The sequence below is a fragment of the Mytilus californianus genome, unplaced genomic scaffold, assembly GCF_021869535.1.
Source record: "Mytilus californianus isolate M0D057914Y unplaced genomic scaffold, xbMytCali1.0.p SCAF_4, whole genome shotgun sequence".
Classification (NCBI taxonomy): domain Eukaryota; kingdom Metazoa; phylum Mollusca; class Bivalvia; order Mytilida; family Mytilidae; genus Mytilus; species Mytilus californianus.
The window spans coordinates 49226176-49349152 of record NW_026262690.1 but is presented as its reverse complement, the minus strand read 5'-3'; the positions used below and the strand labels follow the sequence as shown (position 1 = coordinate 49349152).

At 32.7% G+C, this 122977-nt stretch overlaps 2 protein-coding genes across 4 annotated transcripts; one reads left to right on the top strand and one right to left on the bottom strand.

The window, feature by feature from the left end:
- Positions 1-37167: 37167 nt before the first annotated feature.
- On the top strand, positions 37168-60509 carry LOC127738196 (uncharacterized). 3 transcript variants are annotated; one of them, XM_052249350.1, is made up of 2 exons: positions 37168-37302; positions 59202-60509. In XM_052249350.1, the coding sequence occupies exon 2, from the start codon at positions 59272-59274 to the stop codon at positions 60154-60156; it is 885 nt and encodes a 294-aa protein (XP_052105310.1). In that variant the 5' UTR covers positions 37168-37302; positions 59202-59271; the 3' UTR covers positions 60157-60509. The 3 variants fall into 3 exon arrangements, with proteins under 3 accessions (XP_052105310.1, XP_052105311.1, XP_052105312.1); XM_052249351.1 differs by lacking the exon at positions 37168-37302 and adding an exon at positions 42176-42295; XM_052249352.1 differs by lacking the exon at positions 37168-37302 and adding an exon at positions 53203-53324.
- Positions 60510-81531: 21022 nt separating this feature from the next.
- On the bottom strand, positions 81532-122706 carry LOC127738194 (leucine-rich repeat-containing protein 74A-like). Its single transcript, XM_052249348.1, has 13 exons — positions 122477-122706; positions 105166-105356; positions 103107-103214; positions 102428-102521; positions 99946-99995; positions 99460-99541; positions 98576-98661; positions 97680-97874; positions 97024-97116; positions 94112-94235; positions 85794-85930; positions 83158-83237; positions 81532-82374 (listed from the first exon to the last, which is right to left on the bottom strand). The coding sequence occupies exons 1-13, from the start codon at positions 122520-122522 to the stop codon at positions 81987-81989; spliced, it is 1674 nt and encodes a 557-aa protein (XP_052105308.1). The 5' UTR covers positions 122523-122706; the 3' UTR covers positions 81532-81986.
- Positions 122707-122977: the final 271 nt, after the last annotated feature.

The following is a 122977-nucleotide window of genomic DNA, read 5'->3' as shown; positions in this document are numbered from 1 at the left end:
TACATCCCGCCATTGTGTTATTATGCTTGGTAATTTTTGTATTCTTGTCTTTCATTTTTGCTTAACTATAAAGATGCCCGCGAAATCGCGGTACAATTGGAAAAGTGTTGAAACAAAGAGTGTGGACACAGTAATAAGGTGGACACAGTAAGGATTTGGACACGGTTAAATGCATTTAATTTTATTTATTTAAAGAGATAAAGAGATAAAAACATGATGCAAAAGACCCCCATTTATCTCGGTTGGAAAATAATAAAAATATTAAATACCCTAAGAAAAGTGTGGCAAAGTGTGATTTTTAGTAGTTTTTTACACTTTTAACTCAATAACCGTATGAGCTACGTAAAATCCGTTGACATTACCGAAAGGGATCAAAATGAATAACACAGGAGGGGTCCGGACATCGGGTGCCTGTGTTTACACATTAAAAGAGGGAGGATCATTCCGACACGTTCAACGCCCATTTCATTTTTGGACAGTTCTGCACCTGAGTAAAAAGGGTGGATGTCGTTTAATTTAGCAAAATGATGCACTTACAATACAATACAGGATCCTTATAGGCCTAACTGTCTTATTTTCTATCCATTCTTCTTAATTTCACTTGGATTTCGCGGGCAGTACGTCTACTGAGCATGCGCGAAAGCGTATAAAACACGGATCGATAACGGTCTCCGAATATGGATATTTTCTCAAAAATTGGCGTTTTCTATGGAAAAAAGATTGTTTCAAAGACAAATTTAGGAAGTACAAAATACTACATTTATACTTCATATCACAAATATTTCCGACTTTGTATAGTTTCAGAGGAGTTGCGGCAGGTTTAATCCACCATTTTCTACACAAGGAAATGCCTGTACCAAGTCGGGAATATGACAGTTGTTTTCCATTCGTTTAATGTGTTTGAGCTCTTGCTTTTGCCATTTGATAAGAGACTTACCGTTTTGAGCTTTCCTTGGAGTTCGTTTTTATTTATGAATTGTGCACTTTAAAAAAAAATATGTGTTTGATATTGGGGGTTCCGTACCGTTTCAAAAAAAATATGTGTTTGATATTGGGGGTTCCGTACCGTTTCAAACATGGACATTGCCATTTCAATTTACAGACGGTATGCAAAATTCATATCTCATTAATATTCACTCACAGTGGTGATATTTTTGTTTATATTAATGACAGCTTCGATTCATCATTTATTAAAAATCTAATTCAAAAAGAGCTTGTCCTATGCATTTATAAAACAGGGAGATGTGGTATCATTGACGATGAGACATCTATCTACAAGGACCAGGACGTAGGTCATCTTTTGGCCTTCAACAGTGAGCAAAACCAATTCCGTTTATTAAGCTATAAAAAGGCCCGGCATGACAAAATGTAAACAAGTCTAAAAAAAAACTAACGGTATGATATATGTGATAAACAATTAAAAAATCCACCATAATCAGACAGACAGCAACCAAAAATGACCCCTGAATTGCATGCTCCTGACCTTGGACAGGCACTTAAAAAAATGTGACTGTGTTACATCTGTTTGGGGGTGTTCAAACCTCACCTTACCGAGGATAGTGGTGTAACAGCACAACATGATAAAAAGCTTCGATGATGAGTAGAAATGGATTTACTCGTCAGATTAGAACGAATCATACAAAACAGCATAAAAAAAACTCAAAAGTACCTATCTTAGAGAACTCGTTTTTTTAAAGCTAGTTGAAAGTCAATTTTAACTATAAACAAACCATGTTTTCCCAGACTTTAATATCAATTGGAACACATAAAACGGGTTGAATGAAAGACGTAATAAATAATCTATGAAAAGCATGACCTTGTGCATTGGCAATATATAAGTAGCGGCAGGATGAAGAACTATATTTCTCCATTATTTTATAGCCTTACATTATTTATTTCATAACATTAGTACCGATTAAAACTATATTCTAATGTTTGGAACTATATGAAGTAATGTACTTGCTGACCGCTGTTGAAATATGAATCAGTATTTAATACAAACATTTAATGCATTCTACAGCCTAATTTTATTCAATAGCTTGGGCATTACTGCTATTTATGGGCTATAATTAGTTAAATATACTCTGAATTAGGCTTACATTAAAGTGCATGATAACTAGTTCACACTGTAAATGTGACATTGTAATATGTAATTAAAAGTTGAACATGAAATAGTGGTTTATCCTATGCATGAAATGTGCTTATAGAGAAGTTTTTGCCTTCTTGTAATGCAAATACCGGCACGTCAAAACACTTTTATCGTTGCAGTCTGAATTCATGTTGTTATCACTCTAGTGAACAGTGCCAATTGCTAGAGTAATGTTGTTAAAATATTCTTACCATCAAATTTCAACGATTTTACTTTCTCTTTCACGGGACACTGGAAGAAGCCAGCTGCTTCAGTATAAACTTATCAAAGATACAAGTCTAATACGCCAGACACGCATTTCAAGTGATGGCATTTAATAATTAATTTGTTTTAAATGTTAATTGTGCGAAGAAACACAAAATGGAAGTATTGGTTCGTAAAATAGACATCATAGGTACATAGAGTTTCTAGACATTTACCTCGAATTTGACAACAGTTGTCATCTCAAAACCAGAATCTATGACAAACGAAACGATTTCAGTTTTGAAATTATTAACTTTCTCCACCTGAGCAGCAATATTTCAACATCACCCGCGTATTGAGTATATATTTCTCAACTCATACGGTATCCAAGAGGTTTCAGCTGCTTCTCAGACTTTGTAAAACGTCATCGGTGTCTGAGTAAAAAATGGGGTTTTGTCAAAGAACTCTCGTCCTTTTTCCCAAAAAGTTAATCGTTAAGTACCAAGACTTAATAAATAATTATTCAGTGTTTACTTCAAAATAGTACAAGATGGTCTTGACTTATATATTCTGTGTATCTTTTTATTTTACTACAGTTTCCCCTGTTATTTGTCTTCGTGCTATTATGTTTCCTTTGGTCGTTTGACTAATGACGGGACTCGGTATTTACGAAACCCGCAATCGGAGTTTTGGCTTTTTAACTTTGGGTATTCCTGGTACATATCGGACCTGAGGTGCGATCCGGACACAAAGGCTTTTTACAGTGTTGTTTCGATTCTGTTTATCCTTGTATTTATATTTACTTAAATTTTACTTTATCAGCAGTGTGTACACTATATATGGTATATACTATCAACGATAGAAATCTTTTTGTTTATTTCATTGTCAAAGTTACGTCACTGGTGAGTGCTTTGTAGACAAAACGTGCGTCTAGCGTACACATTTTTATCCTGGCTTCTATGAGGGTATGAATGGGGTCCTTCATTTTTTGTATTCTTTAATTTTTATACCATTTTTCTCTATTCTTTATATTTTTGGCCCATTATTCTCTAATCTTTATATTTTAGTACCCCATTTTCTCTATTTTATATGTTTTTGGTCCATTTTTCTCTATTTATATTTTTAGCCTATTATACATTATTCTGTAAACCCCCATCCAAACCTTCATCTATGATGAATTTATTACTATCTTCTACACCTTTTTTGTTGGCGTCTTTGTTTGATTAATTTCTATTTTTGTTTGAATTTTTTGTATGATGTTTTGTAGTCTGTGATATATGGTTACTCAGTTTTGGCTTCTTGAATTTTGTCAATACAACGGAACTACAAATAACTGTCATGCAAGCGGGAAATTTGACTAGCTTTAAAATCAGGTTTACCCCATAATTTTCTTCGGAACATGCCTGTACCAATTCAGGAATATGGCAGTTGTTTTTCATTTGTTCTGATGATTAATGGCGTTAGATTTTGTCAGTTTTTAGGGGCTTCCCGATTTTGAATTTGCTTTGGAGATCGGTTTTTTTGTTCTACTTTTTTTCCAAACTGAATGCATTAAAAACATGTTTTATTCGGAGTCATTTTCTCATTATTTCAATGTTAGTTTATATTCAATTTAAATCATGATTACACACACACACATAATAATACCAACTATAATGTAATCTTTTAATGGGTAATGAATGGTAAGAAATGCTTATCCTGTCGTCGCACATGGTCTCACTTCCTTTAAAGTTCTAGCGATTCTGATTATTTTCTCTTCATATGTTTGTTACTGAATTTCGATATGCAAAATAGTGGCGATTCTGAAGTTATGTTTTTGTTTTGTTGAAGAAACTTTACCTTATCAGGAAATATTTCTTGATACATATATTTATTGATACGTTCGGTTATTGGTTAAGCTACAACTAGACTAGCAGTTTTTAAGTTTTTACAAAAATACCATCAATTTCAGTTGCCTTAAACAAAGGATATAGGGTATGCATCAATGACACAAAATCAGTACATGCACAGCAAAAAACACACAAAAAGCAAAGGAACAACGCTTTTATTGCTGTTCTTTGTCAAAAAGTCACAGTGAGGCCTTCAACACGGAGAAAAAAAACTCACCTCACTGCAAGTTAAAGACGACCCCATAACACCGGTTTCAGTCGAATTCTTTGCAAAATAATTCGGATAGACTTTGTAAGATGTAACACCACCAAATCCGGCCCGGTCAAAAAGAACATACTGGAAAGTAGTACATATTTAACGCAAAATTGTTCCTACACATAGGTGTAAATATAAAAAATTGTAGAATATATTTTGGTAATTTAGGTATCAAATGAAAGGTGAAGGACTGGTGATCCTTGTAAAACACATTTTGATGGATAATTTTGAATAATACAAAAATGTATGAATAAATTCTAAAATTGAGGGCATATAGAGCCTGTTTTTCAGATACGAAGTACCTGGTTTGGTGTATCTAGAGTTCCGGTAACCAGTACGGCCAGTTGTGTAAATAACGATATATTGTTCACATTTATTTTCTTAATTTGTTTTTTTCTACAAAATCATTATACATTTGTTTGAAATAAATTCATCCCCAGTTTTGGTAGGGTTTGTGGTGCTCAGTCTTTAGTTTTCTATGCTGTGTTATGGGCACTGTTGGTCTTTTTCTTTTTTTAGCCATGGCGTTATCAGTTTATTTTCGAATTATGAGTTTGAATGTCCCTTTGGTATCTTTCGCCTCTTTTTTACCCTCATAATTACAATTTGCATATATTTCTTGAATACTAGGGTGTTTTATATCAATTGCACTGATTTACTACTAATGTCTTTTCGTACACGAACAAAACATCATTGAACATTTTTGCTGCATCAGATAGTTCAATTATTGTATCATTATTATTACAAGATATATAATTATCCCCAACAAAAAGTGTCTTTTATTAGTGAGCTTAATAGTGGGCTAGAACACTTATGTATTGGCGGGCCGAACATCTTCCTATCAAATAATTTCTGATTGATTGTTGCATCATTTTATAACATAGTTTCTTGGTACTTTTTAGAATTTTATTTTAATGTACTAGTATTTGTTGTACATCATTTTTGGTAAATACTTGTATCAACTAATGGCTCATAACCAGTGCTAGTTTTTGTATGCATTTCTATTAATGGAATGTGCTTTTCAGTAAAATGTGACAACTCTGTTTGAAACTTATCATATGCAGTATTTATGTAAATTGCTTGATCTTGTTTGTAAAATTTGCTTGCTCAATGTCATTTATAGAAAGCTCTTGGTTTAAAGGTTGTAATTTTATGACATCGACTGTGAAATGTGAAAACTTGGCATACATTTCACAATTGTGAACCTAACTCATGTCTATTATAATGTTTTTATTGTTTACGTCTGGGTTAGTCTATGGAAAGGTATATACTATGAAATTTAGAGCGAGGGGCTTGCCCCGAGCTCTTAATTTCATAGTATATACCTTTTCATAGACTTTCCAATTTAGCACATATTTACAACTCGAGTAATCTTTTAATTGGTCTATTGATAGTTTATTTTGACTGACTACTTGTATCACAGGTGTTTGTAAAATGGAGCTCATTAACGAAGTTTTGTAAATCTACTCACTAGTATCATTGTAAAATATGTTATTTCAAAAGGCCCTTGACTCCAGAATGAAAAGATGGTAGCTGCTGGTGTAAGTATGTATATTGATATAAAGCGGTGTTTTACTATACATGTTCTTCTTTACATGGTAAGATGACCAAATAAATTGACCAAAAGCAGGCAATAATTAAATTGCAGTGGAAGCTATACATGTTTTGAAAACATTTTTTAATTTCACAGTAAGCTAAAGCTATAATAAATTTGAAACATATAGATAGTTTGTCCCCATAGATATAGTCTAGCAGATAGGCATTAAAAAGCAACTACCAATAGATCAGAGATTTTAGGTTTTGTGTTTTTTTTTCTTTTTTTTTCTTATTTCAAAGTAAAAATTAAAAGATTTATCAGAATATGTTTATATATATATATATATAGGTGGCACATTATCTTCAGACATAATCACAGTTTTTCAATTCATGACATCGTCCTGAACATGCATGAAATATTTGCCACTGGAAATTAAGCAACCAATAATCAATAAATCAATCAATTCATGACGAAATAGATCACCTTCCTTAAGAAAGTTTAAAAAATTATCACCAAGTTGCTTTAATTTCCCTTCACAAGGTTTCATAGTACACACTTTTTTGTGTACAAAGTAATTGCATGGATGATATATTATCATAATTTTAAGATATCGTTGTACTCTAATCAAGGTATAAAGAACCATATGTATTACCCTTTATTTAAATGAAAGAAATTTGCAATTGTCAAAAACATTTTTTAGATCCAAAGATTTTAATAGCAGGATATTTAAAAATCAATGTGAAAACTAATTACAAACTATTTAATTTAATTTGGAACACAGCATTTTATTTCAAAATAGCCAGTGGCAATTTTTGTTTTAAATATCTTGATTACGATACAATGAAATCTTACCCTTGTGGTCATTCATGCGTAGTTACTTAGTACACGGGAAAAGTATGTACTATGAAAATTAGAAGGCAAATATAAGCAATTTGATTGGACGAGAAGTTGTAAGTATGTGCTAAAATACTGATAAGTGTGATTCCAGGTATGACAGCGTTATTCTGTCTAGGTTAGTCTATGGAAAGGTATATACTATGAAATTTAGAGCGAGGGGCTTGCCCCAAGCTCTTAATTTCATAGTATATACCTTTCCATAGACTATCCAATTTAGCACATATTTACAACTCGAGTAATCTTTTAATTGGTCTATTGATAGTTTATTTTGGCTGACTACTTGTATCACAGGTGTTTGTAAAACGGAGCTCATTAACGAATTTTGTAAATCTACTCACCAGTATCATTGTAAAATATGTGATTTCAAAAGGCCCTTCACTCCAGAATGAAAAGATGGTAGCTGCTGGTGTAAGTATGTATACTGATATAAAGCGGTGTTTTACTATACATGTTCTTCTTAGGTAAGATGACAAAATGAATTGACCAAAAGCAGGTAATAATGAAATTGCAGTGGAAGCTTTACATGTTTTGAAAACATTTTTTAATTTCACAGTAAAACTAAAGCTATAATAAATTTGAAACATATAGATAGTTTGTCCCCAAAGATATAGTCTAGCAGATAGGCATTAAAAAGCAACTACAAATAGATCAGAGATTATAGGTTTTGTGTGTTTTTTTTATTAGTTCAAAGTAAAAACTAAAAGATTTATCAGAATATGTTTATATATATATATATATATAGGTGGCACATTATCTTCAGACATAATCACAGTTTTTCAATTCATGACATCGTCCTGAACATGCAGGAAATATTTGCCACTGGACATTAAGCAACCAATAATCAATAAATCAATCAATCAATCAATTCATGACGAAATAGATCACTTTCCTTAAGAAAGTTTAAAAAATTATTACCAAGTTGCTTTAATTTTCCTTCACAAGTTTTCATAGTACACACTTTTCTGTGTACAAAGTAATTGCATGGATGATACATTATCATAATTTTAAGATATCGTTGTACTCTAATCAAGGTATAAAGAACCATATGTATTACCCTTTATTTTAATGATAAAATTTACACAATTGTCAAAAACATTTTTTAGATCCAAAGATTTTAATAGCAGGATATTTTAAAAAAATCAATGTGAAAACTAATTACAAACTATTTAATTTAATGTCTTTAATTTGGAACACAGCATTTTATTTCAAAATAGCCAGTGGCAATTTTTGTTTTAAATATCTTGATTACGATACAATGAAATCTTACCCTTGTGGTCATTCATGCGTTGTTACTTAGTACACGGGAAAAGTATGTACTATGAAAATTAGAAGGCAAATATAAGCAATTTGATTGGACGAGAAGTTGTAAGTATGTGCTAAGTAATAGTTATCCCATGAGGACGCGGTGTGTCAGTGTAAGATCACCCCGATGGCCGGGGGCCAGAGGGTGATCTTACACTGACACACCAAGTCCGAGTGGGATAACTATTTTACATCCCAGCTCTTCTAGACTATATGAAAAAAATATTTACACTTCAAAACATTTAGTTTAGAATGTCATACAATAATTATAATATACCTTATATGTTACTAATTAGTATATACCCTTTATGAGCCCCGAATATAATGTTTAAATATGTTAAATTAACAGTGAGTTTGTATCCAGTCGTCCTGGTGTAGGGGTATGAATCGTGGCATCATATGCTTAAGGTCTTGAGTTCGATTCCCCGCATAGACACTGGAACTTTAGTGGATTTTTTCTACATAAATTTTGAAAGTTTGTCTTTATTCAGAATAAATATTTCTAAGTTTTATTGTGTGTTCAACATTCCCGCCAAAATGTTACAGAACAAAGAAACTCAAGGTAGGGTGATCTGGTATGGGTGATCCGACTCAGATCACCCCTGTTAGAACAAAGGAGTTGGGATGTAACTTTTGACATATGATTGATTTAAGATAAACATAATAATGAATAGTATTAAAAGAAGAGTACTACAAGTTAAACAGGACTTGCGTTCTCGTTTTTTAATGGTTCGTGTTGTGTAATTATAAATAAATCAAAATCCATCGTCTACTTTTCTTTTAGCCATAATGCTGTCGGTCCTTCATGGATTATTTTAAATGCTTTATTTTAACAAAAGTTGTTATTGTTTTAGGAAAAAACATCACAAACTTGGCTAACATCTTTTAATATTCCAGCAATGTCTCAGTTTATCTCTCTGGCATAGATCCCATAAATCCACTTTAATCCACTAAACATTAGTACCATTTCCCTTGCTTCGACACTGGATATGACTTCGTAAATGCATGCAGCTGGTGAATCTTATGTGTTATTAACAAATGCTCGTCAATTCAAAGCGCCTAGTCGAACTCCGTTTTGACTGTATACGACTCTAACTGTTCCTTACTTGTTTATTTATGCCAAAAAATAAAAAGATAAACAAGGTGTGGTGTTAAATACCCGCCTTTTGTTGGATAATGTACATTCTGTAGCCTTCTCATTAAAATATATATGACAAAACAGTTGAAGTCGCATGATCTGCAATGCGACTTGGTGCCTTATCAGGTAGGACTTCTCCTTATATGCATGCATCTATCCGTCATGTAATTCTAGTAACGTCAAATTAAAGTAATAAGTGTAAAAGCCGAAATAGTAATAATGTTAGATAAGTCATAGAGGCCATTTGGGGTCGCAAGGAAACAACAGAGTCTGTGAGGAACAACCTATACGTCCTGGCGACCGAAAATCTCGTAATTTCATAAAAATGATTAAAGAGAGCTGGTATGATTGCCAACGAGACAACAATCCACCAGAATTCAAATGACGAAAGATAAAAGAATTATAGGTCACCTTACGGCTTTTATTATCATGATCTTGAAAGATAGGATTTGAGTTATATCTAACAACTTGCAAGTTCCCATTGTTATTTGTGGCTACATTATGCTTCTAACGAAAAAAGAAAACGAAAGAAGTTAAGAAAGTAGATGATGCTTGAACGAAACAAGAGTTTTTGGAAACCTAAAGATTTGGATCGTCCGTTAGACTTAATTTTTTGAAAAATCTTTGGTGTTTTGAATTAACATGAAAGAAAATCAAAAAACCCTCAATACATTTGGTGCGTCTGAAATGCTTTTCTGATTTGAAAATCATATCAAGATTAAATTTACGGTCAATAAACCAATTTTCATATTTTTCATCTCGGAAAAGATAACAGCTTTGCCAAATCGGTTCTAAACACACTCGGGAAATGAATTTTATAGAACAAATAACTTATCTGATTTGAACATGACTAATGGGGGTTTCGCTTTTCGGGTTCTTATATAAGTAACACGGGTCACCTGTAAAGCATCTAATTTCATCTATTATATTTCCGCCTCTCTTTGGTTTTCGATGCTGTGGAATTTTCTTTTGTCTCCATGTATTTTTTAATATTTATTTTTTTGGTCTTGGAAGGCGGTTTCCTTCAATGGACTTATTTGATTGCACCAATGGTATCAAGTCAGGAATATGAAAGTTGTTGTCCATTCGTTTGATGTGTTTTGTCATTTGATTTTGCCATGTGATTAGGGACTTTCCGATTGAATTTTCCTCGGAGTTCAGTATTTTTGTGATTTTACTTTTTCCTAACTCTTTTAAATCTGGTTGAATAAGAAGATATTATCAAATTATTTTAAAACCTTCCCAAGCACGTTGTTTATTATAAAAAACAGTTATGAATAAAAAATGACTGGGTTAATATACAGCAAACAAACAATTTCAAAAGAGAGGCGAAAGATATCAAAGAGTTATTGAAAAGTAACTGAAAGTCGAAATAAACTGACAATGCCATGGCAATAAAACGCAAAAACCTCCAAACGACAAACAACAGCACATAATACAAAGCATAGAAGACTGAGCAACACGAACCCAACCAAAAATCGGGGGTGAACTCAGATGCTCCGGAAGGGTAGCCAGATCCTGTTCCACTTGTGACATCCGTCGTGTTGCTCATGCAAGTACAAATCCGTTGATAGGTCTAATTCGGTAGGTCACATTCGAGTCAAAGAGGGCGGGATTGTGGTTACATTAATTGGAACATATCTGTCGTCGTCTGTCAAACAGATATTCAATAATGGTCCAGCAGCTCGTGATGGCGTCCGTAAAATTTCGAAGGGATGATTTCAACATCACTACTTCTAATTATTGGTTAATAGCTTTCTTTTGAGCAGCAACCTTGATGCAGCATGATAGGAAATGCAAGCTCTAGAATATCGTATTAAATTGGAGATAAATACTCCGTATGCAGGCGCTACCAGGATGTTGCTACATAGAAATGGAAAGTTCACAATTGGGAAGCTGAAATTATCTCTTTAGTTGTAAAGTTTAATTTGTTCTCAACAGACCATCATTGTCAGTTTCTAGATGTAAGTCAAGATATTAGGCAGACTTAAGTGTATCTGTTGTATCATTATTACAAGTTCGAAGGGATAGATGCGTTCAACATAGACACAAAACTTTGAACTATTTAGTGAGAGGACATCATTTATATAGCGGAACGTAAAGTTAAATAATAATGCTAACTTCTTTTCATTCTTCCTAAAAAGCTCCTGTATGAAGTCCGCCTCATATGAATAAAGGAACACGTGGTCAAGAAGAGAAACACTGTTGGTACCCATGAGAATGCCGATTGTTTGTCGAAAAAAAAAATCGTAACAAATATGTTGTCAATCACGAAATCAAGCATATTGATAATGTCAGTTTCAGAGAATTTTTTATTTGAATCAGAGTGATTGTTTTTGACAAAGTACGATTTATCCCTCCCTAGGACAAGATACTTGTATCTACGTTGACCATTCTTTTTTTTTGGAAACAAAGTTTGCTACTTAGATTCGTCAACGATTTAATTCTTTTCGATTTATAAGTACATGATCTTTAAAAGTAATGAATCATGTTTATTACGTCAATAAAACGGTGATAATTGTCATTGTCCAATGAACGTGTAATACATGCAATTATGACAACTTCTCTCTTGCAAAATTTACCTTAGACGGTTTGGTTGTTCTGATGAAGTCCTTTTGTTTTTATATTCAAAGTTTTATTTTGGCTAAACGTTGGTTACGATCGTAGCGATGGAAGTTATTTCAGAAACACGTGTTGGAATCAGTATAAATCGTTTTACGACCACTGAGTCGATATAGATGTTGGTGGCCAATATTTCTTTCAAGATACTTTCCGCTCAGTAGCCAGTACAGCGGTACTAGCGTAATTAATAATGCATTTAATCTATTTTATTTTCATTTGGAAAACGTTTGAGAGCAGAGAAAAAGGATCAAAAGGGTAAATTAAACCTTGCCTGATGGAGTTGCGTTGTGTTTATTTGTGTATTTAAGATAATATTTACAGGCAATTAAAACTTTCTTTGTGAGGTTTAATTTAATTTTTAACCTGTAATTTCTTAATATATTACCTGCAATAGATGTAGCGTTATCAACTTCAAGCAAAAAATCCACACAAAACGATGCATGGGACCTCTTAAACTTGCAGTTTCTACCCCAAGAAAGATTCTACCCCAAGTTGATAGCATCACTGTGTTTTTGAGATAGAGAACCACAATGAAAGCCCAGATCCATTGTTTTGGGGTTTGTTAAGTACGTGTTTTGTGTCATAAATTAATACACTATATCACCTCTTTTCCAATTCATCTAATAAACGACATTCATTGCATGTTGAATTTTTCTATCACGTTTTCGTTTACAATAACACGAGCAAATTATGGCCATACATTACTTGCAATCGACATTTAGACTATATTATGCCATTATTAGTGTATAGAATATTTTATTTCAAAGATTTGATTAAGTATAATTAAATCAGGAAACGACAACGTCTTCATTTGAATGCCGTTATTTACATTATAATAGTGCATACTAATGGTAAGTACCCCGTGGTATTAAACCTTTTATTTAGGATTTGACTCAAAAACATTTCGTCCTTGGCAATTTTTATTTGTTTTCCTTGGTTGGAGTCATGTCGTCTTTTAGAATAATAAATATTTAAAAAACTAAAGACATTGAAAGGGTAAAATGACGCCAAGCATAAGAAAAAATGTTTGGAATTGGATATCATTCACGAATTGAAATATGCTTGTTTTCTCTCTTAGGATGTGTTGATACAGTAGAATACATTATTTTTCATTTATATGTTTCGGAGTTTAGTGTGACGTCCATTTTCGTTGAACTAGTATACAATATTGTTAAGGGCCAGCTAAAGCACGCCTGCGGGTGCGGGATTTTCTCGCTGTGTTGATAACCCACTGGTGGCCTTGGGCTGTTTTCTGCTCTTTCAACGTTCGGGTTGTTGTCTCTTTGACGCATTCCAAGTTTCATTTCTCAATTTTGTTGTACATCACAGTGCTTGAGGTGTATGCTGCTATACGTTTGGCCGGTTTTGGAATTTGCGTCCGCTTTGCTCTATATTATTTTATTATGTAAAATTTTAAATCTCGTATGGTTTTATATTGATGCCATGAATTGCAATGACAAAAACGTGCTCCTTTCGTGAAAAATATTCAGCAGGAACAAGAACTACTTAAATCGACACTAACAAATTAAATTATGGTGGACCGATACGGCGTGTCAATTTCTCAACTCACAACTGATATGATCTGAAAATACAGTAGAATAGTCATCTGATATATACCGATTGTGTCTTGCTCCCTATATATCATGACATTTTGAATGTCGTAGTTTAGGTGTTTAACCTCTCTAGGCACATGGTTTTGGCGCCGTTTTTAGTATATAAGATATACATTTGAACATCGTTAAACTGATGTCGCCTTTACAAAATTTCAATTCTGGTATCTATGATGAGTTTATTTATACATCTGATTTATTTTAATATTGGTTTACATACTCAAAATGGATTTACGAGTTATGAACTTTAGTAAACAACTATTACATCTTACTGATACAAAATCTTCTTATCTTTACTTGATTCTGTTCCTTAGTTTTTCGCGTGTTTGTATTATCGTCTCTCTTGTTTATTCCAAAGACTTTAGTTGTACAGTGTAATTGCTCCACATCTGGCATGTACACTTTAAAAGTATTAACAGAGCTTAGTTAGTTCTGATTTATATTATGTTTCATGTTAGGTGAAAAGTCTTTCTGCTGATTACTACGAAGTGCACTAGCATGTTTCAATCTGATAAAGCGTGTTGGTCTTATACAAAAGAATAATCATATCATATTACCAGGATCTCGTCCTGAACATGGTTGAGTGACGCGAAACAGCGAGAGGTAATTCTAGAATTTATGAGGTATTTCAAATTGGAAAGTCGGGGAAATCTACATTAAATATTATAGAGCATTGCAATCATAATGTCTGAAAACCTACGTTCAGCTTGTCTTATAAAGTTGCATAGTATCTAAATATATCATGTAAATAATGCTACTAAACGGAAGCACTGGTTTATGGTAGATGGAACTATCGGCGACTGACTTTACCGACAATCTTAGTAGTAACATAAACCTTCAGGTTAGTGACAATATAAACAATGATGTATTAATACGGTACATATGTACGATTACGATCTGTAGTAATAAGATTGTGTGCTTAATAGGCCATTTAAGTCTTAAACGATCTGAAAAAAGTAAAAGATCATTGATGAAGACTGAATGTTGATCTCAAGATATCTTTTGGTTATTTGTGTTGTTTGATTGCTGTCTCGTTGACATATATACCACGTCTCATTTTTTCATATCTATTCCTTTTACGCCAATCTGACATTACACGTTTGATTGACAGATTATCCGATAATGTGGCTGCAACAGCTTCGATGTCATATAAGTTACTAGTAATACATAAATACTTGATTAGTTGTATTTTTATCTGATGAAAATGCTTTCAAATTTGAACGAATAAATAAATAATGTAGAAGTCGGAGATATCCCTAACATCTTAACATGTTAATTAGATTAAACTGGTGATGTTATGTAACGGTACGTTATTTATTTTATTATGTTATCGTCCCATTTTTTCTTCATACAACTTTAATGTCATCATGAAACTGTAGTTTTAACGTTTTGTTCATAGACTCAAAAGAACAAAATAATAATAAAACATCAAGGGTTCTTTTTAAAGCTTTTATTTTTTTAAAGTTCACGAATCGTTATGAAAAATATTAAGTAGTACTTGCCAAAAAAGCTTCAAAATGTAGACATGGTGGCAGTGTACATTAGTAATTCTTTGAAAATCTTGACTTGAATGGAATTAGTTGTTAATAAAGTTTTTGTACGTTTAATAATATGGGTTTTTTTTTATTTGTGCATGCTCACACTGAACGTGACTTGTCCCATTCTGAGTTTAAAGTTTACGAGATTCTCAACAACTTTAAATAGTATATTTTTGCATATATTTTGGTTTAAAGATCAGTGTCTCGAAGGTCATTTTTTTTTTTGGCTGGATATTGATTGTTATTTCTGTGTATATAAATATTATGTGAATGCCTTGTTTCAATCAATATGTGACACTTTAATAAATAAATCTTATTCTTTTATTCTTTATTCATTAACAGGGGTGTACAATCGACATAAAAACTGTAACAACAGATCTATGAGGGAAAACGATTACATATTAAGTTTTACGGTTACCATTAACGAATTAGTTGATGTATTTGTGGGTCTCAACTCACTAGCAACATATTTTTTGCGGTTTTGGATAATAGAATAGTTGGCCTGTCTGTATAAAAGTAACGATTGTGTAATATTCCTGATTTTTGACTGAGTGTGGAGTTCCACGTCGGGTGGTGCATGTATAAGAGGAGACGTTCACCCTGTCTTTTGAAGTTCATGCGATTCCCTCATTTTTTGTGGTTTTTGTTTACCTTGATTTGTATCTTTTTCAAGGAATATGGGCTGATATGCATAAAACCACTTAAGTTAAGATATCCAATCGTAGTACTGATTTATCGTAGGACATGAAGAAAAATCCGTCCGTTCGGAACAAATCTTAATTTAAGTAGTTTTATGCATATCAGCCATGATATCTAAACATCAGCAAACTACTGTTTCCTATAATGTCTTATCATGGGTATTCTATGTTGCATTCATTCATAACTACGTCCGACTCAAACCATATATAGTATATGTATTTTTTTACGATTTTCCATCGTTTTGAACCATATGTTGACCTCCATAAGAATAAGAATATTTATTGAATCCAATTAAAGGGCCCGTTTCCGAGCATATATATATATATATATATATCCGGATATGGTGTACAAAAACCTTTGCACCTTTTGTTTGCGGTATAACATCTTTTCCGCAAGTTTATTGTTTTCTGTTTAGTATTAAATTTATATTTAAGATCCATTTATTACATCGGTGATCCGTTTATTTGGCAATCGCCAATGGCAGTCAGCAGGGTTTAAGAACATTTGTTGTTCGACCTGTTAGTCAAATGCGTTTTGTTAAAATATACTTTTTCACTTTTTTGGTCTTTTGGAAAATGTTGTTTGTGCTGTATTTAGACCCCTCTAACAAGAAATTTGTTTTGCATGCACACGTATAAAAATTGCGGTTTTTATCCAACGCAATCATAGGTTTGAACGTTGTTTTCAATTAAGACTTGTTTATATTTTTCGTTTGGGCTTGTATTATATTTGCCTTCGGGTTTATATGATCCGTTCATCCTATTTTGACTCCTCAAAATTCAGGAGTCTATCCTAAATTGAGGTAAATTGTATGGCTTTCTAAATACCGTTTCGATTCCTAACATCACTGAAGAGACATTAATTGTCGAAATCCGGATATGGTGTACAAAAACCTTTGCACCTTTTGTTTGCGGTATAACATCTTTTCCGCAAGTTTATTGTTTTCTGTTTAGTATTAAATTTATATTTAAGATCCATTTATTACATCGGTGATCCGTTTATTTGGCAATCGCCAATGGCAGTCAGCAGGGTTTAAGAACATTTGTTGTTCGACCTGTTAGTCAAATGCGTTTTGTTAAAATATACTTTTTCACTTTTTTGGTCTTTTGGAAAATGTTGTTTGTGCTGTATTTAGACCCCTCTAACAAGAAATTTGTTTTGCATGCACACGTATAGAAATTGCGGTTTTTATCCAACGCAATCATAGGTTTGAACGTTGTTTTCAATTTAGACTTGTTTATATTTTTTCGTTTGGGCTTGTATTATATTTGCCTTCGGGTTTATATGATCCGTTCATCCTATTTTGACTCCTCAAAATTCAGGAGTCTATCCTAAATTGAGGTAAATTGTATGGCTTTCCAAATACCGTTTCGATTCCTAACATCACTGAAGAGACATTAATTGTCGAAATCCGGATATGGTGTACAAAAATCTTTGCACCTTTTGTTTGCGGTATAACATCTTTTCCGCAAGTTTATTGTTTTCTGTTTAGTATTAAATTTATATTTAAGATCCATTTATTACATCGGTGATCCGTTTATTTGGCAATCGCCAATGGCAGTCAGCAGGGTTTAAGAACATTTGTTGTTCGACCTGTTAGTCAAATGCGTTTTGTTAAAATATACTTTTTCACTTTTTTGGTCTTTTGGAAAATGTTGTTTGTGCTGTATTTAGACCCCTCTAACAAGAAATTTGTTTTGCATGCACACGTATACAAATTGCGGTTTTTATCCAACGCAATCATAGGTTTGAACGTTGTTTTCAATTTAGACTTGTTTATATTTTTTCGTTTGGGCTTGTATTATATTTGCCTTCGGGTTTATATGATCCGTTCATCCTATTTTGACTCCTCAAAATTCAGGAGTCTATCCTAAATTGAGGTAAATTGTATGGCTTTCCAAATACCGTTTCGATTCCTAACATCACTGAAGAGACATTAATTGTCGAAATCCGGATATGGTGTACAAAAGCCTTTGCACCTTTTGTTTGCGGTATAACATCTTTTCCGCAAGTTTATTGTTTTCTGTTTAGTATTAAATTTATATTTAAGATCCATTTATTACATCGGTGATCCGTTTATTTGGCAATCGCCAATGGCAGTCAGCAGGGTTTAAGAACATTTGTTGTTCGACCTGTTAGTCAAATGCGTTTTGTTAAAATATACTTTTTCACTTTTTTGGTCTTTTGGAAAATGTTGTTTGTGCTGTATTTAGACCCCTCTAACAAGAAATTTGTTTTGCATGCACACGTATACAAATTGCGGTTTTTATCCAACGCAATCATAGGTTTGAACGTTGTTTTCAATTTAGACTTGTTTATATTTTTTCGTTTGGGCTTGTATTATATTTGCCTTCGGGTTTATATGATCCGTTCATCCTATTTTGACTCCTCAAAATTCAGGAGTCTATCCTAAATTGAGGTAAATTGTATGGCTTTCCAAATACCGTTTCGATTCCTAACATCACTGAAGAGACATTAATTGTCGAAATCCGGATATGGTGTACAAAAGCCTTTGCACCTTTTGTTTGCGGTATAACATCTTTTCCGCAAGTTTATTGTTTTCTGTTTAGTATTAAATTTATATTTAAGATCCATTTATTACATCGGTGATCCGTTTATTTGGCAATCGCCAATGGCAGTCAGCAGGGTTTAAGAACATTTGTTGTTCGACCTGTTAGTCAAATGCGTTTTGTTAAAATATACTTTTTCACTTTTTTGGTCTTTTGGAAAATGTTGTTTGTGCTGTATTTAGACCCCTCTAACAAGAAATTTGTTTTGCATGCACACGTATAAAAATTGCGGTTTTTATCCAACGCAATCATAGGTTTGAACGTTGTTTTCAATTTAGACTTGTTTATATTTTTTCGTTTGGGCTTGTATTATATTTGCCTTCGGGTTTATATGATCCGTTCATCCTATTTTGACTCCTCAAAATTCAGGAGTCTATCCTTAATTGAGGTAAATTGTATGGCTTTCCAAATACCGTTTCGATTCCTAACATCACTGAAGAGACATTAATTGTCGAAATCCGGATATGGTGTACAAAAACCTTTGCACCTTTTGTTTGCGGTATAACATCTTTTCCGCAAGTTTATTGTTTTCTGTTTAGTATTAAATTTATATTTAAGATCCATTTATTACATCGGTGATCCGTTTATTTGGCAATCGCCAATGGCAGTCAGCAGGGTTTAAGAACATTTGTTGTTCGACCTGTTAGTCAAATGCGTTTTGTTAAAATATACTTTTTCACTTTTTTGGTCTTTTGGAACATGTTGTTTGTGCTGTATTTAGACCCCTTTAACAAGAAATTTGTTTTGCATGCACACGTATAAAAATTGCGGTTTTTATCCAACGCAATCATAGGTTTGAACGTTGTTTTCAATTTAGACTTGTTTATATTTTTTCGTTTGGGCTTGTATTATATTTGCCTTCGGGTTTATATGATCCGTTCATCCTATTTTGACTCCTCAAAATTCAGGAGTCTATCCTAAATTGAGGTAAATTGTATGGCTTTCCAAATACCGTTTCGATTCCTAACATCACTGAAGAGACATTAATTGTCGAAATCCGGATATGGTGTACAAAAGCCTTTGCACCTTTTGTTTGCGGTATAACATCTTTTCCGCAAGTTTATTGTTTTCTGTTTAGTATTAAATTTATATTTAAGATCCATTTATTACATCGGTGATCCGTTTATTTGGCAATCGCCAATGGCAGTCAGCAGGGTTTAAGAACATTTGTTGTTCGACCTGTTAGTCAAATGCGTTTTGTTAAAATATACTTTTTCACTTTTTTGGTCTTTTGGAAAATGTTGTTTGTGCTGTATTTAGACCCCTCTAACAAGAAATTTGTTTTGCATGCACACGTATAAAAATTGCGGTTTTTATCCAACGCAATCATAGGTTTGAACGTTGTTTTCAATTTAGACTTGTTTATATTTTTTCGTTTGGGCTTGTATTATATTTGCCTTCGGGTTTATATGATCCGTTCATCCTATTTTGACTCCTCAAAATTCAGGAGTCTATCCTTAATTGAGGTAAATTGTATGGCTTTCCAAATACCGTTTCGATTCCTAACATCACTGAAGAGACATTAATTGTCGAAATCCGGATATGGTGTACAAAAACCTTTGCACCTTTTGTTTGCGGTATAACATCTTTTCCGCAAGTTTATTGTTTTCTGTTTAGTATTAAATTTATATTTAAGATCCATTTATTACATCGGTGATCCGTTTATTTGGCAATCGCCAATGGCAGTCAGCAGGGTTTAAGAACATTTGTTGTTCGACCTGTTAGTCAAATGCGTTTTGTTAAAATATACTTTTTCACTTTTTTGGTCTTTTGGAACATGTTGTTTGTGCTGTATTTATACCCCTTTAACAAGAAATTTGTTTTGCATGCACACGTATAAAAATTGCGGTTTTTATCCAACGCAATCATAGGTTTGAACGTTGTTTTCAATTTAGACTTGTTTATATTTTTTCGTTTGGGCTTGTATTATATTTGCCTTCGGGTTTATATGATCCGTTCATCCTATTTTGACTCCTCAAAATTCAGGAGTCTATCCTAAATTGAGGTAAATTGTATGGCTTTCCAAATACCGTTTCGATTCCTAACATCACTGAAGAGACATTAATTGTCGAAATCCGGATATGGTGTACAAAAACCTTTGCACCTTTTGTTTGCGGTATAACATCTTTTCCGCAAGTTTATTGTTTTCTGTTTAGTATTAAATTTATATTTAAGATCCATTTATTACATCGGTGATCCGTTTATTTGGCAATCGCCAATGGCAGTCAGCAGGGTTTAAGAACATTTGTTGTTCGACCTGTAAGTCAAATGCGTTTTGTTAAAATATACTTTTTCACTTTTTTGGTCTTTTGGAAAATGTTGTTTGTGCTGTATTTAGACCCCTCTAACAAGAAATTTGTTTTGCAAGCACACGTATAAAAATTGCGGTTTTTATCCAACGCAATCATAGGTTTGAACGTTGTTTTCAATTTAGACTTGTTTATATTTTTTCGTTTGGGCTTGTATTATATTTGCCTTCGGGTTTATATGATCCGTTCATCCTATTTTGACTCCTCAAAATTCAGGAGTCTATCCTAAATTGAGGTAAATTGTATGGCTTTCCAAATACCGTTTCGATTCCTAACATCACTGAAGAGACATTAATTGTCGAAATCCGGATATGGTGTACAAAAACCTTTGCACCTTTTGTTTGCGGTATAACATCTTTTCCGCAAGTTTATTGTTTTCTGTTTAGTATTAAATTTATATTTAAGATCCATTTATTACATCGGTGATCCGTTTATTTGGCAATCGCCAATGGCAGTCAGCAGGGTTTAAGAACATTTGTTGTTCGACCTGTTAGTCAAATGCGTTTTGTTAAAATATACTTTTTCACTTTTTTGGTCTTTTGGAAAATGTTGTTTGTGCTGTATTTAGACCCCTCTAACAAAAAATTTGTTTTGCATGCACACGTATAAAAATTGCGGTTTTTATCCAACGCAATCATAGGTTTGAACGTTGTTTTCAATTTAGACTTGTTTATATTTTTTCGTTTGGGCTTGTATTATATTTGCCTTCGGGTTTATATGATCCGTTCATCCTATTTTGACTCCTCAAAATTCAGGAGTCTATCCTAAATTGAGGTAAATTGTATGGCTTTCCAAATACCGTTTCGATTCCTAACATCACTGAAGAGACATTAATTGTCGAAATCCGGATATGGTGTACAAAAATCTTTGCACCTTTTGTTTGCGGTATAACATCTTTTCCGCAAGTTTATTGTTTTCTGTTTAGTATTAAATTTATATTTAAGATCCATTTATTACATCGGTGATCCGTTTATTTGGCAATCGCCAATGGCAGTCAGCAGGGTTTAAGAACATTTGTTGTTCGACCTGTTAGTCAAATGCGTTTTGTTAAAATATACTTTTTCACTTTTTTGGTCTTTTGGAAAATGTTGTTTGTGCTGTATTTAGACCCCTCTAACAAGAAATTTGTTTTGCATGCACACGTATACAAATTGCGGTTTTTATCCAACGCAATCATAGGTTTGAACGTTGTTTTCAATTTAGATTTGTTTATATTTTTTCGTTTGGGCTTGTATTATATTTGCCTTCGGGTTTATATGATCCGTTCATCTTATTTTGACTCCTCAAAATTCAGGAGTCTATCCTAAATTGAGGTAAATTGTATGGCTTTCCAAATACCGTTTCGATTCCTAACATCACTGAAGAGACATTAATTGTCGAAATCTGGATATGGTGTACAAAAACCTTTGCACCTTTTGTTTGCGGTATAACATCTTTTCCGCAAGTTTATTGTTTTCTGTTTAGTATTAAATTTATATTTAAGATCCATTTTTTACATCGGTGATCCGTTTATTTAGCAATCGCCAATGACAGTCAGCAGGGTTTAAGAACATTTGTTGTTCGACCTGTTAGTCAAATGCGTTTTGTTAAAATATACTTTTTCACTTTTTTGGTCTTGTGGAAAATGTTGTTTGTGCTGTATTTAGACCCCTCTAACAAGAAATTTGTTTTGCATGCACACGTATAAAAATTGCGGTTTTTATCCAACGCAATCATAGGTTTGAACGTTGTTTTCAATTTAGACTTGTTTATATTTTTTCGTTTGGGCTTGTATTATATTTGCCTTCGGGTTTATATGATCCGTTCATCCTATTTTGACTCCTCAAAATTCAGGAGTCTATCCTAAATTGAGGTAAATTGTATGGCTTTCCAAATACCGTTTCGATTCCTAACATCACTGAAGAGACATTAATTGTCGAAATCCGGATATGGTGTACAAAAACCTTTGCACCTTTTGTTTGCGGTATAACATCTTTTCCGCAAGTTTATTGTTTTCTGTTTAGTATTAAATTTATATTTAAGATCCATTTATTACATCGGTGATCCGTTTATTTGGCAATCGCCAATGGCAGTCAGCAGGGTTTAAGAACATTTGTTGTTCGACCTGTTAGTCAAATGCGTTTTGTTAAAATATACTTTTTCACTTTTTTGGTCTTTTGGAAAATGTTGTTTGTGCTGTATTTAGACCCCTCTAACAAGAAATTTGTTTTGCATGCACACGTATAGAAATTGCGGTTTTTATCCAACGCAATCATAGGTTTGAACGTTGTTTTCAATTTAGACTTGTTTATATTTTTTCGTTTGGGCTTGTATTATATTTGCCTTCGGGTTTATATGATCCGTTCATCCTATTTTGACTCCTAAAAATTCAGGAGTCTATCCTAAATTGAGGTAAATTGTATGGCTTTCCAAATACCGTTTCGATTCCTAACATCACTGAAGAGACATTAATTGTCGAAATCCGGATATGGTGTACAAAAACCTTTGCACCTTTTGTTTGCGGTATAACATCTTTTCCGCAAGTTTATTGTTTTCTGTTTAGTATTAAATTTATATTTAAGATCCATTTATTACATCGGTGATCCGTTTATTTGGCAATCGCCAATGGCAGTCAGCAGGGTTTAAGAACATTTGTTGTTCGACCTGTTAGTCAAATGCGTTTTGTTAAAATATACTTTTTCACTTTTTTTGTCTTTTGGAACATGTTGTTTGTGCTGTATTTAGACCCCTCTAACAAGAAATTTGTTTTGCATGCACACGTATAAAAATTGCGGTTTTTATCCAACGCAATCATAGGTTTGAACGTTGTTTTCAATTTAGACTTGTTTATATTTTTTCGTTTGGGCTTGTATTATATTTGCCTTCGGGTTTATATGATCCGTTCATCCTATTTTGACTCCTCAAAATTCAGGAGTCTATCCTAAATTGAGGTAAATTGTATGGCTTTCCAAATACCGTTTCGATTCCTAACATCACTGAAGAGACATTAATTGTCGAAATCCGGATATGGTGTACAAAAACCTTTGCACCTTTTGTTTGCGGTATAACATCTTTTCCGCAAGTTTATTGTTTTCTGTTTAGTATTAAATTTATATTTAAGATCCATTTATTACATCGGTGATCCGTTTATTTGGCAATCGCCAATGGCAGTCAGCAGGGTTTAAGAACATTTGTTGTTCGACCTGTAAGTCAAATGCGTTTTGTTAAAATATACTTTTTCACTTTTTTGGTCTTTTGGAAAATGTTGTTTGTGCTGTATTTAGACCCCTCTAACAAGAAATTTGTTTTGCATGCACACGTATAGAAATTGCGGTTTTTATCCAACGCAATCATAGGTTTGAACGTTGTTTTCAATTTAGACTTGTTTATATTTTTTCGTTTGGGCTTGTATTATATTTGCCTTCGGGTTTATATGATCCGTTCATCCTATTTTGACTCCTAAAAATTCAGGAGTCTATCCTAAATTGAGGTAAATTGTATGGCTTTCCAAATACCGTTTCGATTCCTAACATCACTGAAGAGACATTAATTGTCGAAATCCGGATATGGTGTACAAAAACCTTTGCACCTTTTGTCTGCGGTATAACATCTTTTCCGCAAGTTTATTGTTTTCTGTTTAGTATTAAATTTATTTTTAAGACCCATTTATTACATCGGTGATCCGTTTATTTGGCAATCGCCAATGGCAGTCAGCAGGGTTTAAGAACATTTGTTGTTCGACCTGTAAGTCAAATGCGTTTTGTTAAAATATACTTTTTCACTTTTTTGATCTTTTGGAAAATGTTGTTTGTGCTGTATTTAGACCCCTCTAACAAGAAATTTGTTTTGCAAGCACACGTATAAAAATTGCGGTTTTTATCCAACGCAATCATAGGTTTGAACGTTGTTTTCAATTTAGACTTGTTTATATTTTTTCGTTTGGGCTTGTATTATATTTGCCTTCGGGTTTATATGATCCGTTCATCCTATTTTGACTCCTCAAAATTCAGGAGTCTATCCTAAATTGAGGTAAATTGTATGGCTTTCCAAATACCGTTTCGATTCCTAACATCACTGAAGAGACATTAATTGTCGAAATCCGGATATGGTGTACAAAAACCTTTGCACCTTTTGTTTGCGGTATAACATCTTTTCCGCAAGTTTATTGTTTTCTGTTTAGTATTAAATTTATATTTAAGATCCATTTATTACATCGGTGATCCGTTTATTTGGCAATCGCCAATGGCAGTCAGCAGGGTTTAAGAACATTTGTTGTTCGACCTGTTAGTCAAATGCGTTTTGTTAAAATATACTTTTTCACTTTTTTGGTCTTTTGGAAAATGTTGTTTGTGCTGTATTTAGACCCCTCTAACAAGAAATTTGTTTTGCATGCACACGTATAGAAATTGCGGTTTTTATCCAACGCAATCATAGGTTTGAACGTTGTTTTCAATTTAGACTTGTTTATATATTTTTTCGTTTGGGCTTGTATTATATTTGCCTTCGGGTTTATATGATCCGTTCATCCTATTTTGACTCCTAAAAATTCAGGAGTCTATCCTAAATTGAGGTAAATTGTATGGCTTTCCAAATACCGTTTCGATTCCTAACATCACTGAAGAGACATTAATTGTCGAAATCCGGATATGGTGTACAAAAACCTTTGCACCTTTTGTCTGCGGTATAACATCTTTTCCGCAAGTTTATTGTTTTCTGTTTAGTATCAAATTTATTTTTAAGACCCATTTATTACATCGGTGATCCGTTTATTTGGCAATCGCCAATGGCAGTCAGCAGGGTTTAAGAACATTTGTTGTTCGACCTGTTAGTCAAATGCGTTTTGTTAAAATATACTTTTTCACTTTTTTGGTCTTTTGGAAAATGTTGTTTGTGCTGTATTTAGACCCCTCTAACAAGAAATTTGTTTTGCATGCACACGTATAAAAATTGCGGTTTTTATCCAACGCAATCGTAGGTTTGAACGTTGTTTTCAATTTAGACTTGTTTATATTTTTTCGTTTGGGCTTGTATTATATTTGCCTTCGGGTTTATATGATCCGTTCATCCTATTTTGACTCCTCAAAATTCAGGAGTCTATCCTAAATTGAGGAAAATTGTATGGCTTTCTAAATACCGTTTCGATTCCTAACATCACTGAAGAGACATTAATTGTCGAAATCCGGATATGGTGTACAAAAACCTTTGCACCTTTTGTTTGCGGTATAACATCTTTTCCGCAAGTTTATTGTTTTCTGTTTAGTATTAAATTTATATTTAAGATCCATTTATTACATCGGTGATCCGTTTATTTGGCAATCGCCAATGGCAGTCAGCAGGGTTTAAGAACATTTGTTGTTCGACCTGTTAGTCAAATGCGTTTTGTTAAAATATACTTTTTCACTTTTTTGGTCTTTTGGAAAATGTTGTTTGTGCTGTATTTAGACCCCTCTAACAAGAAATTTGTTTTGCATGCACACGTATACAAATTGCGGTTTTTATCCAACGCAATCATAGGTTTGAACGTTGTTTTCAATTTAGACTTGTTTATATTTTTTCGTTTGGGCTTGTATTATATTTGCCTTCGGGTTTATATGATCCGTTCATCCTATTTTGACTCCTCAAAATTCAGGAGTCTATCCTAAATTGAGGTAAATTGTATGGCTTTCGAAATACCGTTTCGATTCCTAACATCACTGAAGAGACATTAATTGTTGAAATCCGGATATGGTGTACAAAAACCTTTGCACCTTTTGTTTGCGGTATAACATCTTTTTCGCAAGTTTATTGTTTTCTGTTTAGTATTAAATTTATATTTAAGATCCATTTATTACATCGGTGATCCGTTTATTTGGCAATCGCCAATGGCAGTCAGCAGGGTTTAAGAACATTTGTTGTTCGACCTGTTAGTCAAATGCGTTTTGTTAAAATATACTTTTTCACTTTTTTGGTCTTTTGGAAAATGTTGTTTGTGCTGTATTTAGACCCCTCTAACAAGAAATTTGTTTTGCATGCACACGTATACAAATTGCGGTTTTTATCCAACGCAATCATAGGTTTGAACGTTGTTTTCAATTTAGACTTGTTTATATTTTTTCGTTTGGGCTTGTATTATATTTGCCTTCGGGTTTATATGATCCGTTCATCCTATTTTGACTCCTCAAAATTCAGGAGTCTATCCTAAATTGAGGTAAATTGTATGGCTTTCCAAATACCGTTTCGATTCCTAACATCACTGAAGAGACATTAATTGTCGAAATCCGGATATGGTGTACAAAAACCTTTGCACCTTTTGTTTGCGGTATAACATCTTTTCCGCAAGTTTATTGTTTTCTGTTTAGTATTAAATTTATATTTAAGATCCATTTATTACATCGGTGATCCGTTTATTTGGCAATCGCCAATGGCAGTCAGCAGGGTTTAAGAACATTTGTTGTTCGACCTGTTAGTCAAATGCGTTTTGTTAAAATATACTTTTTCACTTTTTTGGTCTTTTGGAAAATGTTGTTTGTGCTGTATTTAGACCCCTCTAACAAGAAATTTGTTTTGCATGCACACGTATAGAAATTGCGGTTTTTATCCAACGCAATCATAGGTTTGAACGTTGTTTTCAATTTAGACTTGTTTATATTTTTTTCGTTTGGGCTTGTATTATATTTGCCTTCGGGTTTATATGATCCGTTCATCCTATTTTGACTCCTAAAAATTCAGGAGTCTATCCTAAATTGAGGTAAATTGTATGGCTTTCCAAATACCGTTTCGATTCCTAACATCACTGAAGAGACATTAATTGTCGAAATCCGGATATGGTGTACAAAAACCTTTGCACCTTTTGTCTGCGGTATAACATCTTTTCCGCAAGTTTATTGTTTTCTGTTTAGTATTAAATTTATTTTTAAGACCCATTTATTACATCGGTGATCCGTTTATTTGGCAATCGCCAATGGCAGTCAGCAGGGTTTAAGAACATTTGTTGTTCGACCTGTTAGTCAAATGCGTTTTGTTAAAATATACTTTTTCACTTTTTTGGTCTTTTGGAAAATGTTGTTTGTGCTGTATTTAGACCCCTCTAACAAGAAATTTGTTTTGCATGCACACGTATAAAAATTGCGGTTTTTATCCAACGCAATCGTAGGTTTGAACGTTGTTTTCAATTTAGACTTGTTTATATTTTTTCGTTTGGGCTTGTATTATATTTGCCTTCGGGTTTATATGATCCGTTCATCCTATTTTGACTCCTCAAAATTCAGGAGTCTATCCTAAATTGAGGAAAATTGTATGGCTTTCCAAATACCGTTTCGATTCCTAACATCACTGAAGAGACATTAATTGTCGAAATCCGGATATGGTGTACAAAAACCTTTGCACCTTTTGTTTGCGGTATAACATCTTTTTCGCAAGTTTATTGTTTTCTGTTTAGTATTAAATTTATATTTAAGATCCATTTATTACATCGGTGATCCGTTTATTTGGCAATCGCCAATGGCAGTCAGCAGGGTTTAAGAACATTTGTTGTTCGACCTGTTAGTCAAATGCGTTTTGTTAAAATATACTTTTTCACTTTTTTGGTCTTTTGGAAAATGTTGTTTGTGCTGTATTTAGACCCCTCTAACAAGAAATTTGTTTTGCATGCACACGTATACAAATTGCGGTTTTTATCCAACGCAATCATAGGTTTGAACGTTGTTTTCAATTTAGACTTGTTTATATTTTTTCGTTTGGGCTTGTATTATATTTGCCTTCGGGTTTATATGATCCGTTCATCCTATTTTGACTCCTCAAAATTCAGGAGTCTATCCTAAATTGATGTAAATTGTATGGCTTTCCAAATACCGTTTCGATTCCTAACATCACTGACGAGACATTAATTGTCGAAATCCGGATATGGTGTACAAAAACCTTTGCACCTTTTGTTTGCGGTATAACATCTTTTCCGCAAGTTTATTGTTTTCTGTTTAGTATTAAATTTATATTTAAGATCCATTTATTACATCGGTGATCCGTTTATTTGGCAATCGCCAATGGCAGTCAGCAGGGTTTAAGAACATTTGTTGTTCGACCTGTAAGTCAAATGCGTTTTGTTAAAATATACTTTTTCACTTTTTTGGTCTTTTGGAAAATGTTGTTTGTGCTGTATTTAGACCCCTCTAACAAGAAATTTGTTTTGCATGCACACGTATAAAAATTGCGGTTTTTATCCAACGCAATCATAGGTTTGAACGTTGTTTTCAATTTAGACTTGTTTATATTTTTTCGTTTGGGCTTGTATTATATTTGCCTTCGGGTTTATATGATCCGTTCATCCTATTTTGACTCCTCAAAATTCAGGAGTCTATCCTAAATTGAGGTAAATTGTATGGCTTTCCAAATACCGTTTCGATTCCTAACATCACTGACGAGACATTAATTGTCGAAATCCGGATATGGTGTACAAAAACCTTTGCACCTTTTGTTTGCGGTATAACATCTTTTCCGCAAGTTTATTGTTTTCTGTTTAGTATTAAATTTATATTTAAGATCCATTTATTACATCGGTGATCCGTTTATTTGGCAATCGCCAATGGCAGTCAGCAGGGTTTAAGAACATTTGTTGTTCGACCTGTAAGTCAAATGCGTTTTGTTAAAATATACTTTTTCACTTTTTTGGTCTTTTGGAAAATGTTGTTTGTGCTGTATTTAGACCCCTCTAACAAGAAATTTGTTTTGCATGCACACGTATACAAATTGCGGTTTTTATCCAACGCAATCATAGGTTTGAACGTTGTTTTCAATTTAGACTTGTATATATATATATATATATATAAGTGCCTATAAATAGCAGCACATGACATACAAATCTATGGGAGTGTGGATTAATCAGTACAGAGATTAATTCAATTACACAAATAAAATTATAGATTGCCTAACAATGTAATTTTAACACACTATTTAGTATGTAAATATAAGAATGTTTAAAATATTTACAAAATGATGAAAATAAACGCAATATTTCGCTAGACTAACTAGCTTTATCAAGCGTGCATCTATCCAGGTGAAATCGGATGTAGATGATAAGAAACTTTTGCAGCTCAATGTTTATGTTGCACTTGAATTTAGCTGCCTTGAAAATAATACATAATTTGGATGAAGTTCAAGATTTTTACAAAATTGGTAGTTGAAGTTAGCAACGTCCATTGGCCAATATTACAGGATAAAAAGGACGATGCTGTGTACTAAATTATTCTTTATCTTTCCTGTATCTTTTCTCATCATTTTCGTTAAGACCATCAGGTTCTAAAGTGTGGAGTTGGTGGATCCAAAAATTTTCTCTTCTCCTTCTCGCCGTGGTGTCCCACTCGGTGTTGACTTCTATGATTTGGAAAGAAACATTATCAAAAGAATGTTTCGTTGAACGAAGATGTCTTGTGAGAGGACAGTTTTTGTTGGTTTTGTACCATGAACGATGGTTATTGAGCCGAATATTAAATTTGTCCATTGTTTCTCCCACATACTGAATGCCACAAGTGTCACATGTTAATATATAAATTGAGTTCTCCGTTTTACAGTTGGAATTTGAGTAGATGGTATAATTTTGTTTAGTAACGGAGCTGATGAAAGAACTGCTTGTATTGGCAGCTTTACAACACAAGCAGTTCCTTCGACCACATTGTTTGTAGCAACCGGGAGATGGAGTAGGCTGCTTTGCTAATACAGATGTCACTAATTTGTCACGGATGTTTTTAGGTCTTCTGAAGGCCATGACTGGTGGTGAGGAAAATACTTTTTTAAGATTTGAATCATTTTCTATAATTTTCCAATGCTTTTGAACAATGGAAGACACATTTTTAAAATCAGGATGGTAAGTGAGTACAAGGGGTGTTCTGTTAGCTGCTTTATTCTTATCTTTGTACTCTAGAAGTTCTTGGCGACTAGTTTTGTTTGCTCTTTCGAAAGCGCTATCAATGATGTTGTTATTGTAACCTCGAACAACTAGATGTTTACGTAGTTGTCCAAGTCTAGCATTCTGCGTATTTTCAGTAGAGCATATTCTCTTGATTCGCAATGCCTGGCTGAATGGGATGCCACGGGAGCAGTGTTTAGGATGGCAACTTTTAGGAGAAAGGAATTGATGTTTGTCCGTTTGTTTGGTATGAAGGTCCGTTATAATGGTTCCGTTCTTGATGTAACTCGTTGTGTCGAGGAAATTTATTTTCTCCATAGATGATTCATATGTAAATTTTATTGAATGGTGGAAAGAGTTACAGTGTCCTAGAAATTCATTAAGATGTTCTTGTGAATCTGTCCATTTGAAATCAATATCGTCAATGAATCGGAACCATGATAAGGGCTGGTATGGAGCACTAGCCAAGAGGCGTTTTTCAAGTTGGCCCATAAATATGTTGGCATATGACGGGGCCATTTTTGTGCCCATACTAGTACCGTCTATCTGGAGATAATGTTTTTCATTGAAAGAATGAAAAACATTATCTCCAGATAGACGGTACTAGTATGGGCACAAAAATGGCCCCGTCATATGCCAACATATTTATGGGCCAACTTGAAAAACGCCTCTTGGCTAGTGCTCCATACCAGCCCTTATCATGGTTCCGATTCATTGACGATATTGATTTCAAATGGACAGATTCACAAGAACATCTTAATGAATTTCTAGGACACTGTAACTTTTTCCACCATTCAATAAAATTTACATATGAATCATCTATGGAGAAAATAAATTTCCTCGACACTACGAGTTACATCAAGAACGGAACCATTATAACGGACCTTCATACCAAACAAACGGACAAACATCAATACCTTTCTCCTAAAAGTTGCCATCCTAAACACTGCTCCCGTGGCATCCAATTCAGCCAGGCATTGCGAATCAAGAGAATATGCTCTACTGAAAATACGCAAAATGCTAGACTTGGACAACTACGTAAACATCTAGTTGTTCGAGGTTACAATAACAACATCATTGATAGCGCTTTCGAAAGAGCAAACAAAACTAGTCGCCAAGAACTTCTAGAGTACAAAGATAAGAATAAAGCAGCTAACAGAACACCCCTTGTACTCACTTACCATCCTGATTTTAAAAATGTGTCTTCCATTGTTCAAAAGCATTGGAAAATTATAGAAAATGATTCAAATCTTAAAAAAGTATTTTCCTCACCACCAGTCATGGCCTTCAGAAGACCTAAAAACATCCGTGACAAATTAGTGACATCTGTATTAGCAAAGCAGCCTACTCCATCTCCCGGTTGCTACAAACAATGTGGTCGAAGGAACTGCTTGTGTTGTAAAGCTGCCAATACAAGCAGTTCTTTCATCAGCTCCGTTACTAAACAAAATTATACCATCTACTCAAATTCCAACTGTAAAACGGAGAACTCAATTTATATATTAACATGTGACACTTGTGGCATTCAGTATGTGGGAGAAACAATGGACAAATTTAATATTCGGCTCAATAACCATCGTTCATGGTACAAAACCAACAAAAACTGTCCTCTCACAAGACATCTTCGTTCAACGAAACATTCTTTTGATAATGTTTCTTTCCAAATCATAGAAGTCAACACCGAGTGGGACACCACGGCGAGAAGGAGAAGAGAAAATTTTTGGATCCACCAACTCCACACTTTAGAACCTGATGGTCTTAACGAAAATGATGAGAAAAGATACAGGAAAGATAAAGAATAATTTAGTACACAGCATCGTCCTTTTTATCCTGTAATATTGGCCAATGGACGTTGCTAACTTCAACTACCAATTTTGTAAAAATCTTGAACTTCATCCAAATTATGTATTATTTTCAAGGCAGCTAAATTCAAGTGCAACATATACATTGAGCTGCAAAAGTTTCTTATCATCTACATCCGATTTCACCTGGATAGATGCACGCTTGATAAAGCTAGTTAGTCTAGCGAAATATTGCGTTTATTTTCATCATTTTGTAAATATTTTAAACTTTCTTATATTTACATACTAAATAGTGTGTTAAAATTACATTGTTAGGCAATCTATATATATATATATATATATATATATATATATATATATATATATTATTAATTATACAGTAATTTTTAAGATATATTACATTAAAATAATGATTAAATAACTATATTCCATACCAGATGGTGTTTGAAAATAAATAAAATAGAATATTAACCCTCTCTAATACATAAAAAAATAAACTACATCACTACTACATGTATATTTAGTTAGTTACTGGAATGCAAATTTTCTCTTATTTCAAAACAAGTACTTATAAATCTTGACACTGACATATTAACATTTTCAGACTCACATGACATTAACCAAATAAATCGTTCATACTTTGATATATAAAGGAAGTTTTTACATTGAATGCATGCTTCATTACGAATAAAATTCCGTTCCTTTTCATATGCAGTGCATTGCATTAAAAATGAAACTCGTCTTCAACCTGCATATTTTGCACTGTCCACAAAATCTTTTATCTTTATCGATTTTTTTTATATCTACCTTTCTCAATAGCTAACTGATGAGCACTGATTCTAAATAGAGTTAAGCTTTTTCGATACTGAAATTTATTAACTTGACATAAATATGCTTCCCTTTTGAAGTATTTTTAAATTTAAAATAAGTACGCAATTTTCCTTTTTTAACATTTGCATTGTCTTTTATAGTATTTTACCAGTAAATCCTATATCTACTAATCAAAATGTTTTTAACCTTTTCAATGTCAAAACTTTCCATATCAACATCAATACATCTTATAATATATACAATATTAGAATATTAAGATGACATTTGTGAGTGTCAATACTTGTGAATAGGGCTTGTTTTAACAAATGATCCTTTTGTAAACCATTAATTATTTGTAAAAATTTAAGAATAGAACAAATAATTTCAATATGCAATGGAGTACGACCTAACTCTCCCATTACAGCTAAATTACATGACTTTTTATTTACCCCGATAATGTATCTGTAAAACTTTAAACTTAAGTTCTCGCAGTCAAATTTACTAAATTTTTTCTCAATTTCAAAGGGGCTGTTTGTTTGACATTTTGAAAAATTAAAAGTACAAGTTCCCCAAATTTCTGAGCCATATGTTAAGATTGGCTTTATTGTATGGTCAAAGATATGTAAACAACTATCAATTTATGGGATGTTTTCACCGAAAGAACTTTTTAACTTGAAAAAAGCTTTTAATCCCCTTTGATACAAATCATATCTAGCCGTAGAAAAACTTCCAGAAGCAGAAACAATAACACCTAGATATTTATAATTTCTAACATTCTCAATTGGTTCACCATTAAAATAAAAGTTACTTTTAATCATTTTACCACCTTTGTTAAAAATTACAATTTTTGTTTTCTTAAGATTAACCTGAATACACCAACTTTTACAATATTCTTCTAATTTTTTTAAACATCTACTCAAACCTGTTTGACTAGTAGAAAGAAGCACAACATCATCGGCATACATTAAACAATTAAGTTTTGTACTTCCTATTTCAGCTGGTACACATTATTCATAAAAAATACACGGCAAATCATTGACAAATTTCTTGAAAAGATTGGGACTTAGATTATCCCCATGTCTATCATCCATATGTTATTTGATGATGGGCTTCTTAAAACCTTGACTGCTTGCCTGATATCTCTGGCTAAATCCTATGATGCAAATATATCAGACCTATTCTAATGTGCACGATACATATTTCTGCTTCATAATATACGTATGGGACTACAATTTAGGAAGACATAAAATTTTCAAGAGCATCAAAACGAAAATGAGCCTAAACAAAACAGACAAATTCATCCAAAGTCACATTTGTTTGAGACAGCCGAAACCTTCTTTCATGGCTGCGTTGTACAATGTGTATCCACATTGAAGTTGGGGCACCTCTTATTATGAAATTGATGGCAGATTTTGTCCCCAAGTTCTACAGAATTGAAACTTTAGCCAATTTTAATTTACATTTTATATTTCCTTATATTTAAATTTCTCTACAGACCATTCTCCCTTAGAAACATGTTTTTCATTCATTTTAGAACAACTACCTAATTTAAAAATGGAAAATGTAAATAAGAGTTTGTCATATGAAAATAAGAAGATAGTCTGTATTTTGTTTTTGGAATATCTTCATATCTGTGTTTTTCAAAGCACATACATTAATATATTCGTTAATGACATCTATCAAAGAATTTCGCTTAAATCGGTGCTAGTGTGCGTGTTGAACTCGCACTGAGAATTAAGCTCCTTTACGGTCGATCGCCATAGCGAATAGGTTGACCGATACGATATATCTGTGTTTCAACTCACTAGCGACATGTTTTTGCGGTCTTGGATCTTCAGATAATAGAACGGTCGTCTGATCTGTAAATTTACCAAATTGTGTCCTGTTTCCAATTGTGACATTTTGACTAAGTGTCGATTCGTATGGCGGGTGATGTATATGTTGTGTACAAATTGTAATGTTGTTCAAATTATAATTTGTACAGAATGTTTGTACACGTTATCAGTGTTTTATGAACCGCTTAACACAAATGGATGATACAAGCACACAGTCTTTTGTTTCGCTTATTTCTGTCATATTTCTATGACTACATGATACAGTCTAATACTGAGCATTGATACAAAAAAAACATTATAAGAACACAAATAGACTTTTTATGGATATGATTTTGGTATAAGGAGAAAAATAGAATTTAAACGATTCAGGTGTCCTTATTTCCAGTTTAAAGACAGGGAGAATAGCACTAAATGTTAGGTTGAAGTATATAAATTTGAATTTAAGACATTAAGCTGATTAATTTTAGAAGATAAACTTTTACCATCTGATGCAAAAAGGTATGTACCAAAAAACTTATAACTTGTTCAAAAACCCTGTACAAATTATAATTTGTACAAACTTTCATCTTGTACACAACATATACATAAAAAGAGATGAGTGTCCTGTCGACGCACTCGGTCTCGCTCCTTTTGAAGTTCATAGATTCCCCCCAGTGTTCCGGTTTTTTTTTTACCTTGCTTTGTTCTTCCTAATGGATTTATGGTTTTGAACACCTGTAAACTACTGTTGCCTTTAATTTACAATAAAAATAAAAAACATTGTAAAATTTTCTGTAACTTTTATCATTTTGTACGATTATTTAAACGACAAATTAAATATATAGTGAATAGTACTTGCACAAGGTCGACACATTAACGTTATCATAGTTTATGTTTTAGCTTTTGAAACATTGTTAAAAAGATATATGTCTTTGCGGTCTTAGATCTTTAAATAACAGAATATTCGTTTGGTCTATAAATGTACCAAAAAGAGAAACGCTTGTCCTGTCGACACACCTGGTCTCGCTCCTTTTAGAGTTTATGAGATTCCTCCAGTTTTTGTTTTTTAAGCTTAATTTATTCCTTCTAAATAAATTTATGGTTTTGAAAACTGGTAAACTACTGTTACCACTTGTTTACAATACTAATAATAAATACTATATTTTCTTCTGTAACTTTTGTCATTTTTACGATTATCTAAACCACAAAAGAAACATTATCGTTAACAGCTATGTTTTAGCATTTACAATTATTATTAAGATATATAATGCATTGCGTGATATAAACGGTCAAGCCGATATAACTTCGAGTCTCTCAGCAACCATAATTTGATCCAATGCGATGTGATTCAAGCAACCGAGATCTGTTCCGGGAATTGAACCATCGTATTTTATTTAAATCATTATCTCACTTATTAGACCAAAAATTACTATGTTAAAGATTAATATTTATGTTCACTATCAGCTTAATACACTTCATAAATTTTGATTGGATAGTGTAAGGAAACATATTTCATCAATTCGTTTCCCTATCGTTTAGTTACGTTTGTAAAAAAAAACAAAGTTAACGTTTAAATGTTTGTCATCGATTTGATTTCAAGTTCAGGTACATGTAATTCGTAATTCTGAATCCATCTCAATCACGATTTAATTGTTTTTATGAATGGAATTAATTTTTTGAAACCTAGGTCAATGGGGTTCAACAGCCGAGATATTATATTGACTGAGGTGGTAAACACATACTAATCAAGAATATTGATTTGCTTTAAAAACTTAACGTAGATTTTAATGTTTCACATCAATTTTTCACGACATCAATAACCACACGCAACGTATTGTGTAACAAACCAAACGGCCCAATACTTACAACAATATTGTTTTTTTTCACATGTCACAGGTTAAACAAAAGTCTTCGTTGATATTAAGCAGTAACATTTTCGATGCATGATCTTAAAATATCAATGTCTTTGCACTTTGATTAAATCTATACTTTTAACAACTAATGGTGAATTAAAGTATAATTACCTGTCAAATTTCTTCTCCGCGACTTTAATTCTAATGAATAAGTATTATTATTGATCGAGGTTATTGCATACATTAACTTTCTTTTCATTCATAGTCTGTATAGATTTCATAACCGTAATTTTCACAATTAAATGTTTTAACGAATAAGACATGTAATCTTTAAATGCGCCTGCGTGGTTATATTGAATGTATAGAGTTCAGATCCGGAGCACAGGAAATCGGTTGTAATACAAACAATACAAACGAAATGGTCTAGTCTACAAAGCTGGGAGACAAAACAGTCCAATTGAAATTTAGGTAAGGAATTAAAATCTATACTGCGAAAATGTTTTATTTGTTTAGATTTAAACGTTTTAAGTATTAGTAATTTTTTCACTTCAGTTTTCATTTTTACATGTCAGTTAGATAGATAAATCACAATTAATGTTAACAAGTAAATTAAATCATAGCACATCTTAATAAAATTTAACCACATCTGATTTTTTAATCTATTAAAAAGGATTAAAGAAAGGGGAGATGGAAGGCCTTAAGGGTAAAAATCGTATTCCTATTTATAGTGTTCGCTACCTAACATCAGTTTGCCACAACAAAATGAAAGTTTGCAAGACATGCATTTCAGAAGACTGCAGCATGTACCCGTCAGATGCTGTAACCGTGTCAATTCAAACTGAAAAAGGTCTAGAACAAAAATAAAGAAAGAAGTTTGTTAAATAATCAGGAAAGCTCAGTCAGAGTTTTTGGAATGTATTTTTTACATTACATTTTCCCCGTTTTTTTATTCCAGGCTATTAGAAGTAGGAATTTTCTAAATATTCAACTGAAATGTAATTTTATTTTAGTTTTATCGACACGTAATTTAAAAAAAAATCAATAATCTGTCAATATTTAACTATTTTCCAATTGAAAGTGATCTTTTTTGTTATTTTGTCTTCAAAGCTACCTGAAGATTGTTTTTATTGTGACAATATAAATAAAAAATGTTAATAATTTGTTCGTTTAAACAAAGATATATGTATATATAAATGAAAACGTTAGAACAAAGATACTTATAGTTAGTAATACTAACAAAGATACTTATAGTTAATTTTAGTTTCTTGTGTACAATTTGGAGTTTAGTATGGCGTTCATTATCACTGAACTAGTATATATATTTGTTTAGGGGCCAGCTGAAGGACGCCTCCGGGTGCGGGAATTTCTCGCTGCATTGAAGACCTGTTGGTGACCTTCTGCTGTTGTCTGTTCTATGGTCGGGTTGTTGTCTCTTTGACACATTCCCCATTTCCATTCTCAATTTTATTATATTTTATTTTCTACTTATCTGATTTTTGTGGGTTTTTTATGAATATATATATATTATATGACTCACTGTAAGGGATTATTAAGAGATAATATTGTATTGGACAAGTGAATTTAATCAACTTGGGAAATTATGTGTCAAAAAGGTTATGAAAGCCTATAAAATCCATGTCATTCAATACATATTGGCTTCTTGACTATCCTACTTTTTGTATATAATTTTACAACTAATTGCACATAACATTTATTATAAATTTGTATCACGGAAAGGGTTCTTCGACATTTGAAAAACATAAAATGAAAACATGCACAATTATTAGACAGATTATAATGCATCTAGCATATGCCAAGTGATAAAAAAGAAGCGATAATATATATGCATTTATCATTCTTTAACACAATGTAACCCGATTAAAGAGTTTTAAGCCATGGCCATCACTTTGTGAGTATCTTTTTTTATCTTCTCATAAATATTGTTATGAACCAATCTTACATGCACATGAACCTTGGGACATTTACGTCGGGTCATCTCCCGGCCGGTCGTAAACAAATGTGATCGTCTCTTAGGTGACACAAAGGAAACATACTCGAATAAGAATCCTGGAAAAAATTATACTCATCTCTCAAATTAAACAGCCAATTTAGGGTAATTTAGAACTAATATTTCTGCCAGTATCAACTTCATAAAGCTAATTCGCCAGTAGACTTTACTGAGGAAAATGTTTTGAAGTGGAGTTACGAATAGACTCATTTGACCGCAAATTTTGATGAAATTGTTAAAGCTTGCAAAGTATATCTAGTATTATTGTGTATTATTATTATCTCATGAAAAAAACTCTCAAAAAGTAATGGGACCGATGATACATGTAGGATTTCACAACCGGCTCCTTTGTAATTAATAATTCAAAATTTTTTTTTAAATATATAAAACATTTTTAAACACTGTTTTATTTTAAACTAAAATGCTGGTTTCAGAAGTGATTCTAATAACTAATTCAACTTGCATTTTGGTAAATTTTGCATATTTTCCAAAGACCAGTTCTGAATTATCATTGGAATGACATCAATACAAAAATCCTGTGAACCAACAAAATGGTCGTCGTTAATATAAATTGAACGTCTCAGGCTAATAGAAGTTGATTTTTTTCTTTAGAAAATACTCGATTTTGTTGACTCCATGCTGTGTTTTATTTACCCGAGCCTGCAGTGTCTTTCGGTTACTTCGAACAATGTCTTTTCTTGACTTAGGTTATTGTCTTTTATTTACTCTTGACACTGATTGTGAAACGGTTTTTACATGGTTGACATCGATATTGAACTCAATGACTTGAAATACCGTCCCGACTTAACCTCATATAATTGTATATTTATTAATATAACCATTAGTAAAATAATTAGCTCCACAACCAGGGTCATAAATTCTTTATTCTTGGCTGATGTAAATAAGAAATCTTATAAACTTATTGATACTCATGAATCTACTGCGTTGTGAGAAATTCAATCCGATCAGACCATCCGTTGGTAATCGATTTGATTCATGTTCAAGTCATAAAACTCTCCGTAATAATTTTAATTATTGATATTTGTACTTTGTCATTACAAAAGTTAAATGTCTCCAGACATTCTTTGTGCCGACTATTTGTTGCACTTTATTAATATTTATTTTTTATATCGAAACATAAAAATCTGTCAATTAAATTAAACACTCTGCTTTTAAAAATAAGACACAGTAAAATTATGATGTATTAATTATGAATTATTCATTTCAGATGTTTTTTTAACAATTATATTAATTTCTAATCGAAGTTAAGGTTAATGAAAAACACTTTAGAGAAAAGAGCAACGAAAAGTTTTATGCATCAATATAGCCTATTGAGTGAATTTTTGAACTCGTACATGTAACACCAATAAATTAAGAGCATAAGACTGCCCCGTAATATATATCAGTTTCTGGAAAGTGCCACTGAACATTTTCCAAAATTGGCCTGTTTGCTTCAAATTTAAAATACACTACAATCTGTATGATGATGGATGGGTGCTTAACGTCGAGCGGCAAATTAAATTCATATTCAGGACGAGAACATGTTAATGTAATATGAATATTAAGCCCGCTTTGTACTATACCGACACACTGAGCCGGGTTTTAACGTGCTAGTTCACAAAGTAACATTCCACAGGAAGACATGTCAACCCACCTGACACATTCTGACTCCAAGTAGACCAGTATTTGCTCTTACTCCTCAATGCCGCGTGCTTAGCGGAGAAGCAGCAAATAAAAATTTTAATGTCTTTGGTTTTGACCGGCCGTGGTTCGAACCTACAAACTAGTAGATTATTACATGTATTTAAATTTTAATCATTGGAGGAAAAAGTCTCATTATCAATCTTTTTCAGAAAATATATGATGTAACAGCTTCTTGTCCAAGAAGACCTCCACCGGGGAACCGGTTTCCTTATAAAGATTTGAGGGAAAATTAAAAACATTTGAAAAATTCTTCTCCTCTGAAACTATAGGGCAGGGCGGGAAAACCCTCTGCAAACGATCCTTATTTGATGGTGGTTAATTGGTGGCATTGGCGGCATAGTTTTGATTGAAACGTTTTGGGAATCATGTCAACATCTTCTTGTCTGAACTGTAAAATCAGAAATTTCACAAGAATGATAATGTTAGGTCGTCTACAAAATGAATCCATTTGGTTCCGATCGGATGCCGTAGATCTGTATTTTTTCTTGATTATGTAACTGACCACGTTTAAAATCATTTATCTTAACCTCTCATAGCTTTGAAAGTTACTGCATTTTCTTGCGTTAGGGTTCTTGAAATATTCTGAATAAGCCTTGAATAGGAAACTACAAATCGATGAACATATTAAATAACACACGTTCAAAAGTAATTTCAATCATTTAAATTCAAAGGTGTCTGTTTAAGGATAAATTATTAAAGGGCCGTTTATTATTGCCGATCAAAGTATATTGTAAACTGAGTGTTTTCTATAAACACAAAATTTATTAATTTTCTTACACGTTTTTAGTTTCTTACGGTCTAGAAAGTAAACTTATCTTTGAATCAGTATGCTAACACAATTTTGACCTATACAATTTATATTTGTATTATTAATTGTATTCAGTTATGGTACATGATGAACCGTTTATTACAATGATCCGATGAGATGACAAGCCTTTTTTTATTATTCTATTTTACATAATAAATTTTAGACCAGCGTTTTGTATGCAGGATCGGTTTATAATTTTTCAGATTATTTTTGTAGCATTTTTGATTTCCTTTTATTGAAAAAAAAAACTGTTCATAAAATATACACACAATTTAGTTACGTAATGATGTGTAAAACGTATTTCTGATTTGACTTATTTGACCTGACCATTGTCATTGACTATTTATTTCCAACTATGTTTGATTAATAAAGGAAAATCGAAGAGAGTCACTGTGCCTATTATTCTCCTTGAATCTTGGCATGTCAGATTGAGTTGTTACAGTGCAGATTTGACAGCTGGTTTTTTCTTGATAATTCCAGTCATATTAGTACTCCATTAAATGTTTTGAACAGGTTATTAAACTGTATCTCGAAGAAGAGGCCTAACTTAATATATGATAACACACACAAACACGTATTCTTCGGTCATATTATCTCATCCACTTAGTATTGGATTTTTTTTATCGGTTTTTAATTGTTGAAATTGATTTTTTTTAAGATTACAACTAAATTTGACACTCATAAATAGTCGATCTATTCTATTTGTTTATTGTTCTTATGAACAGAAGTAAAAAGATTGAAAATCAGATAAAAGTCAGGGGATTGTCACTTTTAACAGTTCAACCTTTTAATGTTATATGATCCGAAAGAAGAAAAGGTTATATGGACAATTGAGACGTGTTCCGTACTTTTGCTTATTGTGAACTTTTGGGAAAAGAATTAGACTTACCATTTCTCAATACTTGGATACCTGCCCATCAGTACACATGTATAGACTATAGGTAAGATGACAATATTACTTTTTATTCTGGTGTGTATTTCCGAGTCGTTACACACAATTGTAAGTGAATGTAGACGGATTACATACTAGCCCACGTCTATCAAAATAAATGAAAATCCAGTCAGAAACTTAATTTTGGTTAGCTTGACAAAGTTATGTAGGATTGGAGCGTCATTAACATTTTCTGTCATGCTTCCCTACATTCCTTCTAGAATCTGAAGCACGTTTTTAATCTTTACATGTTGTTTCAGTACTTCTTTTTAGAAGTTGTACTTTTTTAATATTTCGTTAAATCGTTGACATTAAGATTAAAAAGTGCATGATATGTAGAATCAATGTTCTTGTAAACAAGAGTTTAAGTCACAAAACACACATAAAATAACATGTTCTGGTAAAAGCTAATATTCAGAGGCTGATCTTTTTCTCTCGTTAAGAGACATTCATTTTAAGAGGTTGAATCTTTTAATTTATATGAAGAGTCATAAAAGTCCCAAAAGTTCGATAGGCCATGTACTGCAAGTTATTTTATGAGGTTATTCAAATACAAATGTCATGTATATTGTGTAATAGCATACAATTTAAACAGAGAAAGCACTTGATCTGTTTGTTATGCATGCAAATTAAATGCGAACATCGATCGACTTATTTTAAATCCTTCTAATTTGTTTGATATCTACTCTAACAATGTACTTTCAGTTTTAAGTAAAGCAGATTTCGTTTATTACACTGAATTATATACAGATTGTGCATATTGATGTACTTAAAAAAAAGTTACGTCAGCGTTATCTTCAAATCTCTAAGAAAAAAGCAGTTCTGGTCTTAGTTAGTATATTATTCACAAAATGCAAGACCCTTCACTTTATGGAAATTATGAAAGCATTTGTGTAGTTTAGCCGGATACATTTACTATCCCATACACATGATATTCTAATAAAATATTGTCGGGAATATGTTCAGAATAATGAGATCTACCTAACGTCCATCTATACTAACACTGTCAGACGACTATGTTTAGGAGTTATTGTCCTTAAATGACGATTGTTTGACCTAGTATTTTGAAAACTACAATAAATAGAGAGAATCTTGAAAAGCAAAAGTTATCAGCATAACAAGATCTACAAATACAGAATACATGGCAGTAATCGTCAGTCGACTTCTTATAGGAGTTTTTGCCCTTAAATGACAATATTTACCTATTTTTTTGTGTTTTTGTCAATTATCTTGAAAACTATAACAAATAGAAAGAAACATTAAATGGCAAAACTGATCAGTAAGACATGATCTACAAATAAGCCACATGGTAAAAATTGACAGCCGACTTCTCATAGGAGTTATTGCCCTTAAATGACAGGTTTTTTTTCAATTTTGCCTATTACCTTGAAAACTATAAAAGATCTAGAGAAACTTTAATAAGCATTTAAGTCAACATCACCGAAAACGTCAGTCAAATTCTTACAGGATTAATTCCCTTAAATTATGATTTATTTTCATTTTTGCGATTTGGGCAAAATCTTTAGCAGCAAGAGAAGACTTCAAACAGCAAAGAAGATAAGAAAGACAAGATCTACAAATCAGTCAAACAGATGAAACTGTCAGTCCACTCTTTATAGCAGTTAATGTCCTTAAACCATGATTTTTTTACACAATTTAGCATTTTTGCAAAAACTAAACTAGTGAGATCTGTAGACATATATGATCGGCAAAAAATAAAATTTTAGTCATGAATTATATTCTAGTAGATATAATGTTGCAGTGTGGCTATTTTTGAAGATGCATATAGACTCCGTTGAGCGACACAGGCTCTTTATAGCATCTAGTTTTTAGATCCTGGACGATTAATTAGCTTAACATATTGTACAACAGTATATTTTTGAAGATTGTATGATGTCCTTTAGATGTCCTTGGGTTATGTATCTTAGGATAATAAACAGTGATAAATGTTGTAATGTATTGACGTATACCAACATCTCCTTTTATTCATAAACAGGTGGGTTTTCTTATTCCCATCCAAAACTTGTGAAATAAAGATTTAATTATTGTTATTACTTCTTCAGCTTATGATACTGGTGAACACATATTAAAGTTGGTCAATGTATCTTGTACTCCCGATAAACTTTACACACGAAACCCTAGGATTTGCCATTATAACGAATATTGTCTTACTGGAGTAGCTTTTAATAGGGTAATCATGTGTAATTCCATGCTCTCTAAGAAACGCAGTCAAGCATTCCACTTTTATCCGGTAAAAACAATTAGCGCTGATGGCAAGTGCACAATAAAAGCTGATAAATTATTAAAATTTCATTGTTACAGTTCTTGTATACTTATGTACATACTATCACTTAATGGTATAATGACTGAAGTTGAAAATTTCCTCACGAAGCGTTTCGACCAGATTATTATCATTCATCTCAATCCAACACGCACTGTTACAATACTTTTTATATTGTATTTTGCCTTGTTATAAATGTGAAATCTTTGATGAAGTTGGAAATGTCGATATATTACCATTGATATAAGTGGTTCATTGCACTCAGAAGAACATTATTGTTTGGATGTACCACGAACAAACAGTGAGTTTCTCTGTTGTATTTTGTAAATGATGCATTTGTTAGCAGTAATAGGTAAAACTTGGCTTTAAGTTTTATATCGTAATGAACTATATTAGGTCATAAACTCTTTATTTAAAATCTGCATCATTTGATACTCATTTCGAAAAGCAGTTGCTATGGAGACAAACAACATAATCATTTTGTTATTTTCCTGTACGAAAATGACAGGGTAAACAAACAAAGAAGAAATTTTAGAAGCAGGACGAGAAGTAGGGTGTTCATCTAAAATGCAGAACATTAGCCTAGTTAGTTTAAAATTCGAGTTCAATGAGGAAACTTGGCAGAATAATTCAATACTACTAGAAGTTGTGTCGCAGGTGTTAAACAAGTAAGGAAGACATCTTGTTAAAAGATTGCCCCTAGGCGTTAAACAAGTAAGGAAGACATCTTGTTTAAAGATTGCCCCTAGACGTTAAGTAAGCAAGGAAGACATCTTGTTTAAATATTGCCCCTAGACGTTAAGCAAGGAAGACATATCGTTTAAAAATTGCCCCTAGACGTTAAGCAAGGAAGACATCTTGTTTATAGATTGCCCCTAGACGTTAAGCAAGGAAGACACCTTGTTTAAAGATTGCCCCTAAACGTTACGCAAGCAAGGAAGATATCTTGTTTAAAGATTGCCCCTAGGTGTTAAACAAGTAAGGGAGACATCTTGTTTAAAGATTGCCCCATGACGTTAAGCAAGGAAGACATCTTGTTTAAAGACTGCCCCTAGACGTTAAACAAGTAAGGAAGACATCTTGTTTAAAGATTGCCCCTAGGCTTTAAACAAGTAAGGAATATATTTTGTTTAAAGATTGCCTCTAGGCGTTAAACAAGTAAGGAAGACATCTTGTTTAAAGATTGCTACTAGACGTTAAACAAGTAAGGAAGACATTTTGTTTAAAGATTGCACCTAGGCGTTAAACAAGTAAGGAAGACATCTTGTTTAAAGATTGACCCTAGGCGTTAAACAAGTCAGGAAGACATTTTGTATAAAAAAAGATTGAACACTGGACGTTAAGTAAGTCAGGAAGACATCTTGTCTAAAGATTTCCCCTAGGCGTTAAGCAAGGAAGACATCTTGTTTAAAGATTGCCCCTAGACGTTAAGTAAGGAAGAAATCTTGTTTATAAATTGCCCCTAGACGTAAAGCAAGTAAGGAAGACATCTTGTTTAAAGATTGCCCCTAAGCGTAAAGTAAGGAAGACATCTTGTTTAAAGGTTGCCCCTAGACGTTTAGTAAGAAAGACATTTTGTTTAAAGATTGCCCCTAGGCGTTAAGCAAGGAAGATATCTTGTTTAAAGATTGCCCCTAGGCGTTAAATAAGTAAGGAAGACATCTTGTTTAACGATTGCCCCTAGACGTTAAGTAAGCAAGGAAGACATCTTGTTTAAAGATTGCCCCTAGACGTTAAGCAAGGAAGACATCTTGTTTAAAGATTGACCCTTGGCATTAAACAAGTCAGGAAGACATCTTGTTTAAAGATTGACCCTAGACGTTAAGTAAGCAAGGAAGACATCTTGTTTAAAGATTGTCCCTAGGCGATAAACAAGTAACAATCAAACAGTTATGTTAAAAGGCAAATGTTGAAATCTTGCTAGAAATTATTGTGTCGAAAGTAACCAAATTGTGCATGATTGATCCTTGACTAAATACTAATTTACTTAACCTTTTCTTTTTGTGTGACAATATGAAAAGGTGGTTGTAGTTATCACAATTTTTTTTTCTCATTAGTTCACGTGAGATAAAATATATTACGAAAAGAATATATGATTTTACAACTCGATTTGAAAGCCAATATGATTAATGGCATGCATAAACGGTGTATTTCTTTATGAAAAGTAGGTTTTACCATGATTGTGGTAACTGGTACTATTGAAATGTTTCAAGGCGGGCATGTTTGTCGTTGCTTTTCTCGCCAGTTTTCTGACTCACGAGTTCTAACCTCTCGTTAATTCTGTGGATTACTTTATAAGATTACCGAATTATTCATACTGATTTTTGAAATCACCAGTATAAACGAGTCCTACTGTCACATCTGTGTTTACTTATTTAAAACTGTGAATCACAAAATTACAAAGTCCGGGATTAAGTAACCAACCACATGATTCCGGTGTGTTTTTTGGGTACACTTTAGATCAAGATTACATCTTATTTTAAGGGGAAACACTTTCTCATGTTTTTGCACTTAATTATGTTTAATGTTGACATTTTGGAAGACCGCAGATGGTACAGCTTGGTATATTTACACGGTATTTTACTTTAATTTTTCAATATTTATGCATTTTAATGGGTAAACAATGTTAAGGTAGTGCAAGTTTATTAAATACGAATTTGTATTCAAAATTAGTCTGACGATAAAAGAATGTTACTGAAATTATATGACAGACAACAAAGTGTTTTCCCAACCTTGAAAAATAAAGTTTCATCATATAAGTATAAAAGAATCTCAATAATTTAATTATCAAACAAAACAGGATAATCCAATGTAATACCATTGTAACACACATACATAAACATTCACATTTTACAAAGCAATTTAAAATAAATCTATTTAAAACATCTCAATCGGTAGGAGATGATAAAGTCTTCATTAAAATTTTCTTTATTGTGGATGTATGATTCCATGTGCAAATATTTTATAACACGTGGTATTTCATATCCATTTGGTAATAGCTGTAACGGAGCAAACACATATACTAACTGTGCTTCAGAATTTTTTTTCGGTTTAAGAGGCTCACTTTCTAGTATAACATTGTAATAGTACCATTGAATTTTGCATAATTTTGTATTTCGCATATAATTATGATTTGAATAACGATTGAAATGTTTCAGTTATTCTGTTAACTGTATTGAAATCCCCTGCTGCCCCTGGTCATGTTGTGCTGCACTGTAACAAGTGTTCATAACGTGTTTAAATAATACGTACCTACTCGTTTGTTCAGCTGTCGATGTGTTTTATTTGCCTAATTGATACGTAGTACTATTTCCAAGGTATCAGACAAATATATTGATGGCTAACATTATTCATTTGTTTATCTGTATAGTTTGTTCTGGGCATTGAAACAGATCATGTCTTCCTGTTCTGTGTACCAGTGATGTATGAAATCTTGTATGAAATACAGCAACTGATATAAGTATAGGACGAGATGATTTCTTATCAGCAGATTCATTACTTTTGGCTTCCTTCCAGTAACTTCGAGCATTCCTTAATCCGGTGTTATGTTGCCGCATACATTTCTACCCACGTGACTTGCGTTTTCGAACGTATTTCGTATAAATACGCGGATATTATCGAGTGCAAAATAACATTCCTTATCGCTTGTTATAAATTCATTTCTTCATTGAATGTTCATGAAAATATTTTTTTAAGAACATAGATAAATAATATGAAAATTGTAATCGTGAGAAATATATATATATAAGCAAAAAAATTATCAATATTTATGCACACGTACCGAAAAATTGTGTTTGCGGATGAATATCTCTTATCGCTTGTTATATATTAATTTCATCAATACATATTCATTAGCGGGAGAAATATGAATGCCTACTCAAATCAAACCTATTAGAAATACGAATTATTACAGAAGAGTGTCCACCATGCACTTGCACTGCACTATCATTAGAATAGTAGAATAGAATGATGGTATAAATGGATGAAAATTTGCCGGTAGAGTTATTTAGATGATCTGCTATATATATATAACTGTTGTACAAATATTATTTGATATATAACAACAAACCAGATTATACTGATAACAATTGATTGTCCCATGATTATATCACTACAATATAACAATTATTACGGTGAGGTTGAATTCTCTGTCATTTATTCATCATCCACACAGGAACTTGTCTCAGAAAAAAAATATATCTATGTACCTTTAACTAACTTTCAGGTATAGAGATATTTTTTTTTCTGAGACAAGTGCCTGTGACTATCCACCAGAACTTGCAGTCATCCGATGTTCAGTACTTCAGTACTCTGATTATCATATATATAGAAATGGGAAGATATGGTATTATTGCCAATATGATAACTATCCATCAAATGCCAAAATGATGTAATTTGTGTCATTTTTTATTATTTTTTTATTTTCATTTTAAGTATGATATAGTATTGATCTATTTATTATAATACCTTAAAGCATTATATAAGTATTGTTATACTAGCTCTAGATGTCTAGTCTGGTTTTATTTGTGTTAGTATAAGCAGAGACATATAATACAATTGTATTATATGTCTCTGGTATAATTGTTTCTATACGCTGTTCCTCCTTTTATTTATACATAAAGAAGACAGAAACTCATTTTAAGGACATTACATTTCAACTGTTGTGAATTGAATGTTTAAGAGTTCGTTATTTTTCTAATATTTTTGCGTCTTCACCTGAAATCATACCTTAGTGTTTAACTAACTACTATATCTCAAATCTACTAATCCGCTATATATACTTGTATACAAATTCATTTTATGCGAATATACAGAAATGAAAGGATTACGGTATTAGATAACAAAACAGTCCAAACACAAATCGATAATAAACAATATTTTACCATATGTAAGAATACTCGTAATTATCGAAAGGAAGCTCAAAAAACTTTATCTGTTGAAACAAAATCATATGTCTCGTGATATTGGTGACTGTACATCATGGTTGATTTCATGCACAGCGTCAACTGTGTACAGGGGGCACGATCTTATGGAAATCCATCTTATGGTGAAAGTTTCATAGTAATTAGAATAGTGCGTTCATGGAAAATGAGACGTCACTAGTGTAAACACACGCATTCCAACTTACTGAGAAACATACACTCCCTAGAAAGGAGTTAACGAACCATCTCTTAAAAGGGAAGGCATATTGACAATAAAAAAAAATCATAAAATGATATTTTATTAAAATTCAAGATAAAAAACGCCATATTAGCAATGTAAGTAATATGTGTAGCTTGTAAGAAAGAAGGTCGGAAAAATCTTCATCTATAATATTATATATCATTTGTAATACATGTACAAAACAACGAACTCATATACATGTGACAAACTAAAGCTGAAAATATAACTCAGTCTTTTTTGTCGATGTGACGTTTCTTTCTGCAGGAGAATCAATATAACTGTTGGTAAAAGTTAGTTTCGTATACTAGAGATTACGAATTATTCTTCGTTTTTTAATAAGCTTAATCTTGTTATGACTTTTCCATTTAATTTTTGAAAGGACCTGCACAATTTATTTTAATCTACTTTGTCATTTTAAGCACCATGCTTAATTACATGGATTTATTTCAATACTGCAGAAATTACATAATTCTGCAGGGGTGGTCATGTTCCTATTATTAACTGTAGAGAACAAATTGATATTTATTTGTGCAAACAATACACGACTGCTTGTATGGTTACATGTAAGATCTCAATCAAAACTGAAAAGGGAAATTCTTTTATCTTAATACTAAAACTTTTTTTATTGTTGGATATTTTTCTTCCATTACAATGTCGGTTGAAATAAATGTTTATATGACAGTTATTGTATTTTGTTTCATAACTACTTAAAGTCACTTCAGTAGGTATATTATACTTTTATCTGCCCACTTTCCTTGCATAAAACTCTGAAAAAATATAGTTGTGCACTTAAAAAGAGTAACAACGCGAAGTTCATATGATTTAAACATGCAACTATTGGTAATACTAGTAGGATGTTTACTTATGTATAGGAAATGTATGCAGTTAACTATCTACCAAAAGCTAGTACGGATGATAAAACTAGGCTCGTTGTCGCTCGTCTGAATCTATGCGCATCTTCAATGGTCACTCTCGAATATGTCGACAAGAACTTCATGACTTAAATGACTTTTTGGTGAGCTTGTAATGCTCATCATTTTTTTCTGTATAACAGTTCATTTATAGCTTCTATAGTTTGTGCCCAAAACACAAAATATTGTTAAAAAAATCCGCATTCTAGGGCAATAACTCTTGGAAGAAGTGGACTGACAATTTCTGCCTTGTTGAATTATTTGTAGATCGTGTTTTGCTGGTCATTTTTGCTGTATATATTTGCTCTCCATCTTCCATATTTTTTGCCAAAAACGCAAAAAGGGTAAAATTCATATAATAAGAACAAAAACTCCTGCAAAGAATCGATTGACGATTTCGACCATCTTGATGTATATGTAGATCTTGTCCTTGCTATAGAAGTTTCTCTCTGTCAATTATAGTTTTCAAGACAATAGACAAAAACATATATTTTGATAAAATCATCATTCAAGTGCAATAACTAAAAGAAGAAGTCGACTGAAGATTTCGACCATATTGACATATTTGCAGAAATTGTTTTGTTGATTCTTTTTGCAATTAATAGTTTCTCTCCGTCTATTACAGTTTTCAATAAGATAGGAAAAAATAGAAGAGAATTGTCATTTAAGGGCAATAACTCATATGAGGAGTTTATTGACAATCTTAACATAATGGTTCTTTGGGAAGGTGAGCTAAATTTAAGATACATTTTCATCAAAAAGATTTTGCGCAGATTATTTACGTATACACTTGCTGTGTCTATAACACAAGCTAGTTTAAAACAAAACTAAACCCAATCAAAATGTATTCATAATTTTAAAGGCCTTAGATGAAGAATTTATCTAGTCAAATACATGTGTAGGTCTATTTTAGTTGTTTGGGTCGTGGAGTTGCTGGTTGATTGACATATTGTCGGATGCTTTTGTCTAATTCTATACATTTGTTTAGTATATTATTTATTTTGAATAATTTGATATACATATTTGTACTAGTATGAAGAACTTTTAACTTTCTCTCTCATATTTTGATTGAAAGCCAAAAAGATATGCACTTCAATGGAAACTCTGAGTACTCTTTTTCTGGAGTAGGTCAATGAGTTCAACCCTAAATAGTCTTTTCTTAATTTCTGGAATAGGTCAACGAGTCTATTATTCAATCCTATCCTGTCATTTTCTAGCTTTATCTAGATTTACTAAATCCTTAAATACATTCATAGGTCTATTAAAAAATATTAAGTATCTTAAGAAAATCCTAAGAGTAGAAGCTACAACAAACTGTGGCCGTAGATAACTTGTAAAAATGCCAAATCAGACAATAGATTAGTTTGTCCTTGTTTCACACATTTATTGCATGTCGATGTCGCACCATTGAAATAAGTGACGTTCAATATTCCTTGGTTGTTTTGTTCCTAAATGTATCAGTAACTAAGTGGATTGAATTGGAGGTGTGTTCTTTACGGAGAGAGAAAATGCTTCTTATGACCATTATGACAAATACAGGCTGGTAAACTAAATTACAAACTAGATATCTTTGATGAGTTTTTTGTATGTAGATTAAGCTAGAAAATAGAAAAAAACAACATTAAAAGCATAAACACAGAAATTATCCTAAGCATCTACTTGTATGCCTTACTTGAAAAGTATCTTTTTCATAAATTTGCTGTATATGAATTGATTATATTAAACACAACAGGTGTCCATTCTATGTGCTGGTGCACTAGTTACCCCAAAAGATAATAATTATGGCCATCAGTCCATATGCATTGGTATCGACTCAATAATGAAATACTTCCCAATTTCAATATTTTTTCATGAAAAATTCTCAAAGAATAAAAAGAATATCAGGAAAAATCTAAAAGCACAGTTTGATGAGTATGGAGAAGCTAGAGTATCTGCTAAACTGAGGCTTTTAGGGGAAATGGAAACTCTTAAAAATCAATAAAAAGGCCTGGCAAATATGACTTGAAAAGGTGGAAATGTCTGAACCACAATTATACTATCATTATTAATATGATCCCAATTATTCAGTTGTTATTGTTGTTATGTGAAATAAATATTTTATGGAACAAACATTATTGCATCAAAATATGTTACTGCTGGATACAAATTCAGTTGTTTGTGAGAAAAGCCTCCTATCAGACATTTTCTTGGTCTAAATTTCTTATTGATTTGATCTAATTTTTTTCGTTTGAGAAATATCAATGTATTGTAAATAGGCAAATATTGTTTTGTTTATACCTTGATTTCTCACACAGACGCAGTTAATGGGAGATTTTATTTACCAGTATCAAACTTTTAAATTAAAATGTCTTTTCAATTTAATGATGAAATTTAATGAACTGATTTGGTGGCTACTTCAGTTGTATGAGTTAAATGGCAGCATTTATATACTAGATTCAATAAATTACACTTGTTAATCCACAGGTTTCTGTTTTTACATAACAATCGTCTTAAAATATTAAGTTTATACTTTAAATACCTGATAAAATGTTAATATGGGATGACAAATTATATTCGAGGTGGCCTGTTATAAGTAAATATATTAAAATTTTCAAGCAAACAAATTGAAATAGTTGATTTCATAACCTTACACGGATCACCTGAACGTCAGTGGATTACAATATATAGGTTATGCGTACATTAAGGTAAGAAAAATATTCCTTTCTTTTAGTCAAATATAAACTTTTTAAATTTCTGTAATTCTGTTATATTTGCTGAAAATTTACATGGTTTGTATGAATTTCTAAAGGGAAGTTATGTTTGGAAACCAAACAAACGGATTGTGATGGGAAAAGTGTTTTCCTTATATTTTTTTTATAAAACAAAAGTTTTTATGAATATCAAGATAATAAAAAAACTAACCTGTGCCATTTAATTAAATGGAATCTTGAAAATCATAAAATTTAAACGGTATTCAGTTTTATACCAAATACACACGCTAATGGGATGAAAGGTCTTTGCTGAATGGAATCAGCGTACAAAGGACGGTATTTTTACAACAGTAGTGGTCAAAACCTAGGTCCAGTTTTATGCCATTTAATGAACGGAGTTTGAACTATGGATGTAATTTTGTAAAATTATCTATCGATGGTAATTTAAATTTTATTATCAAAGAATCGGTAAAGAGTAAACGAACAAACAAATTAACTAAATCACTTATGGAAAACTCTATAACCCTGTTAATTACTGTGAAGGCGTTTGTGTGACTGTTATTGACCCTTTCTATTAAACATGTATTGGATTACTGTCAGGTAAGTTTTGTTTGCCATTTTACCAATCGCATTTCCAAGCCATTAATTTGATTTCATCTTTAAAAAATCGGAAGTATTTCATTTATACCACTATGTCTAGACCCGTTTAAAAGTACTTCGGGATATTATTGTTTATTCAGATCAAATATACTTTACTTTCTAACACTGTTTATTGAAAAAATAGAAAACAGTTTAACAAAGTTAATGACGACGAACCCTGATTTCTTTTTTTATCAATATTGTTAATGTCAAATATATTGAATTTAATTTTATCTGGCCTAATGAAGATCGATTAGAATATCTGTAGTAAACACAAGTGAACGAACTTTTTTATAAAACTATTTCAGCGGCTGTCATTCGGTATACGAGAAAAATGATCGTGAAAGAATAAGCAATGGTGGTCAAGTATTGCGATCGAATCGTGGAAGTAATTAAATACAATTCAACTGCAAAATCTATGAAAATATCGGTTGTATTATCAACAGGCCGAAAAAAAAATCAGAAAAAAGAACTTGATATGAAAATAAGAAAAAGTGGTATGATTGCCAATGAAACAACTCTCCACCAGAAATCAAATGAAGTAGAAGTAACAACTAGAAAACATACAATAGGGCACCACACGGCCTTCAACAATGAGCAAAACCCATACCTCATAAGGAGCCAAATTTATACAAATATTAAAATTTTGAACCATTTTCTGATGGAGCTACTTCAAAATAAATTTGAGAGCCATTTGAAACATTAATAGAGAACGACATTGTTCATAGAATAGTAACGTAGTCATTCATAGAATAGTAACGTAGTCATTCATAGAATAGTAACGTAGTCATTCATAGAATAGTAACGTAGTCATTCATAGAATAGTAACGTAGTCATTCAGAATAGTAAAGTAGTCATTCATAGAATAGTAACGTAGTCATTCATATAATAGTAACGTAGTCATTCATAGAATAGTAATGTAGTCATTCAAAGAATAGTAACGTAGTCATTCATAGAATTGTAACGTAGTCATTCATAGAATAGTAACGTAGTCATTCATAGAATAGTACATTCATAGAATAGTAACGTAGTCATTCATAGAATAGTAACGTAGTCATTCATATAATAGTAACGTAGTCATTCATAGATTAGGAACGTAGTCATTCTTAGAATAGTAACGTAGTCATTCATAGAATAGTAACGTAGTCATTCATAGAATAGTAACGTAGTCATTCTTAGAATAGTAACGTAGTCATTCATAGAATAGTAACGTATTCATTCATAGAATAGTAACGTAGTCATTCTTAGAATAGTAACGTATTCATTCTTAGAATAGTAACGTAGTCATTCATAGAATAGTAACGTAGTCATTCATAGAATAGTAACGTAGTCATTCATAGAATAGTAATGTAGTCATTCATAGAATAGTAACGTAGTCATTCATAGAATAGTAACGTAGTCATTCATAAATGAAACAAAATCATGTTTGTTTACATTATTTATGTCATTGAAATGTTGGAGAGCAATCTGCCCTTTGTAGTTTTGTAAAAACGATGATATCTTAAACTCTGATTTTCTAAGAAACTGATCATAATGTTGAACCATTTTAATAGACAGTTGGTTTTTTTTCAAAATTTATCCTTATAATTCAATAAATCAGATTATATATTGACCTTGTATGTGTCTTCTCGATAAAGTTTCCTTTGCCAGATCATTCACGACCTTATTGCAATACTTGACCAGCGTTACTTATTCTTTCACGATCCTATTTCTTGATATACCGAATGACAGAAGTACGTGCAAAGTTTGTTGATAAGACCCTTTAACGTGCAAAATGTTAACCTTCTCAAAATATATCCAAGGGAGGTAAGAAAAAAGAAATGCTAATTTTGGAATCAACATTTTTAGATCCTGTCCTGAAATAGTGATGAATTTGTTTTCAATTCGTCGATCATACAAGTGTGTTTGAATGCAGGCTACAAGCATACTGTATAGTGGATTAATTAGAGCTTCCATGTGGCAAATTTGAGCTAGCTTCAAGAAGCCTCTTAAATTGAAATGTCAATAAGAAACCAAAAAGCACATAGTACTCATTTACATAGATCCATAAACAGTTTTGTAATCTTTAGAATGTATATTTTTGTAATTGGTTTCCTGTCTATTGTCATTTATTGTGTTTGGACTAAAATTTGTCCTCATGTTGCACACATCTTGTGTCTAAGTGTAGATAAAGAATTGAAGTTGTAACCAAATCTGAACATCTGTATTGTAGAAAAAAAGTTACGACTAAAAAAACTGTTTTTATTTATGCATTCAAATTTTCTTACTAGCGGATGTATCGTATATGTCATTGATAACGCAACAAAACAATAAAGGATGAGAAGACATGCGTGATATTTTCAATTTGTATGGAATTAATAGTTCTAAATATTTGAAAACAAAATGATAATGTGTTTGTATATAAAAATAAGACGATGTGGTATGATTGCCAATGAATTAACTCTCCACTACAGACTGAATTACATAGAAGTCAATAACTTTAATTCACCGTACTACATTCAACAATGAGCAAAACCCATACCGCATAAGCAAGCTATAAAAGGCCCAGAAATGACAAACAATTCAAACAAGAAAACTAACGGCCTGATTTATTTACAAAACAATAAAACAAAAACAAATATGATATACAACAACAAACGATAACCACGAAATTACAGGGTCCTGACTTGGAACAAGCACATACAGAATGTGGCGGGGTTAAACATGTTAGCTGCCACTAAACCCTCCCCCTAACCTGGGACACTGATGTAACAGTACAACATAAAAAAACTATAAAAATCAGTTGAAAAGGGCTAGTTCATTTGTTATTATACGCATGAAATTAATTATTCTTCAATTAAAGAATTGAAATACATTGAACAGTAGTTAGTTATTTTAGTAAGTATACATTGAGGTCAGTGGATACGAACGTAATGGTCTTTTAATAAGAGTGTAAAGACATACATTTAAAGTGTTTTCAAATAGCATCAAGTTTATCAAATAAATTTAACAATTAAACACACAGATATTAAACCCATGAACGTATAACATAATGCAAAGTGTGAACATATGTGGTTGGTCAAATATTTATATTGTTTTCCGTTATTGGCCCACGATATCCATTTAAAATGTCCAAGTCATTAATTCGGGACCAATGGATATTAACAATACTAATTCTATCAAATCTGGTCAATCCTAGTATAGAGAAATCCGATTTATGTCAAAGAAGTTTAAATCTAGAAAAGAATGATTAAACCTACATATTGTTGATACTACTAAGTATATCTTAAATAGATTTTAGAACTAAATATTGAGATGAGAGTTACCGAATGTAGGTATAGTAGTATTTAATTAATTTAACAGTGTTATTAAAAATATATGTTTGCAACTTTTTACTTTATATTTTTTAGTCAAATCGTGTTTTTGTTTTTTTTCTTTTAATCATTTTCAATTACCTCTTCAAGGTGAACAATAGATTAATGTTGAAATGGCAATTTTAAAAAATATTATATTTAAAATAAATTGTATTTGCGTGAGCCGTAACAGATTTGAAACTTAATCTGCCACTTCTTTTTTACCAAAATTTATCACAATGCCTATAAGTGCTATGTTTAAGAAAAGCTTGAAACTGAAAGTAGTAATCATTGCAGTTTTTCTAATTCTAGAAAAAAGTAAAATATCAAAAATACCAAACTCCAAGAAAAATTTAAAACGCAAAGTCCTTTGTCAAATGGTAAAATCAAACGCTCAAAGACATCAAACGCATGGAAAACAACTGTCATATTCCTGACTTGGTACATGCATTTTCCCATGAACGATATTCCGTAAAAATAATCAACCAGTAAGTCTTATTTTATTTATATAATAGTTATTGAAGAACTGGTCATTATCGTGATATATGGACTGCCCACAGGACAGTGGTATTGACTAAGACAGCGATAATGACTGAGCCGTAGACGAGGTCATTATCGCTGTCGCAGTCAATACCACTGTCCTACGGGCAGTCCATGTATCATGATAATGACCAGTTCTTCAATAACTATTATGTTTATTTCATTGAGGAACCATGTTTTTAAAAATTTTCATAAATTCAAATTGTTCAAAGCAAACTCGAGTTATTGTACAATTTCTACAGGAAAGAGTGAAGACCAGTCATAGTGATAACTATAAGTCACTGCCATTCATTTAAGTGCAATTTTTCAGTATATATATGAATACAAAATAAAGTTTTCTATAATTTTATAATTCTTGTTGCTGAGTAGTTTGTCTCTATCAGCATCGGAAAGTATGGCAAAACGATCATTTGAGTTGTCTGTAGCAGACATGCCATGTTCCAAACGTCTGAATCACGATTGCGTTTTATTAAAGGACATCACTCTACGCAGAGAAACCACGCCCCACTGGTCATTAACATGTAAAAGTCCATTAACGACCGGTTTTCTGGTCCGTTTTTTTTCTGGCAAAGACCGATGCAATTGTTTTAGTAAAGAATAAAGAATGTCATGTGGCCCCTTGTTATCCAATAAGAGCAGCTTATTCTTAACCGATATGAAAATAAAATATTTTATTATACTGCAAATCAGGTCAGTATGTCAACTCATTTCACGTATACAATTCTGCTAGATTAACTTACCGATGTCCGTCCGATTCTTACTTTTGTTATTTTAGTAATACATGTAGTTATTAAAATGGAAATATAATACAGCAATGAAAAAAAGAGAAAAATTTTATTATGTGAAATTTCCATAAATCATTATTATACAGAATGACACTAAATGAGGAGTGATTTACTATTACATGAAATGATATATTTAAAAATCGATTAGCAGAAATTTTGATAAGTTCGTTTTGATTTGATTTTAGTTTAATTTGTATGGACGCAATAATCAATGAAAAGGGCTGTATATGAAAAATTAGGTCACTATCTCTCTATTCCAAATAAAAGAACGTACCACTCAAATAACATAATTACTGACTGATGGACTGCTTTTGCCGTCAGGGAACGTTAATAAATGTTAACTGTCTGTGGTCCCTTTATGTCTATGTACTATAAGTTTCTATTGTCCACTGTGAGCTGATATTCACTTCCTTCTTCGTAGAACATTGCACCGACACATGGGAATATATTATAATAAACATGCATTAGTTTGTCTGAAAGGGATTATCCCACGCGAAGAAGTCATTTATTTTTAATTGAACGTCTTTCCAGCGTAGCAATGAGATCTGTAAATTATTTATTATTTTCCATTTCAGGAGTTGAGAAAATGGTTTTGTGAATGAAATGTCAGCTGGAATAGAATAGGCTAAGTTTTTGTTTGCAAACATGTCGTCTCATCATAAGCAAGAAAAAAAGTGTTTTCCGCCCATTTCGAACCGACAAAAACTAAGCACCTCCAGTAATGAACATGAATTAGAAAAGAGTACCGACTCTTATCGTAAACCAGATAGTGGTCCAGATAATGAGGATACATGTGCGAGTCCGGTATTCAAACTTCCAACAATCGAGCGTACTAAATCCAGGAGTATTTCGAGTATATCAAGTCCCACAAGTACACTTGGATCTCGTCAGTTCTCAAGAGATAGTAAACCGAGCCGACGCTCAATTTGTAGATCTCCGAGCTGTCCATCAAACATTGGAGTATCTAGATCCGATTCTATAAATAAGGATAGAACGGATTCGTTTATAGAAAATAGAATCTATAATCATTTTCCCCAACGGGAAGACGAAGAAGACAATGTTAAATTACCAAGTATTTTTAGAAACGCTTCTAGTTTACCAATATCTCCAAGAAATTCGAGTTTATCGAATAAATGGAAACCGGACAAAGAAAACGGATACGTATATAGTTTACGGAGAACAGAATCGTTTCAGGACAGTACTAAAGAAAATCAAAACCACGAACAACAACAAACTCACGCTTTATTGTTGCCAATGCGAAATGTAGACAATGTTTCTAGAGCAAAAAATAAAAAGAAGAAGAAATTTCAAAAATCCCATTCAGAGGGTCATGAAAATTCAATGCCTGAAAAAGAGAGTAGTTTAGGACGATGGAGTGGTTTTGAAAACGACCAAAATAAAATAAATGGTTCTAAAGAGTGCTTGATAGAAGGTACTGTAACTGACCGATCAGTTGAAATGGTCAGCGCTAGAAAAATGAAAAAATGGATGAAACAACACCCATCAAAGGAAGGTCAAGTTAAAGCTTAAATCGTGCTCATTGTACATATATTACAAGCAACGCATAATTCGGGATGTGTGCAAATAAGATTTTACTGTGATATCCTTTATGATTATTGTTAAACAGTTATGATAGCATTTAAAATGAAATTAATTTGTTGACGATTATAACAATGTAAAAACTGTTGATTTCACTGCTATTCGGAATGCCTCTTTGTTGCCGAAAATATTTGGTGCAGACTGTGTCTTGTTTGACAATTGGAATCACTGCAGTGTCAGATGTTGTCCTTGTGCACAGTATTAATTAATTAAAACATGTGATGTTTTTGTACATAATTTATCGTGCAAATATATGCACGGAGTAACACTCCGTTAATTTAAAATATTTATTTTTTCCTACAATTTAAAGGTATGACACCAGCATTTTGATTAAAAGCAGACACAGGTGTAAAAAAATATCAAAATCTTTTGGGACTATTAAATTTTGATGTTCGGTTGTTAAAAGGTTGAGAGTGGTTTCATTGCTTATCACAGTGAGTTATCACAGTGAGACACAACACAACATGAAAAATGTATATTGTATAACATACTAAGAATGCTCTGAGATGACGGCTATCAGTTTCTTACGAAGGAATCTATATTCATCAATGTTCAACTTTAAGTTCTAATTTTCTTTTGTATAAGGCCCCGACTGTTCATCTTTTGTAGGAGTGTTATCGGGATAACCAAGTTTGATCGACTTCAATTAAAAGACAAGCTATTTCTTTCAATAACATTCACGAAAAAGAATTAATTTAGAAATTCCCCTTATCCTCCAATGGACAGTGTGTTGCGTATCTAAATGTCCTTCGTGTGACCTTTACGTTTGTTTTAAAGGTAAAATAATTCTTATTTTTGGAAATTGTCTTTTTTGGTTCTTGATACTTAAATCTGTTGACATATGCTAGTAATAGTTTGATATTTGGCACATGTAAGCTTTATTCAAAGACGCTCTGTCGTATACCATTGAATTTGACTGTGCCTTTTGACATCAACGTGCAATAATTGAGTTTGGGGAACATTTGATGTTCACCCTAAAACCATACATTGTTCTTGACATTTATGACTAGACCTTTCTATTATACCAAATGTTTGTCTTTTGTGGGTCATTTCCCTCTCTCTCAAATAAAATATGTTGAATATCCCAGAAACTCTTAAGGACCCTTCCCCTAAATCGCATTTATTTTTAATCGTGGTGATAAGACTTTTGGAAAAGCCTTGTTCTCTGAGGTCACATCCTGTCCCCTTTTATTTTTATGTTCCAACCCCGTGCTCTGTAGGGTTGTACATTGGATCATGCTCTGGCTGCCCCTTTTACTTTGTGATTGTTAAATATCTCAAAACCTATTCTGAATTCGTCACCTATGATATATATATGCTATCAATTACCGCGATAAAAGCTTTCCAGTGTACAGTTCTGGCCTTGTCTCCATCATAAATCATTTACTAGTTTATTCTTAATTGTTAAGACTAAACCTTACCAGTGCACCATAGTTTTTGTTCCCAGGAGTAATGTTCTGCACTTGATCTTGGCTGTTTTATTACTCTTCAATTATTCGTATTTCTACCCCTATAGCAATATGGAGATGTGGTATGATAACCTTTAATTGAAAACATGTCAACTAAAAGACCAAAGACCATGGATTTATACAACTACAGACCACCACAAGGTCTTCAACAATGAAAAAACCGATACCAAATAGTAAAATATAAAAGATCCCGGAAAATAAAATAGGAAAAACACAGCATTGAAAAACTAATGGTCTAATTTAAGCTAATAACATTAAACAAAACAAAACAATCATGACAGACGACAATCAACAGTGGTTTAACAGTACAACAAAAGAAAAAAAATCAGTATATAGCCGAAATTATTTATAAAATGCCATAACTCAACATTTCTAGTGCATTATAGGTTTTAACTTTTTCAATAGTTAATCAAAGGTAAAAAAAAAAATAACTCGCGCTAGGCGTGTAGATTTTGGGACATTTTTTAACTAACCCCGCGGATCACGGAAAATTCTACTTCGGGGTTAGTTTTTGCGTTGGGATGTTTTTTCTGTTTTAAACAACGCGATTGATTGACGATCAACTTTATGTTTGTCAACCGTACGGCCTTCAACAATGAGAAAAACCCATACCGTATAGTCGGCTATAAAAGGCCCCGACATAAAAAAATATGAAACAATTCAATTTAGAAAACTAACGGCCAAATTTATAACAAAACAATTTACGAAAAAAAAATGTGACCGACATGAACCAACGACAACCACCGAACTACAGGCTCTTGACTTGGGACAGGTACATACATAATACGGCGGAGGTTAAACATGTTTGTGAGCACTCAACCCTTCCCCTAACATGGGAAAGTAGTGAAACAGCACAACATAAGAACAAACTATAAAAATCAGTTGAAGAACGCTTAACTTATCAGATCGATAAAAAGCAGAACAATCAAACAAAAACACAGACCGGACGTGGCAGGGTATTTATCCATCCCTCATCCCTAACAACAAAAAGGACACTAAGTACAGATCTAAGAGTACTCGCAGTTACTGACAGCTAGTACAAAGCCAATAACAACTAATAAATAAAAATCATGTACATGTATCTAAGACAAAAATAATTTGAGAATTTGCAAGTATGCAGGGAATAGGTTAATTGTTTTCCCTGCTAAAAATATTATGTAGCGAATTTATACATTATGTTTTTTTTTTATCTTTCTGCAAACATCTCTTATTTAAAGACAATCTGCACCTTTTGATAACTGAACTAACTAGATATTGTCTATATTCGGATGTTTTTCCAACAACTTTAAAAATTACAAAATGAAAATTGATTAGAATATAAATGTGTACTCCATCTTTTGACTGATTCCTATAGATGGATTGCTGTTTCACATCAATCCGGAAATATTATAAACATAATATGTACATGTATTTTGTGGTTTAATAGCACATCAAAAGTACAAACTTTAAAAAGTAGTTAGAAAAGGTTTTTGTAGTTAGGTTGTGCGTATACACTCATTGTCCCAAGTAAGAGTCGGGTTTAGCCCTAACAAACATGTTTAACTTCGCAAAACTTTCGGTCTGCCTTTAACAGGTCGTGTGCATGTAGTGCAGTGAGTTGTTAGTTGATGTCCGTCATAAAATTGTTTAAACTTTATTGTTATGTCATAAATCAGGGTCGTTGGTTTTCTTGTTTGAATTATTTTACATTTTGTCATTTCGAGGCCTTTTATAAGCTGGCAATATGGTATGGGTTTTGCTCGTGGTTTAAGGCCGTATAATGACCTATACTCATTTTTTTGAGAAAAGGAAGCAAGTACATAACCCATGTACTACCGCAGTAGCACATGTTCTAGTATCCTAGTCCAAAATTGTAAAAAGAATTCGGAGTAGCAAGGACCCTATATAAACAAAGAAAGAAAGTCCAACGGCATGTGAACATACCTTATCGATATATCTAAACCAATGTGAAATAGCCGGTCGGATAAGGTTGAAAATGTAAGACAAGAGATGTCATTCATCTAGAAGAAGAATTTTCAAAAATGTCGTCATTAACCTCAAAAGCTAACCAAACCTTTAAACGGACTTATTCAGAAGGGGTATAGTTACGATACTGTTGTCAGGTCATTAAAGATGGCATATTTTGGAATTATTATTGATTCACTAATAGGGTCTTTGCATCGGAAATAAACACACAAAACCAGTTGTTGGCATGATACGGATTATGTTCTCCTCATATATTTTATGATGGTAGGATACTAAACCCCTAACGGGAGGGATTGTACTTGATTTTCATATGACGAAGACAATCTTTCAATCAGTTTAGTTGAGGTCTGGAGCTGACATGTCAGTTACTGCTAGGAGTCCTTTGTTAATTTTTGTATCATTGTCATTTTGCTTAGTTTCTTCTGTTACCTATTCTGACATCGGACTCGGACTTCTTTTTAACTGAGTTTTACTGTGCGTATTGCTGTGTTTGTTTATTCTTCATTGGCTAGAGGTATAGGGGAGGGTTGAGATCTCACAAAACATGTTAAACCCCGCCGCATTTTTACACCTGTCCCAAGTCAGGAGCCTCTGGCCTTTGTTAGTCTTGTATGTTTTTTTTTTAATTTTAGTTCATTTATATGTTTAGAAGTTTAGTGTGACGTCCATTTTCACTGAACTAGTGTACACATTTTTGTTTAAGGGGCCAGCTGAAGCCTGCCTTCGGGTGCGGGATTTTCTCGCTGTGTTGAAGACCCATTGGTGGTTGAGCTGTTTTCTACTCTTTGGTCGGGTTGTTGTCTCTTTCACACATTCCCCATTTCCATTCTCAATTTTATCTAATATTAAATACGGGTAGGTTATGACTCTGACGGTAACTAATGTAAAGGAAGGAAACACCCAGCAACTACTCTTACCCGTCAGGTTGTGATTTTAGTAACTGGTCAACAAACGAAATTTTACAGAAACTAAAGCTGGAACGAGCACACTCTGCCACAAAAAGGCAATATAACGCAAATCGTGATTTTTTTTAATATTTTGTACCATCTGCAGTCTCAAGTGGGTATGTTGTTAAGGAATGGCCTTCTTTACCTATTATAAATAAATGTATACTCTACTGAATAAAATAATTCATTTTTTACAAAATATCTTACGTCATCAGACCAATGCATTGTTTGATTATGTTGATGTCATTGATAAACCTATTATATTATACATGTATCAACATTATCAGCCGTAATATTTTACAATTCAATACGGGTGAATACATCGAACACAATATAAACGAACTAAATTTCATAGTTAAACAATATTTTTTAACTTTTATGCCCTTCAATTAGTTCAAAGCAAAAATATGTTTTTTATTAACTTTATTAATTACTTCCAAGGTTTTCCATTGGTTTAAAATCTGTATACCTTGCACTTCCAATCTATTATGTTTTAAGGAAACACAATAAGTAATTTTAACGTTTAAAGTTAGAATCAAAAAAATTGTTTTATTTTTGTTTAAAATTATATTAATAGCACATAGCTGAGAGAATGATAGAGCAGATTGTTACACCGAAAAACATTGTCAACCAAGGCGAAGCTAATGTTGAAAATGTCTTTTCTACGGGTAACAACCTGCTCTATCACCCTCTCAACTATGTGTTATTTAGTTTATCACACCAAATGTTCTGTTATTACTGTCTAATAAATATCAAATTCAAAGTAATGAACTTTGATGTCTTGTACATGACAACCATCCGTATTTAATAAAACGCACAATTGATCAAGCACCTCCGTGAAGGTGAATAGAGTATTTGCCATTGGATAAATATAGATTCTACCACTGCATAAAGTGTAATACGATATTTATTCACTCGAGACAGTTAAATTTTTAAATTTAAAACGCGAGGCTCGCCGAGCGTTTTAAATATTTAAAATTTAACTGTCGAGGTTTGGTGATGGAATCTGTTTCTCTAATGATTTTTAGACGATATACAGACAATCTTAATCCTTCTTTTCGAATTTTCTGCAAAAAGATGTGTCCTTTCTATGTGACGTCATCAGGCATGGTCGCCTTTTTTCATGACGTCACAATAGAAAATTCAGAGGAAAGCAAGAAAATTTGACGTCATAATCGAATTTTGACCAATGGAGAACTGAGATCAAAAGAACCACATGTTGATTAAATAAAAATAATCAACAGGTCAGAAAAAAGATAAATCATGTAAGAATTAGAGAAAGTAAATTATCTCCCTCGTATTACCCAATCAAAATCTTGCATTTTGACATGAAGTATGATAAATAAAGGCAACAGTTGTATACCGCTGTACGAAATTCATAAATCTATTGAGAAAAAACAAATCCGGGTTTCAAACTAAAACTGAGGGAAACACATCAAATATAAGAGAACAAAGACACAACAGAAACACTAAAATGCAACACACACAGAAACGAACTATAAGATAACAATAGCCAATTTCCTGACTTGGTACAGGACATTTTAAGAAAAAAATGGTTTTGTGGCTAGCCAAACCTCACGCTTTAACAAAATTATTTTTCTTTACAATATTTATAATATTATTCACTTTATTCAATTCAAAGCAAAAATGCATATCAGTGCATTTACATGTAGCAACATTCCAGCAGCGCCTGCATACGGAGTATATATCTCCCAATTGATACGATATTCCCGGGCTTGTGTTTCCTATCATGATTTCCTTGATAGAGGATTGCTGCTCACAAGGAAGCTATTAAACCAAGAGTTCCAAATGGTGAAGTTGAAGTCATCCCTTCGTAAATTTTACGGACGCCATCACGAGTTGCTTGACCGTTATGGAATAACCGTTTCACAGATGATATCGGATATGTTCCTTATGTCGTAACTACAATACCCTCCCTTTTCACGAATGTGACTTACCGAATAAGACTATTTACCGGATTTGCAATAACATAAGCAACACGACGGGTGCCACATGTGGAGCAGGATCTGCTTACCCTTCCAGGAGCACCTGAGATCACCCCCAGTTTTGGTGGGGTTCGTGTTGCTTAGTCTTGTCTTTAGTCTTTAATTTTCTATGTTATGTCATCTGTACTATTATTTGTCTGTTTGTCTTATTATTTTTGGCCATGGCATTGTCAGTTTGTTTTCGATCTATGAGTTTGACTGTCCCTCTGGTATCTTTCGTCCCTCTTTTAAGGTTCAAGGTTTTCCACTGGTTTAAAATCTTTGTACCTTGCACTGCCAATCTATGATGTTTTAAGGAAACACAATTGGTAATGTTAACGCTTAAAGTAACAAGAGTGCACACGCTGAAATGTCTCGCCTGCTTTACTGACCATTGATTTTATGCTGATAGTCCTTAATATAAAGTTTTAATACAAGTATCACATAAACTTAACATGATGATAGAAAATGAGGTCAAGGTCAGATAAACCATGCCAGAAATACATGTACACCTTAAAATCATTCCATACACCAAATAAAGTTGACCTATTGCTTATAGTATACAAGAAACAGACGAAACCATGAACACTTTATATTTAGCAAAGAACCACGAAAATGAGGTCAGGGTCAGATGAACTCTGCCAGACAGACATGTACACCTTACACTCATTCTATGCTTTAAATATAGTTGACCTATTGCACATAGTATCTAAGAAACAAATTTAACCAGTAAAACTTAACATTGCTCAATGAACCATGAAAATAAGGTCAATATTAGATGAACCCTGCCAGATAGACATGTACACCTTACAATCATTACATGCTTTTAATATAGTTGACCTATTGTATATAGTATCTAAGAAACAAACTTAACCAGGAAAACTTAACATTGACCAATGAACTATGAAAATGAGCTCAAGGTCAGATGATAACTGCCAGACAGACATATACACCTTACAATCATTCCATACACCAAATATAGTTGAGCTATTGCTCATAGTTTAATAAAACCAGACCAAAACACAAAAACTTAACATTGAGCAATGAACCGTGAAAATGAGGTCAAGGTGAAATAAAAACCTGCTAGACTGACATGTACATCGTAAAATATTTCCATACTTCACATATAGTTGACTTATTGCATACAGTATAAGAAAAACAGAACAAAACACAAAACCTTAACTTTAACTAATGAACCGTGAAAATGAGGTCAAAGTCAGATGACACCTGCTAGTTGGACATTACACCGTACAATCATTCCATACCCCCAAATATAGTAGACCTTTTGCTTATAGTATCTGAGATATGGACTTGACCACGAAAACTTAACCTTGTTCACTGATCCATGGTCGAGGTCAAGCGAAAACTGTCTGACAGGCATAAGGACCTTGCAAGGTACGCACATACCAAATATAGTTATCATATTACTCATAATAAGAGAGAAAGTAAGAATACTAAAATCTTAACTTTTTTTCAAGTAATCACTTAAGCATGAAAATGAGGTCAAGGACAATGGACAAATGACAGATGGAAACTTCATAACATAAGGCACCTATATACAAAGTATGAAGGATCCAAGTCTATTACTTTTTGAAATAGTAGGCTATTAAGAAATTTGTTAACGCCGCCGTGGCCGCCGCCGGATCGTTATCCCTATATGTGTCTCGCTTTCTGCGACAGAAGTCGCAGGCTCGACAAAAATTATAAATTTTGTTTTATTTTGGATAAACATTATAGTTTTCCTAAACAAAATTTTTATCATTATTCACTTCAATCAGTTCAAAGCAAAAATAAATATCAGTGCAATTTACAGCCACCAAATGACTGTTTTAAGTACTTCAACATTTCAAGATAAAAATCTTTGTAGTTTGCACTTCCGATCTATGTTTAAATGAAATAAAAACGGTAAATTTGACACTTTAAGTTAAAATTAAAAATTGTGCTTAACCATTATAGTTTTTTTAAAGTTAAAGTTTAAAGTTTTTTTTTTAACTTTTAAAGTTAATAGCTTCCGTTGATCAAAATGTTTTTCATCCAAAACACACTGTGATTAGGTGTATTTATTTTAAGTTATAATACCATGCTACAATCTTAATCTCTTTCTTCATGCAATTATAGTATTAACACATTTGACTTGTCTACCCTTTACACAAGTATTCCTGAATCCAAACGGAAAGACAAATTGCAAGAATCGATTCGATCCTGGTTTGTTTTATAAAAACGAATGGCCACTGTAGATACAAGTATCTTGTCTCCGGGAGGGATACATCGTAATTTGCTAAAGAAATCACTCCGATTCGAACAATAACCTGCTTGAATTCTTGATTGACAAACATATTTGTTAAGTTTGAAGGACGTATTTTTCAACAAACAATCGGCATTCCCTTGGAACCAACTGTGCATCTCTTCTTGTCGAATTTTTCCTTTATTCATATGAGGCTGACTTTATACAAGAGCTTCTTATGAAGAATGTAAAGAAGGTACTAGCATTATCTTTTAACTTCACCTTCCGCTATATAGATGATTTCCTCCAACTAAATAATTCAAAGTTTGGTGACTGTGTTGAACGCATCTATCCCATCAAACTTGAAATAAGCAACAAATACAGTTAAGTCTATCTCATATCTTTACCTACATCTACAAAATCTCCAATAGTGAACTTTCCATTTCTATGTAGCAACATCCAGCAGCGCCTGAATATGGAGTATATATAATATCCCAATAATTACGATATTCCAGAACTTGTATTTATTATCACGAGTTCCTTAATAGAGAGTTTCTTCTCACAAGGAAGCTACTAAACCAAGAGTTTAAAGGGGCGAAGTTGAAATTATCGCCTAAAAATGTTACGGACGCCATCACGAGTTGGTTGACCGTTATGGAATATCTGTTTCACATATGACGACAGATATGTTCCAATCGTTGTAACCACAGTCCCGTCCTCTTTTCCTTGGGTTCTACTTACCGAATTAGACTTATCACCGGGTTTGAACTAACATGGACATGCCATGGCTTTGTCAGTTTGTTTTCGACTAATGAGTTTTATTGTTCCTTTTGTATCTTTCGCTTCTCTTTTACAATGTTTTTTTGGAAATTTCCTTATCTTTTCTTTATTTTCAACACTTTTAAGTTATAAACGATAATACTCTTCATTCTTCATATCTTCATGTCCTGCGTAAATTATCTTTTTAAAAGTTTGAATAAAGAGTTGTGCATGTGTAATCTATGTATCTATGTATAAAATTTTCGAAAGGAATCCTAATAGGTATTGTTCATGTTATATGAGATACAATATTTAAAAAGCAGTCGACATGTGAATTCAATATATATAAAGCAAAGGACTTTAGAATAGGTTGTTGAGGTGCTGTCTTATTAAAGATAACCTCGAACGGTTGTTTATTTAACACCTTAATGCACATGTAGAAAACTCGTCATATCGAGCAGTGTAAAGTATAGTGATTTTATCACGATTTAATGTAGTTGAACATAATAAAGTTGAGACACTCCCCTGAAATATTCTCTCAGTTCTATTAAAATAGGCAAACAAAAAGCAACTAAGACGTGTGAATCAATATTGAACGTCAAACGTTCTACATTGAAATTGTCGTTGTAAGAAATTAACGCGAGATATGCGTTAGTCATATATCAAAAAATTGGCATGGTTTAGTGACGCGATTGCCTTGGTTCAGTTAAGTGTCTAGAAATATGTCATGGTTTAGATTGCAATTTTTGCATACTCGATTAGGTGGGTGTAATCGCATCCCAAGTGACTTAGTCAGACAGCATATCTGACAATAATGATATTGGAATAGGCATAGCTGTTTTCTATAGACATGTCAATTATGGACTCTTCCATAGATATAGAGATATCTTAAGTGGGAGGATGAGTCAAATTTTTAACCCAAGTAGCTTTTTATATTTTAATCGCACGTTCCAATGAGAACTCTAAAATGAGAAATATCCGTATCAAGACCACACAATGATGTATAAATGGATGTAAAGATAAAGAAAGGAAATTGTATTCAAATTTATAAAACAAATTCTTATGCGCGCTTAACAAAACCCAAAACAAAGGAACAGCGCTTAAGTTCAAGACGGACTAGCACCGCTTGGATTGAAATTGTTTGCTAGATGTCAAAACCACTATAAACGTTAGCATTCAAGACTTGCACGAATGCGGGGTAATATAAAAAATACTTTCTATAATTGGCAAAGAAATCTAACAAATACTATAACAACTGTCATTTTAAAATACAGAAACAATGCAAATATTTCGGACAAATCAAGGTATTTTTTAGTAATATCTAACTGCAATAAATGAAGAAAAGTATAGAACGTTATTGCAACTTATATTATGCTTTTGTTACGGCCAGAAATCACCTTTAAATTGTAACCAACAAAAGACAAAAATCAATAATAAATTCAACAAGATTTATTACACAATTTTACAAGAAATATTATACAAATAGTAATGTCAACTTAACTGTTAAAATATCTGAGTGTCCGATCCTAGTCTTTTCTTTATCCGGAATTCTTCTCTTAACTGTTGCGGAATCCAAATGGACTATTGATACAGACAGTGGGACGACCGATAAAATATTGGGACAACAGTAATTGAGCATTTGATAGGGAATTGTTAATTTCCGGGGATCGCGTTTCTCTTCTAAGGTTTTCAAGTCAGTTGCTGAATGAAAAACTTCTAAACTTGAAAAACACGTTGGATCTGTAACTAAAGTCCGACATTATGTTTAGTTTATGAGTCAGCAGCCCAGTTTATACATCAATAATTTTGATTCGTGATCAATGTTTGTAGAAAAATGTGTTTAATCCTGATAATTCTCGAATCAAACATGTGTGGGGTTTTTCTCTTTCCATTTCAACCGTTTTTGGAATCTTAGGATTCCATGCACGTGTATCGCACATGAATATTTCACAGTGAAGTCGACATAGTGTTTCTATTAGCTTCGGACGTAGTTTCGGCAACATGTTCTATAGAAGTGTAAACCAAGAGGGAAAATTCTAACAGACCAATCGCAATCAAGTATTTGTAGCTATTCAAATCATATAAGAATAATTGACATAATTATGACGAAAATAGTATATGGTCTAACATAAAGCCCTACGGAACTGCAGTTTTGATATCGCTATTATGTAGATTTTCAATGTTTAAAAAAGCAAATTGCTGTCTGTTGCTTATGTAATCCTTGACATAAAAGTAAAGATATTTAAAAGCATCACAGTTTTTTGTATTACATCAACATGACAGACTCTTATCAAAACACCAGAACATGTATGATATGTATCAAAAAAAATTTAACAGAAGATAACTTTTCATATACGTTTTGAAAAACCTCATTCAGATTTATTAAAACGTCGAAGGTTCTTTAAGAAACCAAGACTAGTATACATATAAAAGAAGTGATTTGATATATATGTATACTTATAGATATTTTAATAAACTACCCTATATTAAACTCAGGAAAGATATTGATCTACATGTATTATTTGAATTATTTGTGTAATTCTCTTTTTTAAAAGAAATCATGAATCTAGCAAGTTTTTACTATGATGTAAATTTGTCGACTTGAATGGAACTGTTAAGATAAAATTAATAGATGTTGGCAAACAGAATTTCCATTACAATACTTTGGATCACATCTTAATATGAAAATAACACTTAATAAATTATATGCATCCGAAGCACTGTCTGGATTTACCTTAACTCTCAAACATAAAAGAATCGAAGACACTGACATTTAAGACAATGAACACGTGAAGAGCTATATGACCAAAAGGAACCGACAAGTAATTGCCAAATCCATCTAATGTCAATTTTGCTTGAGAGAGTTGGGACCCTAATTTCAAAAAACTTCTAAACTCATCAACGGAAAGTAGTATATGTTATAAATCATGTTAGTACCAACGCACTGACTACTGCCGGATTAACATTTCTATTGGAATCGGTTTTTTTTTTTGTATCAATTTAATCTTGAAGAGCCATGTAAACTAATTTATTTTGAATATAAGTACAATTGTTCTAATTTCTTTATTCAGGTTAATCTGTTCTGTAGCCTACAAATCTTTTAATTTCTTCTTTTTATAGATTGGCTTAAACATTGTAGTCCTTCATTTATCTTCTTATTCACTGAAAATCTAGATCATAAATATCGTTTTCTGTCAAAGCCAAATCATTGATAATCCTTTAACCTGTTCTTCAAGTCTGCATGGCCTAAAGCCTCACCAACGACACCAAGGTTATAATTTGGTACTGGTGTGGTTCAAATTCTATAATAACTCGCATAACCGTTATTGGATTATCAAATATATTGATGACATATTGTCTTAATTCTTTTGGAATGTTAGGGTTTGATACTTTTCTTTTATTGCACAAACATAAAAGCAGATACCAACAGCACTATTTTCAGAATCTCACATTTGAAGAAGAATATGTAGGAATGAGACACATTTGCCAAATAATAAAATAACTGTTGAAAATAATGGATTGCCTTTATAGAGCCTTATATACTAAAGAAAAAAAAATTTCCTATGCAATTCAAATTGAGAACTCCAAACTGAAACAAAGTGCAGAAAATTTACGTATTAAGAATGCTTGAAAATGAAAACGTTCCTCATCTGAGTTTGTTGTTTTTACATAAAACATCATAATAGTAAAATTAAAAAGTTAGGACCTAGGGACCTCAAATAAAAAGATTCCAGAGTTATACGATTAACGGTTAATGAGTTAAAAAAATATACCGACAAATTTATTTGGTAAAGGTAGATAACTCCTTTAAAATTTCATCGAATCGCTTCAATCCAAATAAGCCTGATAGATGCTTGCCTCGAATTTTGTTCCATCAAAACATATATCCATTTACAGTAGGGTACATGTTTAATAGTAGAAAAAGCGGGACAAGTGTGTGTGATTAACGCTGCAATAAGAATAACACACATTTTGACCAAATGTAATAAAGACCAAAGAATGGAAGCTAGTCATTGTCTGTGAACGCTAGTTCGACCTTTCTTGTGCCACTAAGATCTCATTGTTTGAGAACAGCTTCTGCGTTTACTTGCAAGACATTGTCCGTACGATGGACGTGAAACATGGCCAAACAACATAATCTGTCCTCGGTCGAACTTGTTCAGAACCTTTTTCGCGGGAAATAAATAATTGCTGAAACAAATGCCAGTTTACTGGCGATAGTAATCAGATAGAGAGTTCGATTAACGTAGTTGAAATAAAAGTACACAAGCTTAACGTCAACATTAATTACTATTCGAAGTATGTATTACCTAATTGTTGAATGAAATGAAAATGTAAAGATGTTTTCTACCCCTGCATGCCCAACCTTTTTCCATTTTCTTTTTTCTCCAAAAATTCAGACGAGTTGCAGTTGCCTCGTCTGCCTCATCGGTAGTTACGGCCCAGCGACTCTTTTCACAAAAAATCTTACGATTAATATTGATCGTAAGTTATACTGAAATGTGTATGACTTACGAGTATTTTTACTCTTAAGATTTTTTGTGAAAAGAGCCGCTGCTTTATTTATCTATTGTCGTTGCTCTTGAACTTATATAGGATACAGGTTTTTTTCGCCGTTAAGTATTGAATTTGGAATACAGTGTCTTCGAATGTATAACTGGGAATTTTTGTTTGTATATGTAATTATTTATATACAATCAAAAAGGTATTATTATATTGTTAACCTGGTTAGATATAGCAATAATATTTAAATTTTTTAAATGGAATATTAGCTTGATAGAAAATAACGAAATAAATGGTCACGATATATGTAAATCATAAAACGTTTTAAAAATTGTTAATTAAATTATTAATGTAAGTAGAAAAGTCCATTCAATATAAAAGTATTACTTCATTCACTGTTATATAAACATGATAAATTTTATGTTTAAAAAAATAATTTTAAATTTGGCTAAATACATGCATGACAATATTGACCATTACGAAATGCAAACATTCAAATTTTACACAATTAATATATCTTTTTACAATTTACCACTACATCAAATCCAAGACAAATATCAAAGTCGTATTTTGCGCCGTCTATGACTCGGAATTCGTCAAACAATATAAAACATTTGTTACAACAACTAAAGCACTTTGCTTTAACCATTTTGCCTGATATTTGTTTTAATTTGGACACATAAAAACAGTGACATTATTACCATATATAAATATACTACTAGTAAAGTATCATTTATATTTTTAAAAAAAATCAAGACATGCTAATAGCGTAAACTTGTTTTTATCCTGCATTCAACCAAACATTTTTCAAATAACAGGTAAACAAATAAAAGTTATACACATGGATTAAGCTTTGTTCTACTTAAGTATAAAGTCTCCCGTTGCCCTGCTTTGACGTTGAGTGAACGGTGATGTTGACCATTACAGTACTGCTAACGTGAAAGTTCATTTTGGGGTTCTCTTTGCGGTCCGTGTTTAATCCATGTCGATTTCTATTCAAATTAAAATGAAATAAGAAAAGACATTAAGGCGTCAAGGTTAGATTGTAGGACAATGTACGTACACTGACAGTAAATATAATATTCATTTGAACTCGATACGAGACAGGATATAAGCTAATTGAGCATTGCTTTTTGTCTTGTTTCTAAAGCTCGTACAATTTTTTTTTTTTTATATTTTCCTATTATAATATAAATATATTTTATATTTATCATTCCACTTTAATCTTTAATACACATAAATGTTTTCATTTTCTATTTAGTTATTTTTTTGATATTGGAATTATCTTTATAAATTATTCAATCATAAAAATTTTGGATTTCTAATGGCTTTGAGTACATGTCTAAATGTCAGGTGTGCTTTTAAACGCTTTTGTTTAAAATTTTTAAATCGCCTTTCTATTCGACAATGAATATATACAAAACTGCGTCATACTCGACTTAAAAATAATCTTATGCCCAATTCGTGGTTAACCAACAGCATTTTATTATAACATGCCTGATTTTTTTAAATTTTAGTTGTAATTTCGCTATCTAGTTGCTAAATGTTAGCATTTAGAGCTATTAATTCCTATCACAGTGATGAAGCACATGCTTTTAAGGCAAACATCAGCCATTCTGTCATAATAAATAATCTTGGCATCCGGTCTACAGTCAGGTAAAGGGGTAAACGGCAAATACACATGAGATAAAAAAACTAAAGGAAGGTAAAAATAAAAATAGCATAAAAAAATGTTCTCAAACAATTAGCAATTGAATGTTGGAGACTGTCTTGTAAAAACAAGGTCATCTTGGATTACGAAACCCTGTATCCGAAATTTCAATTTGACATTTTTAGCTATGTCGACATTAATGACATAAAATCGGAAGATATGACCATGGAAATATTATATTGACGTTAAGATAATACTTCCATAATATGAAAAAACAGATCAACAATCACACAAATAAATGAAGCAACTGTTACACACAAAAAATGTATCATTAGGTATAAAAAAAATTGTACCGACAAAACAGGTCCTGATCAATCAAAAATTAAGTTTGCTCTTGATCTACATCCGTCCGTCAAGCACACTGACATAAGCTTAATCTATTTTTAGTATATAATCATGAATGCAAGAATACGTTAGTTAACGTCTATAATAAAGAACTCTAACAACATACAATTTTCAGCAATTGACAGGAAATGAAACAATATGTCAATGTGGTAAGATTTTGTGTGATTGCCAATGAGACAAGCATCCATATGTAACAGAGGACAAAGATGAGAACAATTACATGTCACTGTACTGTCTTCAACAATTAGCAACATTCATCGAAAACGTTTAAAATACTTGCCCCGACCGTAGAAAAGTACATCAAAAGTGCATATTGTGCCGGTCAAATTGTTTCTCTAAGAATTATAATCCTTTATTATAGATGTTATCAAAGTGCCCGTTTGTCAAACAGTGGCGTTTTCGCTGAACGAATGATACCTCGAGATCTATCAGTTCACCAGAAGTGGTCTTCAGGGACGGATGCTAACATGGACAACTATCAGTTCACAAAGCGTGTTGTCTTAACTGAGCAGACAATACCCTGGACAACTATCAGTTAACCAAGAGTGTTGTCTTCACTGAGCGTACGATACCATCGCAAGCTACCAGCAGAAAATGTGTCTTGATAGCGGATGCTACACTTTAGACCTTTTAAGTTCACCATAAGTAGTTTTTTGCTGAGCAACTAATACCCGTGAGAGCTATCAGTTCACAATGAGTTGTCTTCACTGAACAGACAATACCCCTGTGAATCATCAGTTCATCAGAAGTTTTAACGGTATTGATCGAAATATTTCCATTGTAAACAATCAGTTCACCAAAAGTGGTGTCGTCACTGAGCGGATGATAACCTTTGCGATTCAGTACATTTATTTCGTATTTCTCATTAAGTTTTTGGCATTACTTCCGAAGCAAGCAAATATAAAAAGCAATAAAAAACAAGATCATCTCAGACAGCATAAAATAACATTAATAAGTTTACTTAGTGAGTTTTTATTTTGACTTCCTAGGCTTGCTGTTTATGTTAGGTACCTGTACATTTCGTTGTGGTTATTCGATTCTTCAGAGGACGATATATCTTCACATTTTGCATGAACGTAAATGCAAAACGAAGTGTAAGCTGTCGTATTCTTGGTTTTTCAATACCAATGATCGATTTCGACTAGTTGGTTAAGCAATGAAGAAGAATTTTTATTATATATTTCCCATAGATGTAACACCAAGTTCACCACTTCATATCAAAAAGTTTTATTGGAAAAGCTTTTAACAATTTGAAAAATCATCAGCACATGAAAATTTCTGACACATTTCTGTTTAATGATGTCCCCTTGGACTTCAGAGTTAATTTGCGGCGGCCATTCTAAATAGCCAAATGGTATCACAGATCTAGAGATCGGTAAAGATTTTTCATCTTTTTTAATTCTTGATATACATTTGTAACGGTTCCAAAGGTAAAAATATTTGTGTACCATTTCAATTGTAAAAATTTGTGTACAATTTCAATGGCTTCAATTCTATTCCCGGCTGGTTAACAGTGGTTTATCGATATACACCAAAGTAAACACAGTTGCTGTTGTCCACTAAATTTGCCTTTTAAGACCAAGCCCCCTCCCTTCCCCCATTATACTCAAACTATGTGACCGGTATAACAGTATTAACACTCAATCATAGAACACTAGTAGTAGCCTCTTAATCATTTTTGTTTGATTTAATTCCTGAATTATTATAGTAAAATAATCATTTAGGCTTCAGTCAAACAGATCGATCATATGTGCTCTCTGGTTGAAAAGAAACAACTTTGATCTAACTAGCATAAAAACATAATTTTCTTTCAAGTTTGGTGTCATTCAAGTTGCTGTAGTTATATGTGTACGATGGGTGGGTAACACACGACAAGTGATGACAGAAGATCGCATGCCATTTGTCTAAGCGACCTAAAACACCAAAAACCCACGATCATTGCTATTGACTACAATTCTAAATTCATTGTAAACTTTTAATTATTTCAACCCATAAATGTTTGACTAACGAATGTTCTTTTCAATCATGTCGGTCACTCTTGAATGAAAAAAAAATGAAATGACGTATACTCTATACATCTTTTATTCATATCAAACTAGCGCAATATTGTTCGTTAAACGTAATAAGTAAACCGTATCTTCAGTGGTAATTGTTGTTAAATACGGTTAATGTATGGGAAAATATAACCCTGATATACATAGATACTTAGCTACGTTGCAAATGTTTTCAATAAAGAGATTATTTCTGTCATTCATACTTCCTTATCGACAATTCTGTGTTCTGCTTTACTTACTAGCTTGCTCATCTTTAATGCAACTTATTTTTTCCAGCCAAAGACTTGCTATCCAAATCTGATTATTTTCCCATCTGTTAGGTTTTGTATTTGTTTATGGTATTGTTCCACTCCATGGATGGACTTTATGTTTCTATGACAGTTCTCTTTTCTGGTTGCCCATTTTACTTCTAAAAAAAATAGAGGCTCTAAAGAGCCTGTGTCGCTCACCTTGGTCTATGTGCATATTCAACAGAGGACACTCTCCAACATTGTAGACAAGAATAGAATTCATGACAAACATCTGTTTTGTTGATCTTGTATTGCTGATCATTTAGCCTGTTAAGTTTCTCTCTATCTTCTTTAGTTTTTGCTCAAAACACAATAGAGGATAAAAAAAATCCTCATTTAAGGGCAATCACTCCTATAAAGAGTGACAGTCTACTAAACTATATCGGCAAAATTTGACTTGTTAGTAGATCTTGACTTGCTGATCATTTTTGTGATTTAAAGTGTATCTTTATCTGTTATAATTTTCTATTATATATGGCAAAACGCAAAAAAAAGGGTGAAAAAATCGTCTTTAAAGGGCAATTACTCCAATAAGGAGTCGTCTGATCATTTCCTCCATATTGTCTTCATTGTAGATTTTTTTTTTGCTGATCATTTTTGCCTAGCTAAGTTTCTATCTGTCAATTATAATTTTAAGATATAAGGCAAAAACGCAAAAAATTGGTCAAAATCATCATCAAAGGGCAATAACTCTAATAAGGAGTCGATTGACGATTTCGACCATGTTGACCTATTTGAAGAACTTGTCTTGCTGATCATTTTAAAGTTTCTCTCTATCTATTATAGTTTTCAATTTAGTAGGCAAAAATGAAAAAAAAATGGTTAAATTTGTCATTTAAGGGCAATAACTCCTAAAAGAAGTCATCTGACAGTTTTGACATGTATGGACAATTGGTAGAGCTCAACATTCTGAACATTTTTTTTTGGTCAAATTTTCCCTCTTTATAATGGTTTTCAAAATAATAGACAAAACTTGCATTTTTCCCCCTATGTTCTATTTTTAGTCATGTTGGCCATCTTGGTTGGCAGGCGGGGTCATTGGACACAATTTTTTAAATTAGATACCCCAATGATGATTGTGGCCAATTGTGATTAAATTTGGCAAAGTAGTTTCAGAGGAGAAGATTTTTGTAAAAGATTACAATAATTAAACAAAAAGTGTTAAAAGCTGACTATAAAGAGCAATAACTCCTTGAGGGATCAATTGACAATTTTGGTCCTGTTGACTTATTTGTAGATCTTACTTTGCTGAACATTATTGCTGTTGACAGTTTATCTCTATCTATGATAAATAAATATTCAAGATAATAACCAAAAACTGCAAAATTTCCGTAAAATTACCAATTCAAGGGCAGCAACCCTACAACAGTTTGTCTGATTCGTCTGAAAATTTCAAGGAATATATATCTAAACCTGATGAACATTTTTACCCATGTCAGATTTGCTTTAAATGCTTTTCCTTTTTCACCACGAATGTGACCTACCGAATTAGACTATTAAACGGATTTGTAATAACATGAGCAACACGACGGATGCCACATGTGGAGCAGGATCTGCTTACCCTTCCGGAGCACCTGAGATCACCCCCAGTTTTTGGTGGGGTTCGTGTTGCTTAGTCTTTAGTTTTCTATGTTGTGTCTTGTGTACTATTATTTGTCTGTTTGTCTTTTTATTTTTTGGCCATGGCGTTGTCGGTTTGTTTTCGATCTATGAGTTTGGCTGTCCCTCTAGTATCTTTCGCCCCTCTTTTTAGTCTCAGAGATATAAGCCAAAAACTGCATTTTACCCCTATGTTCTATTTTTAGCCATGTAGGCCATGTTGGTTGGCAAGTGGGGTCATCGGACACATTTCTCAAACTAGATACCCCAATGATGATTGTGACTAAGTTTGGTTTAATTTGGCCCAGTAGTTTCAGAGGAGAAGATTTTTGTAAAAGTTAACGACGACAGACGACGCCGGACGCCGGACGCCAAGTGATGAGAAAAGCTCACTTGGTCCTTTGGTCCATGTGAGCTAAAAATGTATATTCACTGAACCATAAGGCATAACTATTTTTTCTTGAGTAAAAGTTTCGAAGGCAATGAACCATGACTGAGGAGGGAGATCCACACTATTTCTATGGAAATGAGAAATGCAAATACTTATACAACTGCATGCCAAATATCATTGACTTACCATTAGTGGTTCATCTTAAACAGACTTAATAATGCTTATACAATTACATACCAAATTTCATTTACCTACTACTAATGGTTTCCCTTAAACTGACTTTATCAAATACTACACATAACATTTGTCCTTTAACAGAATATGGAGCAGGTACAACATGTAAATGGGGTGTAAAACAAATTCTTGTATAAATTCACATAAAAGGGCATGTAGATTTTTGTTCATGGAGTAGGAAAATATACACCAATGCTGCAATTACTGGAAACTTAGGTATAACACCTATTTGTAATAAGCAGTGGAAAAGTATTATTCGTTTATGACATGAGATTAAATGCAAAAAATCGTAAGTGGGCTGACAATATGAGTTAAAAGCATAAGTGAGTTGAAAACTAAAACTTTTTAACTAGGAAAACCTTCTTTGAACTGAATTTAAGTCATTTACTGTGTCCTGAAAATATGATCACTAATCATAATGTAAAACTTTTTATATCAAAATTATTGCACGATATTCATGTCGATTATTGGCATGCTGTTTTATATTCTGATAAATCTCTATCGGATAGAGGTGGCAAAAAGCTACGAATGTACAAATTTTTCAAAGAAAATTTTGAACCCGAAAAATATTGTTAAATAGCTTTGCCTTTAACTCATAGAAGCGCTTTCGTCAAATCTAGATGTGGTGTAGCCTCGATGAGGATTGATACTTGGAGGTATAGTTTTAGAAAAATGAGTATGACATATATGTGATGGTTTTATTGAGATGTCCTATTTATGACGATTTTAGAAACCATTTATATTATGCTGCTGAAACTTTTAATGAAAATTTTAATACTTTAGATGACAACCAAAAACTAGTGTTTTATTCTCAGATGGTAATATGATACGTGTGTGTGCTAAAATCTTTTTTATTTATTGTAAACAGTACATTATTTTATTCTGTTTAATTTGGTATATATATATATATATTAATTGTATCTTATAAGTCTGTATAGAATGGCTCTCATTTTATATAGTATTGTGTTACAATGTGTAAATATCGATTGTACTTATTGAGATATGAGACTCTAATAAAACATTGAATTCTAATACAGTGTTGACGCTGCCGCACCAAATCCTTTTTTTTTTTCATTTTTCTTGCACTGAGTCGAAATCACTGCTGGTGGACTGCAAGTTTATAATTTTTGTTGTTTACCCTTTTTCGTTAGCTATCTGATAATTGAATAATATCAGAACAAAATATACGCTATTCAGTTAATCCGGAGTTATTCGGCTATAAGCGGTATTCTTTACAAGTCATATATTTATCAAAATAACAACGAAACTAATAAGCATAACAAATTCAGACAATGCTGAATATTCTTTGTCGTTTGCGTCGTTTGGCTGATTCCAGTCTGTGCGTTTCTTGTGATAATATTGACTTGGCTGATCTATTGATAGTAACTATTTTGTCTACTAGTCTTGGTAACAGCGAAACACGGCTAGAACTTGGAGATGGAGATTCTTTCCTACTAGATAACATGTTAGAGGAACTCATTATTCGGGCGAAGTTTTTACCCGCCACAGTTTTATACATTGTTAGTCCCTTCACGTCTGGGGGTTTAACTTCCCCTAAGTCTGATTTTAGGAAATTTTTGCGATGCTCTTGCTTTTTCACTTCAATTGTTTCTTGGCGCCTATCTTCTTTTTTCTCTTCTCTCATATGATTTCGTACTCCATTGGACAATATGCTACAAATTAAATACATTTATAAGACATTACAAAATCCATGGAAAAATGTTTGAAAAGTTCGCATACAAAAAAAAAAGAACTGAGGTCATAGCCAACACCACACATCTGATTAACTATATGCATACCAAGACAATGACAAACCAACGTTTGCTTTTTATTTTGACATGGTATAATCGCTTTTTTTCTACTTATTTTTTATTGTCCTTTAGGTATCTTCTGCCTTTTTATAATAATCGATACTTTCAATAATTTTAATTTAAGACTAAAATAAGATGAATCAAATTTTTCATGTTTATTATATTTCAAGCATATTATTCCAGAAATATTTCAAAGTTGTATGCTAAGTCCTATTTCATTGTTAGCGTCATGGCAACAAAAAAGTGTATAAACTTTTTTTTGTCGTCAGTATTCTGAAGTGCTTTACAAATAAAATAAATTCTGCGAGTGTCAACAAAATTTTTGAACATTTTATTGGAATAATAAGTAATAAAGTTTATTTTTACGGAGTTTATTTATGTGTTAACACGGTCTTTATACTCATAAACGTAGCTTAAAATCTTTCGAATTTTAATCAGTTTATAAGTCCTTCGGATTTATTCAGTTTGTGAGTAAGTCGCTTGGTCGAGTTTAAACACAAATAAACGCATTCACCATTTCATTTGTTGATATAATAACTTTTCAAATGAATTGAACTTTATATTGTACGTTTGTATTCATCAGAATAAACAAAGAGCATTGCATATTTAAAGAGTAAGAATCATTGTTAATACTGTTTTATTTACCTGTAACTGATTTCTCCTTTTCGAGCAAGTCTTTTTGCAACTAACTCAATTTCTCTATCACTTAGTGGAGCTCCTACTTTCTAGAAAAAAAATTGTTGTTCATGTTAAATCGGATAAATAATTCAATAGAATGATAAGTATTAGAGGCAATGTGCAAAAAAAACTATGAAATGAAGGCTGGAGTATGATTAATTTAATGAGTTTATATTTCTCGCCAAGGTAACATATTGTAATAGTTGAAACTATGTCATAATAAAGAGTTAACACCATTTGTGATAATTCCACAATTAAAATCTCCATATATGACAGTACCATTTTTACTGCACTAAATGCTCATTTCGACTATAAATGTCTCTTCGGTGATGCTCGATGACAAAATGTTTGAAAATCCAAAACCTTTTTCAAAAAAGGAGAGCTGAAAAAAGGGACATGAATAGCGAAAGCCAGGCAAGGAATAAGGGCTTTGCATGAGGAGAGAATATTCCTTAATTTAAAATACTTTTCAAAATTATGTTACAGCAAATTTCAATACTACAATATCCGTATTATCATGAAACTGCCAAAGTACTGACTACTGGGCAGGTTATTACCTCCTGAACTACCATTAGTAGAGGTAGAAGTTAAAACATTTAAACTAAACATTATGTAGTACTTCATCAGATTTATAACTTTGGTACTAAATGTCAAATTTTATCATTTAGTCACATTGACATTTTAACAGACAGAAATATAATTGACGACTTCCGTGCAAAAGAGAGACATGAGGATGATAAAATAATTAAAAAAATGTTCCAGTAAAAAAAAAGAATAAAAAAGGATAATAAAAATTAACATATTAGAAATTATGTATTTAAAATGCACGAATTTTGTTAATAATAGATGCGAAAGATACCAAAGGGATCAACAAACTCGTAAGTCGAAAACAAACTGACAATGCCATGGCAAAAAAAACCCCGAAAAACGACCAAAAGACAAACAACAGTATGCAAAACACAACAAAGAAAACTAACGATTGATCAACACGAACTTTGATAAGTTGATACTCCTTTTAAATTTTCGTAAGTAACTGGATCCCGAGTTAAGATCTAAAAAAAGTTTTATCTTTGACAGATGTTTACGTGCCTATCCCACTTCATGTGGTTGTCTTATGTCATAACTTTATTATATGATATCTAAAGTAAAACTTATTTGGATTTTTCTAACCCCATTTTAATACGCCATTTGAAATTTTTTAGACTTAAAAAAAAATTGTTTTGTCGATAGCCAATAACAATCATAATAAAGGTTAGCAAATAGTCATCCGATTTCATCGTAATGCTAATTTTGCAAAAGATCCTGCACGTTGTTTTCAATATTACCTCACAATCTTTTCGTCATTGTATGTTTTTTCTTGGTAAATGGGAGATAAGTACGACGTGAAGCTGTTAAAAATCCCATTTAAATACAGTATGGATATGTCTTATAAACCCGATACTTTGGTTTTAGTAATGCCGTTTCTTCGGACATCTGTAACGGATATTTCTGGTAAATGGAGTGTAAAGCTAAATACATATCTAGTTACTCATTGCAAAATTATTACATTTATTACACGTCGCTTTCTCAGTATAGTCCAATTTTTAAAAGATTTATTGAGCTCGAACAGTGCCACCTGCATATTTGTCAATAAATGATGTAAAGGCACCATTATCTAAAATTCTGACTAAAAATAGCAGGGAACTTTTTGCCAACTGCAATTTTATTTCAATTCCGTTGGTCTTTATGCTATGATTTACCAATTTGTCAAAAAAAGTAAATAAAACAAAACGAAAACAAGTATTAATCTTAACATGGTAACCATCTTACCTTTTATCCGAATTTTATATATACTATAAATGACTTACATAATTATTGATACTTACTTTGTGGTCCGTTTATAGAATAGAACAAATTGTTGTTCTTAAAGTATAAAAGCCCTTTTTGTTCAATCGGATAAAAAAAATTGGCAAAATGGTCACTTCTATTTGACCTTACCAAAAAGACCAATGTTAGGAATTCCTGTTGTTATGAAATACTGCTTATTCTTCCTATCACTGAGTTTAGCCCTTTTTATTTTAATTCGTGTGGCAAAGTTACTCATCTAAAATCAGTCTTACTTATTTGTTTTTCTACTGTTTGTTTTTCTTTTTATAAAACTGTTCATTTAATCGTGGTATATTGTGTTCATTTATCCGACTATATGATTTTTAATTTCTGATTGTCATCTTCCCATTTCTCAGCAGTAACAGGTCCTCTACTCCATCGTATGGCGTTTATATACGAACTCCATTAACAGGGGTGTGCTTCTTATACACAAACAACTCCAACAGAGTTATGAGAAGAACGACTGAAATCGACACTTTTAGAGTCGCGATTTCTGTGTGTTACCTAGATTTGTTTTCTTCCTAACCGATTTACGAGATTTGAGCTTCGGTAAACTACTGTCGACTTTATTTATTTGCATTTTGTATCCACTACTCCTCAACAACAAATGACTGGATTTTTATGAAACTCTCAACAGTTTTACTTACATATACATGAACGCTAAATCATTTTAAAAAATAAACATTGGCAGCTATACATAATTGTGAATCTAAATAAACACGTTATTGAGAAATTACCTTTACCCCTCTAATAAAGTTATCTTTTGATACTGCAGATTGTGCACCACTTTCGGAAATGCGAAATAAGTCCAATATCCGGATACCCATCATCCCCATAAATCGTATCAACAATGTGAAGGGATCCTCCCTTTTCTCTGAAAACAAAACAAACCATATTTTATAAAGTATTCCTTCTGATTATTATTAATTTTCTTGTTATTGACAATTTTGAAATGTTTTATAGAAAACTATATACTAATATTGGCAAATTAGTAAGAGACTATGAAACTGGATTAATACAATCTCAAAAACATCTCAATTACATTTTCGGATATCGTTCCTATATACTTTCAGATTTTAACATGAATTTGATCTATAAAAGTATGTACAACAATCTCATATGAATTGTAAAGTGTTCAATTGCATTGTTTCATTGCCAATAATTAATAAATTTTTGTGGGTGGCAATAACTGTGAAATATAATAAATGGTACGTGCTCATTATTGTGATCATATATATATATTTACAAAAAGAACATTTGCTAGAATAGCCATTCCGAGAGAGAAAAAAACTTGGATGAATTGAATGTAAGATTATATATTGAGAGGAGTTATATATACCTTCCTTGAAATTCAATATGATAAGAATCTCCTATATTCCTGGTTATTTTTTTTTTTAATTCAAAGATACTAGGTTTATAATTTAGTATACCACATTTCGTCTACATCAGACACATCAGTGGCGCTATAATCAAAACAGTTGGAGAACCTACTCAAATACGATGTTGAATAACATTAAAACCGAAAATTCCAAACAGTTGGGCCAAATACAACTAAGTAAATATATGAATGGTGCTAGAAAAAATAAGCGATTCGAATAATCCAACATTTCATAAACAGTAAACTGAAAATGTAGTATTATGTTTTTTGTTTATTTGCATACGGAAGTAGTTAGATTTCTATGTCTCACCATCAGACTTCGTGAATACTCATCTGGAAGGGCAAAAACTAATATCAGTCTTCGGAAATTACTTGGAAAGGCTGTATAATATATATTGATAAGTAATAAGGTTACGTGCAATAAATACAGGTTTTATGTGCTTAAGTCTATCATTTCTACCTTATAAATCTTCGTGTTGTATAGCTTTATATGACGTAGGCTATCAGTACTATATATTTACATTACATGTAATTTGAATATAAAGATATGCAAAATTCGCATTCGATAATCATGGCTGCCAAATGACAATGTTTAATGTAGTAATTCGTTAATCTTATATACGATAAAGTTTGCATTATTGCAAGATGAAGATATCAACAAGATTTGTTTATGGATTTTTTAAAAGAGGGGCGAAAGATACCAAAGGGACATTCAATCTCATAAGTCAAAAAATAAATTGACAACGCTAGGGCAAAAAAAGACCAACAGATAAACATGAACCTCACCAAAAGCCGGGGGTGATCTCAGGTGCTCTAAAGGGTAAGCAGATCATACTCCGCATAAGGCAATCGTTATGTTGCTCATGTAACTACAAACACAGTGATAAGTCTAATTCGGTAGTTCAAATTCGGATAAAAGATGACAGGGGTGTGTTTACGACAATCGGAACATAACCGTCGTCATCTGTGAAACAGATATTCCATAACGATCAACCAACTCGTGATGGCGTCCGTAAAATTTGCGAAGTGATTAAAACAATTACCAGACGATTTTACTGCTTTCAACGCATGTTTTGGGATCACCATTTATTATAAACGCATTGACGACTGGGATCAATTTAACGTAGAGCTACATATGGACGATGTGGTCATCATAAAAGGTCATTATAAAGATTGACCGAATCATTGGAGCACCACTACTACATTTAGTTAATAAATAAAGATGTAATGCATAAAATGAATGTTCAGTATCATCCCCACTCCGATTCAAACGGGAAACAATGAATTAAAGACTTGAATGACTTGGTCGTAATAAGTATGGTTTGTAATTCTAAAAAGTAACATTATTGGTATCGAAACTTATCCTTAATTCATTTAAATGTATGATTAAGGGAACAATGTTTTTCATGGTGGAGAGTAGAGGTGATATTGGATCTACTGATTTATCCTAATTAGCAAAATAAATGAAAAGGAAAGTCAATTTAATCAAAATATTTGAGACAAACAAAAATTCTCTTAATGAATATTCAAAATTAAGTACAATTTTTAATATCAAATGTATATATCTATTCAATCTAGATACATGTAATCCCAACTCGTGTATATTTTTTTACATTATTGTCCTTTGTTCTCTGGTATATAAGTGTCTCACTGGCAATCATACCACATAATTTCAAACTGGTACATATGTTTCCTCTGGGAAAGAGATGGATTGAATTAGCCAAACAACCTCTTTTCAAACCAGCATCTGCAGTTTCTCCCGTTCAAGCTTTGCACTGAAGTCACAAACATCATAAATAAAAAAAAGTTACCACGAACCAATGTGATTAAATTAATACAGCACAATCAAAGACTAAAGAACTTTATAGCACTGATAAAAATGATAGATATACTATGTGCATGAAATTGATCGAACAGAGGAGATTCATATAATTGTAGAACGCCAAGACAGTTACTTATAAAACGATTGACGAGCTCAGTGATATCCCCATTCCTTAACATGACACTGTATTTAAAAAAAAACCTTACCCTACAATCGACAATCCTCGATAGAAACTCAATGATAAATCAACAGATGAGTTGCAGTTAACAGTAAGAGCTGGTTTGACTTTTGCAATGAAAGCTGTAGTTTGCGTACATTATACAACAAATCGTTCACATTATTATAATCCTTTCAGTAATTTTAAAGGAGAATGATGCCTCGACACCCTTTACAAACTAAATTAAGAATACATTTGATGCACTGCTGAATATTATACATTTGAAACAAATGCAGAATTTGATTTTTCTAACTAGGGATGACACAAACAAGTAGCAAACAAATTATCGGGTTCCACGAGAAAGAATTTTGTGATTACATTCTATCCTAAAACGTGACCACAATATACATGAATGGGAAATACAAACTACCGTGTTACGCAATAACAGAAAGTCTTTTTTCATTTTGCCCAACATTTTGGCAAGACAGTGATTTTTTTAGGTCATATATCTCCTCTTGTATTCAGGATGCATAGATCCTATTTCAATGTTTGAAGTTTGAACGTTCCCGATGGATGTAAATCCAGAAATATCCCCGCATGCACCAAATTTAGAAAGTGTTATTTTCATTTGAGTGTTTCAACCTCGCCATTACTTTCGAACCAAATTATTTGCGAAACCTATGCTATTTGATCGATGAAATTAAGTCCAATTATATCGTACTAATATTTTGTATATCAAATACTAGTAATCTGAAAGTAAGAAGTTAATGCTGAAAATATGTAATGCATGCATCAATCAGCATTCAAGTATGAAAAACAACAACAAACAACGAAAAAAGCTTACTGTGAATGACGCTTAAAGTACTTATATATTTTGGCCCTGAAAGTTTACACATTATTCATTTAAATATCACACTGAAGACAAAGCAATTGGTAAAATGAATATATAGTCAACAAATAAGCAATTGAATAATAAACTAAATTAACTAATAAACAAACGGTCTACCTGGTATGTGTTTCGAGTTCAGTTTACGTCTACATCAGACACATCAGTGGCGCTATAATCAAAACAGTTGGAGAACCTACTCAAATACGATGTTGAATAACATTAAAACCGAAAATTCCAAACAGTTGGGCCAAATACAACTAAGTAAATATATGAATGGTGCTAGAAAAAATAAGCGATTCGAATAATCCAACATTTCATAAACAGTAAACTGAAAATGTAGTATTATGTTTTTTGTTTATTTGCATACGGAAGTAGTTAGATTTCTATGTCTCACCATCAGACTTCGTGAATACTCATCTGGAAGGGCAAAAACTAATATCAGTCTTCGGAAATTACTTGGAAAGGCTGTATAATATATATTGATAAGTAATAAGGTTACGTGCAATAAATACAGGTTTTATGTGCTTAAGTCTATCATTTCTACCTTATAAATCTTCGTGTTGTATAGCTTTATATGACGTAGGCTATCAGTACTATATATTTACATTACATGTAATTTGAATATAAAGATATGCAAAATTCGCATTCGATAATCATGGCTGCCAAATGACAATGTTTAATGTAGTAATTCGTTAATCTTATATACGATAAAGTTTGCATTATTGCAAGATGAAGATATCAACAAGATTTGTTTATGGATTTTTTAAAAGAGGGGCGAAAGATACCAAAGGGACATTCAATCTCATAAGTCAAAAAATAAATTGACAACGCTAGGGCAAAAAAAGACCAACAGATAAACATGAACCTCACCAAAAGCCGGGGGTGATCTCAGGTGCTCTAAAGGGTAAGCAGATCATACTCCGCATAAGGCAATCGTTATGTTGCTCATGTAACTACAAACACAGTGATAAGTCTAATTCGGTAGTTCAAATTCGGATAAAAGATGACAGGGGTGTGTTTACGACAATCGGAACATAACCGTCGTCATCTGTGAAACAGATATTCCATAACGATCAACCAACTCGTGATGGCGTCCGTAAAATTTGCGAAGTGATTAAAACAATTACCAGACGATTTTACTGCTTTCAACGCATGTTTTGGGATCACCATTTATTATAAACGCATTGACGACTGGGATCAATTTAACGTAGAGCTACATATGGACGATGTGGTCATCATAAAAGGTCATTATAAAGATTGACCGAATCATTGGAGCACCACTACTACATTTAGTTAATAAATAAAGATGTAATGCATAAAATGAATGTTCAGTATCATCCCCACTCCGATTCAAACGGGAAACAATGAATTAAAGACTTGAATGACTTGGTCGTAATAAGTATGGTTTGTAATTCTAAAAAGTAACATTATTGGTATCGAAACTTATCCTTAATTCATTTAAATGTATGATTAAGGGAACAATGTTTTTCATGGTGGAGAGTAGAGGTGATATTGGATCTACTGATTTATCCTAATTAGCAAAATAAATGAAAAGGAAAGTCAATTTAATCAAAATATTTGAGACAAACAAAAATTCTCTTAATGAATATGCAAAATTAAGTACAATTTTTAATATCAAATGTATATATCTATTCAATCTAGATACATGTAATCCCAACTCGTGTATATTTTTTTACATTATTGTCCTTTGTTCTCTGGTATATAAGTGTCTCACTGGCAATCATACCACATAATTTCAAACTGGTACATATGTTTCCTCTGGGAAAGAGATGGATTGAATTAGCCAAACAACCTCTTTTCAAACCAGCATCTGCAGTTTCTCCCGTTCAAGCTTTGCACTGAAGTCACAAACATCATAAATAAAAAAAAGTTACCACGAACCAATGTGATTAAATTAATACAGCACAATCAAAGACTAAAGAACTTTATAGCACTGATAAAAATGATAGATATACTATGTGCATGAAATTGATCGAACAGAGGAGATTCATATAATTGTAGAACGCCAAGACAGTTACTTATAAAACGATTGACGAGCTCAGTGATATCCCCATTCCTTAACATGACACTGTATTTAAAAAAAAACCTTACCCTACAATCGACAATCCTCGATAGAAACTCAATGATAAATCAACAGATGAGTTGCAGTTAACAGTAAGAGCTGGTTTGACTTTTGCAATGAAAGCTGTAGTTTGCGTACATTATACAACAAATCGTTCACATTATTATAATCCTTTCAGTAATTTTAAAGGAGAATGATGCCTCGACACCCTTTACAAACTAAATTAAGAATACATTTGATGCACTGCTGAATATTATACATTTGAAACAAATGCAGAATTTGATTTTTCTAACTAGGGATGACACAAACAAGTAGCAAACAAATTATCGGGTTCCACGAGAAAGAATTTTGTGATTACATTCTATCCTAAAACGTGACCACAATATACATGAATGGGAAATACAAACTACCGTGTTACGCAATAACAGAAAGTCTTTTTTCATTTTGCCCAACATTTTGGCAAGACAGTGATTTTTTTAGGTCATATATCTCCTCTTGTATTCAGGATGCATAGATCCTATTTCAATGTTTGAAGTTTGAACGTTCCCGATGGATGTAAATCCAGAAATATCCCCGCATGCACCAAATTTAGAAAGTGTTATTTTCATTTGAGTGTTTCAACCTCGCCATTACTTTCGAACCAAATTATTTGCGAAACCTATGCTATTTGATCGATGAAATTAAGTCCAATTATATCGTACTAATATTTTGTATATCAAATACTAGTAATCTGAAAGTAAGAAGTTAATGCTGAAAATATGTAATGCATGCATCAATCAGCATTCAAGTATGAAAAACAACAACAAACAACGAAAAAAGCTTACTGTGAATGACGCTTAAAGTACTTATATATTTTGGCCCTGAAAGTTTACACATTATTCATTTAAATATCACACTGAAGACAAAGCAATTGGTAAAATGAATATATAGTCAACAAATAAGCAATTGAATAATAAACTAAATTAACTAATAAACAAACGGTCTACCTGGTATGTGTTTCGAGTTCAGTTTATGTTATAATTTTTGTTTTTACGTTGGGGTCGTCTTATTTTAACTTTCAACTTTTGCACGGCGGATAAAACGACTGGTACATAAAAATCACATATCTTATCCTTTTGTGTAGTTCACAACCAATATACAAGATTCATCAAATCATCTAAAAAGTCCTTTTTTTATACTAACAAAGGTATTCAAAAACATGCTGTACACTTAAAAGATGGCCAGATCAGTTACCGGTTCTACTCCCTATTTATTTTCTCTATACAAAAGGTATTCCTTCAAAAATTAGTGAATCTGTTTAACAATTTTTTTACGGATCTAGGAGTCATAATATGCAGATGAAACGTGCATATGGCGTACTAAATCATAAGCTTGGTACCTTTGAGGAGTTTTTACATCTCCAGAATAACACTAGGTGTATTTTTCCATTTGAATTTTCTTTGCTCTTCCAATTTTGCAAGGGATGTATTACTGAGATATAAAACCTTTGAAAAATAAGTAGGTGTACATCTTATTGCAAACTACCTCAGGTTTTTAAAAATGCATAACAATCGTGACTTAAATTCGGCACATTGAACACACTGCTTGTAGACTTTAACCACTGAGTTTACAAAAATTGTATGTGATCAGATACTAGTAGAGTATCTTATTGATATAAATACTGCTAGTATTCGTGGTTTGTCGTTATTGTTTAAAGAAATACAACGGAATACAGACAAGAAATTGAAAACATTAAATCTAATATAGGAATAGATTTCAAAGTTTTCTATAATAAATTGCACAAACCCTTGAAAAATCGAGAACCTGCTTGTTAACAGACTACGGTACTGTAGTTTTGGTAACATCATTTCTTGTGCAGATTTAAACAAGTCTTGAAGACATCATTTAATCTGATATTAACATGTGTGAATATATCAAAACATCATTAATTTTTGTTCATAGTTGCTGTTACTAGAAAAAGTTGATTATGGTGTATCATCATCTGATATGTTACTTCGTCGTATTTAGCGGCTTATATTCCACAATAATAAGTGCGGACAACACATATTTCTGTAAAATCATTCATCTGATACTATTAAAGAAAGAGAAAGGCGAAAGATACAAAAGGGACATTCAAAGTCGAAAATGAAAAGACAAAAGAGGGTATACAAAACACAACATAAGAAACTGAAGATTTAGCAACAAGAACCCCACCAAAAAACCGTGGGTGATCTCAGGTACTCTGATAATTTTGAAATATTAGAAATCTAAATACACAATATTTGAGAGCATTAAAGGTTAAAACAATTACCCATAAAAAACAATATCTTTTAGGCCAACATTCCCCAGAGGTGTTACAATGTTTGTACCATTACAACTTTTCGAAATTGAAAAGTTTCGACCGATATCAATCTTGTCTCTTTCCAAACTAAAAGGAAGGAGAAGATTCTAGGGGGCAATAAAAAACCATAAGTCTGATAAAAAAACAGACAACACCATGGCCACGAAACAAATTACTATAAGACAAAACACTAAACAGAAAATAAAAAATTAGCCACGTGAGTCCCACCAAAACCGATGGTGAACTTATATGCTCTGGAAGAGTCAGCAGTAGCTGCTTCAATGAAATTATGCGGCTATGGTGTTAAATCAATTCTATTCTGTCTGATTATGTACAACAACAAAAATCACGCAATACAAAAATATATATACTTTCCATGGGACCCTGAAGATAATATTAAACTTACCTCTACCTCTTTTGATACCAAACATGTCAGTTGAATCCAACACACCGCCATGTGTAATAGTAAACAAACGTCTAGAAGCTATCTTATTTACCTCCTCCATAATTTTGACGTTGACTGGAACATTCTATAATGAAGTCGATAAATCATATTTTTGCAGTAACAATTTTTTTCGTAATGCATGATTATAGTTTCATACCATGGACTGACGGTTGGACACTTGTCAAAAACAAGAAGATCAAAGAAGCCAGGGCCCGTATGACACTTGTCAAAAACAAGAAGATCAAAGAAGCCAAGGCCCGTATGCATAAAACATCTTAACTTAAGTGTTCCTTAAACTTAGATTTCACTACGAATTCGCTTAGTTAAGTAAAATTCTTAAGTCGTATGCATAAAATTACTTAAGTCTTCACTTAACTAAGGAATACTTAAATCGGAACCTTTCTCTAATTACCGTATGATATATATTACATGTAGCTCATCGCATGTACTCATCCGTGTAAAAGTTTGTTATGATTATTTACATTGAATGATCAATACATACTTTATAAAGAGCTGGGTTTAAATTGATGATGGTATGTAAAACAATTCTATAATACGCAACAAAGTAAAATGTTGAAACAGATAACAAATTGGCGCATAAGAGAAAAGGTTGACGTTTTGATGGATGAGCACGGGAAGAAAAAAAATATTTGTAATCCAAAACTTCCCCCTACTTAATCTTTTATTCATCTTTTATGGGTGCTGCTGGATGGAGGGGCTGTTTATCTTCTGGACACAAGAAAATATTTTTAACTCTAACAATACATAATAAAGGTTTCAATGGTGTAGCACCAGTGTAGCATTGTAAGCATATGTTTACAAATAATTAAAAAAACACCTTTTTTTCAATAAGAACTTTACTATAATCGTTCAGCTTCGTTGGGCTGCCGACCCCCCTTACAGACCCCCTGCTTACAATTTCTTTTTGGATTTCAAAAAATCTATTTCGATTTTTAGTTTTTTATCACTTGCCTTTTACAACAATAAAAAAGGGGTAGGATCAAATTTTCCATGAATTCATATAAAAACAAGGGCATTTTTCAAAAGTCCTACAATCTTTACAAAAACACGCATTATTAGATTCATATGTTTACGGTAAGGTATTATTAACATCTTAGCGTTCTTCCGAATATATATATGGAAAGTTAACAATGCCTAAAGATGACTCAAAACTGCATGCATTCTTGACAAATTTGAGCAATTATCTAAAAATGGCGAGAAGGACAATTCTATTGGAAGTGATTACTAATTTTTTTTTCAGATACAATAATTTATTTAGGTAAAAGTCTTCTCTCTATGCAAAATTTGAAATTTGCAATATTTTTGTTAACAGCAATATATCACTGAATATATAAGGAAATATGAAAAATAATTAAATGTGGTTTAGGTATCATAAATACGTTATATAAACTTCGAATTCCATGGGGTAGGTCTTAAAACTTCCAGATTTTGTCTAAGTAAGTGAAACAAATTCAGGGGAAATTTGCCCTACATCTTTAGAATAAAACTAAATAATTGAAAATTCAAACTTTTCTGATTGGGTTCCGTTAATATATCCTCCAGAACTAGAAATTAAAGAAACACCAGACACGGCTTCCTCCGCCTCATTTTAGACTTATATCTTGAATGTGACATAAGCGGTCATCTCAGTGCCAGAATCTATGACAAACGAGACGATTTTAATTTTGAAATTATCAATTTCCCCACCTTAGTAGCAATATACCAACTTCACCTGTATATGGGATATACATTTCCTTACTCATTCGGTATTCAAGAGCTGGCAGCTGCTACTCAGACTTTATAAAACGTCACCAGTGTCTGAGCAGAAAGTTGATGAACCAAGGTTATGTCAAAGAAAGTCTCGTCCTTTTTGTAAAAAAAGTTCATCGGAAGATACCAAGACCTTGTTGATAAATATTCTGTATCAACTTCACAAATAATACACGATGGTCTTGAAGTATAGATTCTAGGTACTGACGTTGTTTATTATCTTAATTACGTGTAATATAATTATCTTTTATTTGTCAATGTAAATTATTTACTTTACTGTTTAGTCCAATTTTGGTATTATCCTCTTGGCGTGGCTTGGTACTTATACAACCCGGCATTGTGTTATTGTGCAATCGTCATTTTTTGTATTCTTGTCTTTCATTTTTGCTTATGTGCTTTGTCTATATGCCATTTTGTTTTTCTTTGTTGACATATTTGTTTGTTTTTATAGTGATTAAGATTATAACACAATGTTGACTGCTGTACCCCTATTTTTGACATTTTTACCTTTTATGTCTGTTTGTTTTGTTCACACATCGTTGTCAATATAATGGAATTTTATGCGACTGTCATACAAGTGAGAGGTTAAGCTAGCTATAAAACCAGGTTCAATCCACCATTTCCTACATAAGGAAATGCCTGTACCAAGTCAGGAATATGACAGTTGTTTTCCATTCGTTTGATGTGTCTGGGCTTTTAATTTTGCCATTTGATAAGGTACCTATCGTTTTGAATTTTCCTTGGAGTTCGGTATTTTTGTTATTTTACTTCTTGGACATTTTTTTCTAATTTACAAGTAACAAAAACATATATCTGATATCTATATTTGATATCAAAATCAAATTGTACTGGCATGTATGAATATATGGAAACATCAGAAAAACTTTTGGTTAGATATATCAGAGTGGCGGAAAATCCAAAAAAGATAGGAAAATATACAAAATTTTCATTATTTGTATCATGACTCATATTATTTGTCGTATCCAGTAATAAAATAGAATTTTAAGAATAAAAACTAAAGAAAACGGGTTCCTTTAGAATATGTTTCAGCAAAGTCTTTAAATAGTTGTAGTTATTCTGTTGGAGAAAGTGCAATGCTATACCTCAAGACTCAGGTGAGTTAAGTTACTCCTCGGACTTGAAATTTCGTGTAAAAGATTCTGTATCCCATCAACAGGTAATGGGTTGTCTCCAAGCTACAACACATAAGAAATGGAATTGGCAAGATGTCAGTATTGGCAAACATAATAATGTTGATGTGTTGTTCAGACAGCTTCCTTTATTCATGCACTAAACTGTTGGTTTTTTTTTAAATTTAATATATATATATATGAAAAGTACGGATTTTAAGCGTTTCAGTTTGAAGGCATTTATTTCAATTTAACTTGTAGGCGTTTACATAACTTGAATTTGGTATGATATTTAGTGCGGAAATGTCAGAAAAACACGGATATCCTCTGCAGGTATTTTTAAAACCGTATAAACAGTAAAATTACTTCAGATATTCAGTCGGAAAAAAGGTATCCTGTATCAACGCTTAAGCATTAGGATATCATGAAACTGTTTAAAATTTATTTATATAAATAGAATCAAGATCATTGTTGTTTGCGACATATAGCAGAGGTATATGATGATAAATCAAAAATTTTCAAAATAGATATTTTATAATTTTACAAAACTATATATCCTTTTACAGTGCTTTGTTGGATAAAATGTCCAATGGATGCATGAATTAATAATGATAATAAAAACAGCATACTTTGAGTATCCTAAGAACATTGTTCTTTCGTAGTCCTCTGGTAAGATATACTAGACCGTCCCAGTTGATACGATTATTGGATAGATCAATACACTTCAGAGACATATTTTCTTTGAATACATTCTCCAAAGCCAAGCTTCCCTCTATACCAAAGCCGTTCCAGGATAAATTGAAATTTACAATTGAAGAGTTTTCCTTGAAAATTGAAATATACTGAATTATTGGTCAATGAGTGTCATTATTTTCAAAGCAAAGTGTAATCATACAGATATTATAAAGTTGACAAAAGGCCAAACAAATAAAAAATAAAGTGAATCTCAGAGACGACAAGCATGATAGATCTACTCATTTCCTTATCTGATAAATAACAAAATACTGATATTAACCAATGGAAAATATGACGGTTGTCTTTGTAGATTATAAAATGGCCAACGCTTAATTTGTTGTGTTTTTATACATGTGGGCATGTTTTTGATATGTTGTGGTTTTCTGAGTTATATTTGATATTTAATACGTCCTCATAACAACAGGCTTCATCGATTTGCTTTCATTTGTCTTAAAGCTTTTAAGATTATATGAAAATCAAACGTCATATTTTATGTTGATTTCATGTTTTTAATCCTTAATTCATCTATTTATTAAACACGATTCAGTTCTGTAGCGTATATTTTGTGTTATATGACTGTAAAGCTTTTGACCTCTAGTGTAGATGTATATGAAGCCTAGTTGAATGCAACACAAACAATATCTCGATGGTCTTTTAGATCCCCCCCCCCCCCCCCCCCCCCCCCACAGCATTAGTTACATATATAAATAAGTGTATTTCAGCAGTACTGGTAATTGGTCAACGAATAATTAATTTTTAAAATGAAATTGTCAAATACTGAAAAAAGTACCTGTAAACCTTTACATATTGCTAGAGCTCCCATGCGTCTAATATGATTCCAACTCAAGTCTAATACTTCTAGTGTATCATTTATTGCTGAAACAATACAAATATAACATGAAAAAAGAAGCAGAATAATTTGAACAATAATTATGATACTACAAAAGGATCAGTGGGATATATGTCAATCAGACAAAAAACCATAAATATAGATTATACCACTACATCGAGTGTAAAACGATATTTCAATATTCAAGACAGTTGAATTTTCAAATTTAAAACGTGTCACTGGCTAAACGTTTTAGATATTAAACATTTAACTGTGGAGAAATTTTATACAAGTATTGCACGAGTTTTGCTGATAAAATCTGTTTCTCTAATGATTTTTAGACAATATGTAGAACAATAGAACATAGGGGTAAAATTCAAGTTTTGTCTATTATTTTGAAAACTGTTATGAATAGAGAAAATCTGACAGTGGCAGAAATGTTCAGAATGTTGAGCTCTACCAATTGTTTATATACGTCAAAACTGTCAGACGACTTCTTATAGGAGTTATTGCCCTTAAATGACAAATTTTATTATTTTTTTCATTTTTGCCTATTATCTTGAAAACTATAATATTGTGGATTCATCATTATTCGTTGGATACAAATTTTCGTGAAATTCATCGGTATAGGTAAACCATGAATTTAAATGTTAAAAGAACTACAAATTTTATATATGCTGGTATGCAGATTTGTCAAAATCACGAAATTAAATATACACGAAAATGCAACTTTTCCTCAATCCACGAAAATCGGTTTTCAATAACATTAGTGTGCGCGTTGCATCCTTAAATTGAAACATTATTATATTGTAGAAAATGCTCCAAGTAGTTCTTTAAATACTTACAAATCGCTCTTCCGATATGTTGTGCCCCAGTAACGCCTATGTCGTTGTGACTTAGGTTCATCCATATTATGGAAATGTTAGACTATAAAATATTAAACAAATAAAATATGTTATCACAAAATGTTTAATAATCGTTTTGTATACATATTTGTTACTTCAGTCTCATAATAACAGGACGGTTTCAATAGTCCTATAAATTAAACATTTATTAAAACATATATTTTGTTAACTTACCTTGAATAGTAAGATTTAAAAAAATGGCTAAATCACGGACTCAAAAGAGCTCAAAAGTGGTGTATACTCAAACAGTTTAGAGAATACAATTTAAAAGTATATGAAACACGTTTGATGGTAAATATGATAGGGAAATGAATGCTGGCAACAAATGTAAAGAATGTAAAAATTTAAATGAGATGACTAAATACGTGTTATTGAAAAAAAACCTATTTCCTAAAAGTAAGTAAATCTGCAAAATATTTTACTTACTCTTATTGCTAAACCTAAATGCTTTGCTCCGTCGTCACCAAACTTTGTACCTATATGTTGAAAATAAATTGATGTAACCATTAACATTTAGTAACGTTAAAACGGTATTTAACACCGGTATGTTGTGTTTTGAACCAATGTGCTAAAATCTTAAATTCTTGTTCCTAAATAAATACAATTTTAAAAATATGATAACATTTTTATATATTTGAACAAATTGGGAGGTGTGGAAAATACAAGTATGTCAATATGACAACAACCAAACAACACTATGTATACAAACCAAGACATCTAGACGTTAACAAATACGTTTCTTTCTATCGAGAAATAGGTCAGAGAAAATAATTCGTACGTATGTTTTGAAACCGGCGAGCATGATTCTTCTCAAGAGTCATCATACCATTATGACTCCCACAACACATACCCTAGCTAGAATTCCTCTCTAACCACCGTTGGTTTTTTAGTTGGGCGCCAAATGAAACCGGAGAGCATGCTTCTTCTTACAAAATCATCTTTGTCTCCTCCGGGAATCCAACCCAGGACCTCTGTGTTACAAGGCAGTGCGTATACCGACTGAGCTAAAGAAGTACTTCCTTAGATCAACCGCTTACGACTGACTAAGTATCTACTAATGAAGGGAAGCAATCCCGTCACAGTTTTAACGTTAGAAATTTATTTATTTCATCACCTTGCTGCAGCATTTTCCAAACCGGTTCATGGTCATGACATTTTGTTATCACTATTTTTCAATTAAGAAATAAGGAGATGTTGTATGATTGCAAATTACCCTTAAAGACCAAAGGACAAAGTTTTGAACTATAATTACACTTTAACAGTGAGCAAAACTCATACCATGTAGTAAGCTATAAAAGGCACTGGCAAAATATAACACTTTAAAAGAGAAAAAAACAAACGGCCTAATTTAGAATAAATTAGAAACAAAAATCAACAATGGCAGACAACAGCCAATAGAGTCAATGGATTACAGGGTTCGTGTCTAGGATAGACACAAAAAGAATGCGGCGTGGTCAAACACGTTTTTAAGAGGTCAAAGGTCCATATTTTCTGAACGATGGAATTTAGGCGCATTGATAGGACATTTTAGCGAAAACAAATCGGACGTATTAACGCCAAAGTTTAGCCCATTTAGCGAAAATTGAAAATAGAAATGCCCATTTTAGCGAAAGTAATTTATTCATTGTAGAATAATGAGTTTTAATAGTACCAAGAAAGTACAACATAAAAATACAGCAATAAAAGTATAAAAAAATAACTTAAATGTTTAATTGTCAATTTATGTACCAATGAACGTACGTTATTGGGTCTTGTTATACCCCCTGTACAAGATTGTTCATAATATAGCGATAGGAACTAATCCTTCTCTGCGTACTCCATTGATTGAAGAGCAGAATCATAAATACATCTGAATTGTTAAATGTTGTTGTTTGTTATTTGATGATAGTATCCAGAAGGCGAAAATTGCTAGTTGACGTTAGCCATCACAGGTCGCACTTTTATTTCCTCTGTTTGTTTCAACAGCATTTATTTCCATGATTAGTTTTCCTACCGAAAGTCGGTAGTTCTCTCCGCGCACTCCGGCTTCCTCCTCCAATAAAAAACTGACCGCAACGAAAATAGCACGATAGTGCTGAAAATTGCGTTTAACACCAATCAATCAATCAATATTTCCATGAGCAATCAAATTGTAAATGCAAACGACTTAAACATTACCCAGCAAAATTTCGCCAAAATGAGCTCTCGAAAATACAGGTGATCAGATTAATTCGGCGCTAAAATGGGATCTAAAGTCTGCGCTAAAATGTCCCCTAGTAGATTTAATCTCTAAATTGTTCTGCACCCTACCTGGGACAGTGGTGTTACAACACATAGGAATACGCTGCTAAAAGTTTATGGCTATTTTCCAAACTTGATCATAGCATGACGTTTCATATTGCTATTTTCCAAACATGTTAATGGTAATCACATTTGGTATAGATATTTTCCAAACCTGTTCATAGCAATGGCCTTTGGTATCGTATTTTCAAAACCTGTTAAAGGCAATGACATTTCATATCGATATTTACAAAACCTTTTTCGTGGAAATGACATTTAGTATCAATATTTTTCTAACCTGTTCAAAGCAATGACAATTGGTAACGATATTTTCAAAACCTTCTCAAGGCAATGACATTTGGTATCTCCTTTTCAGAACCATCTCATAGCAATGACATTTGGTATCTCTTTTTCAGAACTATATCATAGCAATGACATTTGGTATCTCTATTTCCAAACCTTTTCATATCTATGACATTTTATATCTATATTATCCAAACCTGGTCATCATAATGGCATTTGGAAACAATATTTTCCTAGCCTGTCCATGGCATTGACAATTGGTATCATATTTTCCAAACATTTTCGTAGCAATGATATATGGTATCGTTATATATAATATTCATTTTACAACTGATGTTTCCCTCACCTGATAAATTCAGATGTGTTAGCCATGCGTTGCTACTTATAGCTTCTTTCAACATTCCAGCACAGTTAACCGTCATTCTGTTGTTTGAAAGACTCTGTAAAAATAGTTGAATATGCGATAATGGTCTAGCATATTTAAGACAAACACGTTATGAAACAATATGTTTAATCATACATAAAAATATAAGACAGCACAGCAGACAACACGAACAACACGATGATTCGTGGATAAAAACATTCAAACAAAACCGATAAGGAAATGGTTCACATAGCCTGACCTGGATAAGGTCACAATGTGGTAAACAAACATATTGATAATAACATTAAAATATAATAGAATTCTTCTGGGCAATGAAGGTACATGTATATGTACAATGAAAGAGGTATTGTTTCTAGGTCGACATTTTAATGTTTAATTCCATTATGTAGAACTTGATATGCATTTGCATACTATTTGAAACCCTGTTATAACTTCCCTAGTAGTCTGTCGGTATTTAAAACCTTGCATAGCGGTTACAGTTACAAGACAGTAGTCATTTAAAAGTGTGTAATACTTTCAGCATTATTTTCGCCACTAGCAACTGGGTATTTAAAGAGTTGTAGAATCCATATACTACCCTTATGAATTGTATACATGTATAGCAGTTTTCAAATTTAACGTATAAACTAGTATGTCTTACCAAGCTAGATATAACATTATTGTAATTCAGTAGTTCTATTACATGCAACATTCCATCTTCACTCATTCGGTTGTCCTCTAAATCGACACTTTCAACCCTACTGTTATGCTAAAATGTAGAATTATTTCAAATAATTACAGATGGTAAGAAATATTTGCATGTAATGATTGTTTTTTTATTGTAAAATTATTTTTTTTTCTTTTGTTATGCATTTCAGTTTTAATATATAATATTAACAACGCACGTTTTTCCCACATTTTATATTTAAGTAACTTTCATTAGGACAAGTCTTTGGCATGCAACACTTTCACAACCATTACAATAAATATGGATCTGAACATTGGTATTTGTGCTGAAAAGTTTGCACAGATTTGTTTAAATATAGTCCTGTTTGGATCAGAAGGAATTTCAGATACAGGACCCGTTGATTCTTTCAACTTGATTAAGTGTGATTCTGTGGATACTAGATGTTTAACTGGTATGAATCACGCTTTTCTGTTCCATACTAAGTGCTGAAATAGATTTCGTGGTAAACAGTACCATTATATATGCACTGAAGATTCTCTGAAACTTTCTAGAGTAGACAAATGTTGAAGGGACTGTAAAAGAATAGGTGGACATTGCAATCTCTTTTTTATTCCGACTCACTTTGTTGAAAATAGAAAATTGAATCAGCTGATAAAATCTAAAGTAGTTAAAAAAGATCATCTGACCAGTGTTTGAGTACAATTTGTCATAATGACTTAATATTATATTAATACTAGGTACACATGTATCACTAGTATGTACTTCTAAATCCTGTTCTAGATTCCTTGGTCTGCGATCATTTTAGAGTGGAAACGCCTGTCTGATACTATCAGACGATTCTATAGTATGCAAGATAATTCCCATTTGCTTGTTTCTTTCGTGTTCTACTTAATTAATTACAGTAGAAATCAAAGGTTATACTAGTACATTATGGTTTGAAATAAGAAAGTAGCATGGCGTTGGATCTCTATAATACATAATCATATGATGGATTTCCTTATCTTATTCGAATCTAACTATTTTTGTGGCATTTTTTCATTAGTAGCTTACCGGACATCATGATTGAACTGCATTTTTGGCAATGTAATTTACTCCTCCGATGATTAAGGTTCGGATTTTACATTCAGAATTTTTATTGAAATAGAGTTTGTATAGGGGCTGGTAGTACTGGTATTAAGGCCTTAATTTGTGATTTTCAATTATATTGCACGACAAGAAATAAAGGATTGGATTAGTTCTATTTACTTTTTGACAAAACAATATGGAACGTGCTTGGTCTCATTTTCATAACACTGTGCCCAATTACAGGCCTTCATCAATAGAATTGAACACTGGATTGAATTATGAAGTAAAGGAAGTGTGTGATATTCATCAATGTGAAAGGGGCAACATACATTCTTCGAAAATGGACTAGTTTCTATATAATATGTCAAGTTCTAAATCGTTTCGAGTCTATAAAAAAAATTTAAAGATGCGTCATCAACACCCAACTGTCAAAATGACTAAGGGAGCTACCATATGATTTTTAGGGGGGGGGGGGGCTAGGATGAAATTTGAAAAAAAGGCAGGACAGGAGTTTTGAGTTAAAAAAAAGGCAGGATGAGCAACTTGGCAAAAAAATAGGCAGGACCGAATAGAGTGAAAAATTAAAAGGCAGGACAGAGATTACAACTAAAAAATAAATGCAGGACAAAATTTTTCATCCTAGCCCCCACCCCACATAAAAATCAAATGGTAGCTCCCTAAACATATATGACATACGGCACCAGCTATCAGGTCGTTTACAGTATATTTATTCCCTATCATAATTTAAGATACTGGGTACATCGGAGGTTGGGATGCAAGTGGCCCACTTCTTAAATGGGCGAAAAATAAATTCTTTGATATTTCTAACTCATTCTTACAATCCCGACATTTTTACTACACAAACTGACCCTACCCCTGACCCTTCTAGATAAAAAAAAATTAGTTCCGACAGTGAGAAGTTTCATGACATAATACTTGAAGTTATATGCAGTACCAAAATACATACCAGAAGGCCGTACGCCAAAGCAATGACATCGTTAGTGTTAAGTCCAACATACTGAACGCTTATTTCATGAGTCTGTAATTGTTCAAATATTTTACGAATCGGAGGATTTACTAATTGTTCACATGCATGTATATAAGAATAATGTCCAATGTCTAAATCTTCTTTCGCTTCATCTTCTGATTCTCCTTCGTCTATAAAATATACATAAAAAAAATATCATTAGTTGTATAATTATGAATTTCTTCGTTTTTATCTAATGTAGGAATGTATGTGGTTGTCTACCCTGGCTAAATGTACTTTAATATAAACAAAAATTAGAAAATATATATAATACCAAAAGTGGTTTTTAATAACCGGTTTTACTGTCAATTTAAAAACGGTTTCAAATTAAGAAATAAATCAAACACTATTTCCCTCTAACAGAAAACGGATATTAAAAACATATTGACCCGAACCTCACTTAAATCCGGCGAAATCTTGGGTGCTCTTCAAGATTTCATTTTGGATATCCATGTATGCACATGGTATACACTGTTTTAGCCAATAGTTATAAAGTCCATCGATACTTTTAAATCGAGAATAGAGACAAGTAAAAATGCTACTAACGAAAAGTAGACAGATTATTATCTATGGTGACTAAACGTTTAATCAGCTCAAATATTCGCAAAAAGCAAAGGTTTCACACTCAGTATTAGCTTCGCATCATGAAACTTTTTATAAGAGCTTGAAATGTATCACTTTACAAAATTAACATTATGATTGACGTCCAAATGATGTGGCTAATATAACAATTGGTTTTATTTGCTGGAATGATAATTTGGTACTTGTTACGGAGACAAGAAATAAGATAGACAGCAGATCATAATTCGAATAAATGAAAATAACAGAAAGTGTATTCGAGATTCTGCCGATGAATGTATATTTTATATCGCTTTAAATACACATTGTTCGATAAGCGCTGATAATCAAAATTCATAAATTATACTACGCATTTCTGTTGCTTAATCTGTATTATATTTTAATTTTTGTGTGAAACTCCTAAGGGGTTCAAGTCTATTCATCCGAGAGTTTTGGTAGCTTCTATTGGCCATTCATATATCCTCGGATACAAGATTCTCGGAAAGACTCGAAAAATTTTGATCATTTATACACAGTTATCTATGTCTTTGATACGGTCCCTCGATGGATATGCTACCGCGTGACATTGTATATTTCAACAATTAAAGTTTATTTATAGATCGGAAAGTTATAAAGTTAAAGACTAAATTGTAGTAAAAAACATTTATATATTCCAAACTATTTGCCTTTTGACAGAACATATGCGTTTTAATGTAAAAGTTTATTTTAAAATATCAAATACGATCATGATAACGCAGTTAAACATGTTTTGAGACGGTCCATGTATGCGTTGTGTGTGTAGCATTTAATAGAACGTGCTATTGTGCAAAGTGACAATAAACAGTTTAACTTGGGAATAGAAATTCAATACTGACAATATTATTATGTCCCAGAATAAACCCATTAATTCTGAACATTTACCACGTGATATTTTGCATTTCTATCATAGCCTGAGTAAATATCGGAAAGCAAGGATTTGTGTAGTCTCACTTTACAAATCATTGCGGAAAGCAAGAAGAAACTCAAAAAAACGATATTTCTGTTAAAAATATTTATCTCAGATCGGAAGGCAGAAAAAAATAAACAAAACAATATTTTGTCAAAATTATTTAATATCATACTAACAGATACTAACAGACCAAGGAAATGTTTATTGAAATTATGCAGTTTTAACTGATTTATCATTTATAGAATATGATTGGTATCTCTGGGTTGATATAGTGATAAATTATGTCTCACAGGTTTTAACAGTGATTACATGTATACTAATCATAATTATGCAACATGTGAGCACCAAGCGAAGGATGCACATAAATAAATTAGTATCTAAACTGTAGTTTAAAAAAATAGTTGCCTGGTTTTATTCACAATGATTTCAAATCCTTGCATCTCACTGAAAAAAAGAATATTTTTACAATAATCAATAATCATGTATTTACTACATAAATTATTTTATACCGCTCTAGTCTGGTTTTGTAAGTATCTGTTTATATTTTGTATAACAATATATATTACATAAAATGAAAAGTTCGAATTGAAGAAGAGATTAATTTGTTGATAAAAAATGTCTATCAGTTGAATACTTGATTCGAATTTTCGGGAAAGTTACTGACAAGAATGTATGTTACTAGTAATTTAATTTCTATTCTTTTTTTTTTAATAGTCAAATCTTATAGTATCTAAATCTTTGCAATATGGTGCGATTTTGAAGCATTGTGTTGACCAGCTATCCTACACACGTCTTCGTACTTGTACATTATATTACACTTTGTTCACACGATTTGGATTTGACAACAATATCGATCAGTTTGCAATGAATCTGGAGTCAAACAACTTTAGGAAGGTAGTTGGACATCTGAATTCATCTGACATTATATTTGAGCCTGGAATAAATATACATAATAACGCAAATGTATATTCTAATCCAGAATATCAGTGATTATGCCTATCATCTTAATTCAGGACACGGCAGTAAGAGCTTGACATGTGACTTTGAATAACGGTCATCATTAAGGTATTCTGACCTCTAGTTGTTTCTCTTTTTTTTTCTTTTTTTTTTCAGTGATTATCCTATTGACTTTAAAAATGTTAAACAAACATATTCTTTTATATAAATTGGTTCTTTTGAGAGCATGCGCAGGTATTCAGAAAATCACTTCTTAAATCAAGATATTCTTCAAAATTATGGTTTATCTGTAGAATATTTTGATTGATTTAAGTAACGTCACGAAATCCATAAAATTTGAGATGTTTTATGAGACTAAAACAATTCTTAGTATATAAGAGGTCCTCATGAAGATTGTGTGTTACTCTCAAGAATAAAATATAAGAAACCTTCTTAAGTTGCATGACACAGAGTTACACTTCACTTCAAATGGAAAATTGACTTCCAAATTTCTCCATACCACCTCTACCATGAGTAAAGACAGCTTCAGTAATGAGTATAAAAATAATTGAAAGCATCCAGGAAACAGAATATGAATATATGTAGGATAAAACATATTCATGCAGGTTATGAAAGCAAATTGAGTGCTGAAATTTATATTGCGATTGGTCTGTATAATTTGCTTTAGACATCCAGTTTCAAAACATTGGGAATTGCAAAAGGATTAGGATACGAAAAAGAAAAAGTGATGTACACTCCCAAGTAATAAAAAAAATAGTCAAGCCTTAAAAGGTAAATTCAAATGGTAGCTGTAACTGTCTACACTTTTCTATTTACAAATAAAATAAAACAGTGCTTTTAATTGACTTGTGCAGAAATCTTCAAACATTACGTATTTTCAATAAAGGTACAACAAATTATATCTTAACATCATCATTACCTTATTATATTCACATTAAATTATTTTAAATTCGGCAAAAGCAAAAAATTCAGCAACACTTTTGTTGATGACACGCAGTCTGGGGTTCACGAATTGCTTTTCTTTTTTTTAAAGAAAGCAACTTCTTTGTATTGACGTTATACTATGTGTTCTAAGACTGTTTGACAACATATTACCAGTCGTCACTTATTTGAATAGTATACGAAATGACCCAAGCTACGGAACCGTAGCTTGAAATGACCCGTGCATACATAATATAAAAATAAGAAGATGATTAATTAATTGTTATAACATTTCTGATTAATATATGAAATTGAAGATACATGAAACGTAAATCAAATACATTTAATCTCCAAGCAATACACAATTCAGATATATACTCCTCGGGTAAATAAACATTTAAAATGAAATGTCAAGATTAATAATCTTTTAATCTTAATTGTCGTCATTTTAAAAACATTTAATGAAAATATGACTAATTTCTTTTTAAATCAAAACAAGCAATAAATTTGTTAAATTAGATAATTGGTTTTTTTTTTAAATACCAAATAGCTGGTGTAAGAATTAGTTGTAGGTCTTATGGAACTTTTATAATACTATAAATTGACTTTCTTACAAAATTTTACTGGAATGTATTCCTGTTGAAGTAATGTTTTGTTTGTTGAAAATGCCATCAACTTTCGAATTTCCATCGCTGTGACAGGACTCGCAAGATTTTGGACACGATCTCGTTTTCTCGCTGTTTTCACTATCTTATTGTTCGCCTTTTCCTGTTTGGCTCTGAAAATAGAACCATCTTCGTTCAAAATATCGAACTTCTTTTTCCCCCTTTTAGATTTTTGAATACTAGCGACTACTTGTCTTTCGAAACGATCGTCAAATTCCTTTTGTATTTCCTTAGATTTACGTTTGTGTTTCGAATGTCCTCGAATTAAACGAGTTGATTCATTCTTTAAGTTTCGTAGATTGTAAAGGCTTGGAAACTGCACATATTCCAATTTGTTTACAGACGTTTGAACTGATTTGTCCTCAAACTTTGAACGTCTTGTGTCAACTTCTTTTCTGTCTACCGGAGTAAATGTACTGGTATTGTCAATACCCGAAGTGCATATGTCTCTATTCAGAATAAATTTGTGTTTTGAAGTATAATTATAACTTCCATTTGTTGTATGTGGTGTTTGTTGCTTATCTCTATTAATAGCTTTAGATCCAGCTTTTTCTTTTTCACCAATCACAAAATTTGAAATCTTAGAATACTGATTGGAATATGTAAATTCTCTAGATTGACTTTTATTTCTTTTACTCCGGTTTTTACTTTTGACACCACTGTTCTTCAATATAACATTCAAACATGGTGTTTGTTCGGGCTTTGATCTGATTATGTCATTCTTCATAACATCACCGTCTTTATAATAGAATTTGTTGAAAAACTGATTATTTGTTACGTTCTGTCGATTTAAAGCTAATTTATTCATAACATAAGTTTTGCCTGTAGCTGAACGTTTAAAATCGCCAGTTTTGTGTTTAGGACGGTCAGGTGTTTGACTACGGTCACTTAAGTTTATGGTCTCAATAAGTTGAGGATTGAAACATGTTGTAACATCATTCATGATAATTGAATTCGATTCCGGTGTGTTAGTATTAGTATGGACAATATCATTAATGGTGGAGTTGGAAGTGAATATTTTCTGTTTGCTATCACTCTCTTTTATAGATAGTTCTGTATTTGTTCTGTTTATACATATTTTACTGTTTATTTTATGAAAGCTATCTAGTTGAGTGTTACTTGAAACGTTCGGTTTTTCACATTCATTTCCTAACGTCACAGATAAGTCATTCGGAACACATATCTTTTCTCTACTGGATTGATTCAACGTTGCATTTTTATTATCTCTGTGCACATATGGGCTATAAACTTCAACTGTTGATTTGGTTAAATCATTTGTGCTCGAATTCTTGGACAAGGTGTTTTCAGAAAATGATTCATACATGTATATATTATCGTCACTTAATATATCTGAATATTGACTTGAACGTTTTGTGCCTTGCGACAGACACTCCTGATCCTCTTTCCATTCATTCAGCATAATTTCTCTCTTTGGACTATTCCTATCTCGCAAAGTCTGTATGTATCTATTTTGTTGTGATTTCGCGCTAGCGCTTGCAACTTTTGTCAGTTCATTAACTCTGATCATTGCCTTTGATGAACTTGTTTCGTTTTCAACATATTCATCATTGCTCTCATGAGAAGTCAGTCTATTGCATTAGACATTTCCGTTGTAATATAAGTTACCTCCCATTGTTTTTGTATACAAACAAAGTACTTTTGTCAACTTTTTTCTCGTACTAACAATCAAAGAGAACTTCAACGTAAGAATTCCGTTTAAAACTTCCTTTGTCTTTTTTCTGTAAGTTTTTGCATTTTATTCAGTGTAGTTGAACTGACTCCTCTGTCGTATATTTATAATCATTTTGTGGTTCAATCTCTACTTGGTACTGAGTTGTTTCTTCCTCTCATCGACAAATTCAAACAACCATTACTTGTGGTTTCTGTTGATGGTTGTTGGAAGGTGTTCAACATGCAATTCCGATTTAGGCTATAGCAAACTCTTGTTTACATCTGAATGGTTAGTTACATTATTAATGTTGTTTTGTATTTACCTTCCTCTAGACACTTACAATGCGTATTCCTCTTTCCAAAACACTTAACACTTCTTTTTTCAATCCAAATTATTTTTGCTGACTAATGTTACACAGCTGTTTCCTTATCCGTCATAACTTTAAAAAAGGCGCTTGGGAAATGTTTTTGTATTTAAGCGTCCCCCATTCGAAAACAATTGTCTTTGTAAATATGTATATTTTATTTATGCAATATATGTTGTCTCTGTTGTTATATTTGATATATAAACTATATTTAAGTAATTAGTCTATGAGGTTATGTCAATTTATCACGCGATATAAAAGAATTACATATATACTATCAAATACAATACCTTTGTTTGACCTTTTCTAATTTTAGATTACTGTTGTGTAATATGGTATAATGGACGTGACATTACTATGTAGACAGTACGGTAGTTAGATATACCGCGTAGCCCGGTTCCCGGAATGATCCATTGTAAACTACCTAACTCAGGATAAGATCTCGAATAGTTACCAGGTAACGAGAGTTGGCGTATTGGCGGGAATATAGCAAACGAATTATATATTACCAGAGAGTATCAGAGGATATTTGGTAAGTTAGTACAATTAGAGGCGTTGAATTGTATTAGTAGTATTAGTATTGAGTGATAATACTCGGAAATCACATCACTGGCGCTTGGCGAGCAGGGTTTCCTGTGTTAAAAAGTACGATTTGAATCGAGACACAGAAGTGATTACATCACGTGTAATTGCGAAGTTCATATTGCTATATTTGGTATATTATGAAGTGTTTGAACACGGAGATAATATAAGCATAAAAACTTGCGTTAATTACAGTGTTTGCAAATTTATTTTCGATAATTGTTTCACGTTTTGTGTAGAAATTAGACAAATTAGCCGTTATCAGAGCAATTTGGAGAAAATTAGCCACTTTCGGAAAAATTAGCCGTTTTTTTTTCTGTGGTTAGCCACATAGCACATACACATTAATTTTTTTTTCTGGTTCAGCAACCAGTGATTAAATGTAATTGTATTTGTGTTATAATAACATAATGGCAGACTTAGCTTTTCAGAAGGAGCGTACAAAGATTAATAGCTGTACTTATGAAGAATTATTATTGTTACCTGGTGTTGGAAATGTCATAGCTGACAAGATTATGTCTATGAGAGAGACATTTGGTAATATTCAGCCTGAGCATCTTTCTGAAATACCAAGACTAAGAATTACTGAAACTTTGATGGATTTGATAGATTTTTCACCAGTTATACAGCTACAAGAATACAAATTACGGACTCAGTCAAGTTATGATTTACAAGACTATGTTGATTATGGTGAAGTTAAAACATCTGGATTTCATTCGGAATATGCAAGACTAGAAGCAGAAATCAATGACTTTTCAGATTCTGACACACCTTCTGATGAATGTTTGCTTAAACCTGAGCATGATGAAGTCAAACGTGAGTTATCACGTCCCAGTTCAGCGATGAGCAAGCCATTAAATTACACTTTGCAGTATGGGGACCACCAGTATTCAACAAAATTGTCAAGACCTGATGAAAGAAAACCATTACTACAAACCAAGTATGATGACCAGGATGAAGTTCAAGATTTTTCAATTGATCGACAGTTTAAGCCAGACAAAATTCATAGAACAGATGAATTAGGGTACACGAAGCCAAGTATCAGATTAAATGTTGAGCAAGACATTGAAAAACGTGATTATTCACGTAACCAAAATACACAGCAGCAGACATCACAATTGGGATGGCAGCAAGGTCCCAATGAGCACATTGAAAAACGTGATTATTCACGTAATCAAAATACACAACAGCAGACAAAGCAATTGGGATGGCAGCAAGTGCCCAACGAGCACGAACCTAGATTAGAAAGGCCAGTTCCAGTCCCAAGACGTCGTCAACAGGTAGAATCACATATACCTTCACCAGAATTCCGACACAGAATACCTTCACCTGAAATCCGTCGCAGAATACCTTCACCAGAAATATTTAGGGAACCAGTATATTCCTTGAGAACACCAAATCCAACATACACTTCTACAATAAACAGAAATATGTACCCTCCAAGACCATATTTAAGTTATGGGGAGTCGCCGCAATTAATGCCTCCAGCAAAGCCAAACTCAAAGAACCTAGAAATACCTAAAGGACTGAAGTATGATGGTTCCTCAAGTTGGAAAACTTTTTATACCAAGTTTCATAGGTATGCTGATCGTTTATCGTGGACTACCACGGAACGAAAAGACCAACTGTGTTGGTGTTTACATGGTAAAGCAGGTGATTACTATGCAAATTTACTGGATAGAGACCAAGGTGTGGATTACTTTGAATTAATTCACAAATTAGAGAAAAGGTTCAATTTTCAAGATTTACCAGAGACGTTGCAAGTTCAGTTCATGAGTGCACGACAAAATACAAGTGAGAAATTGGAAGATTGGGCAGACCGAGTTCTCTCGTTAGCCTGTAAAGCCTTTAGAAATCTTCCCGACAGTTATATGTATACACAAGCTATCTGGAAAATATGCCAGGGATGCTCAGATAAAGAAGCTGGTCAACATGGAGCCACCGCCAGACCAACATCTGTTGAAGCAGCAATTGACCAGATAAAATGGTTCCAACATAACCACACAGCTATCTTTGGTAAACCAACCGGTAGACGTGATCCAACACCAAATCAGGATGAACCAAGTGATTATGATAGCGACCTAGCTGTTCACGCTATGGGTAAGACGGACACAAAGTCCGATTTGTCTAAACAAATGGAAACATTGCTAGAGAAAATGACTGCCATGGAAGCATTTCATAAGCAGGAAATTGGAGACATTAAACAGCAGCTTCAAAAACAACAGCAGGCAAAACAGTTTCCTGTTCAAAATGAAGTCCAGCCAGCAACCCAACCATTCAGCCAACAAAATCAAGGTAATCGCCAAGAATGGCGTAACAGGGATAATAGGCAAGATAATCAGCGACAATCACAATTTAAAAGGCGCTGGGGACCTATTCCTACTGAAAAATTAGCAAATATGGCTTGCTATTTCTGTCACCAGTTTGGCCATATACAACGAGACTGTCCTGACTTGCATTCATCAACAGGAAAAAATTACACAGACCATTTAAACTAGAAAGAGTCGGGCTAAAGGGCGGAACCCTGACTCAGACCACACCTAACCGCCTAATGTTAAACACCATTTCAAACGAAAGAAACAAGACACCTGTTTCGGGGATTACCCCGTTGAAAACATGTGATATGTCAACATCCACAGATACTCTGTCTAATTCACTGTTGCACACAACGCAGCCTGATAATGATTTACAGAAAGTAATTGACCTTCAGTTGCAAGATCCCGTACACTTAGGAGGAACTATTTGCCAGTTAGGCTCAGCATCTATGCTTCGATTCACTTTAAAAGTGCATGTAATTTCGGTAGTAGATACCGCAGCAGAAGTTACAATCATTTCTGACAAAGTTTATGAATCTCTTAGCAAAAAACCACCCATGAAAAGAAAAGCAACAATGCATGCAGCAGGGCGTGGTATGCACATGGATGCCTTTGTAGTGGGACCAGTTGAATTACAAATTGGTGAAAGAACATATCGGACAGATATTTATGTTGCGCCTATTGATAATGACATGCTATTAGGACTTGATTTTCTTGTCAAAGCAAAAGTAATTTTAGACTGCAGAAAATTAATCTTCTTCATCAATGGAGAGGCACTACCTATGGTACATGGACATATTGGACTGGTACCGCCTGTGAACGTTATAGCAAGAGTAGCTAAAATTACCGTTCCACATAGAACAGTCATACCTCCTAATTCAGTTGTACAATTAGAGTCAGATTTGTCAGCAGAGTTAACTGATTTTATAATTGAACCTAATAAAGAGATAGATTTGTTAATCCCACGTGGTTATTACAACGCTAGTTCTTTGCCATGTGTCAGTTTACTTAATGTAACCAACAACAAGATAGTTTTGCAAAAGGGAACTCTATTAGGCGAAGCAATTGAAGCTGACGTTGTTGAAACGGGGCCAGCCCCGTCAGTAGCAACAACTGAAATAGCCAGAGATAACAATACACTACCGGAACAGTTGCAGAACATATTGGATAAATCCAGTACACTTGCTGAAGACCAAAAGTCCAAAGTTGCAAATTTACTTCATGAATTTGCTGATGTTTTTGCACTAGATGATTTTGACTTGGGAACATTTAACCACATTGAACACGAGATTGATACAGGTGATGCGCGCCCTATCAAACAACGAATAAGACGAACACCCATGTGTTTTGCACACGAAGAAGAAAACCATTTAAAGAAAATGTTAGATGCAGGTATCATAGAACCATCTATGTCAGAATGGGCATCTGCCCCAGTACTTGTGCGCAAGCGCGATGGCAACGTGCGCTGGTGCATTGATTACCGGAAGTTGAATTCCGTGACGAAAAAAGATGTCTATCCGCTTCCCTTGATAGACGAATGTTTGGACACTTTGGCGGAAAACGAATGGTTTTCAAAATTGGACGCTAATAGTGCATATTATCAGATTAAAGTGAAGGACTCAGACAAGGAAAAGACCGCCTTCATCACTAAATATGGATTATTCCACTTTGTCCGTATGAGTTTTGGACTTTGCAATGCCCCTGGAACATATTCACGAGTAATGAATCTCGTTCTCAGAGGTTTAACATGGAATGTTGTACTCGCCTTCCTGGACGATATTCTAGTAATGGGAAAGACATTTGAAGACCATTTACAGAATTTGAGATCAGTTTTTGAACGTTTCAGAGAGTATGGGCTCAAATTGAAACCCAGGAAATGTGATTTCTTTAAAAAGGAAATAGACTTTTTAGGCAGAACAATCAATAGAGATGGTATGGCAATTGGCAGTGAATATGTTGAAGTTGTTAAGAAATGGAAAGTACCTACGACAACAAGAGAGGTTGAACAATTTCTTGGCTTTGCTAATTATCATAGAACTTTCATCAAGAATTTTGCAGATTTATCCTACCCTTTGTATCAATTGACCGGTAAGAAACCGTACAAATGGGGAGATTCAGAGCAAGAGGCTTTTGACAAACTTGTAGAGGCATTGACAACAACTCCGTTATTGGCATTACCCAACAGTAAAGATCCGTTTATTTTGGACACAGATGCTTCCAATTTCGCAATCGGCGCAGAATTAATACAAGTACAAGATGGTGTAGAGCGTCCCGTTGCCTACGGAAGTTTTTCATTAACCCATGAGCAAAAACGATACTGCACGACAAGAAAAGAATTGCTTGCAGTAGTAAAATTCACCAGACATTATAGACATTACCTTTTAGGAAGAGAGTTTATAGTCCGTACAGACCATAGCAGTTTAACGTGGTTATTGCACTTTAAAGAGCCACAAGGACAACTAGCTCGATGGTTAGAGGAGCTAAGCCAGTATCACATGACAGTAAAGCACAGGCCAGGCAAAAGACACCAAAATGCGGACGCATTATCACGTCTGCCGGATTTAGCTTGTCCACAGAATAGATTAGCAGCTGGGAACGTGCTAAAACACAATCTACCCTGTGGAGCATGCGATTATTGTACTCGTGCTCACCAAAGTTGGCTTGGTTTTCAAGAAGACGTAGATAACGTTATTCCCTTAGCTTCGCATCAGGACTGTAAAAGTTATGAGCAACCACACAATACAGGACCACTTACAGTACTACCGAGTTCTTTGATTTCTGAGAACAAATTATTGAAACAGGACGATGCACAACATACGAATGTATTTATAAAGGACAAGGCTACACCAGATAGTTCAATATCACAAGACGGGGACCAGAACGTGACAAGTCACGTGAATGAGAATTTAGGTACATCTCCGGTCCAGCCACAAGTATTTGACAGTACCAATCAAGATACAGTAAACCAGAACCACAATGTTTGTCACAGTTCAGTGGAAATAGTCACTACACCACTTGGTATGTCAGTTTACACGACATATTTGGACTTTCCAAATGTAAATGCCATTACTGAGATAGGTATAGAAGCTAGTACTTATTCACCAGAGCAATTACGAGATTATCAGTCTAAAGACCCAGACTTGGAATTAATACTGGTATGGTTCAGGGACAAAACAGAACCATCAGAGGCTACAATATTCAGATGCAGTCCAATAGCCAAGAAATATTGGATAAACAAAGATATGTTCTATTTAGATGATAATGGAATATTGAGAAATTTGGACAAGAAAGACAGAACACCAAGACTTGTGGTACCAAGAGATCTTGTTGAACAAGTGATATCATTATGTCATGATATTCCTGCTGCAGGTCACCAAGGTATGAATAGGACCACATTAAGAATCAAGGCGAAATATCAATGGTATGGTATGACACAACGAATAAGAGACTTTGTCAAAACATGTAGTACATGCAATTTACACAAGAAGCCAAACAGGAAGGCTAAATGTCCGCTCACCCAGTTTCATGCAGGTGCACCAATGGAGCGTGTCCACTTAGATTTTCTAGGACCACTGCCAGAGACGAAATTTGGGAATGCACATGTACTAGTTATGGTTGATCAGTTTTCCAAATGGATGGAATGTATTCCGCTACCAGCACAAACTGCAGAACATACGGCAAGAGCTGCTGTGAACGAGTTTTTCTCTCGTTTTGGATTCCCATTTCAGGTTTTTACAGACCAAGGACGCAATTTTGAAAGCAAGCTTTTCAAATCCATCTGTGAAATCTTGCAAATGCACAAAGCAAGAACTACTCCGTACAGACCATCCTCAAACGGACAAGCAGAACGTTGCAACAGAACCTTAATGGACGCCGTCCGTTGCTTCGTTTCTAAACAACAGAACAATTGGGATGAACATTTGGCACAGTTGGCAGGAGCTGTTCGATCGTCAGTTAACAGAAGTACTGGTTTTACGCCAAACATGCTGATGCTTGGGAGAGAGGTTAACCAGCCTGTTGATTTATTGTACAGCGTACCTGGTGCTAAAACAGACGAGTCACAAGATGAGTATGTAATAAGACTCCGAGATGCCATAACATCTGCACATGAAATAGCGCGCAACACGCTAAAAACTACACAGAATACCATGAAACGTGATTATGATGTACGTATCCTGGAGAGAGAATACAAAATAGGAGATTTAGTTTATGTTTTAGACACGGCAAAAATTAAAGGTAGAGCGAAGAAATTGGACCCACCTTGGAAAGGTCCAGGACTTGTATGTGCCAAATTATCTTCGTATGTGTACAAGATAAAATTGCAAAAAACTGTACTGACAATAAATCATGACCGTTTAAAGCCATGTAAAGACAGAGAAGTACCACCCTGGTTAAAACAGTGCCAGCACCGGTTACAAGGCGGTGAAGATGTAACCAAGGCGACTAACCCAGACTTACACTGTTTGTGCAGAAAACCAGATGATGGACTGTTTATGATACAGTGTGATTTTTGCGATGAGTGGTACCATGGAGCTTGTATAGATGTGACACCAGAGCTGGCTGACACTATGGTAAAGTTCAGATGTCCACGGTGCCAGGACTCTAGTACCGCAAGGTAATTTAAAATATAAGACAGGATACTATGATGTACATATAGAGCAGAAGGAAATCAGTTGTAAATTTTGATTGGACATTACAGTGAAGATTGTGTGTTATATATATATCAAGGAATGATATGTTAGTTTTAAAATAACTCCGCAGAGCGAAGACGGAACAATTGTTGAATTTTGAAAAATATATGTGTGTCGTTGAAATGTCAACGTTGGATATATTTGGAGATTTATTTGTATCCCCGTGGTGCGAACAGACGGGGTGGACTAAATGAAGATAGTGAATATTCGAATAGAAAGTAAACTCACTCCTTTCAAAGTGGGGGGGAGTGTTGTGTAATATGGTATAATGGACGTGACATTACTATGTAGACAGTACGGTAGTTAGATATACCGCGTAGCCCGGTTCCCGGAATGATCCATTGTAAACTACCTAACTCAGGATAAGATCTCGAATAGTTACCAGGTAACGAGAGTTGGCGTATTGGCGGGAATATAGCAAACGAATTATATATTACCAGAGAGTATCAGAGGATATTTGGTAAGTTAGTACAATTAGAGGCGTTGAATTGTATTAGTAGTATTAGTATTGAGTGATAATACTCGGAAATCACATCATTACTTTTAATTTCTGCAAATTCGGATTAATAAGTAAGACGTATCAATTAGCAGAACAATAATCAAACTGCACTCGCATCAATATGTTTGTCTAAATTAAAGTTCTTCAACCGATATTCGGAGAAAGATTCAATATGTCATTACTATACACGAATACAAGAATATGGATTACTATAAATGGATACATGACTATGGAATAAAGCCAAATGGTCTTTAAACATGTTCAATGTAAGCTCTGTTTTATACGAAATTGTTATTCCCGCGTATTGGGAGACTTACATCATTTCCGAATAATATGAAAATAATTATAGTTTTGAATATGAAGCTTACGTATCGCTGGCATTCTTCGTAATGTCACAATTTTGTAAATACAATGGCAATTCTTATCTTGTTTAATGTTTTGCGCTTAAGCCGTTTTGAAGTTATAAAAAAAAAATATTAGAAAATGGTGCAATAGAATTCATATAGAAAACCTAAATCATATCGTATTGCCATGAAAGAGAATGATCATGGTGGTTTAGGCACGATTTATGGGCTTTAACTTTTGTGATACATGTATTCTGTATTTTCATATACGTACGCGAATGTCCATAACACTCATATTTTCTTACTTTACTAATTTTAATAACAAAATCAGGACGAGGAAGTAATATATGTTTGATTCCGTTTAAGTAATTAGACTCGAATGAAAGTAATGTCAACTTCCTATTGAGCTTAGTTAATTTATCCACAGTAATTGGCATTTTGACTTTACATCATTGTTATAAATATTCAAAAGCCTTTTTGGAAATATTAAAAAAAATATTGCCATTTGCTTCAAACAATATACCTATTGGTTTAGATATGCAAAAATGGAGAGTGCTGTGCGCACGTATAAAACTGTTTCATCCAACCACATATTATGTCTAGTGTACCAAATCATGCTATCTGGAACTTTGTTGTTCGTTGTTGTTTGTCCTTGTTTGTGCGGCTATTTTCCCGGGGTAATCGGATGCGGGTGGTACGTTTTGTAATTCTTTTTAAATATTATGAATAAAGGCAACAGTAGTATACCGCTGTTCAATAGTCATAAATCGATTAAGCGAAAACAAATCCGGGTCACAAACCAAAACCGAGGGAAACTTGTTCATGAATAAACAACGGAGCTACCCGATGCCGTATAAATGAACAGCTTCTTTTTTTCTTTTCTATAATTCTTACCCATTAATAACAATGATGATGTTTTAGCACACATATTCAATACATCTGTTCTGACGCTGATGTAAGATTTTCTTATTTGCTTAAATAATAGTGCAGTAAATGTTTATAACAAAAAAAAATGGGGAAAAGAGGAAAAGGTGATTAAAGATTTCTCTGATTGGACCAGTCCGCAATACCATGATACTGGCAATTGTTCGATTTCTATTAGGATCAATAAGCATCCAGACTATCGGTGCTTTGTAGCCCCTGTATAGTTAACTCCAACATACAGACTCCATTGTTCAAGCTGATAACACTCTTCTCAGTATTGAATTATATGAAGCCATCTGAAACGGCTCTTGACAATATTGAATTAAATGTAAACACTTTTTCCAGTGTTGATTTTGGTAAATAGCATTCCAACGAACACCAATCGTGCACCACTCCTTTTGTATTAATCTGTATGAAAACTCTTTTTGGTAATTACTGGACCGATTTTCGGAGATAAGGACCCTGCTTCTTCAAAGATAATCTACATTTCACAACATCTTCGAAAACAGAAGAGAAGCTTCATATATGATCTTAAATTGATATATAGACAACAGAAAGTTTGAACAGCAAAGTTTGAGACTTTCCTTGTTTGGGTAGCTATGTACAATTATTATACTTCATGTCAAAATGGCAGATTTTGATTGGTTAATACGAGGGAGACAATTTACTCTATCCCATGGCAAATACTATATTACCCTTCACGGAAACGTTTGCTCAAGTGTGCGCTTTAATAAATACGGATGATTGTTATGTACAAGACTACATAGTTTATTACTTTGAATTTGAAATTTAATAGACAGTAATAACAGAACATTCAGTATAATGAATTAAATAACACATATCTGAGAGGGTGATAGAGCAGATTGTTACCCCGAGAAAACATTGTCAACTGAGGCGAAGCCAAGGTTGACAATGTCTTTTCGAGGGGTAACAATCTGCTCGATCACCCTCTCAACTAAGTGTTATTGATATAGAATCGCAGCTGGTTCGTTCCTCAAAGGCTTTCAGTTACATTTACCTCTGAGGAGAAAATCGCTGTTATAGTATTGTAGTGTCAAATAACTAGTTAAGGATTACATCCACCCTTAACTTATGCCGTCACAACAAAAGTTTGCCAGTAACCATCATGCTTCCACAATCCCCTTTGCATAAAGTAGTTATGAATCTTCTTACTTTAATGGTCAGTTACTGTTATCACTTATAACATAATATATCACATGCATTCAATATACGTAGATTAAATGACACAGAGTGCTCAGACACAAGGTATAAAATCTCCGCTCTATAACATTATGTTTGGGCTCGATGTTCTAAATCATATACTGGTTAACATATATGAAGAAAACTAACGCATTTGTGAAAACATTTGAAATCATGTGTAAAAAAACTACAGCTCAAAAGTCCAAGTAGTGTAATTTGAAATGGACTAGGAATGGAATACATCACATGTAAAAGAAGCGAGAGTTCATAATACTGCAAATGTCGATCATTGAAACCCAAACATCATCTTCAGTCAAAGAACTATGCAATTTGTAATGTTTTAAATTTTGCATGATTTTAGAAATTCATTGAAGAACTAAAACATTCGTACCAATAGAATTGACAAAAATAGATGATTTTTCTTATTTGAAATTTTCTATCTATACATCAACAAACATGGTGGATATCCGTATATTGTGTCATCTAAATGACGTCAGTGCTTGAAGTTGTTTTATTCTTGAATTATATTCGTTAGTTTTCTTCGTATATCTTTATAAAAATTCCTTCCGTTAAAAAGACAAATAATGCAAAATCCGAATGAAGAGCTTACCTGTTTTATGACAAATCCAACATCTACAACTACTAGTATTTGCCATTATTATTTATTGGTCCATTCTCGTAAAAATCTCGATTTTCGAACCGGAACTCACTAAAACTTTTTAATTATTTCCATGCATTATTAAGCTGAAGATTCTGTATATCATTATTTTACATACTATATCTAATGAGCCTTGCTGATGGGTTTTGATTATTTCATGAACTTGCTTCATCATTTTCCTGTCGCCATTAATACAATATTTAATCATGTGAAACAGTTCCTATTTTTTGCAAGTTAATAGCTTTTTTTAAATTTCAAATTAAAAAAACATTAATAGTAAAAAAAATGTGCTTTAATGTTATGTATACTGGGTGTGTGTCAATGTGAAATTTACCTTTTAAAACGTATACAATATTAATATTGTTTTTGGGTTTTACTTACATTGTCTGACTGTTTTTAATCGGCAGTTTAGTTTTAATCAATTTCTATAAATTGGTTATTTTTGGAAGAAAA

Bases quoted from the DNA above. Each gene is read 5' to 3' on its own strand.
- LOC127738196 (XM_052249350.1), top strand. From the start codon at position 59,272: ATGTCGTCTCATCATAAGCAAGAAAAAAAGTGTTTTCCGCCCATTTCG.
- LOC127738194 (XM_052249348.1), bottom strand. From the start codon at position 122,522: ATGGCAAATACTAGTAGTTGTAGATGTTGGATTTGTCATAAAACAG. The intron at 97,117-97,679 runs GTATGCTGTTTT...TATGTGTTGTAG, and splicing joins ATGTTCTTAGGATACTCAAA to CTTGGAGACAACCCATTACC. The intron at 85,931-94,111 runs GTAAGTTTAATA...TTTTGTTTTCAG, and splicing joins TGGTATCAAAAGAGGTAGAG to AGAAAAGGGAGGATCCCTTC.